The sequence below is a fragment of the Serinus canaria genome, chromosome 3 (assembly GCF_022539315.1).
Source record: "Serinus canaria isolate serCan28SL12 chromosome 3, serCan2020, whole genome shotgun sequence".
Classification (NCBI taxonomy): domain Eukaryota; kingdom Metazoa; phylum Chordata; class Aves; order Passeriformes; family Fringillidae; genus Serinus; species Serinus canaria.
Window position 1 is genome coordinate 1,903,114 of NC_066316.1, and position 142,811 is coordinate 2,045,924.

A 142,811-nucleotide genomic window follows, 5' to 3' on the forward strand; every position below is an offset into this window, starting at 1 on the left:
AAGCTACATCTAGGAAGAAGCGTGCCTGGCTCTGGGACTGCAAATCTGTTTTCTCCTTTTGATTTTAAACTAACAGCAGCAATGTGCTTTAGCACTGTCACTGCCTGGCCTTCTGTCATGCAGCCTAATTCTTCAATCCCCCCAGGGGCTGAACTCACCCATGCTATAAATACTGTACTGAAGTGCAAACACTGGGGTGACCTTTCATCCAAGAGTCAGAAGTGACCCCTACATTTCTTCACGCTGTCAAACATGCAGAAGATGCAGGACTAATAGACACATTAATGCCCAAGGAAGAAAGTGAGGACTTCAAACTCTTCTTAATGGAGTTAAAACACATTCTTTAAACAGGAAAAAAAAAAAAGGCTCTGAGAATGTGGCCTTTCACTAACATAAACAGTTTCAAAGAATGGTTGTGGCACAGAAGCAGTGACTGGAAAATCAGAAAATCTGTATAAGAACTGTTGTCATAGTGGATTTCCCATAGGGATTATTTTAATCTAGGGAACCCATTAAAGACATTGGTTTGACTGGAGGGTCTCAACTTTTCTTTTTCTTCCCCCTCTCCAGACACATACATCAAACTCTATGGGGCTGTCAAGTTATCTCCAGCACTGGCTGAAAAATCTGTGACAGTATTAAAAAGAAAACATTTGATGGTCTTGTGAACTGCTGGGAGTTATCAGTATTAAGGTGTTAATAATGCCATAATCCAAGGCTGATAATTATTCCCCCAATTCTAAATGCAATTTAGCTGCTTAGCACATGGCACTTATGATACAGACCAGATTCATTGCAAAGCTATTGGGGGAAATTGTCCTAAGAAAATTTAAACCCCCCTGGATTTCCAAGCCCAAACAGGACATACAGAAATGTATGATAGAAATGCAAGGAAAGGAAGGTGTTCTGGATTAAAACTTTAACAGGAACAGATCTGCTGAGAAGGAAGCAATAATGGAATTGGTTAAAAAAACATTTTAAAAAAATCAGTCCAAATAAGAGAGAAAACAGACACTCAGATACAGTTAAATGTTCATCCAGCTATCAGCAGGGAGTGGGGGTTTTGAGGGATTCAAGAGGAGAATCACATCCTGCTGGTCCCAGGGTGGGCACTCCAGGACACATTCAAGCCACTCCATACCTCTATAGATTATGAAAATGTAAAAGTTGTCACTAAATCCAGGTTAAAAAAAAAAATAAAGGGCCATAAGTGATAAAAAAAAATTCCAAAAAGTGACCTTTCCAGCTACAATATTAATTCAGCCCCATTATACAGCCTGTATACTGCAAAGCATAGATTAAATAATAAATAATTACACATTATATTTAACAAGGAAAGCTGAACTGGAAATGCCTTCTGGCCTCAGCCTGTGCATGTGCACAGGGCTCAGTCAGTGACACAAACCTTGCATTTCAGACACCCCTGCTCTGAACTTTGGACTCCTCAGCTTTCCCATTATCCCAGCACTGATTTTTCAGTTCTTTAAAGCATAGAGGGATTTCTAAGAGCTGCAGCATCTCAATGACTTCTTTCATTCATTGTAAAGGCACAGTGGTTTAGGAACCAACACCCAATGCAGCTCTGATGCAGGCACCAGAAAATGAACATTTTTTAACTCTAGCAGCCTTCACCCAGGCATCATGAACAGACCAAGGGATCTTGCATTTGAGAGCCAAGTTCCTTGGTGGAAATTCAGCTCCTCTAAGAACTTCAGCCAGCAGACCTTTACTAGAAGAGCACTTACACAAAGAGATAACATGTTAATGTAAGAAAACAGAAGATGCACGCAAGTAAATTCACTTAGCCACAAATCTGTTCCTGTAACATGGAAAAGCCATAGGAGGCACTGAAGATCACTTTTTGTGCTTCTCCTGCTGGAGACATCTTAGAGCTTTAATAGACAAGTTCAAGTCGAGTTTAAAGAACCATAAAATCCTTTAGGTTGGAAAAGACCTATTAGATCATCAAGTCCAACTGTAAACCCAGCACTGCCAAGTTCACCACTAAACCAAGGCCCTGAGTGACACATTTATGTGTTTTAAATACCTCAGCTGAAGCTCTTTGAGATGTCACTGAAATAAAAACCAAACCACATTTATCAGTACACACAGAGTCAGAGATAGATTGCAACACTTTCTCATGTAAAGGTTTGCTTAAAATTGGGTTTGTTTTATTCACTTGGTTCATTTAAGATTAGTGGTCAAACCTTTGACTGAGAGATGTAGATGGGACCAGAGTGGCTCAGTTTTTTGTAAGGATACAGAACATTTCAAACCAAGTCTCCTCAACCCTACAGCCCCTAAAGCACCGAGACCCCCCAGGAGTTGTAGCTGAGGTCTCCCATCCTTCAGAGGGGAGAAATCCCTCACTACACATTCCCAGTGCTCCCCCAAGGCTCCTCTGTGGCACACCATGGGAGCTCCATGTAGTGTTGGTAGGCTCCTGGTCCAACCTGGGGATCAAAATAATCCCAGGCTTCATCAGAAGGGAAACACTCCTTGCCCAGCTCTACTGAAACAGGTTTGTACTTTCAAGAGGCAGGCAGGTGTCTCAATCCTGTGAGATTCTATGACATTTAATCTCCTAAATGTCAATGTTGCTTTTGAAATGGGCCTAAACCATTAGATACTTCTGAGAATGTCATCCTTCATCTCTAAATTTGCTGTGACCACACACAGTCAGCACAAGCCTTGCAGTTCTGTGACCCAGGATATTCTGCAGACATCAATTATGTTGCTTTCTTTCCTTACTCAGGGCTACAAAACAGATCTGAAGCTTTTTGCTTCAGAGGCTTTTCAAAATGCAAAAGTTTCATTAGAACATGAGGAGGGGAAATGTATTTTATGTGTAATTCATGCTGCCATAACTCAAAATCCTCTCAGAGTTTCCAAAAACTTCACCTTAAGGGTAACACCGAGCATGGAAAATTCCTGAGCAAAAAAGAATTTGAGAAAGTTATTAGCAAAAAGTTATTAGCAGAGAGTGGAGATTAGAACTCAGCCTTAACAACTGCCTTTGCTATTGCAACTCCTGTAATCATTTTTACACAGGGGCTGCACAGCAAATGAATTTTCCTGAGGCACTGCAGTCAAAGTTAGCTGCCCCTCATGGCCAGCGAGCTCAGCACTGCTCTGGCACACAGCACAGGGACACCAGGCTCAGCTCTTGCTTCTCCTTCCCAGACCTGGCTGAAATCATTCCCTTAGCTCAAAGGCAGCTTGCAGAAGTTTGCAGAAGTTTCTAAGAGCCATTATCTGTTCTGCAGCACAGGCACAGCCAACCAATGCAGGTGTGTGCTGACCCAGTGAAGGAGGACTTTGGTCGTGGAGCACAGCAGCCACTGCACTGGGGGACTGTGGGATTCTCCCCAGTGCCTTCAGCCCCTCTGTGCATTCAGGAGCAGCCCAAAACCAGAGAAAAGGTGCACTGGGTGGTCCAGAAGACTGGGTGCTTGGAAAATCCCTGCTCAGTCTCCCCTTTAGCACATTCTGTGTGACTCCTGCCCAGTATTTTGAGTGTGTGAGTGCCCACAAAGGTGTGGGACTCTGTGCCTCAGTTCTCTGCCTGTAAAGGCAATAAATTAAACTTGCCCTACAGCTGAAAGGTTTGGGGAAATAAATATACTGACAACCATGAGCTCCTGTGGATCCTCACCTGACCACTGGGGCAATTACAGGTCACCAACAATACCAGTGCCAGAAAATTTCTGCCCAGTTCCTGTTCCCCAGAGACTGAGTTTGTGCCCTGAAGCCGGAAGATTTCTGCATGTTTCAAAAGTTGGGAGGGGTTTTTTCTCCCCTCTTGACACCATTTCTGATGATTCATAGAGTATCAGATATAACATCATAGATAATGAAAATTCCTGCAGAGATATATCAAGTTTGGAGATAATTTGGTCTCAGATCTCACTGACCTGAACCTATTTAGTGAAACTTTAGGGATAAAATTCTCGACTCCGTATGAATTCATTGTGCCTCACCTGGAACATCAACATTTCCAATATTAGATATTTTGGTGAAAAAAACATGCCTCTTTGCACAGGCATTACTTAATTGTAATGTCTATTTTTTTGGTATTTCTGTCTGTTTTCCTGCATTGTTGTAAAAGTGTAAATCCTACTTGAAAAATCTCCTTTTACAGGTTAAAAATCTCCAAAGGCTTTTAAGCTGATGTGAAAGATCGACTTAATTGAGCAGTATATTTTTGATTTACTAAAGAAACCTTAATCCTTTGACTAAACTGATGTATAGATTTTTAAGAGATTAGCAAATCTAAAATGCATTAAATTCCAGGGTAATAAAACCATCTGACTGTATGAAAAAGCATAAATGTAAATCCCAGCTTGTGTTGCCAGTTACTGTGGGGTCTCTTATTGTTGAGTTATCAATTCAATTCCTGATGTGGTTGTTATAACCAAACATTTACAGAAATGACCATAAACCTACTGACATCTGTACAGGAAACCCATTGTCCAAGCCATGGACCCACATTCTTTCCTACAAAATTTCCATCAGGAGTTACAAGTGAGAAAAGGACAGAAGAAACAACTCACTAAAATTCTCACAGGGTACCTTACCAGCACCAAATTTTGCCTGTGCCACTTCCAAACCACCAAGCAGCTTTAATGAGAAGTTCTGCTGATGTGGGGATGGAAATGGCAGCAAGGCCCAGAAAAGTGGAGGTCAGGAACAGGTGGGGACATTGTGCTTTAGATTCCAGAGAAAATCAAAAGAGCAGCTGGAGGCTCTCCCTGTGAGAGGAGGATCCCTGAGAGCAGGACCATGGGGTGAGCACCTGGGAGCACAGGGATGGAAGGCACACAAATACCTCAGAGAGGTGCTGTCCAAGAGCCAGGTAACATTTCCAACCATGATCCCTCCCCAAAACACCAATGACTGCCCCTGTGGTTATTTTTAAAGGGTTTTTTTTGCGTCTGGAGCTTCTGCTGACTGATTTAATCATCATTCCCTGCAGTGGCAATGGCTAGGAAAACAAGGGCTCAAGGACCAACAACTGATTCCCCAAGGCTGCCAGTTCAAAACCAGGCATAGATATGACACAGAAAGTACAATATTCAGCAGATCCACCATGTTACCTCCAGCAAAAAAATCAATCAGTAAAGAGGAAGCTTTGCAGAAGAAAGCTCTGGCAGGTGGAGCTGCATTCCCAGTGCTGGGGTGGCTGATGCCAGGACCCTCCTGTTGGGAAGCAGAGCTGCTGGAAGGGTAAAGCACAGGCCAGCACTCCTCCACTTTCTATGGGCCTGTGGGACTTCCAAGCCTTTTTCCTCCTCTCCTGTCTCAGGGTCACTTGGTTTCTCCAAAGCAGGAGCTGTCACTGCCCAGATGCCCAGCACTGAATTCCTAATGGCAGCAGGGCCCCTCCATTCCCCTGGAATGTAAATAAACCCCAGCACTTCTCCTGGACCTCTGCAAGTGAAATAAAGCACCCCCACAGCCCTAGCACCAAAGGCAGCATGTGGAAAGGCAGCAAGGGATTGATTCCAGTTTGGCTTTGAGCTTCCTGGACCCTCCCCATAACCTTCCAATCCGTTATTTATTTATTTTTTTAATCTTTTCACCAAAACCCACGTTAGAACAGAGAGGAACCAGAAATGGGGCACCAAAGAAAAGCAAATGATCAAACTAAAAATATCCTTGCCAAACATGCAGAGAAATAAATAGGTGGAAAATAAGCCCAGCTCTCCTGAGGGCAGAGCAAGGCAGTGAGCTCTGACTGGTCACAGGGACAGCTGCAGTAATTACATTTTACATTGCTTTAGGTTTCATTTGAGCTGTCAAAACTGTTTTGTCACACTGGATTGTTTTTTAATGCATTTCAGATTTTGCTAATCTCTAGAAAATCTATATCAGTCTAATCAGAGGATTGGGAGGCTCCTTGCTGTATCAAAAATATACTGCTCCATTAAGTCAATCTTTCATACTGGCTTATAAGTCTTTGGAGATTTCCAATTTGTCAAAGGAAGGGATTGGGGTTTTTTCCTGTCCATGTTGTTAAGTTTTTCTAATGATGAATCTTTGAGAAAAAGAAAAAAGAAAGAAGGAAGCAAAGAAAATTAGTAGACTAAAAGTGATGATCACTGAAAAAGCCTGCATTGACCACAATTGGCTCATGAGTGCCCAAAATCCCAAATATTTGCATGAAGATCAGCAAATAATAAGGAAACTGTTATCATGAGCAAACTCTTGACTCATCCCCTTACTGCATGAGACTCTCTCCATTTCCAGGCTCCTCTGGGCCTGTTCCTCCCTGCACTGCCATCTATCACAGACTGGCATCCAACTTCCAGCTTCCTCTGGCCAGTGGGAACAGCCCCTCTGTGCCCACCTGTGGCTGCCCCAAACAAGCCCCTTCAGGCCTCCCTGCACAGTGCTCCTCAAGGATGGCTGGGACTCCCTGCAAACAAGGGAAATCCATTCCACCAGCAGCTCTCAAATCCCTCCCTCCAAGCTCCTGCTGCTCCAGTGCTATGGAACACCTGAGGCTGCCAATGGTTGTGGCCCAGGTTGTGGGAGGGAGCACCTGGCAGGCCTGTGGAGTGAAGAGATGTGGGTTTGGAGAACAGCAGAGGATGGGGTTTGTCTCTTCAGGGTCCACCAGCATCTCCCCAAAGGGCACAGCCCACAGCAGCAATTCCCAATTCACTACACTCAAAATGAAGCAGATTAAGGAAACCAGACTGAGCTGGGTCATGTGGATTGAGGCAGATTTGGCACTGCTCACATGAGCTGCTGTCCCCCTCTGCAGTGGGATCAGCAGCTCAGCAGAGAGGCAGGATCAGAAGCTGGGAGCAGCAATTTCTGCTGAGCTGGGAGAGCAGCTGCTCCAGCCCTGGGCTGCCTCAGGGCCAGGGCTGCAGTACCAGCTCTGGGAGAGGCACAGACAGAGTGTGTGCCACTCCTGGAGAAAGCCTCAGGACCAAAGGAGGTGCTCCTGTGCTCACACAGAGGGACTCTCACTGCCTTTGCTTGCCACAGTTGGTGACTTGCTTTCCCTTCTGGGGAGCAGCCAAAAACAACTCTGGGTTTTCCTGCTTTAGACATTATCAAAATTAGACAGCATCATTCCTCTTCCAGGGAAGTTGTAAGGACTGGAGGGCAGTAGGTAAAAGACTGGGACTGGGAGAGGAGAAGGGAGAAGCAGTAAAGAAATTCTTTTCCATAAATTTTATTAATAGCTGAGACAAATGAATCTTTAGATTCATAGAATTTTTAAAGATATTCCCAGCTTTTCACTACTGTTTTCTGTATTCATTTTTAAGCATATTCTGCACAAGGAACTGAAACTTCACTTGACAATTTTTTATGTTAGTTTAATTCTTTCTAAGGTAACACCTGTCACATGTACTTATTATTAAAAGGAACGGACTAGAATCTCTTTGGACTCACCTGGTAACCTGCTTGTAAAGCACCAAGAAAAATGGAAGTCTGATCAAGGGTTGTCTGATTGAATGTGAGCACAGAAAATAAAAGGATGACCATACAATACTGGAGCATTATGCTCAGGCACAAACTTGGCTGCTCTGACTTGAGGTTACTTTTCATAGATTCTTCTAAACAGAATTTCAACTACAAAGTGCTTCAAAATTCAGTCTTGGTCAAGAATCATTAAAGTCCAGTGAAAACCAACAGGAGACTCCCCAGCTTTGTTATCAGGTCAAGTCCTAAAGGCCAAACAAGGGAACAGCAAGCCAAGCTGTACAGCTGCAGGGACAGACAGCATCACTGAGCAGAACTGAAATACCCCAGCCACAGAGGGTGAAACATTAGCCTCTCAAACACTTCTTGCTAAGCAAATCCATTGAAAGCAAAATGATTAAAGTCCACCTGGTGGATTTACAGGGCTTTGTGCTGATATGAGACCATTCACTCACGAGAGGCAGCCTTTTGACATGATTCAGTTGACTGCCCTTGGCATTTGACACACACCTAAGGAGTCTAAGTGGTTACTGCTATTAGCAAAGACTTGAAAAAAGACACTTGTCACATTAGGTCAGCTATCTCTTAACTTCATCCTGTGAAATGTCACCAGTACCCCCGGGTTCTCATTCCTTATCAGTCTTGAGATAGATGTAGTTATTGTTCTAAAGCAGCAAGAAACAGAGACAGGGAAACAAAGGAAAGTGTGAGTTGTTTATTGTCTCTTCCATAAATGACAAAAAAGTTCTTGAACTTTTAAGAAAAGGACAGACCTGATTGCTTTGTGCTTTATGTTTTCATAGGGATTTTTAGTCCTGGCAGTTCCCCTCCTGCAGGAAAGTCCCTGTTCAGTCTCTGCAAATGGGGAGCTGAAGACTCCTCTGCATTGAGACCAAGGGAACAAGGTGCACAGACCTGCACCAGTGCCACCATGCTCCAACAGGCACAGGGGACACATTTGCCACTCTCCCCTTGGTGGCATAAGAGGCATTTGTCAGGCACAAGGAGTGAGCTGGGTGTAGGAAAGGTTGCTGGACTGGAGATGTGCTCACACAGGTACAAAGCAGTACTCTGGAAACAGCCACCAAGTTGCCCTGACTCTGTTTCCCACCATCTGGGGGAAATTCTGACCAAAGTCACTTTCTTTGAGCCTGTGAAGATTTTGGTTATGTACAAGGTTATACACAGCATAGGCTACATTTGAAACCAGTGTTACCTTGCTCTGCTAATCCAGAGCCAAGGTGTTCAGGCTCTCTCAGAAGTCTTGGAGAGATAATTACAGTCCATGTGCTGAACCCTCCCCAGAACATCACTACAGCACTGCTTATCCAAGAGATCTGTGTAAGACACTGACACCCTGTTCACAGACATGGCTACACTGAAAGGATGCTTTGGGAATTATGAATTATTTTAAGATGTTGCAGAATCTCCCTTTTCTACTTCATTTAAGGCCTAGAAAACCTAAAGCCTTGCAATCCTGCCCTGCCATAGGCTGAACCTCTAAATTGCAATGGAAGAAGGAGGGAAGTGTGCAAAAAGGAAAGAAATACAGAGAAGAGAGACACAGATTTCATAATATCTCAGCTGGACAAGTTAGTGTTTGACAGCTTGAATTTATGTGAGCATTAACAGAATTGATAAGTCAGGGTCTTGCTGACCTTGGTACTATTCCAGAAGTAATATTTTCACTAAGGTGAACTATTTCTGGACATTTCTCCAATGTACTGAACACACACTTTTTTTTTCTGACATTGGAGTGAGCAGAGCTCCTTGTTTCTGTTCCCTGTTGAATGAGAACAATATATTCTTACTGCAGCCAAGGTCATCCAAATTCTTGCCCCTTGGCAGGGATTCATATTTTTTCTCCAAATGCTTTAACAAACAGATCTTGCTTTTCTCTCCTTAAACAGGTTGCACCCACTCCACAGAGCTCAGCCAGCAGAGCCAGGCTTCTCCAAGGTGTGATCCTGCCAGCAGGAGCCTTTTCTGACAGAACTCCCCTTTCTCTGGTTTACTCTGCTGTGTTCTTCAAGGAGCACAGCTTTGGTGTCACCATTTATCAGCACTCCCAACCAACTTAAGCATTCCAAATACAAATCCCTTTTCTTGGGCTGTGAATGAGCTGCTCAAGCAGGGCAATAAAAGGGAGGGAGTTGGAACCAAGATTTCCTGAGGCACAGACTCTCTGTTTGGCTTTGGAGTATTTGAATGAGGAAATGTTATTTGTCAGCAGTGTGAGTGGCAGCTGGAAAGCACATAGGACTGGGACCCCAGGGGAAATAAGTGTTCTTTTTCTTTCTGGGGAAGGGACACAGTCTTGGCCTGACCACACTCCTGTAGTGACAGCAAAAGCTCAAGAGATCCAGGGAGCCCCAGTGAAGGCAGCTTTCCCTGGGGTGAATCAGCACAGCTCCCTGGGCCTGCACTGACACTGATTTATAGCAACTGAGGATTGCAGGCAGCTCAACTCATTTTATGAACCACAAAACACATTGTATGCAATCATCTTAATCTATAACAACAAAACCTGTGTGCTCAAGAAAATTGCTTGATGATACCGCAGATATATACATTTATCCAAGCTAATTAAGAGTTACTGAGCATATCTTTAATTACTGGCAATACCCTGAATGGCCCATGGCCCACAAATGTATCTCTAGCACAATCACAGTCAACCCTTCTCCTCTTCAAAGTGTATCATAATTGTTTACTAATTAATCTTTAAGCTCTTGTACCACACAGCATGTTTGGCCTTCTATAAACACAGACTCCACAGTTCTGGAGAAAAAAAGGAGAGGATGATGTGTGAGGGAATTTACTACATTCACTGACAGTCTCACTGCTTGGCATTGATTTTTGCTAACTTCTGAGAATCCTGAGAGTCATCAGAGGCCTGTCTTAGTTCTGTGATTCAGACAAACATCCTGATTTGGTTCTAGGCAGCACTTTACCATGCTACCTACAGTGGCAGTCACTGCCTTGCTAGATTGCACTCGGGGCTCATGCAGCACCAAATCTTGCCTGTACTCAAAATAAATTGTACTGAAGTTCTCCTTCTTGAGCAGAGTCCTCAAGCTCTACTTGCTTGCATGACAAGCAGTGAAATCTTTACTGCAGACATCAACAGGAAGTAGAGCAAGTCTTTCATTTGAAAGGTAACAAAATTTAACATTACCTGGCACATCCTTGCTTAGGGTATGGCTGAAAGAGCTGCATCTGTTAAGGCTGATCATTCCCAAGTTTTACATTGGCCTCTGGCTGAATTTTTTAGAGGTAGCACCAACTCATTTCTCTAAATAAGGATAGAGGATGGGCTGCCAGGTCAAATAACTTCAACATGGGCATGGTCAGAAATAACTCAAAATGGTGCAAAGAAGGTGACGCTCTTCCTGGGGAAGTTTTAGTGTGGCTGATTTACAAAAAACAATTATAGCTTGAAATTAAATTTTAGGGTGTTTAAGTTACACCCAGCATATACCCCATCTTAAGTCACCAGAGGGGATGGCAACATCAAAATTGAAGTTAGAAAAGACTGGGATTCATGGCATTTGGGCAAGTTGTACTGATGGTTTTCATTAGGATGCATTCTGTGGGAAGGTCACTCACTCCCCTGACCCCACACTGCTTCAGCAGGTACAGGCAGAAGGAAGATTCATGTCTTTCTCCCTTGTTCTGAGATTAGACACAAAAATCCTTTCTTTTACATGAAACTCAGCAAATTGTAGGGGAAAAAAAGTCACAGTCCTCATTGTCCTTGTTTTCATTGCAGACAGAAACAAGGCAAAAGGGCTGAAACCACATCAGACAGAACAAGCTCTGGCCATTGCAGGAGTTCCTCTATACAAAACAAGTCACACTGTTGTGCACTGACCGATGGAGTGAGGCTTTATGAGACAAAAAAATAGACAGATTCTGCCAGGGGGGAGAATTTGGCTCCTATGAATAGCACTTTTCAAGGGCACTCAGCTGCTTGGGCAGGTACGTGTCTCCTCGCAGGCACGGACACAAGAAAAGAGAGGGGAAAGCTTTCAGTAACCCAAGTGGAGCTTTGCGGCTACATTGTGTTCATGTGCTGCTAAAGCTGATGATGTGCCAGTATGAACCAGCTCATCAGATGGGCACAGGTTCTCTCTGTTCTTTCCTAGGAAGGTGGCAGATAAAAGACAAGGCATTCAAGTAGCTGACAGGGTAACCTGTAAGTGCCTGTCCTGAGCAATCTACTTGTCAGCTTTCCTGGCTAAGAGAGGAGACGTGTGCCACAGCTGTCAGCTTTGTGTCATCTTTCCTCTCTGCCTTTCATCGTCCTTCATCCCATGAATGGAGGTTTTCTTTTACTTCTTTTTTTGGCCCAGCTCGCAGGAGCTCCTTTGTCCAACTGCCTTAATGGATCTTGGGAGTGTGCAAATCCAGCCAGTTCCAGGAATTGCAAAAGGGGAACAGGACCAAAGGCATAAGGAAACCATCATCATCATCATCATCCAACAGGTAGACTGGGGCCTGGAGGTGACTGAACACAGAGCCTGCCCTTTGGGCTATTAGAACACACTGGCAGTTGTGCACAAGCACAGCACAAAGGACCGGCCTTTCCTTTTTCCCTGTGAGTGATTTCCACAAACACTTCATCCCAAGGGTAAATGCCTGGGCAAACAGGAATTTCAAAGCTGCTTTTCTCTATCAGTGCATTAATGCCATCACTAATAAAAGTAGCTTCTAAAAAATCCCTGCACCTGATGCATTTCCCTATTTCTCCCCGGCAGGAGCTGTCTAAGCCAGGCACTCCCAGCTGTTGGAGATGCATGTGGGTAAAGAGCACTTAAACATTCACCTTCTCATGGAGATAAAGGGCTCACTCCTCAGCCCTCTTCCCCTCCATCACAATTATCTACCAGAAGGTGTAGGGATGGAGTATGAAAATCTCAGGCTTTGAACAGAAACATCCATCTAAAACAATAATGATGTCTTTAGGCAAATCTCCTGGATTCCTCAGAACTGCCAGAACACACACAGGAAGGAGGCTGTGGAGCTCCTGTGCAAATTCAGAAGAGTTGGGAAAGATCAAAGTAGCACTAGAGACTGGCAAGAGCACACATTTCATTTCAGAAAAATAGCATAGCTATGATTGCAAGCCATGAGAGGGGAAGGAACACCTTCAGAAGCATAACTCAGAAGAATGGCACACAGGGAAAAAGGAGGCATCAGCAGCTGGCACTGCAGCTTTGATAAGGGGCCAGGGGATTGCAGGCAGATGCATTTTATTGTCAAACAGATTCTAATGAAGTGCCTCAATTTAAGAATGTCAACAATATTCTACTTTGATCAAGAATATTTCATCATTCCTGGATCAAAGGGGTTTTTGTCTGACCTTTTTATTCCCTTTCCTTTCATAAACATAAACCATCAGATTTAAAGGTATATGAACTTTGACTCTCTACTCTGACTAGGAACTAAAAAAGCCTCATGGTGAAAGTTGCCCTCCTGAGTACAGGGGTGGACCTGGTGGGATGCAGAGGCTGCTCCCAGCTGGCATTAGTCTTTGATTCTGTGAAAGTAAATGTCACAGTAAATACTGAGATGCAGCTCTGAGTGAAAATTCCAATTTCTGCTCATCTCTCCTGCTGGTTTCTGGGAGGCAGAAGGTAAAAGCTCATTAATGTTTCCTTTCCTTTACAGATACCCACTTGCTAGATGACATTTACTTCAGTGTTTGGGTATTAAACAAGGAATTCTGAGCCTGTTCTGCTTCCAAATGTGGACTGAGTGCCAAACAGAAAAAGGAGAAGTGAGTGAAAGAAAACATTTGCAATACCTTTGGAAAGACAAGCGTTCAGGTGGCGAGCAGCTCTCAGTTTTCAAGAGTTTCTTGTCTAAGATGCAAGTTCCTGCATGCTCAGCTCTGGGCTTCTTTAACCTATCCATTAGAGAGATGAATTTTTAGATAACTACATGACACTTGCTGTGTTCATGCTGGTCACTCTGCCTGGGTGTTCCAGCCCTGCTCTCAGCATGCCCAGGATGTGATCCTGCTGTGGCCAGGCCAGCTCTGCCACGTTTGTCACAGCAACCTGCACAGTGAGCATCACCCTCAGTACCTTCCAAACACCTCTGCAGCCATCCCTGCCATTGGGAGAGTTTGGAAACAACCAGGAGGTGAAGTTAAAAGAGCATTTTGCCTATCTTAGCTATAATTATGATTTCTGTCTGCAAAACTTACACTGCCTGATCACCTCACAAGTTTATCTACTCAGGGGAGTTAGGCACTGAGTCTGACCAGCAGATCCCAAAGGTATTTATAGAATTCCCTATGGAACTGACTGTCACAGATTCATCCAGTGTCAGAGCAAGTCTGTTGTCAGGCAGGTAAAGAAGTTCCAGAGTACAAACATCTTCTGAACTTCCTAAGTTTATGGGGGAAAATATTTGTGGGACCCTGCAGCAAGGGTTGTTTTGGCTCTGGCTGGAGAGAAAGATTGCAACTGAATGAAAAGCATATTGAGGGCTTTTTTACAGAGAAAATATTGCTTGACAAAGTATAAATTATTGCTTTATTTATCAGAGTGAGATAATTCAAAGTCAGGAGAAAATGAAACTGGAATATTTTAACTCCACTGTTTTTCACAGCTACCTGCTCACTGTTTCAAACAATAAAGGCCATTTAGTTAGCCCATTACTGATAAATACAACACATTCTTAAAAGACAATATAATCCTACTTCATATATCATCATTGCTTGGCAAGAAAACAAACAAATGCACTGGGTTTTATCACAGCACTCACATTTGATCAAGAGCACAATAATCTCATTCAAATCAACACCATAACTAGAAAGTAATTGCTGTATAATCAGACATCAAACAGACAAAATCACCCTGGGTGTTTCTAACAAAATCACTTGGTGTCAGTTAAATTCCACTCCCTTTGGATGGTTATTCACAAAGTGACAGTGCTGAGACTTCCTGAAGCCCCTTCCCCTTTCCTTCCCAGCTCTAAGAGGGGAGGTGCAGAAATGCAGCATCAGAGAGCTCTGTCCCAGGAACTGGCATCATGCAAGGGATCATGGACCACAGCACATCCCTGCTGTCTGCTCCAGGACCAAATCCAGGCAAACGCCATTCCCAGCCTTTACTTCTGGACCCACAGCCCAGATTTGGTGACTGGCAGACAGCAGCATCAGGCTGAGAGGCAGAAAACAGGGGGTAATGACAGGAAAAAAATATCTAAGCCTTTTCCCAGCTGGATGAGGGAAATTCTCCTGCATTCCCAGTAAGGAAGCTCAGGCTTCAACATTGTGCCCTCAGTGCAGGAGTCAGTGCAAGAAAGTTCTTTTACACACATGGCATGAAAAGCTTTCCCACTCCCAGCCTGGAAGGTTTCCTCAGTTTCCATCAGGCTGCTCTGGAAGGCAGGAATCCCTGGAGGTGCCAGTAGGAGCTCCAGTTGATTGTTAACACAAAGGGACAGTTCTAGGAGGAAATCCTTTTGTACTGTGCATCAAATAGTGCTGTAATAATTGTATCATTTTCTCTGAAGAGCCTCAAAGCAAACGATTTCAAAGGCAGGAAGAAGTGAATACCTGGAGCTGTCTAATTACAGACTCTGAGATATGCACAGCAAAGAATTAAAATAAATGATATAGATGGATTATCAGAGAAGAGAGTGGGGCTGATAAGCCATATTTAGTATACTAATCCTGACTGTTTGTTTTGCATTCTTTGAGCCTTTTAAGATGACAGGTTCTGATCAACTGCTTCCCTTAGAGGTTGGCAGCTTTCCTGCTCTAGCAGTTAATTTCTGTTTGATGTTCTCAACTTTGTGTCAATGTACAAACTACTGTTAAGATATATAGCAGCGATTAAAATAATTCATCCATCTGGTTATAATTAAAGACCTAGTTAAATGTAATGACAACTTGATGTAGCAAAGCCAGCTCTCATCTTTTAAAAGGGCTGTGTACATTCAGAAACTAATGCTGTAAATGGGTGACAGACTACTGCAATATGGCCATTAAATTCAGAGGAATTAATTAAACTTGTTTCATAAAAAAGCCTTAATGACTTTTACTGGCAAGACAAGTAAGGCAGAAATTGCAAGTATCCATGATTGCTCCCTGTGGAATCTCACTGCTTCCAGGAGACCTCAGCAGACCCTCCAAGCACCACTGGACTGAGGCAAAAGGGGGTTATGAATTTGCTCTCCCATAAGGGTTGTAACTGCAAATTGAAGTCTCTGCTGGCTGGTGGCCAGCTAAGAACATAAACACAGGGAGGGTACAAACACAATCCTGACACTTTGGGCATTGTGAGCAGTGAGCTCTGTGAATAGGAAATGTTTGTGTGGATCAGAAAATACAGCAGAACCACGGAGACAGAGACAGATTTATTAATCCTGGGGACTAAAGCAAAGACACCCCAATGTCTTCTTTCTACTTTCTGGCTTTGCCTGTTGGCAATATGAAAGATGTGTCACTTATTCAAAATATTGTATGTTGTGGCAGAAAAAACTCAGGGACTTCCATCACCTTATGTCAGATCCAGGATTTCTGTTGTCTTGAACAAGACCAGGATCACATCAGAAGCTGAGCTATGGAATGACTGATGCTGACTTTGCATTGGTTTGGATATATCCAAGTGTCTTTCAAAAACTTCCAACGAAGTAGAACCTTGTAATGACTTAATTTGAGTCCAAAGAAACCTTGACTCAATCTGAAGGGATTACTTTATTTCAATATTGAAGTGTTTTAAAGAGGCAATTTTTAAACACAAGCCCCCTTGAATTGTTAGATTACCAGATCTACCTGACTGGAATGATTTTTTTTTAATAGAAGAACAATTTTGCAAAAGTGTCATATATTTGTGAAACTATTATCATAACTAAATCTGAATTTTTTCTGAAAAATCCTGTTTCCACTGAAATCTGTCACCCAAGCCAGAGGTTGGGAATATTCTTCAGGTTTTGGCAGTCACAAAGAAATTATTGCCTGATTCCATTCCATTATTCCTTTTCAATGAACTCTGAAAGTATAAAACAGTGCAGTCTCCACAGAAAACCACGGGGCAGAAGAATATAAAATAGAATCAAAAACATAAAATAGAATACAAAATAGAATACAAATCTTCTTTATCTTTGCAATGTGTGCAGTGAAGCCTCCCTTAATTCCCACCTTCCCTTCCCACTCTGGGTGTAAAACAAGATATTGCTGAAAATTTCATTGCTTTCATGCTTTTTCCTCTTTTGTCCTCCTTGCAATTAAAAAAGAGAAATCCACATATAAAGCTCAACTTCCAGCCTGTGCCTTGATTTTCTGCTTCAAATATTCCATGTTACATTCCTGGCTGATTAATCCACAACACCTACTTGACAAAGCCCCAGTGCAGAGTGGAAATGATATTTCCACATCACAGCCATAAGCTGCTGGATTTCCTCTTCATTTGATTTAAAGTCTTTTGCCAGCTGATTTTATTGTAGGACAAGACTCTCAAGCAGGTCTGAGGTTTGAGTTTGGGGTATTTTCTTTGCTTGACTCACACATTTTAACTCTTTTCTCTTTGACCAGCAGACTGTGAACAACCTTTTGCTGTGTTAATTAATAGATCAACCTTCGTTAATAGATCTTGAAGATTTCTTGCTTTGAAGCACCTTTGCAACTCCTAGCAAAGTGCCTGGTACTACATGATAAAACTGGCAAACTGCAGTGCTTTTCTCACTGAAATCCCCTGTGGAACAGACACCACAAGGACAGCTCTGCAGTGCACACACCTCTGCTTCTGCATCTGCTGCAGCTCCAGCAGTAGTGAAACAAGGGCAGCTGTTAGCAGTTCCAACCAGCCAAGGGAAAACCCAGAGGATAAGAAATCTCCTGAGAAGACCCAGAGCCATGAGATTTGCAGTCAGATAGCCAGCCCAACTCTCAGTGACCTCTCAGAGAGAACTGAAAACGTCTGGCTGCTTGTCAAAACTGAACATCCAGCCCCGCTGCTGAAGGAAACCCTAGTAAGAGATAGCCAAAGCAATATCAAAGGCACAAAATCCATGAGATAGGAGGAATGGGGTTGTTTTGGGAATAGCCCTTTCTGCACTGCACGCTCTGTACTGTTCCATAATTATGTGCAGACCCAGCAGTTCCTGCTCTGCCCTAATCAGGATAACACAATCCTTACTGCCTTGAACACACAACCTCAGTGTCCCCTTTTGGACATTTCTTCACAGGCTAAAACCGAGCCAAAATGGCAAAATATTACAGGAGAGACAAAGGGAGAGTTGCCAATATTCAGACAGAGCAGTTCTTCCATCACTCACACTCTTGCCTCTCTCTCTGTTATAGTCACAACATCCATCCCCCAAAGTTATTTTGTGCTAGTGAACACGAGCAAGGCTATCAAAACCTGGTTCCTAATCCTTCCAGAGCAGTGGTTCACAGTCTGGGCTGGGTATAACCACTCCTGGCAGCCTCTTAATCAGGGAGCCAACATATCCAGCCCTGGCAATCACAGAGCAGCTGGAATTTGGGATGGAGAGGGAATCACTATGGACTGCAGACCTGCATTCAGAGGATTCTCCAAACCATACTTTCAGCCATGAATATAAATGTTGAACCAATGACTTGTTTCAGCCATTCCAGGACCAGTTGGCTTTAATTTATCTCACTGATCAAAAATAAACCACTTGAATTTTTAATTTTTAGTCAAAACAAAAGGCTCTATATTTGGGGGGCTGTGAAGAGGGAGTAGGAGAAATCTATCTCACCCTCAGCTACTGCAGAATTGACCAGCACAGAAGGCAGGATTAGGGTTCAGCAGGAAATAGGAATCTCAGCTAAGAACCAAGGCCACAGTCCCCTGGAGTAGCCACTGTACATCTACAGCCTCATTCCCTGAATGAGAGAGCTCACCACAGATTTCCATGGCAAATCTTTCTCCACAGTCTTTTTCCTATTTCTCAGAGTTCGATGTTATTGTGTTTCAGATCAGCTGCTAAATTATCTTACTGAGATAATCTTAGATCATTGAGACAACAAAGCAGATGGAATAATTTGATTTTTATTACAGCCAACTGAAACCAGCCATGAAGATTTATCAAACCTAGAGGGAAAGGTATTGCTGTAACTAAGTACAACACAGTGCCAGGACAACATGGCAATGTAAGCCATGCTCCTAGAAGTCAACTGAAGATGGAGACAGTGTGAGCAGGCACTGCCAAGCAGCCAGGCTGACCCTTCAGCAGCCCTGGACAGACCTGTGGCCCTTCTCAGACCCCCACCAAACAGCCCTTGCACCACCAAGGTGCCCAGGCCATGCACACAGGGTGAAATTCTGTCTCAGTTGAAGCCAATGGAAATTAAAATAATAAGTTGCCACTGACTTTTACAAGGCTGGGACTGACCTCAGCACTCAGAGCTCCAGCACAAGGCTCTGTGCTCCCCACAGGATCATGAGGAGGTTTTCAGCTTCATCACTTCTGAAAATACTCCAGAACATCACTGAGCACACCTTCAATGCATTTAACTCTGTTAAACCCAGGGGATTCATGGCCCTCCCTTCCTCAGGGTGACACCAGGGAAGTGCCAGCTGAAGGAACTCATCAACAGCTTCACCAGACCCTGCTGCCAAGGGAAATTCAGCTGGACTTTTACCCTGACACCCTTCCTTCAGCAACTCTTATCTCTTACTTCCCAGGAGCTCCTCATGCAAAGCTCCTTGGCACAGCCCAGGCTGGTGCTCCACCAGCAGGGCAGAGGAGCTGGGTGTGCCAGCAGTCTGTAGCTGCACCATGGCTCCATGGCTGCTCCCTCTGGCCAGCCTGCCCTGGACTGCTTCACTGAGCCCGGGACGCTGTCCAGAGCGCTCTGCTCAGTGTCCCTGACAAGATGGCCATCAAAGCTGGGTTAGGGGTCAGGCACCCCAAGCCATTAGCACTCCAGAGTGATTGATTGCCATCATGTGTGGTCTCAATCAAGAGCCGGTAATGAGCTGCATTCATTAATCCCATTTATATGTTTGCATAGTCCAGTCTTGAATTGCAGAGAATAAAAAGGCTTCATACTGAGATTGCACTACCTGGCAAAGAGAAGTCACAGAGGGCATAAAGGGTTTGCACATAATTCTGCATTTTAGGAATTTCAGCCCAGGTATTTCTAAATGCCAAGCAGAGTGCCCAGCATGGCCTGCACACCTCCCAGCAGCACCAAGCCACAAGCTGCTCTTCCCCACCTCTGTGCTACAGTTTCATCTGTACTTAGAGGATGTTTTCCTGGCACTTCTAAAATAACTCTCCACCACCACAGCTCTATCCAGTGTTACAGCCACTCCAAGTTTCTGCTCCTGTTTAGACCATTATGGGTTCTCTGCCACTTGGTGTTTGATAACCTCTTATTTTCTTCTTATCACCTCCACCAAAAACCTCATGTTCTGAATATGCCCCCACCACCTTTGGCTGTCCTGTCTTCCTCAAGCCATGCCCCAGTGATAACCTTCAGCAGAGAGCCCATCAGAAGCAACTTGACCCCGTGCCTGACCCTCACATCCCATTTTGAGCAGGCCAGGCTTCCACCCTGTGCTGAGTCCTACACATCAGCCCAGGTTCCTTTCACTAGCATTAAAGCCATGTTTTCCTGCTTCCCCTCCCCAAATAAACACTAAAGGAATTATAAAACTAAAGGGTGAAATTCTGTCTCAGTTGAAGCCAATGGAAATTAAAATAGTAAGTTGCCACTGACTTTTACAAGGCTGGGACTGACCTCAGCACTCAGAGCTCCAGCACAAGGCTCTGTGCTCCCCACAGAATGATGAGGGGGTTTTCAGCTTCATCACTTCTGAAAATACTCCAGAACATCACTGAGCACACCTTCAATGCATTTAACTCTTTCAGAAAACTTTCATCCTGATAAACTCACTGACCAGAACAGCACAATCATGCCAGAACACAAATCCTTTGCAAAACACATTACATTTGAACCAGCTCATCCTTCAGTAGAAACCATTTATTTTAAAAGATGTTGGAAACTGTGCTCACCTTAGATGGCTCATGCAATCAGCTAATTGCATGCTTAGATGTCCAGAAGCTGTCACCACTTTTCCCAGCATAAATTCAGTACACAATGTAAAAAAATAAAGTTCTTTCAAAAAGTTAAGAGAGTTTGTTGGTTTTTTTTCAGAAGGGTATTACTTGGTTAAAAACAGATTGGAATAATAAATGCCTCTAAGTGTTCCCAGGCCCCTTTTTTGTAGAAATGCTCTTAGCATTTCATGTGGGGGAAAAAATATGTACCCATGAGAGGTAATGATATTTATCCACTCTAATGCAAAAGAACAGCAAATATGCTAAAGGTAACCAGCACATAATTGTGTAAGCTATTCAAAAATTTTACAGTCATGTAAAACCTAAAATAATCAAGGTAAAGGTGACACTGGCTGCACAGTAAACCTAAACACCTTTTTTTTTCCTATTGCAAACCCCAAAAGCCCAGTGCACAGGTTCACCTTCCATGTGATGCCACACATTGCTGGTGCTCCCTGCTGGAAATAATCTGGTGGGGTAGGTAAATTCCATGGCCAGCACTAAATATCCTTATATCACACCCATAATCCACAACAAGGAATTCTGTATTTCTTCAAAGGGAAGACCATCTCTGCTAAGATTCCTTGCCTGGCAGCAGAAAGCCAGGAGGTGCCTGGATGAAAAAGCACTCAGAGGGCCCTGCAAAGCACTGCCCTGGTGGAAGAAGGAGCAAGAGGAGTCCTGGAAATGCTCCTTCCAATGATCTCTAGAAAGACAGGATCAGGCAAAGAGATTCCATCCCCAGAGTCTCTCACAGGACAGGAAAGAAGTGAAAGATGCAGAGCTGTGGAATGAAACTACTGACTGGAAATAAAATGAGAGAGCAGCAAAGAGTTTTTGTTTGCTCCATAGGGAGACAATGACAAAGGACACAGAGCTGGGCTCCTGAGGAGTTTTTTCCACTGGGATTCAGTGATTCAGGAACCTCTCAGTACAAGGTTTTATAGATTGAGCTACCTACTGCTATGGATACACAGGGATAATGGTCATTCTTGAGGAAAAAACCCAGCAGGAGACCAGCAGGGGTCAATGCAGGGGTCTGAGGCAGCTGCTGCCTCCAAAGCCACCTTCTCAATGCAGGAGATAGAACCTGAGAGCTGAGTTCAGCCCTGGTGCTCATGAGAGGCCATGAGGGACAGGGTGGAGTGAACACTGCAGTCCCTGGGGTGCACCAGGCCAGCCCTGGCTCTGTGACCTCAGGCAAGATCTCTTCTCCTCCCTCCTGCTACTTCTGGGTCAATTTAAATTCTGCAAAGCTGAGGAGATGGAAATCTATAAATATCATTATTTTGATACATATTCATCTATCTCATCTTCTAAAAAAATAGTCAGGAATCTTCTGTTTTGTGGAATCATCTGTGAAAACTCAGAGACACAAGAATATGAAACATAAATGAAGGTCCTGAGTTGCAGATCCTGTAAGGAGATTTCTACACCTTTTATTGCTGTTCATCAGGGTTCAAATGAGTCTCATTTCATTACCAGAATTCACAGACTACAGAATTTATTATGCTGCAATTAAAAACTGGAAAGAGAAATATTTTAGCTAATAACAAAATGATACAAAAGGGAGAGGCTCCTGGTTAAACACTGATCTTCCAGGCCCTGACTAAGAGATGCTGGAAATCCATGACATACAGAAATCCTGGATAGAGGCTTGTGATTTCGAAGCAATTTTCATTCCATAATGGAATTAATTTTTGTTTCAAATATTCCCAAGGCATTTCCCATAAAAATTAAATGTTTACATAAAATATTTAGCGTCTTTAAAAGCATGGAAGGATGTTTCTTTTTTGTTCTTTCTTATCGTTCAAAATCATGTCTTATCACTAGTGCTGATTGGGTCTTTTCCAGATTTCTTTTTCAGCTTTTTCTTACTTTGTTTGGGGTTTTTTGTTGTCTTTTTTTTAAGTTTTCTATACTTTCTTTCATCCTTTGTAACTTTTTAACACCCTTGTTCTATTGCACCAGGATCAAGAAAGGATAAAAAGGTAAAACAAATATATCTGAAGTCCAAAAGATTAACATCTCTATTTTTAATGAAAAAGCAAGAAAAGTGCTGTTTATGACTTAATAAGAAAGTTGTCTTTCATCAGAAACATTTTCAGTGGGAGATGTGAACAAGATACACTGCCAACATTTAAACTTATCTAATTCTATTGATCTAGTTCTAACTTTAGTCAACATAATGTTTAATATGAGAGAAGAATATAGTTTGTACAAGAATTACTGCTATCACTGGAATCAAATTAGAGATGATGATGATGATGATGATGATAGTAATAATAATTTTTTTTTTATGTAAGGTGTTTCTACAGCCATTTTTACCAGTTAAATATTTTGTAGGCCTAAAAAATGTAGACTAAATTAAGCTTTTTTTACTCTTTGAAGACACATACCGCTGAAGAAACATCTAAAGTGAACTGCTAAGAATTTGGAGAAGAAAGTTGTAGCAGGGCCTTGACCTCCTATGAAAACAGTGAAGTAAAACATAAGGATCATGTTTACTCTGTATGAGTTTCCTGTCCACACTGTTTATTATTGGGCAATAAACACACTTGGGCTGTAGAGATATATCTTTAGAAGAGGTATTAAGAATCAAACAGTTTCCGTAAATCTTCTGAGTGGTATTAACATTCAGATTTAAACAAGGTTCCACACATAACACGCATTTGATCATTTAACAGGTCCACTTCCAAAATACTTCTGGCTGCAGATGTCCAGTCAGTATCTGATTCTTCCACTTGGCTTGGCCAAAATGCTGAGATTTAGTCTTATTTTAACTAAACATATCTTAAGTTATTTTTATGTGTCTCTTGGGCCTCGGTTTCACTGCAGCAAATTTCTGCTGTGGTGATGGGCTGTAAATGTTCCTTTCTTCCATTTCCCCTCATTTATCCCACTTTGTGGCATCATCTGATAAAAATGCTGAGGACACACTCCCTCTCTCATGCAACATACAAACAAATGGAACATGAAGAAAAGGCAGCCCCACATCACTGTCCCAGCACTGCCTGGAGTCCTGAGGGTGACTTACAGCACTGGTGACACTGAGCTGGTTTGGATGACAGAAATTTGCTTCTTCAGCACAAAGCAAAATCCCTTCCAAACCTCCTCAGTTAGCATCAGCACATATCCAGGATGCCCCAGAGCCTGGAGCAGGGATGATCTAAGGAGTATTTCTCCAGGTTACTCATTCTAATTGCTTAGGGTCACTCGAAAACCAAATTGTTTCTGTTTGCTTGTCAAAAGGTAAACATGGGAGAAAATGCATTTCAGACTGAAAGCAATGTTTCATTACATTCACAAATGGCAAGTGGTTTGGTTTTTTTCTTTTCCATTTGAGGGCACTTTTTTACTTTTAGAATTTTTTAGTAAGTTTTATTGAACCTGATCTTAGAACTCCCTTTCAAAAGAAAGCCTAACCCTTTCATGCAAAATGCACTGAAGTGACAGCTCTCACTTCACTCGTTTTTTTCCAGGGTGTGAAAGTTGGGCCAAAATGATTTGCCAAGTTTTACTGCAAACCGTTTCTGTTGAACTGAGTCTGATTTTTCAGCAAATAAACCAGAGGAGTGACTATTTGTTTTACCTATCTGTGAAAATAATATTGGCAATTCCACTATTAACTTTTTGTCAATGACTGATGCAAAGGTGGGAGGGACCAACCCTGTTTTGCCAAGGGCCTTGGCAGTGTGAATGGGTGTTAATGAGAGGCCTAAATTGAGTTAATGAGAGGGCTAATTAAGCCTTCCATGGTGGTGTGCTTGTGTTTGAACCCACGGCATGTGCCCAGCCCTGCATCCTGCCCAGCTCTGATTTCCACCCGGAGGGAGCCTGGCTCTGGCTCTCAGTGTCTGTGACAACTCTCTTACAGGGCCCAAATACCCCCAAAGTGGCCCTTCAAAGCAGCTACACATGTAAGAATAGTATCCAGCAAGTGTGTGAATACAGCCCACCTTCTCCCACTCCTCAGAAAGTCAATGTCCAGAGCACAGCCCTCCTCTGCCTTGTCAACACACGCTGCCTCACTGCCTGGCCTTTGGAGATTGCAGCCCGGAGAGAAGGTGATGGGAATTGAACTTCAGCTCTCAAGAGCACCTGGCTTTGTTATCTCTAAGGGCCCAGGAAGATTTCAGGCACTATCAGTCCATGCCATGTCCTGACACTTGACTCACAAAGTGGCACTGGTGTTGGCTTACCTCCAAGCTGCAGATAGCGACTGTCAGCAGTGAGGTGAAAATGAATGGGGTGGAACAGAGGCAGAGATCCTACTGCTTCTTCTGGGAAAACACAGCATCCCACATTGCTGAGAGTCCTCTCTCTCCTGACTCTCTCTGAACATCAAGATCTTCACTACAGAGGGTCCAGGAAGTTGAGTTCACACAGCCTTTTTTAGTGCATTATCTCCATCTCTGCAGTGGCCACAGGAAAATGCTAAGAAACCTGATGAATGTCAGGCCAAGACTGTGTGGATCCCAGAAAGGCAGCTATGACACAGATTCCACCATCACTGAAAGCAAGGGAGTTCCTCATCTTCTCCATGCAATTTGCTCTTCTTCCAGAAGAGGAGTATATTGTTATGTGCAGATATATTCTGTATTTCCCATTCAGAACAAAGACACTGGGAGCCCATGGCCCCAGAGAGCACACCAAATCACAGCCCACAATTTGATGTGAATGCACTTCAGCCAGAAGCTGGAGGCTGGTGATAATAACCTGACATCTCTCTGGGAGCAGATACCAGGCTGCAAAACTGATCTTCTGCCACTGCTGAGCCTGCCTGTGTTACGTGCATAAGACAGATGCAGGAATGCCCCAGGAAGGAGCAGACACTGCTTTCAATGAGAAACCAGATAACAGTGAGGAAAGCAGCTGCTTTAGAGAAACTTGGGTGCTTCTCAAGCATTCAGAACTGCAGAGGCATTTAGTGTTTGCTCTTTTATCAGTGCAGCTGCAAGTGATAATTCAACCTCCAAGTGGTCTGTGCTTTTGTTCTGTTTGAATTGAAAAATGCCCAAACAAAAATCCCTGCATTGTATCAGGATTATATGCTTGAAAGGAACTGAACAAATTGCATTTAGAATGATCAAAATGATCCATTTTCCTTACCGTGTTGCTGGTAGACAAAGGTTGGTGTTTGAAAATCAAATTTTACCACTATCAATGTTACTGCCTGATGTGAGTGCAGTGATATAGCTTTATCAGGCAAATTCCAAGACAGATTTACCCAAAAGACAGTTATCTTTTTTATCCTCCTCTTGCAAGCAGCAGTTGCCAGTGTGACACACTGACACTTCACTAGACATCCTTGGCATCTTTATCATCTCAATATCCCAAAATAGAATGAATGCTTTCTGTATGCTGATGTCTCCACAAGAATACACTTGCAAATGCTGTTCATCCTTGTGTAAGAACAATATAAAATAATAATAAATACTCTTACAAATTACTGCACTCTGAATGTTGCTTCTCTTACAGCCTCCCATGTTTGAGACAGAGAATAAGGCCCAGCTTCTTGTATATTTAGGAACCTCATTCCCACTAAAAATCAAGCCTAAATCCTGGTTTGAATTAAGCCTCACCTTTTGTGAACAAGGTACCACACAAGAGTTCTGCTGCTGCTGCAGGAATCTCTAGCACGACCTGAGGCTGGTGCTGCACCCCAGGATGCAGTGAGCTCACCCCAACAAAACAGCACTGCCAGTGTTAGGGACCTGTATTTAGACAGGGATCTGAATCCATGGAGAACTCAGCAGGAAAAACATCCCAACAGAAACACCTACTGGATGCTCCCTGCTTCCCCAACAACAATTTCCCCCAGCAGAAATGTTGATTTAAGCTGTTCATGCTAACGTGAGTGCAGGGTAAGGTTATGTGATTCTTGGAGCCACCAGGCCAGGTCATGAATGATGCAGTAATGAAAAGAAAATTCCATGCTCATTGCCCAGCAAATAAAGACAGGATTGTAAAACCTGCTGTGCTGAGCTCTGCTTGGTGTGGGCACAGATTTGCAGAAGAAGCCTCACAGAGGATGGAGACTTTTGAGCATCATCTCCCAGTCATTTCTCTAAAATTTCTTAGAGCTGAGCACTGTGAAAAGTTGTTTATGAATGCAAGCTCTGATAGCTGTACCCTGGTCCCCGATCCAGGCACGCTGCCTGTCCACAGCAAGTGATGTTCCATTAAATTCTGCAGTGCCAACCACCCTGTCCTGGCTCAGAGACTACCAAATCCCATTGGGAATTGCCCTGGAGTGTGATGAAATCCCTTCCCCACAGCCTGGCAAGCTTTAACTCTCCTAACCTCTACACAGACATGAATCCAAAGAGGTTAAAAGAGACCCTCATCATAACCCCAGGATTTCCCTGCTGAGTTGCTGTACTAAAATCTCTCCTGGGGAAGAAGCAGTGACCCCAGGGGAACAAACAAGACTTTCTGAGCCTCAGTTCCAGGGTGCTGCACAGCCACTGTTTCCACTGACTTGCTTAGAACTAAAGGTGCTCAATGGCTCCAGAAGTCATAATAAAGGGTCACCTCCTATGGAGAGTTCTGATTATTTAGATTCTGCAATTGCTCATATTACCATGTCAAGAGGGGTTTTTTTCAGGACATCATTATCTCCAATTTCCTAGGCTTTCAATGTTTTTCCTAGGGATAATCCCCTACAATGTGGGTTTTTTTTCAATACATGCACTGAACAAAGTTCTCACACATGGAATGTTGAAGTTTATATAAAAACTTTCTAAAAAACCCAAAGCCTTCAATTTCAATTTGGTTTTTAGAGAGGTGCAAAAGCTTTGGTGTATTTTTAAAAGCAGAGCATTAGAAAGGATTTTTTTTCCCCTGGCTTAACTGACCCCAGAGTTCAACCTTAGCCAAGCTGATAGTTGAGAAAGTAAACTAATTACCACATTATGTCCAGAGCCTGCCCTGTCCCAGCATCACTGACCCAACATTGTCACACTGCACCTTCTTTTCCACACTTCTCAAAATTCATTTCAGTGAATCAGAGATGCTCTTGGATCATCCACTACCTTGGCATAGCAACCACCAGGAAAAGGCAGCTGTGCAGTGGTTTTAGAGCATCCACTGCCTCTGCTAAATAAGCATTTTCATGACAAAAGTCAAGAAATAATTAACAATTTCAAGAAGTTCCCAAACCTCTATTTAAAGTGCCTTAAGTTGTAAGTTCAAGGAAGGCAATGCCTTTGTGACAGCACAGCTGTCAATTAAAAAGATTCCCAGGGCCTCCTGGTTAGTCTGACTCTTGGTCTTTAGAATTATATGAATATAGGCTTAAGACCACCCAAATCCCTTTTTTTTTTTTCTTTTTGAGAGGGGGAGAGAAAGAGAACGTGCACACAAGAGGGTGAAAGAGACCATTAGCCTGGTGCTGGCCAAGTGTAGTTTTACAGTACCAAAGATGTGAGAGCAGCACTGACCTGTGCCAGCAGCTGTATTTGCACTAGAGCCTAGCAGGAAAAGCACACTGGAGGGGATGGTACACACACTGCAGGATGCACTGGCCTTTGGAGAGCTGCTTTAACCCACATGTGCAGAATCCAGCTGCAGGAATTTAATCCCCTGCCAAAGCACCACTGGGGGTAGCTGACTTTTGTCTCTTGCTTAGTGAGTATGTGGCTGATTTTGCACCTAAATCTCACCTCTCTACCAGGAAGCATTCCCATAACAGTGGGGCTTGTTCTGCAGACAATCCTGCTTTTCTCCTTTTTATTAGCATCACCAGCATGACTGATGTGCTGAAGGAAACAGGATGAGCAGCCTCTAGTCTGCAGGACAGCTAAGAAAATAGGGGGAAATAAGCTTAAAGTATCCAATTCATTTTAAAACAACCAATAAACTGAACAAAATTCAAAGTATCTGTTCTCAGCAGAGAGGAAAGAGGTAGAAGTATTTCCAGTAGCACAGTTTAGCACCTTGAAGCTGACCTCCCTAGGCTCCCTGGCAGTCCATGGAGAAAGGATGGGAGGCTCCTCCAGGGATGAGGCAGAGCTGGAGCCCTGAGCTGTCCACAGATGGTACAGAGGGGCAGGGAGCCAAGACAAGCCCCTGGGAGGCAGGGGCTGTGCCCCTTGTAGATCTGGGCTCAAAGCAATCCATTTATCCTGGGTCTCTTCAAACTGAAATTCATTAGACAGCCTTTGGACAACATTTCTTTGTTTTCTAATTGATTCAGGCTTTCTTAGGCTGATCTCTCAAGACAGAGTTTAAACAAAAAGAAACTGAATCAAATACTTGCCTTTTCTGCAGGGAAAACTAAAAAAAAAAAAAAAAAAATCATAAACATTGCTCTGCAGTTTTCCTGTGCTTCTCCCAGCTGTATTGTTCTTCCTTCACACCAAGAGTTCTTGGATAGCAAAGAAAACAGTCTATGTCTTCAAGAACAAAGGCTGGGAGAAAAATCAAATTAAAAATGGCAATCACATTTGCAGCAGTATAGGCAGCTAAAGTGATCACCTTTCTACCACTTCAGGTATTGAGTAGTTCAGAGCCCTGGTTTGGCAGCTCCCTGTGCATGGAAAGGAAACAGCTATCACCAACTCATGGGAAGCATAACTGGCCAGTGTCCTCAGGTGCTGAAGCTTTAAGCATGTTCACATGTCCCATTAATTCCTGCATTACCAGCTGCTTTTAATCCCCTGCCAAAAGCAGGTGCTTTGACACTTCCCCAAATAACAGATGGAATATGGGGCTTGTGAATTGGGGTGCAAGGGTCAAGATATGAGGGCAGGTTGCTGGGGAAGGGAGCAAGGAAGAGGAGACAAAGTTTAAAGTCATAGGAAGATTTAGCATAAACTTGTCATGTAAGAAGCTCCAGCAGACAGGAAATCCAAACTATGACATGTTTGGACATAAGTTTTCAGCACAGGAAGTGTTCCAGTCTGCAGGACCTGAGCAGAGGCACTGGTGCAGGCAGAGCAGGAACATGCAGTGACTTTGGTTCAAGTTTGTTCTCTGCCACAAGCAGGACTTGGCTCATTCCTGAGCTTCAGCCCCACAGGAGCAAGACCTCACTGACACCGAGCTCCTGCCCATAGCTTTGAGTCAGTGAGGGCAGCAGGGACACCCAGGAGGTGCTCAGGGCCAGCTACCCTCACAACTCTCTGAGAAAAGAATAATTACCCCAAAACATTCCTGAAACCTCTTCATCAACTTGGGAGCCTTTTATTGCTTCTACCTGAGGCACTTCAGCCAGGCCTGCAGCAAGCTCTCGTGTAGTACAGAGAATGAAACAGAATTATAGAATAGTTGGGGCTGGGAGGGATTGTAAAGATCATCTTGTTCCAACCCCCTGCCATGGGCAGGGACACCGCCCCCACAGCCAGGCTGCTCCAAGGTTTATCCAGCCTGGCCTACCCTGCTTCATCTTCGGCATGATCCATCCTGAAGAGCCCATGGAAGTGGTTTCACTCATTCACTTGTCCTGGTTTAGGTACTTGTTGTATAACCAAACCTTGCACTTTTGGTAAAATAAAACAGAAATGCAGGTCAAGATGGCAGTGATGGCACATGAGCTCAAGGGCTCAGTTCCGATTTCACACACACACAGAATTAGCAAAATCCATCTATTAACAACAGCCACTCCTCCCACTTACACTCTCCTCATTTCTGAGGGGTTGGAAGGGAACAAAACAACTTCAGCTGACCCAAGGACCCTCTGGAAAACAGGAGCAGTTTTCCAGAAGCCTCTCCTCCCCCTTCAGCTGGACAGACAGTGCCACAGGCTGTAGCCCCAGGAAGGCTTCGAGAGAAGGGAAACTGCTGCAGCTCAGTCCCTGACGTAGGCAGAGCCAGCACCCCTGCTGCCAGAAAGAGCCTTTCAGGGACTCCTTTCCACAATATTGGGAATTCCTGCAAAACTCCCATTTCTGACGTGCTGCTCTTCTGTGAAACATCCACAGTGTTTGCAAAGAAGTGATTATGAATGGCTAACCAGCCGTGCATATATTTCAAGAAAACTTGGAAACAGCCCTGTTATTTTTGGAAACACGGACACTTGTTCAGGGTGAGCTGGTGAGGAGGAGTCACTGTGGAAAGTTCCCTAAAGAACAGAGAGTCTGCAGTGCCACCTACTGCTTCACTCCGGGCTGTAACTTCAGATTTGGTAAAACCTCGGAGACAAAAAGTGCCACCCTGGAAAAGCCCCAAGCTCACCCAGACCTGGAAATGACCCGCAGCAGATTCCTCAGCAGAAGGTGCAAGAACACTGCCACAGAGAGGTGCAAGAGCCAATCCTGCCTGGCAACTTTGCCATGAAGCATGGTGGCCCTTCAAAGAACACAGTTTTAATTACAAGCATCCTTAGTATTCTTTTGATGCACACAAGCAGCCAAGCTGATATGAACTCAATGCCTCCTTAGCCTCACCACAGACTAGCAATAAAAAGTTCCAAAGATACTTCAAATACGTTGCAAAGATACATTGTATAAAATTGTGGTTCATTGATTTTTAACTATTTTATTTTTTTCACGGTTTAACCTTTTAATGTAATTATAAGTCTCCCTGCTGCACAAGACAGAGCACAATTTCCCAGTCTTCAGTCTGCTGATCAGTCAGTATTATATAAACCTTCACTAGGCTCACAAAATTTATTAAAAAAATAAGAAGAAATCCAGTCCTTCCCTGTGTGCTTCTATTCAACTGCCCAGTCAAATATATGACTGTTCCCTGAGTACATCTCAATTTTCCTAACCACAAATTCACAAAACATAGATGATTCCACAAAGAAAAACAGATCCTGCTTTTGGATTATGAGTTATAAACCAGAAAACAAAACATGCAAAAATACAAGGGGAAGGTTGCTTTTCTTCCACAGCTACAGAGTATCAAAGAGCAGTAATTAGAATTTGCTACTCAGTACAACATATTATCAAAATCACCAAAAAGAGCAAAGCCATTTATTCATAAATGTGGTCTGGATTACACAGGCAGTGTAGATGCTTGGTTGGATGTGTGTCTGGTCTGGTTTGTGTTTGGTTTGGAATCCATTCATTTAGTCCTTAATTTGCCATTAAGGAACTGATACAGCAAGTGTGCACATTAAACATTTAAATACGGGTGCCTGGAGGCACAGAGAGCTAAACAACTGCAAGTGGTTATGGCTGAAAGTTTAAACAAGTGATTTTCCTTCCTCCACAAAGATGAGGTTAAAGGTTGGACCAGACGACCTCCAGAGATCCCTCCAACCCAAACTCTTCTATCATTCAAGCACATGCAAGTTCAGGAAGAGCCAGCCAAGAAGGGAGGGCAGTGTGGAGTGTAATGCTCAGGAACATCACTTCCCATGTACAGCAGGACAAAGCTCCTACATCCAGCCCCTGGGACGCTTCACATCTTCAGAAGGATTCAGGTGAGACACTGCTGTGACAACAGCAGGACTTGAGCTCCTTTGTACCCAGGGTCCTGCACAAGGTGCCAATCTACAGACTTTTGAGAAAGCTCAGAGATTTCTGAATTCCCCAGTCTCAGTGACATGAATTTCAGGGTTCTCAGTCATCTGGAGCATAAAACAGCACTAATGACACAGCCCTGAGATGTCTGTAAAGCCTGTGCCCATCACAGCACATTGGCCACCAAAGAAGAGCTAAAACCACCAGAGTGGATTTTAACATCTGCTTTACAAAAATTCACCAGCTATGTTTGAATAAGTTGTATCTCTATAAAAACCTGACCTGAATCCCTCTTGCACCAACTGCCTAAGTCCTTCTGTACAGAATAAAGGGATTTCATCCAATGTCTAATAACTACTTATCTCCATTTATTTTAGCTAAAAAATAACAACATCCCCACAGATTTAATAAAGACTGAATACTGTCACACTACTTCCAGCAACGTTTTTGGTAGAATACAGCAATAAAAAAACATATCACATTTCATAGCCTGTTCTTCCAAAAAACTCCTATAATTTGGCCTGTCTTATAAGAAAATTCTTTTTAAAATAGAAAAAAGAAAGAAAAGCCTGCTTCAGCAGTGCAGAGCTTTTGATGGTGTCCCAGTGTGATGCAGCTTACAATGGCAAGTGAAGAGTGTGGGATCTGGACAAGAGAAGACTTGGGACAAAACACACTCAGTGTAATGGAAGGAAATCAGCATAAAATAATCATCTGGAACATTCCTCCAGTTCTGGGCTCCCAGTACACAAAACCCCATGGATTTACTGCTGGGAGTCCAGTGGAATGCCACAAGGATGATAAAGGGACTGGAGCCTCTTTCCCATGAGGAGAGACAAGGAGAACTGGGACTGTTCAGCCTAGAAAAGAGGGTTCAGAGAGATCCTATCACCTTGAATAAACACCTTTAGGAGGAGCCAGAGTCTCCTCACTGGAGCCCAGTGACAGCACAGGAGAGAACAGGCACAAACTGAAACACAGAAAACTTCATCTGACCATAGGAAAAATGCTTTTTTTTTTTTTTTTTTTTATTGTGAGAATGGTCAAACTCTGGGATAGGTTGTCCAAAGAGATTGTGGACTCTCCATTCTCAAAAGCAGAAATCCCAAATTCCTCAGCTTACTTTGGTTCCTCTTAAAAAAAATGATAGAGATCAAATTCTACTCCATTAGGTCATGCCAGAATCATTAAGTTGCAATAAAAATTTAAAAAAAAAATCAAAACTGCAGATCAGGTGTAAAACACACTGAAGTATCAAGACTTTTTCTTCTGTTTAAATTTTTCTTTTCCTGATCCATTAGTACATGTAGGAGAGATTTTAAGAGGGGGATTCAGACCGACTTATCCCAAACTAAAATGTTGCTGCATTAACTGGACTTCACCTCCTTTAATATCAGGTAGCCACACAAATGGTTGTTGTGGACCAAAAAATATTGGTTTTACCTCAGGAGGAATAAGACAACTCTTTTTTGCTTCTTGCTAGTATTGAATTGTAAGGGTTACACCCAGGTCTGAGCAAATACAGATAAAAGAATGTGAAAATACTGACATGAACTCCTCAGCTGAATTCTGTTTCTATCATTCTTTGTGCAAAATGCCTGAATTTCAGAGCAAAGCTTCCAGAAGAGATGACAAAATACACTTCAAACTGTCTTCTTCCTACACAGGAACAAGATCTGCATCTATTTAAGGAACTGGCAGGATATATTAATTACCCAAGAACAAGGTTTGGCCAACTATCTTTAGTGGCTGTGTATAACCAAGCTTTAAATAAGTGCACAGAATGGAGGCAACAGTGTGCAGAGGCAGCAAGTGGCACTTAAAAAGCACAGCCTTGCTCCTGAGCAAACAGCCATGGTTTCCGTGGTGGCTGAAAGGAATTTGCTTTGAATCTGCATTAAATAGCCAAATTTTCTACATCCTGTTTGATGCATTTCAAAACATCTGTTTTGATTAACTTGAAATCAGTGCGGCACGTTAACATCTCAGAGGAAATTAGGTTCATTTAATTTGGATTTCAGGCTGTGGTCCCCTTGCTCTGGTGATATCAGGAAGGGATTTATATGTGGAGGTTGTGCTGCTGCCATGCCTGGTGATGGTGGAAGCTGAGCTCTGAGCATGGAGTAGGATACCTGGAGCCCAGGTGTGCTTCAGTTGACTTCCCTGGCTGGTGGGATTAATTCAGGGGAGGAATTGGCCAGATGAGAATTAAATCTTGTGAGATCCAAATTCTAGATGGAATCCTAAGAGGTGGGGCTCCCCTTGTCTGATTTCCCCTACAAAGATGGAAAACAGCAGGAGCTGTTTTCACAAGTGTCTTGGTGTCAAGCACTGAAGGTAAGGGGTGAGACCAGACAATTCTGAGAGATATGAAAACCAATTGAAGCCATGTCCCACCATTCCTGGGGGGTAAGAATAATTTCCAGAGTAAAACACCTTTCCCCATGCATCTGTTGGGGTACAGCAAACTGAAAGATGGGCTTTCTCCACAGAAAAGGTAATTTTCTTCTGGATAAGGAAAAAAAAGCCAAAGTCCATTTCAATTCCACATTTCCTCAACCACTCTCATTTTTAGATATCAGGTGTTATCAACTTCCCACAGTTAAAGGTACAAAATATTTTCAATAAATTTTGGGTAACAAAGCTCTTGAAAAATCTCTTCTGTGCCCATTCAGCCTTCCAAGACAAGGCTTGTTCAATTGTGTATTTCTTCACATAGGATCTGGGAGGTTGCACATGTAGCTGCAGGAATTATTGCTGGTCCAAGTTCTCTGATGAGCCTGAGCAGTTGGTGAAGTTTCCAGGCTTTGAGCTTCTTTCTGTGGCAATCAAAGCAAGGCAGCTTTGCAGACCTTAGTGTCGTATTTCCCTGCTCCTTTCAAAAAACCATCTAGTTTTCAACACAGCTCTAATGATAACTTCACAAAATACTGTGGTTTTGCTTTGTAGATCATTTTAAGTATTTTCTCTCATGTTGCTCCACAGCTCTACTGTGTCAGCTCCAAGTGAATCAAAGAAAACTCAAAGCAAAAGCTGCTTGAAACTGGTAATGCTCTTCTGGATTCTCAGAGGAACCACCAATTTTGCCTGATGAGGTTCACTCGAAAGACTTCATTGACTTAAGCAAATCTTTCAACATGCATGGCAAGAGTTTAAAGTTTCTAATGAACCATGAAACCAGGCAAGTTTCTAGGGCTTTTTGAGAATGCTTTCCTTAATTCTAGCTCCACATCACAATTTTGCCACCAATCTCACGATGCACAAGACCCATGGGAGCATTGTACAAGCTGCTGAGGAAAGCTGTGACAGCCAGATTAGAATAAGCAGCAGGCCCAGAGGAGCAGAAGTTACACCAGCTTGTAGGCCAGAGCTCCAAGGGCAGTCAGAGGGCGAGGTAAGGGTTGTCCAGAGCTACACTGATCTCCTGTAACAATCAGGGGCTAGTTTGGTTTTCTCTTTTTAAACAGGGTTTCATTGTAAAATGTCTCATACAATACTGACAACAATGGGATAAAACTTCTGGACACAGAGAGGGACTCCATTGCCAAGTATCCTCTGAAATGCTCCTGAGGCAGCTTTTAAGGTCGCTGTTTAAAGAAAGATTAAAAGCTACAGAAAACACTTGAGCTGCTGAAATCCAGGATCAGTCTTTTGCTCTGTCACAGTGTCCCTACACAACTTGGGGACAGAGAAACTATCTCCCCATTTTCCAAGACTGAGACTTTCCACCTCATGGAAGTCATGGAAAGACAGAAGCTTTAAAGACTTCCCAATGCTTGGTTGTAGCAAGGATGGGAAACATGAACACTTCATGTAGCTCACCAAGAAGGGGTAAAACTCCCAAAGGTTCTCACCTGTGCTGTGCAAATATACAATGGACCACTGGCCAGCACAGGCACTTGGAGGGAAGGTGGAGGCTTGACCATTGTGCCAGCTTTGGATCACAGCTATGCTCCATCCTAGAGGGATGCTAAGCACAAGCACAGCTCATTTGAAATCCAGAAAAATGCACCAGCATGTGGCAGCTCTCTGAGCAATGAAAACAATTGTTTTTATTTCTAATTTCACTGAAGGATTGACATGCAGAATCTCCACAGCAGAGCCTGGAGAAGCCTGTTTAGCAGCAGGCCTCCTAAAGGTCTGATATTCAGAGTGCAAATACAAATTTGCTGCAGCTCCAAACAGTAATTGCATTTATCCCCTCAGTTACAGAAGCAGCAGAACCACCAAATTGCAGTTCCTCTTCACTAGTGAGCACTGGACTGACCTTACACTCCTTTTCTTCAGTTTAAACACTGTCACTTGCAAATTCTTGTTTCTCAAAATCCTTCTGTGCCCATATAAGAAAAGATACATGAAAGAGAGAAGCCTTGTGTACTTTTTAACATGTTAACTTTGAGGACAAAGATTAGAAAGCTCTCGGTGACACAGACTGGAGTTAATCAGACAAAATATTCCGTGTGCATACTCTCCTCAAGGCAGCATCTGCAGCTCATGTGTAATGCAAACCATGTTAAGCAGCTCTGTCCAGCTTGATTTCTGTCCAGCTACCAAGGATCCTGACTGAATTTCACCAGACAGAAATGTGCAATTTTTCTGTCATTAGAGAGCACCCAGGGAAGTAGCACAACAAAATGCTTCCTGCTGCTGTTAAAGGCAGGAGGCTGTGATTTCAGCTCAGTCATCTGCTCTCACATTGAGTAATCCACAAATATTTGAGCTTTCTGGCAGCATAGCCCCCCCCCCAACATCACAGTAGCAGAATCTTTTCCTCTAAATGTTCCAAGACATTTCCATGTTTGCCTTCTCAGGCTATTGATAGTAAACTGCTTAATAGGAGAGGGCATCTGTGATGCTTTTCCTGACTTTTGATAACATCTAGAAGGCTTAAACATGGCCTTTCCTGCTTCAGATTTTAAAGGAGGTTAATTGAGATCAGATACTTAAAGCTGAACTTAACAGCAACAGAGTGAGTGCACAGTCCAGACTATGGAAAGAAAACACGTTAAAAAATATTTGGAATAGTTAAATATATCCAGATCAACCACACATGATAACTTCAGAGCCTTTACAGAGAGAATGAAGGACATTGAGCCATTCCCGGCTGTCTGTAGGGTGCTCACTGGAAACACAGATGGAACTCCAGGGGACCAGAGAGCTGATTTTTAAGAGATAGGGAAGAGTTTGGGAACATTTAGTTCAGTCTGTAGACCTGAGTATAACCTCGATGATACAAAAGAGAGAGTAAGAAATGGATACATGCTACAGAGCAAACAAATTTCACCTTTATAAGATAACTGGCTCAAAAATAAAATCAGGAGATTTAGAAAGTACAGAGAGGGAAAAGGAGACATGCTGCAGGATAGCAAACTGGGGGCCAGAGAGAAGTCAGTCATTTGTTCTCTTCCTCCCCCAAGAACAGGACAAGAGTGAAGGACTACATTATAAAAACCAAACAAATTTAGCTGAGAAATCAAAAAGATGGTTAAAAGTTGAGTAATAGTTGTAGAGACTGTGAGATCACCTGTCACAAATTTCTAGACCCTGTCAGAGTGGTTCCAGCTAATTATTTACTTGATTGCTGTTATGCCTTCCAGCCCCCAGCATCTCCTCTTGCCCCTGACTTCCCATTTCATTCCTCCTTGTCTCACAATCTCTTCCTAGCACCACTCCTTCCCCCAGCAATGGGGGAAGGCTTTAAAGAATTCTGCCTCAAGTGAGTGATGAATTAAGATAGAATTAGTGTCACTAATGAACATTTTCCAGCCTTTATTAGACCAGTGGCTATGGTGACTTCTTGTGCTCCAGTTCCAGAGTTGCCTCCATTGCAGCACAGTCATGAACAACTTAAAAGCACATCTTGAGATTTTCTAGGCATGAGGTAGAATTCCTGAGGACATCAATAGCTCCTGCATAGCGCAGCTTCCAAATTTTTTCCAGTTTGGAAAACACATTGTGTCAGTGCAGAAATAAGCTGTGGTCCCCTAGTTAAGGCCTGTATGACAATAATGCATGTGCAGAAGGCAGCAGAATTACGATGAGCTGCTGGACTCTGGCATTTCTTTCCTCTGAGAGCTTCATAACTTCAATGTTGTATTACCATCAGCTCCTTCCCTGGGATCTATTTTACAAGGAACTTACAAATGGCATGTGTAACAAATGCTATCTATTGCATTTTATTATTCATCTTTTTCCACATATTGACATTTGAGATGCACCCAGGGACTGTTCACAGAATATGTCTGGCAGGAGTGGTGTGCACTGATGAATGTCCCCTCGGTGCTGATATGAAACACATGGGTTCTATTAGCAAAGCCATGGCTGAAATGATCCTTTGGAAATTACTTACCTATTCCATGAACATGACTCACCAAAGCCAGGAATGTTCTACAGATTAACTCTTATGAATGCATGGGAATTAAACCCCTTATGCTGGGAAAAGGGGGAGCATTTGCAACCACCCATAGGCTGCAAGGGGTCAGCCCTAAAACCTTTGGAAGATCTCTGACAGTACAGGAGCAGTAATGTATTCAGACAATGAGTAAATGAAAAAAGAAGGGCTGTTGTTATTCCTGTTCACTTTGACAATTTGAAGTTATTTCTCCTTCAAGTTCAGGCTACAGCTGAAAAAAGAATCCCGATAGAAGTTCTTAGATATGTGCTTAATTCTATTAAAATCAACATTCCACTGAAATTGTTGAAGTACAGCATGTGCTTAAATATTTTTAAATATTTTTCTGACTAGTGGGTACTTACTTGCTAGGGCTCTATTTTCTTTATTGATGCAACATTAACTCAAAAGTGCTGTGGACACAAATATTAGCCAAATCTATTAACTTTTTCTGGATTTCTTGGCTTTTTAAAAAATCTGGTCCAGCTAGAAGGCTGCCTTATCATTAAACCAACATATTAAATTTCTCTGACAGTAAAATCTATCTATAGACATACAGTAACAACAAATTAACCTCCATCTGACATGAATGAAAACAGTTTCTAAGTGGTTATAGTTCCTAAAACAGAATCTATATGCAATAAATATAATTATTTCACTGAAATTGTTAGCACATGTTTTTCTTTTGCAACAGACATGTTCGCTGTACCATCTTTGTTGTATTGATATGTTCTTTAGTAGCCCCTTCTGTGCCTTCATCCTTGATTTAAATTTATCGTGACACATTTTTAAACAATAGCAGGAAACCTCACTTATGACTTTAATTATAAAATGGTGTTATAAAATTATATCCACATTTTACTTTTGGCAGTTGGCAATCCTCATTTAACATAAATAACCCTTCTTGGCCTCAGCAGTTCTCTTTGGTTGATTTCAATGCTTACTGTATGTAATTGATATAAAAACACAAGGTTTAGGAAGCAGTTATTGGAACTTGTTAAAAGAAGTAGTCAAGTTCATAAATGCACTCATTTTGCTATGCTACATGCCAAGAGAATTAATAATGGACGTTTGGGAATTGGGGAGAAACTCTGGCTTTTTAAAGAAAGACTGATGTAACTACAGTATTCCACTCCTATGTTAATTGTTTGGCTCACAGACCCACGGCTTTGTTTCTCTTCCACCCACAGCTGCTTCCAATAATTTTCTAAAACCTGACACATCCATCCACACACATCCATGTTAGACACAGACATCCAGAACTCCACATATGCACTAATACCCAAACAATTCTGCTGTTCTCTGCTGAAGGACAAGAGAAAATACATTAACCTGGTGGCATAATTAAAAGGAAAAAACAATCACATCAGAAGAGGCTGTTCCAGGAGACTGGAATTTAGCAATACTAGAAATGAAGCTACTTTGAGTCACTTCCAAAACAGTTCACATGAAGGGGCTGATCTTCATCTGAAGATGCCTGGATTTGCACAGAGGCACCTTGGTCTGTCTCACCTCTGCACACTGACAGTACAGGAACATGCAGAGTTACTTGTCTGCATGAGCAGTTAACCCCAGCACTGAATGCTCCAATGCACAGTGGTCACACAGGAGCAGGAAATGTCACCTGTGCTTAATGCAGGGGTGGGCCATCACCTGAACAACTGAAGCAGCACCTCCTTAACCTCTACCTGACCATTACACAGCATCACTAACAGGATTAAAGTTAAACATGGGCTTAGAAGCATTGGATGAACTGGAAACAAAACCCAGCTCAATTCTCAATTGATGCTGGTCTATAGCCTTCACTATGAGCTGATGGTGCTACTAACTGTCCTTCCCTTCTGAGAACAAATTACTTGGGTTAGGACCCGCTCAAAGTTTTTCCTTTTGTTATTTTTAGGACACAACTTCAAAAATTCTCTCTTATTAAAGCTAATTTATGAGAAAGAATTCAAAAACATTGAGAATGTTATTCTCAAACTTCCATTTGGCTGGTTTATCTCATACCACAAATAAAAATCAGGCTAAGAACAAGAGGGAGACTTCGTTCTTTCTGCATCAGGATCCACCACCTGAGATCTTGAGGGAGGTGTCCTACAAGCCACTCACACAACAGGACAAAGCCATAGCAGAGGCCTGCATTTGTGGATGGCTGGAGAGCTGTGATGCCATAAATTGCCACTAACAAATGCCAGATGTGGATGCTGGGAGCAGGGGCAGCTGGGGAGTTTGGAGGAAAGCTGAGATGCTTAAAACGTACACACTGTCTGTAGGGAGATGGGAGGGCAGGACAGAGGGGCCAGATGTGTGAGTCTCACACAGAGACTAGGTAGACCTGCAAGACAAAGCTAAATAAAATTATTAAGCAAATTAATGTTTAAATGAGGGGTCAGGACCTTGGGATAAAATTTTAGGAACATGGAAGGGGCAAATACTTTCCCTGCCTCCTCTTCCATCCCCACCCCAGCTGGTTTTATACATCCAAAGCTGATGTCGTTGGCCCTCAGTCAAGGGCCTAAGTGCCCATCACCAAAGTGTCTCCTATCCTTTTCCAGTGAACAGGGAGAACACACCAATTCCATCACAAAGAAAGGTCTCATTGGAACTTGCCACTTCCAATTGGTGCTGGAAACAAGAGCCCTTCTGTGGCTCTGGCCACTCATTAAACCACTCAGCCAGGAAAACTCAAGGGCACTGGAATTTCAAAATTTTCTTGCATTCTCCCCTTTTCACCATGCAATGACCCAGTCTCTGTGACAATAAAGTTCATTAAGTAAATCAATCTTAGGGGTTTTAATTCTTCTCAATCACTGAACTAGGACACCCATTTCAAACTCTCAAATCCCATCCCTATCAGCTGAGACCTACTGACTTTAACCAGGGCTCTGCCCAAGACAGAGCCAGACCAGCCCTGCTGCCTGTCCCAGTGAGGTCCCAAAGCCAGTGGCTCCCTCCCTAAAACCAGGACAGCTGCCAGTTCTTTGGTGTCAGTAGTCCCTGAGTGCCTTCTCCTTGCTTGGCCATGGCCAGGTTTGTGCAAGTGTTAAATGAAAGCTGAAAAGGCAGCAGTGGGGAAGACGTGGCTCTGCCCCTGAGGTTCAGGAGGAGGCCACACGTGGGAGCTGCCTTTCTCTGGCCCACAGATGGTGCAGTGCTGCTGAATAAATAGGAAGCTCACTACCCAGAAGTGGAAGAAATTACTTCAGAGGAGGCTGAGACTCTTGGGACTTCCACATTTCCTACTATAAATTTGGAGTTTGCTATTTTTATTGAAAAGGGGGTAGTACTTCCTCCTCACACTTCCTATTACTGTATGCAATATTAATCCCTTAACCTTATAATTAGGGACAGTCATATTTTGTGGAACCTGAGGTTTTGCAGCCCTCTTGAACTTGTGCAGTAGAAAGTGGGAAAAAAAAACTGCAAAGATGAAGCTCACCATATCTTTCCTTGTAAGCCTGTGATTTTCTTTTCACCTGTGAAAGGAGATTCACATTTTTTCTTTTTAGCCATCATATTTTTCTGCTTGAAGACCCATCTCCAACACTCAGAGTCCATGTAAACAAATGGAAAAAAAAGCATCACAGTGGAGAAACTTGGGTTTCCTGACTCAACCAACAACTGCAATCAGAACCCAAAGCCACATCCTCAGCTAACATAAATATGGTGCAACTGAAGCTGATAGAGCAAGGCCTGTCAAACACATCCCTGTCCTGCCTTTTAAACAGAGCTGAGGCAGAATATCTTCCCTTACACAGGAGGGAAGGAAACAGCATTGCTCTGTTTGCATGCCTGGGACAGGAGACCACAGTGAGGAGCTGGCAGTGGCACCAGGGCATTTTCATGCAAGTGCTCATCAGAAACAGAGCCATGGCTGATGGCAGGCACCAGAAGCACTGAAGAAGAAGCAGGACAAAAAGGATGTTCACTGGCTTGCTACCAAAGAGGTGAATCCTTCCTGATGGCTTAACAGTCTCAGAAGCCAGAAAATATTTCAGCTGAAGTCAGTTATATCTTTCTTCCCACCTTCACTTCAAAACTTAACAGTGAATTAAAGGATTTTCTGCTACAGTGAAGATTAGAAGCATTTATAAAGCACCAAATATTAGCTTTCACATTATTTTTATTCTGCAAATAATTTTGCAAAACTAGGTGAAATTTCAGATGAAATAAGAAATCATTAAATCTCTATTTTTAGTGTCAAAGTGGGGGAGACAGGGGAGGATTTTTCAGGTTGGGTTGGTTGGTTTTGGCACACAAGATATTTGTGCCCTTCAGAGCCCTAAATTTTGGGACTGACCTCCTAGTGTGGCACACAAGCAAGGACTCCTTTGCAGGTTCAGCAACACCTGGGAGCTCCTCCTCTCTTCTGCACATGGCTTAAGGCTGCCCCATGTCTGTGGAACTCCCATTTCTCTTGTTTATATTATTGGCCCTTTATAATAACAGGCTGATTCCCCAGCTCCCATCTCCACACCTGATATCAGGAAATGGCTGAACAAACCCAATTTTTTCCACTAAACCTTCTGCAGCAGCATCAGCCTCCTAATTTCAAATTCTGCATGACACTTTCCTATACTTCACGTGCAGGTAAAACTCTCCCTAATAACAGATCCATAATGTGTTGCTAGATTTCAATTCCTCCTGCTGATCATTTATCCAAAACACACAATGCCTGCAGTGCTGGTGCCAGTCAGCAGTGCTTCCATGAGCAGTGCATTCCTGGCTGAAAACTGGCATGACAAAAAGCTCTCTCCTTCCAGGACCTGGCTGATAGCAAAGTTGCAATTTGTGTTCCAAAGTCTCCAAAGTTTTCAGTCCTCAACCAAAATAAGCTTTGTAAGTGTAACAAATTGTCCAAGTATATTGAAACCCTTTAAAACATCAGGCTAAAGAGTCACAGCAAATCCCAAAAGAAGCTCTTTGAGAGATTTATTGAACAACAATGTCCTCTGCTGGCAGGAACCAGCCTCAACCTGTAACGCTGAGCTGCAGCACCTTCCCGGCGATTCTGGGACATCACCACCAGCAGGCATAGAACAGTCTGAACAGGAAGCCAAGGACAGACCAAAATCAAGACAGACAAGATGGCTTTTGGATGGTTTTGTCTGGTTTACCTCCAATAAGGACAGAGGTCAGGGGATATTTGATGCAAAAACCTCTGACAAGAAGAAATAAATTTGAATATGATTCAGGACTGGCCTACAACTCCAAACCCAAGCAAACAGTGCAGCAGCTTGGCAAAGGGATCCAGATTGTCCTCCCAACCTTACTGCTTTTCCTCAGGGTGTCTCCATGCAAATCAGGCCTCTTCCATCTATTTGGATTTTGAAGGCATCAGAACAGGGAAGGCATCATTTTCCCAACTAGACCTTACCCTAAAAAAGGAGCTGAGACAATTTCAAGAGCACACAAATGACACAGTAGTCTGGGATTTATTTCCAAGTGTTGCACATGTACTAAAGAGTGGATTTTCAGAGTATGCCTGTTCCAGACTTGGGCATCCCAGGAACTCTAGTAACAACACAACACTAATCCTCTTTAAAAACAGTGGAGTTGGGTTCCTCCATGTCCCTGAGTGCTGATTCTGAAGAGCTTATGTTTCAGTGACACTTCCCTGAATACCTGCCCTAGTTCTTAAAACGAAAATCAGTAGTTGAAAACCAAGTTTATGTTTGGTGCCTGGCCTTGAACCCTTCCAGGGATGGGGAATCCAGTGCCTCACCGCTCTCACAGAAAAAACCTTGTTAAAATATCCAACCTAAACCTACTGTCAGTTTGAAGCCATTCCCCCTTATCCTGTCACTAAATGTCCTTGTAAATGGTCTCTCTCCATGCTTCTTGTTGGCTCCCTTTAGGTATTGGAAGGCCACAGTTAGGTCACCCTGAAGCTTCTCTTCTCCAGGCTGAACAATCCCAATTATTTGAGTGCTTCCAGTAGTTAACATCCTTTAAGAACTGCAGCTACATCACCAGTGCAATGAGAGTTCTTCCAGATTTCTTTGGGAATCAATAAAAGCCATCAGTAGAAGAAACTTCTAACACCTGCAAAAAAATTGCATTGTTGCTTATGGAAGCAGGGGCTGGGCTCAGGAAATGAGGACTGGGAATCAGTGCAATGGCTCAGAACTGGCAGAATTTGAGTGTCACAATGATGGCATTGTGACAACGGATGGAGAAAAATGCACTGTAAGGCTGAATGAGACAAGGTGACCCAAAGAAGTGAGCAAATTACATGATGGGAAAACAGTGGAACTATTTCTAACAATCCTTTAGCTTAGTCTCCAATTCTGTTTGTATGTTTTAATGGACCATAAATATTTTTATCGGCACTCAGGACACAAAGAGAGCTTTCCAGTTTCTATATAAAGAAGTCATTTTGGACAGATCAAAACAATAAAGGCACAGGACTCCTGGATGACAGATGCCAGGATGTTAGTAACCATAAGTGGTTTTCAAATATGGCCCCATCACCATCCCCCACAGTAGCCCTTTCAAGTGGGAATTACAAATTGCTTACTTGGAGAGGAAATTTCAAACAGGCCACTTATCAAAAAGTGCCAAATAAACCTGTCATTGGGATAGAAGTTACAAACCATTCCTAAACTCTGCAGACATTTCCTGAGCCTGTGAACTCTGATCTTGGCTTCTAATAAACATGACATCAGCTCCCCAGCACTGCAGACACAAGACACATGACCCACCACTATGTTATCGCTTCCTCTGCAGTTTCTTCAGGATCTGCTCTCAAGCACAACATCAATAGAAGACTTTCTGCTCATTTCAAAATTGGTTTTGGATCAGGCCCTGGAAGGGAGGGCAGAACAAGCACAGCATCGAATCAGCATGTGAGCTGCAAATATTATTGCAGGTATCCACTTCAAAGCAACCCTGAATCCGAGACTTTGAGGAGTTTTCCAGGTATTGAGGTAGTGAGGGTTAAGACAATACTCCTGTTCCTGTCAAAGACTTATTAACTGCTCACCTCACCTCCAAGAAATGGAACAGATCCTTTAAAAGCTCTGATAAAGCAGGTATGTACTGGATGACCACTGAATAACATCTCAAAACAGACTACGAATGACAACACACCAGAAGATTCCAAATACTGGGATGACAGTTACCTTCATTTCCAGAGAAGTTCCAGGGGAGGATTAAGATAATTACAGCTCTATGATTTACATTTTCTATGTAGGCACTTCCTTTTAAGATTTGCTTCTGAAATCAACCTTGGAAAAATATATTTGAAATAAAAGTTCCCATTTATCTCCTCACTGGAAATCTGAGACCCTTATCTGATACACCAAACTAAACAGGCTATCCACCCAATGAGCCAAAATCCCAACAAATACAGAATTGTGGCTATTGTAAAAGTAATTTAAATATATTATCAAAATACATTTTTTACAAACATTTCCAAAAAATTTCCAGATCAAACACAAGTCAGAGCTGGCAGGGTATAATGCACAACATTAAAAATTTTGGTTTACAAATCCTCGTGATTAACACATGAAACTTTCTAGAAAAGACATCTCCAAAAGCCACTAAGAATCCACACAGATGGGAAATTACAGTAGATGCAGATCTCAAAAGCTGTCCAGGACTCAGGGACAATGACTGCCCACTTTTCCTTCCTGCATTTTCCCTCTTTCATCCTCATCAGTTCAGAATCTGCAATTCCTAAACAGAAGTCCTGAAGCTCTGTAGGGGTCAGAAAGGAGAGCTCCCTGCCCCAGGGTGTGACCTTCTACCATCAACACCTCTAGTCAAGTTTAGAGCCACTGCCCATGATGAACATCCCAGCACAGAGCTGCTCCAATATCCCCAAGTCACAGTGGCCTTGGCATATGGCTCCTCTAGCAGGAGGAGCAAGTGTTTCACTCCTGTCATGGCAGGGACACAAGGAGGAGCTCACTCCAGGTAATGGATGAACAAGGAGGCACATCTGTGGCTATCACAGTATAGCAGGTCCTTGGGAACCTGCAAAGTTCCAGGTTCCTCTGGATCCTGCTGCAGTTAAGGGGAAGCTCCTCTCAACTCCTGAAATGGACATGAATTATTTGAGTTTCAGGTTGGTGGATTTTACTCCAAGGACTTATCTCAGGAAGGAGATAAAAAAAATTAACAGATGGCACAAGATCCCTGGCTCTGCACGCACTGACAATCAAAAGCAATTGTCCAGTTTCTATTGTCTGATTGTCTCACAGAATCACAGCATGGTTTGGGTTGGAAGGGACTCCAAAGATGATCCAATTCCAGCTCCCTGCACGGGCAGGGACACCTCACACTAGATGAGGTTGCATTTGCCCTTCTGGTTTGTGAGCTGTGGAAGTGCACAGATGTCCCCAGCACTGAGGAGGACCAGACACTCTGTACCAACATCATGGATCTGCAGCACTCCAGCAGGAAAGCAAAGAGCACACAAGGAGCCCCAACTGCCAGGGAGGGAGGGAGCTGGAGTCAGGTTAGTCTGAAGGCACAGCCGTGCTCTGACCAAGGGAGCCAAGTGATGTTTAATGAGCAGGAAAAATTCAGTGCTTTGGGTTTAATGACTCATGGAGCATGCAGCACCTCCTACCAACGTGCTGTGGCATTCCTGCCCAGGAGGAAGTGTGTCAGCTCCTGAGGCACGCAGCTCCACAGTGCTGCCTGCCACCAACCCCAACACAAACCATGCCTGGCCCTGCTCAGTGCTGACATTACTGTAGCCCAGGGTTAGGCTCATCTCCCAAGAGTTTCTAAAATAAAAACCTCTCTGGTTATAAACAGAACACAATTTCCAAAGCCAGGCTACCAGGACCGTGCTTGGAAGCCCAGCAATTTCCCTGCACACACGTTCAGCCTTCACACATCAAAGTGCCTGCAATACAACCTGCTGAAGCTGACCTGATTTCCCACTTGGGAGCAAGCTTTAATATAGGAGTAGGAGTTGTGTTTTTACACTACTGCCCTACATTTGCAAATCCCTGGAGGTAATTTTGACCAGCCCACAAAAAGGAGGGGCTACAAAGCCAACTATACTGAGTTATGCAGCAGAGAGCACAGCTGCACTGAACAAAACCAGCCTGTGACATGAGGAGCAAACAAAAGCCATGAAGCTCCACATAGGAAAAACTAATACATCTCAGCCAACAAAAGAAGAGACTTTTAATTAACTTGTTCTCATTGAGTGCAGAGATAATTAAATTACAGAAACAACCACATTAGTAGTGTAATCAGTTTAGAAGAACCCACATCCAGAGACAAAGGATTTTTCAAGATCCATCTATGAAAAAAGAAGCTCCATTTAAACTGCATTACTCTTCCCTTGTTAACTTTTGCTTTCTTTTGGAGAAAAGAAGACCATTACTCCAATCCAGTTTAATCAAATCCTTGAAAGACTACCACAACTCTTGATCCAATTCCCCAAATATTTTGTATTTTTATTTCTTTCTTCTGTTCATGTAGTCACTCCTGAATGTCACCACCTACTTCATCAAGGTATAGCTCCCTTCCTTCCAGCTGCACAGTAAAGACTGACAGTAGAACTTGTTTGCATTGAACAGCTTAAAATTCAAATAAAAAGCCAAAGTGACAAATAAAATAATGAAGCTAGACAGAAATCATTTGTAAAAATGAGCGGCTATCTGTATCAAATCATGAGGGATCTGTACTGCTTGAACTGCAGTACTCTTTAGGCAAAACAATAACCCACCTTTCCAGTGTCAGCCAAGATAAAAGTCACTCATGGTTTGATGTGTGAAGGTCCAGCAAGAGTCACACCATGCCAAGCACAAAGGAGCACCTTAAACACAACCACTCATATCCAGAAATTAAGCATCTGTTGAAGTGTTTTTCCAAAGTGATCCTGATGCCTCAGGTTTTAGCTTTTATGTTTTCAGATTCTGTTCTGCTTTAGTGTGTGGGTCTGAGGTTCATATTAGGGGATGGTGAGCTCTGTGCACAGCACAGGGAGACAAAACAATTCCTGCTCCAGCTGGGGACCAAGGACAAATGATCCAGATCTCGGGCCCAAGAGTACAAACAACATGGGCTGAAGAGGAGAGAAAAACAAGCAGGATGGGACTGCATGACCTAAAGCTGTAACTGGACAATGAACTCCAAGATGCAAATGGAACAGAACTGATCAAAGTGACAGACCCTGTGAGCACTCGTGCATTTTGTGACCATTTTGGGTTCACCTGGGGTGCAGCCCTGGCTGGGTTCTTGTGCTGCCCAAGGTGGATCCATGAGGCCTCCTAATAAATCCCTACTTTATTCTTTAGGTCCATCTAGTCTCTGTTCTAGGGCAGCCTTCTCAAGGCATCAATCCAGAATATACAGCCTTACCCTTAGGAGCAAGGGCTCATGTTAAGGGGAATTGAGGCTAGGAAGGGAGAACACACTGGAATTGAGGCTAGGAAGGGAGAACCCACTGGTGGGGGCCCCCTGAGGATGCAGGTGCTCAGAGCAGGGCTCCTCCCACAGAAACCCTGCACACACCTGCCTGATAGAGATGGTGAGATGTGACAGGAAGAGGGAGACTTCCATGTGAGGGAAAGTGTCAGGAATAGCACCAGCAGGCTTGTAAAAGCCCAAAGAGAGATTAATACCCCAGCCAACTTTTTTTGCCATTAACAAATTCCACACTAAATCTCAAATTACACAGACCTGACACCACCACATCCTCAAACTCTCCTAATATCTGTACAGCTCAGCTGCACCAGTTCTAATTCCAGAATCTTCTCCCAGCAAGGCCTCTGATGAGGCTAGGTTTTATATGAGTAACAAGAAATACCTTTTAGATAGATAATGCTCCAGACAGACTTCAGCCAGGGGGTTAAAAATATTTTTTTTAACTATCTAAAAGTTAGAACTACAGAAGAATCTGCATGGCTGCTGCTATTTGCTTTTCCTGAAAAAAAAAAAAAAACCTAATGAACCACAACAACAAAAACATATATATATTAAAAAAAAAGACCTCGTTTTTTTTATTAAGTAACATTTCAATGGAAGATCTTTTCTCCCAGACTAAAGAAAGCTGATTGCTCACACTACTTTGTGAACATGCAATAGGCAGTGTTTATGAAATCCTGAATATGATGCCAAGCACAGTTTGTGACAGAAACCTCCAGTGCTTGCTAGGTCCAAAACAGTAATCTGGAGGAAATATTAATTGCACACCTTCATGCAGGGGCAGAAACACCAGGATGGATCTCACTTGATCTAACGCAAAGGCAAGCAGGAAACTCAGGCAGGAAGAACAACCATTTCAGGGAGTCCCACACGGGAAGTGTGTCCCCTGCCCTCCGAGCTAATGACACAGATGTGTCTGTAAGGGGGTTGTCCCCAGGCGTGCCCTCCCCACGCTCCAGGAGTATTGGGAGGCACAGCACCAGCTCTCATCAGCTTGGCGGACTGGGAAGGCCACCAGGTGTCCCCCGTGCTGCAGTCCCGTTGTTCCCGGGGCTGCAGTGGCACCTGCTGGCCACTCACAGGCAGGGATCGATACCAGCGCCACTGGCTCACGGGACCCCGGAGCTTCTCACGCCTCTTGCACAACTCTTTCCTCCCCGCTGCCCTTCCCGGCTATTACCATTTATTATTGTTGCCGTTGCGTTGCTTTGGAGACGTTACAGCAACAGCAGCTCCAGGTGCCTGTCAGGAGAGGAGATGTAAAACCTCCGAAGGGAAAAGCACCCCTGCAGGCAGCCTGGGACCAGTCTGGGTGCCAGCAGCAGCAGAGCCCGTGCCTTGGGATGCCTGGCACAGCCGGGCTTCTGGGGAGGCCCCCGACGGCAATTATTGCCAGCCCCTGACCCGGGGCATTCGGAGCTCCCTTGGCATTTCAGACGATCACATTTTGCAGTGTTTGATTTCTTCAGTCCTCAGACAGATCTGCATGAGTGAGTGACAGGATGTGATTCAGCCACAGGTAGAGAGGAAAAAGCTGAACTCAATGAGATTTGTGTATAGTGTGTCAGGACAAGGGAGAAGTTTGCCTTTAGGGAGTTTTCTTTTATCAGTGCTCAGCTCTAAATGCAATAAACACAACCCAGCTTTGAAGAGAAGCAGTTAAAGGATCATATGCAACTATCCAACTCTTGCTTGGTCTTACAAAGAAATCAGTTTTCTTCTGTCACAGCAAGTAAAATAATGACTGGTCCTTCAGCAAGCACAGGCAAGAAACACAACATTGTGTCAGGGCCAGAAAAGAAGAGATGAAGTAACACCACTATTGTAACAAGTGCTGTTTTAGGCATCCTCAGAGACTGCTCCTTTTTAAGGAAATATTTAAAGCAGTACTTCAAGGATTGAAAACATCACCAGTTTTTAAGGATCTGCACAGTGACAAGACTCTTCCTTAAATTAGTTTTTAAATAATCAGTAAAATATTTGCTAAATGGGTTTGGAACACCCCTGAATCCATATTATGAGGTTTTCCTCACTGTTCTAAAAGTCCAGCTGGGCTTTTAGAGAAGAAGCTCTAAGACACATGAATTAACACAAGGGTAATAATAAAACTGTAAGAGTTGGTAATCCAGCCAGAGACTGGAAGGGGTGGGGGAGAGAAAGAAAAAACAGGGGGAAAAACCCTACCCTTAGGCACATGAATCTGCAATATGATTTTTCAGAGTGTTAATTACACTACAGATTTCACAAGTCACATGCCTTAGGGGAACTCCAGGTGCTGCTCAGCTCTGGAAAATGCTGATTTAAGTGCAGGAATAGACACAGGGAAGTCTTATTTAAAGCTTCTATATTTAAAAGGTTGGGTCTAGCATTGGAAAAAATAAAATAAATAAAAAGTGTATTTGCACATTTGGATAGAACCCAAGTTTAGCAACACAGCATTTGCATTGCTTTCATCAGGCATTATTCATTCAGGAAAGTTGCACAACCCCCTCCACAGCAGCATCCCAAGTTTGCTGATACATTGCTCAACTCAGACAGTGCTGCCTTCTCCCCCACACGGAGTTAGTTGTAGGGAGCAGGGAAGAGCTCTTCCCTCAAACCCCACGAGTTTAATCCAGCCCCCAGGGCACAGTGTGGCCCACGCAGTGCGAGAATTGTGGCAGCACCAGCTCTGCTCTCCCCAGGGCTGTGGCCCAAAGGTCAGGAGAAGGCAGGAGCAGCTCAGTGGAAGCCCGCTCAGATCCCACCTGCACCGGAGTCCTGGAGATACTCAGGGCTGTATTCCCAAACTCTGCCCCGAGGAGCAGCACTTGGCTCCCAGCAGCCTGACCCAGGGCTGAGGGTTGGAGTAGGGGACCCCTGAGCAACTCTGTCTCTGCCCCCTGTGGCTCAAACAGCTTTCCTTGGGAATGGAGTGAGGCCACTTTTACATTCCATCCTGCCCCCTAGTTCAGTTTCAGCTCCTCAGGGCAAAAGACTGTATTTTCATCTGCACCGACAGAGAACTTTCAGTTTCGTTAGACCATGTAAATACAGCTGTTATACTTAAAGCATCTGAAAAGGATGAAGAATGATTTAGGGTACTATTAATATGAGCAATTTCAAACTGAAGAGGTCAAACAAAGGTGAGTCTATTAATCTTAAAAGCTCCCATCCCAATAGCCTCAATCCAGCATCAGATAACATCTCAGAGTGTCACTCCAACTGAGAACCAGTATCCTAACCAGAGTTATAATAACAGCACGTAATCAGACAATTATTTTGAACCCAGCCTTTCTCATTCCTGTTTTGGAAAGGACAGTACCAAATCCTGTGCTAGCCTTTGGGACTCTTTCTTCACTTGGACCTACAGCTGAGATTACAACTGCAAGACATTCCCATCAGACATGACGGAATCCACAAGAAACCCCCCACAAGGAATGCAGACTCAACCCACTGGCCACCATTTGATGTAATGCTGTCTCTCATAGCCTTTCATTTTTATGTACACAGTCAGGCATTAACAACTTTTAACTCATAAATTTTACAACCTCACAGCAGGTGCTTGGGCTCCAAGGGTGGAAAATGAAAATGTATTTTCTTTAGTTAACCATGCAGATACATATTTAAGAGGAAAATTTTCAAGATTAGCTTGGTACCATCAGCCCTGACTTACAGGAGCACAGAAAAGGTAACACCAAGAATTTCTGAAGGTCTTACACCACAAAACATTGTGACAACCAAGCCACACTTTTAAGAGAGCCTAAAAGACAGTCTAAACAACCTTTTCTTTTTTTCTTTTTTTCTCTCTGTTTTGCAGTCACCAAACTGAAGGAAGGTAAAAAAACTGAATAGTAGTATGAGTTCATCCTTGGTCATGAAAAACAGTTTTCTTTGCAACTCTAGCTTTGCAAAGCTTTGTTGCTTCAGCTGAAAGCAGCATGAGAGAGGTCTGTGTCACCAGTCAGCTGTCTGGGGAACATGCTCACTGATAGGGTCCTTTTTGGGCAGTTCCCTCCTGGGTTTGCTCTGATCCCTTCCTCTCACCCTTAGTTCCCCCTAGGGAAGGGGGTTTTGGTAGCAATGTTAAGTGACTCAGCCCTGCACCAGGCAGGGAAGTGCTTTGCTATGTGGTGCTTTTCAAGCATGAGCCAGCCAGAGACAGCAGACTTTAAAAACCCCCAGAAGTCCCAACACCCAGAGGGTGGGGACAGAGACACCCTTTGTGAGCTTGACTCATTATGGGTCAGTGCTGCCTGTTCTGTACCAAGGGGCACCCCAATTCATCAGCCTCAGACCCCAGTTCAGATCTGCAACAGCAGCTTCAACACCCCTAAACCAAGAGCTTGAGGGGGTTTTATTGTTCCTCTTAATCCAGGTGCCACTTCCAGGATTTAGATTTTTCTCTTAAAGGAACTGAATTTTTCCAAAGCTTCAGATATTTAGACCATGGCTGTTGGTTAAGCAGTACAGCCAAGGGATACCAAAAGATAAAGCATTGCCACCTCCCACCTGTGGACATTTATCAGAGTGCAGAGTTTCAACACAAAGGCCCTGTGTGGTACAGATCAGCTTTTCTCAACAGCTTTGTCAGCAGTGCCTGGTGCTCTTCCAGGGTTTGCATTGATGAATTTCTTTGTCAGTAATGGGGGGACACAGAGATTCACACTTTACTTCTTTGCTTACAGCAAGTGGAATATACTTACATTTAGCACAACAAAAATCATCTGCCTGCCAAGCTTAGATTTCAGAAATCCCATCACAAAATAACAAGTTTTCCACGGGGAGAGAGGGCACCCTCTTTTACATCTGCCCTCTTTGGTTTTGATACCGGTATGTGAAGGAGATGTGACCAGCTACAGGACATGAGAACACAACACTGACATTCTCTGCTCAGCTTTAATCCTCACCTGCAATCTAAGCCCAGATACTCAGTACAACAACAGTCACTTCTTTAAGGCTTTAGTGCACATACAAGTGCCAGGTACTGGCAGGAGCATTTAAATATTTTACAACCGTCTTTAATAACTTTTCCTACACTGAGAACTTACCAATTGCCCTCCAAACTCTTGGCACTCCCACAAGTAATTCCTTGGAAAAGCTGAAGTTATTGAGTGCCTAAAGAGCCCTGGGGGAAATGCAGCCCTTGCACCAAGTTGGGGCTGTTCCCCATCCACCCATGGCTCTGCTTTTGCCACAGCCTGGCAAACCCCAAGTGGGAAATGCTGCTCTGGGAGAAGGAGGAAGCATTACAGCTATTGCATGGAAAATACAGAGAATCTAGTAAGGCAAGTTGGAGAGGAATGGGAATTTGGAAAACAGATGTATCCACAAAGTGGGGTGAGCCCAATAGTACCCAAAATTAAATTCTGAGCTTTTTTTCCCTAAAGTTAAGGAAAAATCATAGCAGAAATAAAGAGGCCTGTGAAAAAAAGAGAAAACATTTCTCCAGACATTGTGTTTTCTAACAAGAGCATTGACACAACAATAGAGCCAGTCTTACATGATTAAATCATCACTTGATGATAATTTAGGACGCTGGCCTAAGAAAAGCTGTTAAAAGTATATTGGAAGAAGAAATACAAATTTTACCAAAAATTCAGTATTTATTATTGTGCCTTCATCATGTTACTTCCTCATGCTCCCAAAACCACATATTTGTCTACTAAGAGACTTTCAGCTATAGGTGTTTAATAGACCCTTTGGAAAAGGAATCAAACTCTAAACAGATCCCATTCAGCCTTAGCTGAGTAATCCCAAGATATATATATTTATATCCAGTACACCTCATTCCTGACTAAAGGAGGCTTTTAGCATATAAACTGTTAAGAAGCTGCAAATGGAGGTTTCATTTCCTGTCCTTCTTCATGGGAACTCTGGAAGAGAAAAGTTATTACTCAATTACAGTTTTCCCCACTCACCTCTCAAAGGATGAGATTATTACAGGTCCTCAAATCTGGTTTCCTCTTGAAAGATGACTGAAAATGAAAATGCTGCCTCCAAAACATTCCCTAATTTGCAACTCCTCAGATGTAAACCACCACTGCCTCAGATGCTGGGGATATGATCAGTGCTGACTGAAAATCCACCTATTTCCTTGCAATGATTTATATTAGAGTCACAGAGAACTTACCAACCTCCTTGTCTTCTGCCTTGTTCCCAGATCTTTCTTCATCCAGCAAGTGCATTTTCCTCTCCAAGGGATCTGGCAGACAGGTGACAGATTTTTTCAGCAGTCCCAGAGCAGTTCAGATAGAACATAAGCCCCAGCCCTCCCGGCTCAGTAGGACTAGGCTGACATCAAACTCTACAGTCTCTTCTCTCAAGTTAGCTGTTCACAGGAAGGGAAATAGTACTTACACTTAGAAGAGGTCAGGACTGGGACCAGCCTAGAGATAAAAGTCAATGTTTATTGACTGGCCTGGCAACCATCTTGGCTTTTATTGATTATCTCCCAAGCACCATTTTTTTCCAATTTGATCAAGAGCTTGTGATCTTGCTTTATTTGTTTAGAGAACAAAACCCAAGAATGTGTTTCTGAGCTGAGCAGCAGCCTTGGTTGTTCACCAACCAATTCACACCTGAATTTTATATTACCCCATGGTCCATACAAAGTTATTTGCTCACCTGCAGAGGTACCTTTATTTCAATAATAATAAGTAGGTAGCTTACCAAACTGTCCTACAAAGATCTAAAAAGCCACTGAGTCGAGCCAGTGCCAAGGAGCAGCAAAAGTAGAGTTACTTCACATGACCTCAAGGATAAAATACCCCTCAGCCTGAGCTTAAGAAGAATGCCTGAAATTGGCCCCAGCTGGGTCTGGCTGGGGTGATTAAAGGCCTCTGTGTGCCCTCAGGTGACAGAAGGCCCTGAAAGTCTTCAAGAGCTCTGCAGTGCCTGTCTCCAAGGATGTCTGATATGACAAGTGCATGCATAGACAATCTAAAGAGATGAGCATGATCAGAGCAGCTTAGGGAGCAAATATCCTGTGATATTATCTGCGGTTTGACAACTTCATAGTTCTCATAAAAGTAACTATTTGCTGCCCATGGTGTGTCAAAGATTCATCCTTTATATGTCTGCAGTCTTTTTGCAGGATATGAGTTTAATCTGAAATAATTTCTTCCTTTATTATCTGTTTCTCTTTTCTGTCTTTTACACGGTTTTTCCACTGTGCTTTACCTCATCACTGTACCACCGTGTACAAGGCAAGAAAGACTTTTTGTGGAAATCTGGCACATGGAGAAGTTTTGCCCCCTTCCTATCGGTTCAATCCACTTTTATGCTGTGCCTCTTCTAACACACCCTCACCTCACAAACACACCTTTCTGTTCTTTGCCATTGCACCCTCGGAACCTATTTCCTCCGGGTAGCCTCAAACCTGTAAAAGCAAGCTCTGAAGCTGCTCGATGGCCTGGGGCCATGGATGAGGCGGTGTCTCTGGGCAGCGTGCGAGCGGCTGACCCTGAGCACCGCCGGGGCGGACAGCGCTCCGAGCCGTGCTCTCCACTGCGGGCGGGCGGAGGGAAGGAGAAGGAAGGAAGGGCCGCCTCCCTTGGGGGCGCCGCTCCTCCCCTCTCCTCTCTCGGAGGCCAGGTGGCGGCGAAGGGCGCGGGAGGAGCGGGGAGCGCTGCCGGCGGGGACGGCAGGTGAGGAGCGCGGTGCTCCCGGCGGGAGCGCGGGGCGATGCCGGAGCGACTCCGGCCCGGGCCACGGGCGGGCGGTTCCGCGCTGCCCGCGGCACCTGCGGCGGGCGGGAGTGTCCGACAGCCCTGGGTTGTTGCTTTACAGCCCTTCCGCGGAGCGCGGCCGCCCGGCACTTCCTCAAAGTGCAAGTGTTTCTGCGGGCCGGGCCCGCCAGGCACCGCCAGCCCGAGAGACTTCGGGACCCCTCTTGACCTTAACCCCGCGTCGGTAGCACCTGGCTCCAGCACGATTCACATCTTTCTCCATTCCCGTTCAGCGTTTGAAGTTTGGGGCCGTGAGGGCTAAAATCTGCGGAGAGCTCGATCTGTAGAGCCACTGCTGTTTTTCCATAGCTGCGTTGGCCACAGTGCGCCGCAGAAATCCCGAGTGGAGGCAGCAGTAGCCTGAGGACACGTTTCTGGCCTGTTTGATCCACTCGTGCCAGGCCTTGCAGCTCCCCACGTGGAGCTGGGGCACGTTCCCGAGCAGATCCAGGCTTGACCTGAAGGCTGTAACATGTGGAGCCCTGACGCTTTGGGTTTGGTTGGGGTGTAATACTGAGGGGTTCGTTGTCCTCGTCACTCTGCTTGCCGTGTTTTCGAGACCAGGCTTTGTTTGTGCTGCGTGCTCCGGTAGATTTACAAGTGCTTGTGTTGCTTTATCTTCAAACTGAAACCTCCTGGTCTGAAGAGGAAGTGGAGAGTTGCGCGGCTTTAGGGAATGATGGAGTGCCAGGATTAGGGCACTGAGGCCATGCTTTTCCAAGCCGGTGAAAGAAAGGGTTTCACCCACCCCTTGGGCTGCTCATTTTCACCCGTGTCAGCACAGGCATTTCTGTGCAGAATTCGATTGGGAAGCGAAACCCAATCTAAAGACGCCCAAAAAAATCCAGATCAGTTCCTAAATGCTGTTGCTGGCCCAAGAGGGCAGATGAGACTGCTGCTTTTCTGTAACAATATTGTTTTAAAGTGGAACAACAGTGGGCAAAAGTAGAGTTCATCTGCCAGACTGCACCCCTGTGCTCCTGAAATAAAATCCCATAGTTCTCATCCTTTGGCCATGCATTACTTTTGAAGTTGTTTATTGATGCTTAGGAGCATGACTAGGGGCAGTTTGACTTTGCCATAGTCAGGACTTTTGTTTCACTATCAATACATTGTAACGACAGCTGTGCTGTGCACCTTGTACTGCATTTGTGCTGAAAGCCCCCCCCCCCGCCTCTAAGACCAGCTCGGGATCTGGGTCTTGGATGCTTTAGGAGAGGCACAGCCCTTCCCCTCCACAGGTACCCCTGGTCTAGTGCATACCTAAGCTCATAAATCCATGTGGCACACAGCAGCTCAAATTCAAAATCCTTTAGCCCAGAGGCAGGAAAGGCAGTGTTCCCAGTGTCCAATACAATGCCTTTATTTACCAAGGCAAGCCAAGCAAACTTCTTGGATAAGTACCAACCCTTGTTGGTTCTGTAACTGTTTAGTGTAAAGGTGTAGGCTGGCACATGTAAGAACCCAGTTAACAACAGGGCTTGCTCCATAGTGTGAGTTGGCCTCTTGGAGTCACACAGTCATGAAGCTGCAGTTTTCTGACTTAGGGCTCTCTATGCGTGTCTGTAATTTTGGAACAGAGTGAACTCCCATCCCAGTAAAACTCCCTGGTAAAGTGACTTCCCTTTAAAATGATGGCTTTGAACTGGTCAGATTATTCATTTATAATGGCATTTGTTTAAGGAGAAATCCATCTAATCTTTAACACATACACTTTCATTGCCTTTATGTTTGGAATCACTTTCCTTGTTAGTCGACTTTGTCATTACCACCTCATCTCTGTTATCCCTTTGATGACAAATTTTGTATCAGGAGCATTGACATCAGGTTTTAAATTACTAAGTACTTGTTTTTAAGAAGATTTACTACAGTCTGTAACATTGTTACATCCCTTTTGACTTAGATATTTTCCATGTTGAAAGCAGTCTGTGTAGAGCCCCTTCAGCAAGAGTCTGTGAGCTGGGTTCTCGTGTGTTGTTGAAAGTTTGCAATAAATGGAATTCATCCATTTTAGTGCCTATGCCTCAACTGCAAAGGCCTTTCTCAGGACAGAGAGCTGTCTCACTGACTAATATCACAAATCCTGCCTGCAGCATCAGTTACCTTATACCTACAAGCTCTTCCTTCAGCAGAACCCAGCTGATGATAACCAAAGCTTCTACTTGGAGCATCTCCTCTAGTTTGGCTTGGCATGATTACTGTTCACCTGTCCTGGCAGGAGCCTGGTGGGATCTCAGACGATTCACCCTGCTGAGAAGGACACGTGCCTACATCCCTGAGCAAGTCAGCAGGAACTGCAGATCTGGGTCTGGATAGTGCTGGCAGAGAGCCACTAAAGTTGTTTCCCTTTGTATGTGCCCAAATAGGTAAAACTACTCTCTGGATTTGGTCCCATGGGAGCAAGCTGGCAAGTGAAAACTTGGATTTGCAGTAAAAATTAGAGCTCCAAGTGTGCAAATCAACAAAATGCCTTTGTTCACTGGACAGATTGCCAAAGCAGATCCCACAACTGCAGGCTTTACAGTGTCCAGGCTGGTAGATTAACACTGGATGGTGGGTGAGCCAAGCTAAAACTGAGCTATATCTACCCAAATGGAGGCATCTGGGTTGGAGGCGTGGCAAAATCAGAATAAAACCAAAAAAATCCCACATTCCTATCTTGCAAGAGCAATTGCAGGAGCAGAGTCTAGTTCAGAGGTAACAAGATAACACTTCTGAAGTTCCATTCAAGGCCGTTGTGAAGTCCTGGCAGCATGGAATGATGTTGGGACTGTGGAGAAATGCACTTGTTTCAGTGGAGGAAAAACATCCTGTTTGTTTGGTTGGTTTGCTTTTGCAGAGCTTACACAGACCTTCCCCAAGATGGTTTCCTCAACCGAATATGGGTCACACACCTGGGACCTCTTGCTGACAGTTGATCATCAACATGAAGGTGTAGAAAAGGAAATCCCACTACAGGTCACAGGGGACCTTCATGTTGGAGGACTGATGCTGAAATTAGTAGAAAAAATCAGTGAGTAAAGACCTGTTTCATTCACAGTGTTGCTAAATAATATGTGCATCTTTCCCTCTCTGAAGAAAGGCTTCTGTGTGCTTTGAAATGGTACTGCCTCACTTCTGTGTCACAGCACAGTGTGGAGGTTCTCAGGCCCAGGGGTTTTTGTGGTCAGAACCCCTCCCTGCGTTCCACCCTCTGTGTTACCATAGTGCCAACAAAACTTTGGGGTTGCCTTTTAGTTAAACAAAAATAATTAAACCAGGCTAACGACTCCACTCCCTTTCCAGAAGGACGGTACTGGTGTGTGGTTTGGGGGGCAGGAGAGGTAGGTGATGCCCTGTTTTTCCACCTGTGCCTGTCAGAGAGGGTGAGTTGTTAAAAGGCACTTCAGAAGTTCCTGTCTCCTGTGCTGTTGTGGCATTCTAGCCTAAGTCTGAGCCATGTTATCCATTGCATGGACACAGTAGTGAAGAGCTAGGAAAAGCCACGACTAGCCGAGTCAAAGTTAGGAAGTGAAAAGTAAAATCCCCTGTGCACAGGAACAGCAGGGAGCACAGGAAGAGAATCTGAGATCAGTTCTGTCACCCACTCTACATATTTCTACACACGGTTCAGCCGGAAACTGATGGTAGCCAGAGTTTCCACTGAGTCAGAAGAATAATTTTTCACAGTATTTTTTTTTAAATACTAAGCGGGTGTGAAAAGCTCTCTGTATTAATATTTGAAGCAAATCTGCACCTGATTTTTGTAAGCAGCTCTCTTGAGACACAGCTCTCACAGGGGGACTCTGAAATAGGACAGGGCTCTGCTGTGTTATGGACATGCTGAGGAATAGCCTCTGCCTCATGAAGCTGATGAGGAACAAGGATTGATGCAAAGACTGAAACAGCTTGGCCAAGATCACACAGAAGCTTTACCTGCTACTACATATTGACATCTGGGAAGTTATCTAATCTTGGAATTCCCATGGAATTGAGAGCAGCAATACTTTTATCTCCTTCCTTGTGCGTGTGCTGCTACTCAGCTGTGTGTAACCAAGACTTCCATGGACTTGAAGCTGGTTCTTAACACTGAGATGAGCTGCTCAGTGCTGCTGCCAGGAGGCTGTGGAAGAGCTTGTGCCCATCTGGGTGACAGGAGATTTTGTAGGAGGATTTTCAGTTTGCACTGACAAGTTCTGAGCTAGAACCCTTTGTTGTTAATCCTTATCCCAGCACAATCCCAGCTTGCACCACATGTAGCACCAGATTCAGGAGTTCTTTCCTCGTGGATACCCACAGACCAAGGCAGTGCCACAGTCAGCACCTAGGTTAGATCTTCAGGGAAAACTAAGTTGGTTCCCAGTGACTACCACAAGAATTCAGCAAACAGGGTCTAGGTTGGGACCTGTAGCTGCTGCTTTAATCTAAAATATTGGTGTTTGCAGAGACCTGTTTCCAAACCAAGTGTTTGGTATATTTGCTCTATAGTTTGTTAGTAACCATTTTGTATTTTCCTAGAAATAGCACAGGATTGGTCAGACTATGCCTTTTGGTGGGAACAAAAAAAATGTTGGCTTCTGAAAACCCACTGGACACTGGATAAATGTGGGGTGCAAGCAGATGCTAAGCTGATCTTTACTACTCAGCACAAAATGCTGCGGCTTCGCTTGCCAAACATGAAGACTGTGAGACTGAAAGTCAGCTTCTCTTCCATGGTGTTCAGAGCTGTCAGTGACATCTGCAAAATGCTCAGTAAGTAAAGATAAATCTCCTCTGGCAACTAAGCTGGAGCATTTATTGGTGACTTTGTTTTGATGTGAAGTCCTTCCTCACAAAACTGTTTATCTCAAAGGGAAATTTGAGACAGGTTTTTGTGGTTTCAGTATGCAATGCATGTCAGTGGTTCTTTGTGATAACTGATGCAAGCGCTGTCAGCAATGTGTCCCACGAGCTGCAGGAGTACTGGACAGTCAAAGCTGGCAGTTTTCTAGGAATCTTTGTCCTCCTGGAGCAGGACTTGGTCCTGATTATTCTGTGCCAGTGACTAAGAGCATAAGATTATCAATGTCCTGCACCAGCCTTCATCACAGGCAATTTTACTGGTGTCAACTGATTTATCATATTTTCACTAACATTTATAATATCCAACTCTGCCTATATGTGTTCACTTCAGATGTAGCATGTTTTAAGTGTTCAAGATTTCTGTATGCACAGCTCTGTTCAGGTCAGGGCACATCTAAGAAGCCCAGCCCAGCCCAGCCCATGAATGTCTCACAGAGTCCCCCACTCTGCCCAAAAATGGAGCATTTCCAAGTAGAGGGTTTGGAGCATGCCAGACATGTGCCTGTGATCATTGGGAATCAGTTGAGTCTACAAGCAGTCTTCAGAATCCCTTTGGTTTAGGGTAAAAATAGGGATTAAATTCCTCATCTTAATTTAGATCCTCAAAGCTTAGTCCATTAACACACTCATCTTCAGAAGGAATTTACTGCCTCATATTGATCCACTTTCAATTTCATCTCCTAGCAGTAGATTGTGAAAGGTGCAATGTCTTTATTATACCTAACAACTCTGATATAATGATGCCATAATTGCCCAACTGGCATTTGGCCAAATTAAATATTTCTACATTTTCCCTCCAGGCTGAGTCAGTACAGAAACACTGTAACTTTGAACAAGTGAATACTGTCAAAAATGTCTTTGCTTACCCCAGGGTAAAAGGGTTTTTCAGAAATGAAGTGCTGGGTTTGTGACTGGAAATACCTGTCTAGATTAGTAGTGCATTAGAGAACAGTGAGAACCAAGACAGAATCTTGCATGAGAAATGCATTGAATAATAAAAGGCACGAACCTCAATTACAATGGTTCTTGCTTATTCATAATTTAGATATTTCACAGAGGTCATCATGCTCATAGGTGACTGCAGAGCTGTTAGGGAGAAAGAGCTTTTTCCTGGCATTCTAAAATGCAGTTACACTTCCTACTAAAGGAGATTTAAATCCTGTCTAAACTTATTCTTACGGCCCAGAGTCTTTGGCCTTGTTATAGAATTAGTGGATTTTCCACAGCTTCTACTTTCAACCTGCTAAAAATAAAGTCCAGTTGCAACATGAAGCTTCCTGAAATGCTGTTACCAACCATGGGTGCTCCTTTGGATGTAATCATCTTGCTTCACTTCCCAAACTGCCTTTGTAGATATCAGGCGGTCAGAAGAACTCTCTTTGTTGAAGCAATCAGAAGGCACACTCAAAAAGAAAAAGAAAAAAGACAAGAACAGCAAAGAACCAGCTACAGAAGATATCTTAAACCTGTGTGACTCTCCAGTGAGTTCTGGATTACCAGGTAATGAAAAACCAATATGATTTTATTGTTCTGACTGGAGGTCAAAAGGAGGAAGAAATTCTTTGTTACACAAAGGAGGCCAGTTCATGTAGGATGGTCTTGGAGGCACAGTGGGCCTGAAATCAGTGGCTTCAGGAAATCTCCAATATGTCAGTATTTCCCTGTTGTCCCTAGAAATGTTTTCCTTTCCATTGATGTGAGAAAGGCCACACTAGAAAACAGGCTGTGGCTCTGCTCACACAATGTGCTGCTGCCCTTTGAAATAGGAGGACAATATTTAAAATATTCACGAAATTTGGCAACCTGCAAGGAAAATGAGGAATAAAGGCTTGAAAACTGTGTTTCCTATGTCCAACACAACTGAGATCTCACAGAGCAACAAAGAGCATTTCTGTCCCTGAGGTCACTCACCTGTGAAAGGACAAGGCCAGCTGGAAACAGCAGAGATAGGACACTGTCTTGAAAGAAAAGGGTTTTTATGATGGAAAATAGTGGACAGGACCATTTTTCATGGGAGTAACATGATGCTCTTAACTTGCAGCCAATGCAGGTTTATACAGTAAGACCATGACACCCATTTATGATCCTGTCAGTGGGTCACCAGCTTCTTCCACAATGACTTGGTTCAGTGATGGTTCCTCAGCTGAGCAGAGCTGCAGCATCCTGGCCCTCAGTCAGCCCACCTGCTCCCCAGAGATGCTGGCAGAGATGTACCAGCCACGGACTTTGGCTGACAAAGCCAAGCTCAATGCAGGGTAAGATGCCTCTCTGAGAACCTTTGGGTTTAAAAGGAGGAATGATGTCATTGTGCAGGCTCTGGGCTAAAGTCTGTTCTGAGATGAGGGCGAATTCAATTGTGCACAGTGGGCACAGCAAAAGGACACTGGCAAACTCCAAAGGCTTTAAGTAGACAGTGGAAAGAGACGTGGATAAGTTCAATAATTTTGCATTAAAAGTAGGTGACTGAGTTTGGCACAAGTTAAAATTGCTTATTGTATATACACAGAAAATGGAAGTTGGAAGTCTATATGAATGCTCCACCTTCCTGAGTTACATGAATTTCCCTTAGATTTAGAGGAATTAGAGCTGTTTGTTCCCACTTTTGTTTCACAATTGCACTGGAGCTCTGCAGGTGTGATGGTTTCTCCTGTGCAAATGGATCTGTGGGTTGTTTTCTTCCACAGCTGGCTGGATTCGTCTCGATCACTTATGGAACAAGATGTTCAGGAGGATGATCAACTTCTTCTACGCTTTAAATATTACACTTTCTTTGATTTGAATCCAAAAGTAAGAGCCTTGTTTTTATTGCTATTCATTGTTTGCCTGCTTTCATGTCAAGGAGCTCTACAGCAATGTAGACTATATATAGCTCTATGTAGAATTTTAGCTAGGATTTGTAACAAGCCCTTCAGAGAGATCAAATTCAGCTTCTCTCCCTCAGCTATGGCTGCACTTTTACCCTCTGGACACTGAATCACTGTTCCTCCCATGAAATGAGATCTTGAATTTAAAGACGGGGTCTGAAGAGTGGCAGAAAGAGTATCCCTATTTCCAGAGTGGCTGCTTTATTTTCTGTGTCTCTTTTAACAGGAAAAATTAAGGGGAAGACTAGACTAGCAGTAACCTGAATTATGTAAGGAGTCCTGGTTTTGAAATTTAGCTTTAAAATGACATTATTATTGCACTGACCTCATTGAATTTCAAAGTTTTTTTGAGCTGAAGCTCTCAAAAGAAATCAGGGCACTTTCCAGTTTATTTGGCATGTTTTTGGGTGAAATGGCACCCCCACTAAAATCCAAGTACATGTCTCAGCTTCAGCAGCCCAAACATTTCCCTTCTCTGCCCCATCCAGCCCTGGAGCCATGGGATGAAATGCCCAAAAGAGCTTCAGGCAACCTAATATCTCACCTCTGCTGGGAGAGGTCACGCTCCAAGGTTTATCCTCCCCTCACCTACATTTCAGCAGCTCTGGGCCTTGAACATTTCTGTGAGTCACTTCAGCTTATTAACCAAGTAGATAATAAGGAATAATCACTATCCAAAAACCAGATAGTGAATTAAAGCAGATCTGGCAAATCTCAAGCCAGTGCAAAGCCAGACAGAACCAGAAGTGAAAAAGTCAAGAGCGGAAGAAAGGAAGTGAGGAACAAGAGAGTTCTGCAGGTCACATTTGAGTCAGCTGCATCACGTGAGCGGGGTTTCACATCTTGGTTACACCAGTTCAAGGCTTCCTTCAGAAGGGGATGTTGGGCCTCACCTTCTGCCTCAGCCAGAGCTCCTGGTTGGTTTTGTGTAGGCTCAGCCAGCCGTGGGACCACGCACACAATCGCACGAGCTGGTGCAGGGCAAGGAGGGAGCAGAGGTGGGAGGAGGAAGGAAACAAGCACAAGGCACCGTGGCTCAGGCCAGCGTGGATCAGCTGCAGCTGGCCCCGAGGCCGTGCCTGAGGTCCCCTTTTGCTGTTGCCTGCAGTACGACGCCGTGCGCATCAACCAGATCTACGAGCAGGCCCGCTGGGCCATCCTGCTGGAGGAGATCGACTGCACCGAGGAGGAGATGCTCATCTTCGCCGCGCTGCAGGCACGTACCCAGCCCAGGGGCTAAACCTGCTCCCTCGAGAGCAGACCACAGCCCAGGCCAGGAGCTCCCTAGGACACAGCCCAGGCCAGGAGCTCTGCTTGCATTGGGGGTGTGCTCTTGGGGTGAGAAACAATCAGCAGCACCCGTCAACTAAAGCAACTGAATTTAGTAGATGCGCTAATTATTCACACAATTGTGGAAACATTTACTAACATTATCTGCACCCACAATGTAACTTTGATATCAGTATTAGTGTGAAGTGTGGCTTCCCATACCAGCTACCATCCCTTTATCTCTTCTTCCTGAAAATTCCTGTAATACACCATGTGTACACCATGTGAACATTTCCCAACAGACAGGAAAATGCCACAGTGCAATGTGAAGATAGGGACACTATGGAGTACTTGGGAATTTACCGTGACTGAGCATGGCTTAGTCTCTGACCATAGGTAATAAAGCACAAACTTGCTTTAGTAATCAATTCCTTCATTTTAAATGGAAACAGAACAGACAAGAATTCTGACAGACTCTGCCTGTCACTGCAGAGCACCAGAGCCCCTTGCTTCCTAGTTTCCACCTTGTATGGATGGCAGGACTAGGGATCCAAATGTAGCAGCCTCCCAGAACAGGGACAATTATTCAGCAGAGAACTACAAACACTGATAATTAAACGAGGAAACCATTATCAGCCATTGCACAGAGTCACAGTGGACATGGCTGTTTCCTTGGGAAAACCCCCTGATTCCTGCAGAACTTCACACAATTGTCCAAGACCCAGGAGACGAAGTGATCTGTTTTGAAACACTGTGATTGTGTATTGATAATTGATGCACTGACTATTGGATGCTGATGTTTTATTTTAGTACCATGTAAGCAAGTTATCATTATCATCAGAGACACAAGATTCCACCTGTGAGTCGGAAGTGGATGAAGTAGAAGCCGCCCTTTCCAATCTGGAAGTGACACTGGAAGGTGGAAATAAAAGCAACATCTTGGTATGTCCTTTGGCATCCCAGAATTTCTTTTGCTGTGCCAAATCTGTTGACTCTCATGGGCCTTCCTGGTTCTTGATTTTTTTAACAGTTGATTACAGAGTGCATTGTACTAAAACTATTCCTAATTATTCCTGATAGGAGGACATCACAGACATCCCAAAACTCGCTGATAATCTCAAGCTAGTTAGGTGAGTTGTTAAAATTAACAATAAAACATACAAAACCAAAATATTAAACTCAAAAGATCTCTTGTAAGGTTTTCATTCTAATCTAACAGTACATGTGGAAGTTATAAATTGACAAATACCCCAAACAGATATAACCAGCCTAATAATATTCTCTTCCAATCTTTCTCTTCCTGCTTCTGACAGTGTTCCTTGGCAAACCTCTCCCACTCCTGGGATGTGCTCATCAGTCATCATCTCTAAATTAAAGAGCCCAAGTTCTATTTTTTTTTTTTTTTTTTTTTTTTTTTTTTTGCCAGTCAGAAACCAGAAGAAACTTGCAGTTCTCCCTGAGCAGAATTTCTGAAAGTAACCCCAGGGAATGTATTTTTTAAACAAAAGGAACATCCAAATTACCCCTTTCTTACTGAACGTGGAGTCTGTTTTGTCTAATATCAAAACGGGTTTCTGTGATCCCATTGTAGTCTCTTGTTTTATGAGTGATTTAAATGACTGTAGAGATCTCAAGTCTGTAATGCTTTATCACAAAACAGTCTTTGTGTTTTAGAAAGATAAAGTGGTCTGTTGTACAAGTATTTATCAGATTCATCCGTTGACAGATGGTACTTTTAATCTAGGAACAGAAAACTGCACCTGAAAAATTTTAACTGTTGTTAACTGTGAACAATTGTTAATTATTAATTTCCAATTTGGAATTTTATTTGACATTCTTAATATGAAGGTGGCTTAAGGTGAAATGGAATTAAGGCTTTTAACAATGGGTTGTTTGTTTTTCCCCAGCAGTAGAGCAGTTTGCTTTTATAAGCATTCAGCAGTTATTTATCATCATGGAAAAGTTCCTACATAAATTATAAAGCCTAAGGCATTGTAGAATCCAGGCAGGAGTAAAACTTTTCTTTAAACAGCAACACTTTGTGGCTATAATTATTTGATGAACTGTAAACCTGAATGCAAAGCTGTGCATGTCCCACTGCTTTCTGTTCCTGTGGTGAACTTCTATTCCTATTTATTCACAGCATGCACCACAGTAAATGCTACTTTCATGTTTGGGACAGTATTGTGGAGAATTGCAACATTTTTTTACAAAAACAACAAGAAAAAGCTTTCTAAAAAGTTTTCAGCAACTTTTTCAGGGATATAAAAATTTTATCTGTCTAAAAAAAATATAGTCCCTTATTTTTGAAGAATGTTGCTGTATTGGAAGACTAAAAAACAAATTATTTGGTAGATTTGAAAATCTAAGGTTTTTTAATTTAATCATAAAAATTGCCATTTTCTAGAAAGGATTCTAAATTTGGATTTTTAGAGAGGGTCTGGGGGTATATATAATAAGAGTATATATAAATCTCTGTTTTCCAGTTAGTTCTACACTTTTTGTACCATCCTCTTAGATTTAAAGGGAAATACTGGAATTTTTTTTTTTTTCTTCTTCTTCAGTTCATTGATGACCTTTGTCACTAGCTAGGAAGTATTTCTCTACTCACTTTTTCTCTACTCAAATGCTAATTGCTTTCTCTCCTGGAGGGCTACAAAGCTTTTGTAAACTTAGTGAAGAAACAGAATTTTGTTGTGTTAGATATGATTCAGATTAAGCCCAAAAAACTGATCTCTGCTTCCTTACAGTGAATATGAGTTGGTTTTATGGGTGCAGAGATATTCAACATAAGGCAATATGAAAACTGATGCAAATTCATGTTAATAAATCAGGGGTTACATTTGTGTTACTGAGTCTGTTCGAAGGAAATGGCTTTGATTAGCAATAGAGGAAATAAATGAGAAAAAATCACTGATGTGATTCAGCTAAAATCTGGAGTAAAAACCATATCCATACCTGGGATCACCTGGACTGGATCCAGGCATTTCCCACCCCCTCAGAGGTGTCACACCCAACCAAAGCCATGGGTATGGCCTTGAATTTCAGAGGCTCTGCAATATTTGTGAGGGACTTAGCAATTTTATGTGTTGAAATAAACAAATGGGACTTCTTTTTTTCTGCTAGGCCCAAGAAATTGGCACTTAAAGCTATCAAGACATATTGGTTTGTCTTCAGAGACACTTCAATATCTTATTTTAAAAACAAGGAATCTGCACAGGGAGAACCTATTGAGAAACTAAACCTAAAAGGTAGGAATTCTCCTTTCTTTGATTTTTCTTTTGCATCTGTGAACTGAATAAAACAAATCCCTGCTAGAGTCAGGAAGACAAGCACAGCAGCATTTAGTCTGGGAGCCTTTTCAATTCCTGAGACTCCTAAGCAGGCAGATTGCACCTGCAGAAGAGGCTTAAACAGAAAGGATTCAATAGTGTGACCCAAGCTGGGATTATCAGAGCCTGATTTGTAAAATCCCCTGCACTGCTGAATGCTTCAAGCTGAGTCAGGTAGGGAATGACTTATGGGCTGCTTTATTTCCAAATACTTTCACTCTACACTAAAGGGAGTGTTCCCCCATGTCCTTGGCAAACACACAGTGGCAGCAGAGGATTAGGGATGGTGCCATTGCAGGAATGCCAGAGGCTGTCCCTGCATTCTGCTGTGCAGGGACAGCTCCAGGGCCTTCTCTGGGCCTTGTGCATGGGGATTCCCATGGCTGCAGCCAGCTGCTGGAGGAGGAGCCCTGGCAGTGCACACAGACTCCAGCACCCTGTGTAGCCTCCATCTACCTCTGCTCCTGCAGGGACATTCTTTGTTCAGCATCAGGGAACCAGTGGTGCCCAGTACCCATCCTAGAAGAAACCTTTGAAATACAAGATTGACCCCTGTGAGCAAATGGCTCTGCATCACAATGTGCATGTCCTCAGTAGATCAGAGAATGCCTGGAAAAACAGCCAGAGTGGCTGGAACCTCACCAAGCAGCCTCTCTCAGCAGTGACTCTGCTGAGCATTTCCTAAGACCAGGCTGAGGTTTTGGGAGCACTCCCATCCTTTCACTTCCACGTGGGCTCACGTGCTCCCTGAGCTCAGAGTATTCATCACCCTGGCAAGCCAGACCAGGCAGTGAGCTGGAACAAAACCCTTTCATTAGGGCCTAAGCTTCAAAGTCTTGGCCCTTAGTCTCAAAGAAAAACAACCACAAAGTACTGTTCCTTAGTGTTAAAGCAGTAATTAAAGTTACTGATATAGTAATGAAATAAATTAATTTCCTTCTGATTCCCTGTGATCTAGGATGTGAAGTTGTACCAGATGTAAATGTTGCAGCAAAGAAGTTTGGAATCAAATTACTAATTCCTGTTGCAGATGGCATGAATGAAGTATATTTAAGATGTGATAATGTAAGTAATAAGACAAGAGAAAATTTGAATTCAAGATTTATGGCAGATTGTCCTGCTCCAGAATTTATATAGAAAAATGAGGATGCTGCAGAGAGTTAATTGTCTAAATCTTTAGAAGATTTAAGAATGATGTTGTGGCCTAACTAATACATAATTGTTAAATGCATAATAAGGACAGTAAATCATCTTGTGCTTACTGTCAGTTTCCAAGTAAAGCTGGTAGGGAAAAAGCCAGAACAAACTATCAAAAAAACCAAAAAATAAGTAAAGAAGTTGCAGTACTTTGTTCCAGTGTTGTTGGAGAATTGAAGTTTGGATTTTGTTTTCTTTTTTCTTAATTAGAACTCTCCCCATTCAGATGAGGAGAGCATGATAAGGATCTCACATTAGTTTTCAGATCAAACTGTGTAAAAAGTGTTCAGTAGGTGAGAAGCAGTCATGCAATAAAATTTCCAAGAGAATCTATTTCAAGGTACTGAATTTCTTAGAAAATTTAAAACCCAGGAGTAGTTGGAACTAGTCCAGTCAGGAAGGAAGAACAGTAACAAACCATTGTCTTTGTTTCAGGAGGATCAGTACGCTCGGTGGATGGCTGCTTGTGTTTTGGCCTCCAAGGGCAGAACGATGGCTGACAGCTCCTACCAGCCCGAGGTCCAGAAGATCCTTTCCTTCCTGCAGATGAAGAACTGGACCATGTGTTCCCAGGCTGCCTCTGAGCCAGAGAATGTAGATATGAAACCCGAATGCTTCGTCTCACCACGCTATACCAAAAAATTCAAGTCCAAGCAGGTATCCTGAGTGTGGCTGATGGCTGGGCGTGGGTGATCCAGGGGTTGCTTAGGGATGAGGCTGGATCAAAGCAGCATCTGGAAGCCATGCAGTACAACTCCCTGCAACAGTCATTTGTCCCTTTACAAGAGGCCTGTTCTTCAAACTGAACACAGGGACAGGTGTTTTGGCACCTCCTCCAAGCACCTCTCCTACATCCATACCCTGGCTTAAGTCACCCATGATGTTCTGCTCCTGATAGCACTGTTCCTGAAAGTCTCTTCAGAGTAACAAAGGAAGCATTTTGAGGACTGCAAGCCACTGTTTCCATCTGCATCAACAGGGTCTTGCCCTTCAAGTCTTTCCTTGCTCTCCACCTAATTCCTTGTCCTGCTTTTGCTGTGCAAGAGCTCAGCCTGCCCATCCTGAGGGTCCCCAGAGCAGTGTATGGAGCCAGGGCAGTGCCCCACAAACCCAGACCTGAGACCTTGCAGTCCATTCTGCCCTTTGCACTTGGGATGTGTCCCCAGGTGCCCTCTGTGCTTCATCTGCACAAACAGTGACAACAAAGTGTTGAACACAGCACCAGACCTCATGATTTCTGATTTAGTGAAAGCAACAGGATTTTTGTTCTCCAGTCAGCTGAAAACTTTCTCTCTTCCTGTGTTTCCCAGCTGACTGCCCGAATTCTGGAAGCCCACCAAAATGTGTCCCAGATGTCCCTGGTGGAGGCCAAGCTGCGTTTTATCCAAGCCTGGCAGTCCCTCCCTGAGTTTGGTTTGTCCTACTACGTTGTAAGGTAATTGCACTCTCACTCACGTCAAGCTGCAGTAAGGAATTCCTGCTCAGTGATTTGCAGGAAGTTCTCTGACACCCTGTTCCAAGAACATTTTCTGGTTTCCTCCACAGACTTCTTAGAATTTTAGTGATTACCATACTGCTGTTTTTTTCTGTAGGGGTAGCACCCAGTAGCTCCATTCCTGCAGTGAGACTCTTCATTACATCTGCCTTGGTACAGACCTCTTGGGTTCAGCCTGAAGTAACCTCTCACTAGCATTAAACTCTTCGTGTCATAAACTGTCCAAAATGTATAAAATGCATGTCTAATTGGTGTGCTCAGGTTTGCAGGATGTGTTCACTCTGACCCTTGTTCATTGCAATATGATAAAATGCTAATTTCTTTTGTATTTCATTAAGAAAACAGCAAATTATCCTTTTCTAAGGCTAATCTGGAGGAGCAGTGAGCACAAAAAGGTCCCATTGTGTTCACAGCAGCTTCCTTGGACACAGCAGAGGTCTGACCTGCAGCCTTTTCTCTTGACAAAACACCAAAAAACTGAAAATTACTGGCACAACCATACTTGGAGGCACCTTCCTTAATTTATGTTTAACACCCCTTCCAGGGCTGGCTAGGAATCATCTGGGGTACAAACTGATCTGCACTATTGAACTGTGACTTGCCAAAATCCAGTAGCCTCATGTGAACTGTGAGACTGTGCTGGTCCTTGGATGGCCCAGGTTCCAGACTGTGCCTGGGAGTCACTTCAGAGAGCACTGCTGGTTTGGAGCCAGAATTCTCCCTGAATTCCAGCCCCAAAACGGTCCCTGATCCTACTGAATTTACTGGCACAGGTACAGATGGTTTTGCCCCATCTATCACCATTAATCCTGTTAAAGGCACAAACCAACCCCAACACCTAAATTGCATTTTGTAGTGGTGAATTGCTGCAAACTGCTGCCAGTATCTCAGTGGGCATTAAGTAAAGCACAAATTGTGTCCAGGTCACATTTTCTCCCTGAGGTCCAGCTGCATCTAAAGAGAGAAGGTTCACAAAGAGGATCAGTACTGAAAGTACTCACAGAGGGCAGATGAGATTTCTTCCAGCTTTCAGCATGAAGGTAGAGGAAGGTTGTTTCCTCACCAGAGTAATCTGTTCCTAGCTATCCCCAACTCAAAAAATTTTGTCCCCCAATGATTTTTATGCTTTTGTATTTATTTTTCATCTCTAATCAGATGAAAGCTGAAATGTTAAAATGCCTCAGTAATTTTGTAATGTCATATACTCAAAAGCAGGTATATATCAGTTGTTTTGATTATATAATTTAGGTTAACATAACTAGAGGAACATGTTTCAACGTTAGAGAAATGAAGCAATAAAAATTATTGTTGGCATTTTTTCCAGTAAAAATATAATCAAGTTCATGCATTTGGGAAGAACAGTATTTTTTTTAGGAGGTAACAATGAAATGGAAAGATTTCAGCCAGGTCTACCTTCCTGATTATTTCCCATCTTACACCATGGCTCACCAGCCTACACTTTTGCTTTATAACAAATCCTGTTCTAAAGATGCGTCCAAGCTCTCCTCAATCCCAGGCTGTTGTGGCTTTTCCCACATTTTTTGCACTTCCAGAGGAAAGCAGCTGAAATGTTTCTCTAGCCAGAAATCATTGCAAAGCAGATCTGCTTAAAGGCTTTGGGTTCTTTTCAGGTTTAAAGGAAGCAAGAAGGATGATGTGCTGGGGGTGTCCTATAACAGGCTGATACGGATAGATATGGCCACAGGAGATCCTATCACAACGTGGAGGTTCTCCAACATGAAGCAGTGGAATGTGAACTGGGAAATCCGCCAGGTAAACCTGGAACAGCTCTGCCTTCAGCCCTTGCATTTCACACACTCAAGGATGCTTTCAGAAAATATTTTTAAACCTCACTGAAAAGATTTTTGAATGTGTTGTGACATGTTATTAAATAAGCTGTCTGCAGTTTTTCTTAGTGGAGTCTGTAGTCAAAAATCAGAAAGGAAAAGATCACCAGTTTTAAAGGTTCCTACCAAGCTCGTTCTTGACAAGTTGCCCTTGATTTTGATGGGATGAAATAGAGACTCCAAAGTGAATTTCAACATGTTGTGTTTACTGCTCTGTCAGTAAAAATCTCATTTTGACTGTCATGCATCATCCTCTACATTGTGGTGGTTCCGTCTCTATTACAGACTGAGGATACAGGAGCCCAGTTTGTCTTTCAAATCCCAAAGTGAGATGGCAAGGCCTGCAACTCTGTGTCCATGTGTGGTCCATTATTTGGGGCTTCAAAGCTTGAATCCAGCTGTATAAATTGTAGGTTCTGGAATGGAACTGGTGTGACCTGATGTAAATAGAAGCAGCCTGGAAACTGTTCCTGCTTATGGAGTTTTACAGGAACCAGGAGGGATCAGATACACTCTTTACTGCTGCCCTGCAGTACTCCCTGCACCTGTAATTCTGGGCCAGGTTGCTGGGTTTACATTAAATCCCTCTCAAAAAAGGCAGAATCCACAGTGACCAACTAAGCTCTGTTAGCTGCATTTTAGAACTAACAGTAGCTGGAAACCAAAACCGGGACCCCAAAGGCACATTTAAGGTCAGCACAAAGGGCAGATTAAACATTATTCATTAGACAAAGAGTCAGGAGTGCCATTCCTGCTCTTCCCAGCGTTCACTTTATATGCCATAGGGAAAAAGCAAAGAGATTTTGTTGCCTGCTTGAACAAGCAAAAATATTTCACCACAAGAGGGCCCTGCTGTAGCAGCAAATCCAAAACCAAGCACTCAAACACCCCGAGCAGACCCAGAACGCTTGATTAGCAGGGGCAGGTAGTGCTTTATCACAGTGTTTGTGATCCAGCTGTGTTCTCACACTTCTCTTTCTTCCCAGCTTATCTCTGTCTGATTTTGCCACATCTGTCGTCCTTAGGTTGCCATCGAGTTTGACCAGAATGTGTCCATTGCTTTCACGTGCCTGAGTGCAGACTGCAAAATCATCCATGAGTATATTGGGGGCTACATCTTCTTGTCAACACGTTCCAAGGACCACAATGAAACGCTGGATGAAGAACTCTTCCACAAATTAACTGGAGGTCAGGAATGAGTTGAAGTAAACTCTCTTCCCATTGCCTGCTTCTTCTTGTAGCTAAGACTGCCAGAGATTAAACAAAAATATCTCTGATTGTTAATTGCTGGCTACTACTAATTAGTGAACGTGTCAGTCTTGCACTATGACTGGGATGGTTTACAGTTTTTGTTAAATCCTGAAGTTAAGGTCACTGGGTGCAGTATGGCAACTCCATCATCAGTACTTGAGAAAATTTCATCATCTTTGTTTTCCTTTTGTACAGATCGATGTTTTTAAAGAAACACTGTCTAGTCACTGGACAGTTTTTTAATCTAGTATTTTTAATTGCAGCAATCCATTTAGGTATTCAGAACAAGTAACTCAAGGATATGGTACAGTGAATTTTCTTCTCTGTTACAGCCAGGCAATTTCCCTTGTTAAACTGGCAATTGTTAAAGAGCCCAGAATTTATCAGAACTAAGGCTGAATAAATATGTATTTTAAAGCTCCATGGTTTATCTAACACTTGTCTTGAGAACACAAACATTCCAGAGTCCTGCAGACTAAGCTATTGAAACTCCTGTAGTGGTTACTCAGTTGCTCAAAAATGTAGAACCTTGTCCACCTTCATCCACTGAAGTGGTTTCCTGAAAGCCAGAGAAGCCACAGAGCATTCATCTTGGCAACTCTGGATCCAAAAGGTTCATCTTTTGAGGAACATTGTTACTTACCTGGTTGAAAAATGTGCTTTAGGAACTATCTAAAATAATTAAAAAGGCCTCTGAGTGTGTTTCTATTTCAGTCTCTGTTACTCTGTTTCACTGTGACATCTCACTGATCTAAGCTGTCCATGTGAGGCTCTGAAAAGCCTGTAGAAATGATTTGACATGCGTGCAAATGCAAAGAGTGATGCTCAGAGGGCTGGAGCCCCTCTGCTCTGGAGACAGGCTGAGAGATGGGGGTGTTCAGCCTGGAGAGGAGAAGGCTCTGGGGAGACCTTGGAGCCCCTGGAAGGGCTGTGAGGGGGCTGGAGAGGGACTTTAGCCAAGGGCACACAGTGACAGGACAAGGGGGAATGGCTTCCACTGACAGAGGGCAGCGCTGGATTGGACACTGGGGAGAAATTCTTCCCTGTGAGGGCGGTAGGACCTTGGCACAGGTTTCCCAGAGGAGCTGTGGATGTCTCTGAGGAACCAGATCTGAAGCCAGCAGCTCTGCCTGCTGGAAGGAACCACACACATCCACCGAAGTGAATGAAATGTGATATTAGCCTGTAAAGCAAGGACAGGGTGAAACCAGGAGAAGTCATGAAACTACTGGACAAACCAAAACTGGTTTCACATATCTAAAGAAATACAATGGACAGGTGTTGTGATATCATAAAGGGATGCTGCAGAAATCACTACATAAATTCATAAACATCACTGGAAACTGAGAGCCCTGATATTCCTGCCATGTGCTCTGCTTTTTCCCAGCCCCTGTCAATGGCCTTCAGAGGAATCACTCCTAGTTTGTGCAGATTAACCTACAGCTTTACATTTTGCAAAAATAAAAAATTACAGCCTGCTTTCCAGCCCTCTGTTCTTCCCTCTCCTCAGCACCTTTTTTACAGGCTGAGGGACCATCCAGTTTTCCTTCAGAAGAGAACCTACCCACTTGTCACCTGCTTGACACAAGCCAAGTATTTTCCTCACATTGTAGGATCCACCCAAGTCCAAACATTGGCCATATTTAAAGCCTGCCTAAGGGTGCCATGGGAGAGCTAAATGCTCATATTAGTGCCAGCACCTCTTCCACAGACAGCTGCCTCCCAGATCAGTGTCCAGTTAGGCTTTGAAGTGGGGATGCTGGCCATGGAGCCCCTCGTTTGGCAATGAGCACTGCCAGACTGCTGTGGGTTGCTCCCCGGGATGCACAGCCCTTGCTTGCCACTCTTGGAGCAGAGCCTGTCCCAGAGAGCTGCATGGAGGCCCTGTAGCTGCCACTTGCCTACGTGACCTGAGCACAGGAATGCAGAGACGGGAAATCTGAGCACAGCTCTCATTAGCAGTGTGGCTCATTCCATTGCTAAACAAGCACGTTCACTTGCAGTTCAAGCTGTCTCTGCTGGGATTTTAGAAAAACTAGCAAATATTTCCATTTTCTTTCCTGCCCCTCCTTCAATCTTACCCAATGTGTCACTGCCTTTCGACTGAATCCTTCACTGCTGCTTTGCAAGGAGGAGATCTGCCAGCTCATCCTGGCTGGCTGTAAGCCCTCTCCTTTGCCATTTTAGGTTTAAGAGATTGATCCCCTGCTGATGCCCTGTCTCTGTATTTCCTTAGGTCAATCAGCTGTATCTTTTCCTTGCCCCACTCACTTTGCAAGGCTTTTTCACAATAGGTGGGGAATAGGTGGGAAAGGAAGCTGTTTTTATCCAGCTGCTTTGAGTGCTGCATATGACTGCAGCTCCTCTTCCTACAAAGAGGAGAGGTTTCAGTGGGAAGACTCCTTCCTGGAGAGGTTGGAGTGGGAAGGCAGGACCCAGGGCATTCCTGCACTTCCATAATTCCAGACAGGATGTGGCGGGCAGCACCTGAGAGGAGGCCTGCCCCAGCCTGCCCTGCCTGACACCTGCACCAGCCACAGCTTGGGGTCATCTTTCATCCCACCCAGCACGTCCCACCAGGCTCCGGACATTCCCTCAGTGCACGTGCACTTCCACACCCTCCCTAATTTGTGCAATAACCCGATCACCCTCGGCTCTCATGAGCTCATCACACGTATTTATACACAGGGTTAAGACCAGGTGGGCTGTAGAAACCACGTTATTAATTGCACGGTGCCAGATGTGGGAGAGGTTTCCCAGAATGAGTGAAAGAGTGAATAAGTGAAAGCAGGACAGGGGAGCCTGTCCTGAGGTTTTGCAATACAGAGATGAAATCCTGGGAAGGAATGTTATTAGATGAAAACAAACCTTTAGGAAACTTACATTTCCTCTCAGCTGCAACCCTATTTTGTACACGGTGCTTAATTAAACCCAAGCCGGGTCAGGGTAAAGCATTGGCGATGTCAGATGGATCCTGCTGCTCTTACATCAAATTCCATAGGGGATTTCACCACTGCCTTCAGCCTGGGTTAGGAGACACACACCCCATCGTTTTCTGAAACCTCAGACTAAATAATCCTGTTCTTCCATTCTCTCCCTTTTCTCTGTAGGGAAGTATCTTGTTTGTGCTTGCTCTCTGGACAGACCCGTGAAACAGTTCTTTTGTAGGCTTTAAAAGCCTTTTTCCAGATTTTTTCCAGGATATTTTCATTCTTAACCATCACTTGGATCACGGCCAGTAAGAAACATTCAACTCTTAAACTTTACAGCCTGGTACCATCCTCACCTTCTCCTGCTCTGCTTATCTTGGTGTCACTAAGGAATGCAGGGCTCAGCCCGAGAATTCCTGCGGGCAGAGGGGCTTTGTGCAGCCCTGAATCGCCCCCGGGGAGGGGGCGTCTGCTTCAGCTCTTTGCATTGCCCGTGTGAAAAGGCTGACAGGAACGCCTGCCTTTGCTAACCAGCTCCCTCAGGTTTCACCGAAACTCTCAGAAAAGCGGAAAAAAGAATAAAAGGCGACATAAGAACAAGCCAAAGCGAATCACAAAGGGGAAATCTCTGCCTGCTGTTAGCAGATATTTCAAAGAAACTGGTGAACGAGGGCTGCTGCCTGCCCTGGGAAACCTCCACCAGCACCTGGGCAGCTGCCTGAGATGAGCACCATAGGAGAAATATTTCTGATTATGAGAGTTTGCAGCTAAGCAAAGAGCTGGGAAAATACAATACCTGCCACAAAAACTGGCCAACGAAAAAAGGAGAAACAAAGATGGGAAATAAAAATAACCAAAGCTCATTTTCCAAGGGTGCTCTGCCTCTTGCAACAGGTTCTCTGTATCGTTCAGAAATCAAGAGCCTCTGGGGAAAGAAAACCTCGACCTCCTTTCCACCTTCACCAAAACGAACAGCTGCTTTCCCAGTCTGACAGCCTGCTCGACTCAGTCTCCAAAATGAAGTCATTAAGGACGAACTCATTAAAACCAAGGCAGCTTTTGGCTCACCGAGTTTCCTGGAGTATTTTTTGTAAGATATTAAAATTAATAAGACAACAAATAACCCTAAAATAAGCAATGAAAATTCACTGTGTGTAAATACTGGGCTAAGGGCAGCAAACACAGGTATTTAATAATCCAGGGCAAAGCCAGGCCACCTCCCTGCTCCTCAGCTTCCCAAAGAGGAGTGCCGCAGCCGGCAGCTCTGCCAAGCCAGAGGGAAGGCAGGATTTCCACCGGCCTCTCTGGAGCGGGGCTTTCCTCCCCTTATACCAAATTCTTCAGATGTTTGTAACCTGCTCCGCCTTGCCCTTTGAACAGCAGAGCTCTGGAGGTACCTGCGGGCGCGCACGTGCCGGGCCCGGCTGCCCCGCTCGGCCTGGCCACCGGGGTCAATGGTGGGATTAGCCCCTCATTTAGGAACCATCTGTCTTGCCCTAGGGCCGATCCGCAGGGGAACAACACGTGCACCTCGCCCAGCCTCCAAGGGAACGGCCATGGCTCCAGAGAGTCCTCCTGGAAGCCCCTATCTCTGTTCTGTGGATGTTCTGGTGTTTTTCAAGGCTCTCTCCCCACGCTCATGATGACCCACACGGTCAGTAGATAAGCTCTGCCTAATGTGTACTTGCAGACTCAACGTTTTTGGGCAAGCAAGACCTTTATCTGCACTTTAGCACCGAAGTTTACAGGTCGGTGCTGCCTTCATGTCAGGGATCTGTTTTGTTGTCCCGATAAAGGAAAAGCACTGACTACTGTTCTCCTTGGAAATTTTAACAATTTATTGTCCTACAGTAGCAACACAACAACCACCCTTTAGCTTTTACTTTGGAACAATCTCCATAAACTCGTCCCTTTCTGGGATCATTTCCCTGACTTTATTTTCTGCTCTCGACCTAATTATTGTTTGAATTGTGGGAATGTTGAAAAACCCAGCTCGGGGCAGGTCCCTCAGTGGGAGATAATTTATGTTGTCAGTTTTACTTTTCCAGCAAAGGATGAGAGAAGTAGCGGGAAGGGAATTGTCCCAAGCCATGTGGTACACAGATGCGGGACAGAGAACACAACCCACGCACAGCGAGACCACGAGAGGCCTCCCAAAGGCCGTCACATGGGGAGTGAGATGCCCTACGCCCTCTCCATCGGCAGAGAGAATTCCTCTCTGCGGGAGGAGCAGGTGAGAGTTTCGCTTCTGACATATCCTAAGGGCCTCCTTAGAAAGTAATTTGTCCTGCGTGAACTTCTGCAGAATTTACTCCCCAAGAGCAAGAGTCTTAGAAATTTAAACACTTGAAGCCCCTCACTGGCGCCTAAAGAGAGACCAAAGCTCATGTCAGCAGGCAGAGCCTCAGCTTTACATCATTCTGACCTGCCAACAAAGGAACACAACAATTCCTCTCCCTCCCCCCGTCGGTGGAAGACGTGAGAGTCGGGACTATTGACACTGATCGTTTCCCTTTACCCCCCTCCGTTTAGACAAAGACAGACAGAAGCAGCCCTGCCTGAGCGTTGGGAAATAAGAGCCCTCCCACCCACCTCCTGCTAGGGCCAAGGCAGCGGGGAAAGCTGCCCGGAGCCGCCCCCTCTCAAAGCTGGATGCGGGGGAGCGAGCCTGGAACAAACCTCGCCTGAGCTTGTGGGCAGAGCCGGGAGCAGGGAAAGCTGGGAGCAGGAGAGAGGCAGCTCACGCTGCCGGCTGAGTCACCCCGAGCGTATAAAATCAAGGCGAAGCAGTCGGAGTCACTCGGAGAGGAGCACGAGGCACCGGGACTTTTGGACAGGTACGTGCAAGCGGATGCGGTTTAGAGGCAATGATTAAGATTCAATCTAAGATTGGAATACAGCAGCCCAATTCCTCCCATCCTCTCCCTGCCAACGTGCTGCGGAGCAGCAGATCCAGCGGCTCCGGTGACCGGGAAGCCCTGAGGCTGCTCGGATCTTGCACGGTTCCGTCTGACCAAAAGGACACAGGCAAACACAACACATTCTTTTCGTGTTCTGGTATATACTGGTTTGCTGGTCCCTACTTCAAACCTGGGACGGCAGCAAAGGATAACGGTCTGGGCAAGACCTGCCATCATTCAGGGAACAGCGAGGAGCAATTAAACTTTGGAAAAAGTCTGAGATATTTCATAATACGTGGGGCTTCGGTTACCACCCTACACTGTAATTTGTTTCTGGACGAGGAATCGTCATTTTGTTGCCGGGAAGCACAAAAGACAGCTCAACAAAAGAAGCACGAGTTTGGGGCTGGGGTTAATTTCTTCCTCTGACACACATTACCTGTGGGCACCTCGCTCAAGTCACTAGGGACTTTTCTTTTTACAAAGACCAAAGCAGGGGTGGGAGGAGGAGGGAGCACGGAGGGAGCTGTAACACTAAATAAAATGTTTCTTGGCGCTCAGGCCTTTGGGGCCCCGATCCAGGAGCATACTCAATTTCTGACCACTTCCACTGAAATGTGGTTCGGGAGCTGCATTTTCAGTGCATCCTTTCCCAGCAGCTGGGCCGTGCAGAGCCTGTCTGTGCCTCTCATCCACAGCAGGCCCAGCCCTCCTGCTGCCTGGCAGCCCGGCTGTGGGGCACTGCCAGCTGCTCAGGAGCCCCAAGCCCCCTGCGGGGTCCCCACTGGGACTGTCCTTGCAATGGGGCAGAACTGCCCTGGCAGAGCCCACACAAGTCCCTGGTTTTTCTGTTCCAGCTCCTGCTAAGGAAAGGAAAGTCCTTCCTAACACAGGAAAGGCACTTTTACCTGCCCATTCCAACACAACTCAGCCCAGTTTGGGGTCCTGAACTTTAAAGTTTGGCAACTCTCCTCTGTCCTCACATTCATTCATTTGCTTTACACAGCCTCACAGTAAACAGTTCCCTGCCACAGGCACGTTGTACCCCTTTGTTTGGGCATCACCCCACTGGAAAACTCTTCCCCACTGGGCTGGCCAAACTGGACACTGTGCAGGACAACCTGCACTGAGAGTTCTGGTGTGGAATACAACTTTGTTCATGCTTCCTGCATGAACAACTGTAGGAACACTTAGACTAAGACTGCATGATAGTTCTGTCCCCAAGGATTCGTGTTTACTTAGGCTTAATTACAGAAGAGCTATTATCACTTATCCCTGCCTGGATTAATAGGAAAGGGCTTATAAACTGTTTTTCTTTAAAATAGTTTGTAGGTGACTGGAGGGATTTTAACTTAGCTCTAAATGTTGATGTTTTGTTTTCCCCTCCCTGAAACAAAAAGGAAACAGATCTTGCAAACTGCAAGCACTTCGGAGAAGGATGCTGTCACCCTTGCTCATCCTCCCTCTGCTGCTGGGGACCACAGCACATGGCCTGGCGAGCAGAGCAGCATCCAGGGATGTCACCACCTTCTTCCAGCTGGCTCAGGAGGACACTTGGGAGAATGTTAATCTCACCAGCATGTCCTGCGAGGATCAGAAGAACAGGACCTGGATCACCCTGCAGCTGACCAACAGGAGCCTGACAGCTTTCCCAGTCTGCCTTCCAGAGGCTCTGGAGAGCCTGGATCTCAGCAATAACCTCTTGGAAGAGGTGAATGGCACAGAGATAGCAAACCTGCCACAGCTGCGTGTCCTCTCGCTGAGGCACAACCACCTCTGGTCAGTGAGGTGGGGATCTGAAGTCCTCAGCAGTCTCCTCGAGCTGGACTTGAGCTTTAATAAGCTGTCATCTGTGCCATCCTGCCACGGCTCTGCCCTGCCTAACCTGAGGTGGTTGTCCTTGGCTGGTAATCCCCTGATTGAAATCCAGCCACTGGCTTTTTCCTGCTACCCTCAGCTGCAGGTCCTGAACCTCTCTGTGACACTGCTAGGGCAGGATGACAGCAGAGGAATTAGGGACTCTGCTTTTGCCATCAGCACTGATCCCAACGAGGCCATGAACAGGCCTGGAAACTCCATCAATGTGCTTGATCTGAGCGGGACCTTTTTCGAGAAAAGTAAGTCTTTTGGGTTTCCCACTGTAAACACAGGGCTTGGTCAGGCCAGGGGAGCTGAAGCCTTGCTGGGACAAGTGCTCCCATCCTGGCTGAGCCTGGAGTGCAGGGGGAACACCACACACTGAAAGCTGCAAACAGCTGGTCCAGGCATGCAAGGCGTTCTCATGCAAAGTAGCCTCCCAAAGGAAGGGCAGAGACCAAACACCGTGAGACAGGAGGATTTGTCCCAGTGTAGTCACCCACCTCCATCCTAATCCCACTGTCTGCTGCTGACAGTCATCTCCCTGTCAGCCCCGGGATTAGCTTTGGGAAGCACAGGAGGAAATTAGTTTCTCTTTCCAGACAGGCTGTTGAAATCTTTCTTTGTCCCCACAGCTACACTGAGCTCTTAGAGCTGCATTGAAGTAGCACAGAGAGAGGCTTTTTGTGCCATCCACAGCCGGCCAGAACACTTCCGCTGAGGGGGGAGACAATCCCTGCCCCGAGCAATGCTCAGGAAGTTTTTTCCCTTTTGCCCTGCCTGCCTCAGTTTATACCTGAGGTGCTGAGACACACGGATGTGAGATGCCTTGCCCAGCTGCTCTCAGCCTGGGGCAGGGCCAGGGCCTCCCCATGCTTGAGGCTTCACTTCAACTCACATTAAACAGCTGCACCACCGAACTTCCTCCAAAAATTTGCCTAATCCATCTCGTGGTAGTGAGTTACCCGTCTGAGTCATGGGACAGAAAGGCCCTTTGGTACAAGACCTATCCTTTCAGTTTCATGGCTCTTGCCTCTTTTTCCCGTGCTAGGAGAAACAAGTGATTTGCCTTTCTTGCACCAGTCAGGACCTTGTAGACCACTTTACTGAACAGAGAAATCCTTGTTCATTTAATGTCACCCAACAAGAAATCTATTCCATATCTCTTATCAGCTTTGTTCTATTTTCCCCTCTTTTCCTCTGCCCTATGACAGCCTGACCCGCAGGGACTATTACAAAAATGCAGCTGTATGAGTGTTTACACACTGGTGTATTGACTTTTGTTCTATTCCTGTCCCAAAGAGAATAGCTGGAGAAGGTGACAGATACTTCATATCTATGAATTCAAACCCCTTTTCTAGGCAGAAATCCACAGGAATGCTCTGTTCAGGCAATAGGTGTAAATATTTTTCTGTTTCAGTTCAACCAGAGTGGGCCAGAGATTTGGCCAACCTCACATCACTTCACCTGACAAACATGCCACGGTTAAGAAGCCTCGACAGCAGCTTCTTCAAGTCCCTGCCTGGTCTCCGAGAGCTGCACTGTCAGGACTCCCGTTCCCTGGGTTTCGTGCAGACAGAGATGTTTCACAGTGCCCCTCACCTGAGCCATCTCTCATTTGAGAAGTGAGTTGGGTTTTTTTGTCCTTCCTCACATAATGCTGCTTTTGCCTCACAGTGCTGTGGTGCCTGGGAGCTGAATTGAACAGCTTGTTATCAGATTTAGGAAGGAGGTGTGCACTTGCTGTCTTTGCCATGTAAAATCTGTGATCTGGCCTGGTGGAGCTGATACAGCCCAAAGAGGCAGCATGGGGCTCATAGAACAATTAATTGTTTGCTTGAGGTTGCATCCATTGTGTTCCCACTCCTCTGCCTTATCTTCCTGTCCAATGGATGAATTCACCCAGCTGTTTAGATCAGCACAGATCCACTGAACCCTGCTTGTGATAAAGATCTGGCTTCCAAGAGCCTTCTCCATCAGAGGAGAAGCAGGTCACTGAGGACATCCTGCTCTGCAAGGATGAGTGCTGACAGTTCTCCAAAACCTGCATCTCAGAAGCAGACAAAAATCCTGTCCCTCCTACTTTTAGTATGAGAGTTTAATATAGTTCCTTGTTCATCATTAGTAAAAGCAAGGTTTCAGTCCTCATTCTTGGGGTAGTACCTCTTGGTACATCATATACCTGAAATACTAAGAGGGGAAAACTTGTTTATCACAATTGGAGCAGGTGAAGTGCAAACAGAGAAGTCAGAATCAAGGAAAAAATCTGGAGAGCACTTTGAAACACTTTTATAATAGTGACCCAAATATAAGCATATCAGAAAACAAACACTAGAGCACTGGCTTTGCCTAGAAACCAGTTTCAGGAAAATAAACCCATACAAAGCAAAAATCCTATGGATTCCGTGCCCCTTGATTGCCCTACTGAATTTACACAGCACTTTCCAACACTTGCAGGAATACCAGTTCAAAGTGCTAAAATTCATGCCCAAACTTTAAGGAACTAAAGTCCTAGAAACACGAGAGCATCTTCTGAGCATACAGAGTGCAGGGTGGTGGGTTTAATAGCTGCTTACTGCCAGGGGAACTGGGAATATTGCTTTGTGCCTTACACTAAGGGTAAGGGATACTAAGCACACTCCAGTCGTTGGAAGGTAGCCCAGCGTTTTTTAATTTTTGCATTTGTCCTCTTGTAGCTGTAACCTGAGTTCCTTTAATCCTTGGAGCACCAATTCATCGGATGGCATCACCATCAACTTGTACGGGAATCCTCTGCTGTGCAACTGCCAGCTCTCCTGGCTGCTGTCCAAGCCCGAGAAAGTTATTCTGCAAAAGTAAGTGAGCTCAAGAGATCGAGTAATGCTCTTCAGACACAACTTCAGTGTGCGAGTTGTCAGGGGACCAGACATTCACCGCCATTCACTGAGTTATTCAAATTCCTTGTGTGTTCTTCCCTTCCACAAGAGGTAGAAGTGCAAAATAACGTCTCTTTCAGGGACAAAGCATAAGGTGTTATTAGCTATGAATTCTACTTTTAGGTGAGAATATTTCCTTTCTGTTTTGGACCATATTTCACATGTTTCCGTATTAGCTAAAGATAGAAAATGAGCTGTCTTGATGTGCCAGCGCTGGGGACAGAAACTGGGAAACTCTGGAAGATCTTTAATAAATTATTTTGTCCTCACCCTGCTACTTGCAAAGCTTACATCACCACCGGCAGTCAACAAAACCCCTTGCAAATAGCACCATTTCTCACCTATTGTTTTCATGCTCCCCTACAGTTTTACAGACTAATTACAGTAAGCTGCAGTTAAAGGAAATATTTGCATATAAATGGTCTCTCTTCCTTTTCAAAGGCCACCAAGAAGATTTGTCATCAAATCTCTCAGAGAGCAGGGAAGTAGATTGTTGAAATTAGACGGTTTTTCATCGGGATGGGTTTAGCAGTTGCATTCTTTACCAGAATTTCAGTGGCTGAGTAAATAAAGAATTCGATCTTAGTCATTTAAAAGTCCCACATCAGCCCACCTCCAGCTGCCTAAACCAGATGGATTAAGAATCCTGGGAATCCTGTTACAGCTCCCTGCATGTGTTCCCCTATTACTGCTGCATTAAAGTCTGACCCTTTAAGACAAGCTGAATCCCGATGTCCTTTGCTAAAGTTCACAGCCATTGTTGTACCAAAGGACACTTCCCCTCGGGCATAAGATATCCCCGCACCTTACAAAAATAAAAAGCCAGTTGCAGCTAAATTCCACAGCCAGTGCTGTGGAAAGCTGCCTGGTCTACTGTTAAGGCAATCTAGCTTTGGTCTAGGTCTCACATTCTCACTCACATAAAGACAGGTTTGACAGCAGGTCACCAACTGCAATCCAGGCAACCTACAGAAACCTGTAATGTTCTCCTGGATCTTGACTATTCTGGTTTCCCTCTGCAGGGCTCGGGAGACCTTTTGTACATCCCAGGAAGATTCGGGCAGACCTTCAACATCTCTTTCACTGCTGGAGCTCTACAACAAATGCCAGTCAGAGAGCAACATTACACAGCCTAACTCAAGCACAGCCCTTCCTGATGGTGATGCTTTCAGCTTCACCAGTGATGATGCCTCTGCTGCAGTAACAACAGACTCAGCTCTGCTGACCACAGATTTGACTCACACCAGCTCCTTAATCCAGAGGCATGTGGTGAGCACTGCAACATCCAACACAATGCCAACCAAAGACACCTATACCAGCTCCCCAGTCCAGAGGGATGCAAGGAGTACAGCAATATCCAATCCAATGCCAACCAAAGACACCTATACCAGCTCCCCAATCCAGAGGGATGCAAGGAGCACAGCAATATCCAATCCAGTGCCAACCAAAGACACCTATACCAGCTCCCTAATACAGAGGGATGCAAGGAGTACAGTAGCATCCAACCCAACAGAACCCATCCTAACAAATACCAACAGTTCCTCCCACGAGGTGGAGGCAGTTTCTGAACCCACAAGCAGTCCCCCTTCCTTGGCATCTGTAACCTCCTTCCCAGTTTTTCTCCAAGAGCTCTTTGCTCAGTCCCCAGACCACAGCTCCCCAAGTCCAGCTGGAACAGAACAGCTACAGAGAGGGCTCAGGACAACCGACGTGACATTCCCCCAAGAAGGGCCATTCAACCAGACCACCAGTGACTATTCTGCTGGAGGAACAGGAGTCCCCCACACCACCAACCACCCCTCTCACTCCTCTACCACTCATGCCAGGCAAGGTGCCCCCCAGACGAGCCCCCCACAGCTGAACTCCACAAAGAGCAGTGCCCGCTCAGAGCCTGCGCCCACCACACCATCACCAGATTACCCCGAGGACTACGACTACGAACAGCCAAAGGAGGAAGCCCCGGTGCAAACGGTCCAGGTCGCCTGTGACTACGATCCTTGCAGGCACCTGCAGAAGCCGTGCAGGGAGCTCCAGAACATATCCCAGTGTTCATGTCCTGGCACATCGAGGGAAGATGAGATTCCAGACCCACCCAGGCTCAGAGCGGTGATTGAAATCACTGACAGCTCTGCACAGATCCGCTGGTGTGCCCCATATTCAGTTGTTCACAGCTATGAGCTGAGGCTTCGTGCCCAAGACAGCGAGGACAGGCAGTTTGTCATGGACAACATCTACCCCACGGCCAGGCAGTACACTCTGTACAACCTACTTCCATTTACCACGTACCAGATCTGTGTCACTGCCTCCAACAAAGCAGGGTCAAGCCAGACAACAGGCCAGGAAACTCCAGGTAATTCGTGCACCAGCTTTAAAACAAAACCCAACTACAAGTATGTTTTTGCTGGTCTGTCTGCAGCAAGTGGACTCTTTCTCATTACCACAATTATTTTGTCTGTATGTCTGTGTAAGGCATGTAAAAAGCCTCAGAGTGAGCAGTATGGCACACACTTAGTCTCCTACAAGAACCCAGCATTTGATTATCCCTTAAAAATACAAACCACTAATTAGCTGTGGGTGATTGTTCTATACAATCAAAGTTCTCTATCTCCATCACCTTGGTGTGTTTTTATGAGACTCTGAAAGTGTCCTTCAGCAAAATATGAACCATCAGATTCCATAACCCTGACGTTTCTAAGGGAGAGAAAACCACCAAAGAAAGAGAAAAACTAATAACGAAATTAGTCAACCAGAAAAAAGCCTTTGGACTCCTGTTCCTGTGCTAATCAGCAGCAAGCCTGGACACTAACCTTGAAAAGTTGTTTTTGTAATCACCTACAAATAGAGTAGCATAAATCTCACACAGTGAGAGGCTGCCTGGCCAGCTGTCTGCCCTCAGTATCTCCCACGAACAAAGTCAGATGTCAGATGAGAGTTGCAATCCAAGGTGCATTAGGCTTAGCAAGATGTACTCTGCTTTTATTCACAGAGCAAAGCTGGGGGTTCTGTTTTTTAAAGGTATTATCCATAAAGAGAGTATAGCTGAAAGGAGTAAGTGGGCTCAGTGACAAGGTCTTGTGCAGATTAACTCCTCTAAGCAAATGCAGTGGATGCAGTGGATGCAGATGATCAACCTAACTTCAGTTCAGGAAAAAGAAACATGAAATTTAATTGTAGTCACAGACTGTGCAGGATCCTTAGGGCAGGGGTAATTGTTTGGTTCTGACTTTTTGTAAGGTTGTGCACAGCTGAGCCTCCCAAGTGCTTCCCCAAAACAAGCTCACAGGCAGTGGGGGGTTTGCAGTACAGCAGTGACCCACAGAAGGGGGGAGGGGAACACATTAATTGCTTCCCAGTGGATTTTAAGCAGAGAGGATATTCCACCCCAATCATCCATCCCATCTACAGATTTAGCAGCTGATGATTTACCTCATACAGAGGCAAAAAGCCAAGTAATGAAGCAATTTAATGTGTGTGCTGCTGAGGCTTGAAAAACCCAAATCCCCTGCACTAGCAGCAGACAGTTCTGCAGACACCTTCCAAATGAACACTTGGGTGCCAATTTCTGTACAATAATAGTAAGAAATGCTGACAATCCCAACTTTGAGCTTGCCATTGGAATCCAAAGAGGTGTCCCAATCTGGTATTTCCCCAGGCTTCAGTTCCAGGAGCTGCCTGTTGCTGCTGCTGTACAGCACTGTACATGCACAGTGCATAAACCCCTCTGAACTCTGAGGGAAAGGTGCTGTAGTGTGTAAGAGTCTCTGTTCCATTCTTTTGGGGTTTTTAATACTTTCAGTATTACTGAAATAAAAGCCACAGAGCTATGTTCTGGTTTTTTTGTTAAAGACATGCATCTTGGTGTTGTCTTTATCATCTACAATGTTTGGCCTGAGAAATTAATTGCTTTTGTTGTTTTGGAATGAACTTTCAACACGTAGTAAAGAAATGTTTTTATGATGGTAGATTTGTGTTCACTGATGTCCCAAGAGCTTTCACTTTGGATGTGGCAGAGGGAGGTTTGCTCCTTTGCCACCACTATGGGCTTGCAGTCCTTTCATGGGAATTTGTCCTCTCCCCATCACTGGACAGATAGAGATTCCTGCCATGTGTGTCCCAAGTTTGGCTGAGCCCCATGACTCAAAAATACAAATGAAGAAGACAGGATGTTCTGACCTCTCACTTTGAAAATCTCTTATTTTCACATTCTGGTAGTTCAGAGTTTTCTCTGTTTGGACCTAGGTTTTTATACTTATTTCTGGCCTGGCTTTTCCTGCGTTTTCTCAAGGATTTAGTGAAGGGGTACATATGACACCTGTTTGTCATTTGAAGTGAGCAAGTGAGCCAAAGAGTCATTATCCCAAACTGGGGCAGAGGTCACCCATTCCCTTGTGTTTGTACAGCACAGCTCTAGGAGACCTTGACTGGGGTGTTTGGTTTTACCAGAAACAAAACAAAATAAGAGATTTGTGAATAGCAATTTATATTGTCCCAAAGATTAGCTCCAGAGAAGGGCAGGAGAAAAAGATACTGCAACTGAAAATAAAGATTGCTTCAACTTTAATATGAGTTAGTCCAAAGCAAGGGGAATCATTTAAAGTGAGGTATTGGGAGGACATATCTCACTACCCTTTACCACACCACAGCTCATAATCACTGAACCAGGAAGTTCATCACAAATGATTTCTCCAACCAGTTCTCATGCCAGCCTCTCCTGAATTTCACAGCCAAGGGAACACATCACACCTTCCCATTCTTTTAAAGTGCCCTTTCTGGGAGCCACACAAATATAGAAGTCCTGCTCCCACAATCCCCACTTGCTCCAACTTAAACAGCCCAATTCCATCTGAGCTGATGAACCATCCTGAAGCACAGATGCCCCAGCCAGGGGCAGTGCCTCTCTCTTGCCTGGTAACACTCAACCCTTCCACAAGTGGCAAGTGAAATGTATGAGATGTATCAGCAGGATTAAAAACATGGGATTTGTATTTATCAACACCTATGAGAAGTATCAATGCTTCAAATTAAGATTTTTTTTTTTTTTTTTTGCTACTACCACTTTGTATTTTCACCAGGATTCATTTTAGTAATGACCAACTAAACTTTTTCCAGTGAAGGGAGCTCTCAGAGCTGCTCAAGACTGCGGCAGTGAGGGGAGCAAAGCAACCCAGGGGCTGCACGGAAACTTTCCCAATAAAACCATTTTAGGGAGCTGCCCAGCTTTGCTCCACCCACTTGTTCCTCCCCCTTTTCCTGACTGCACCCAACAACAAATCCTATTTGTAACTCCAGCTTCAAATCATCAATCTTTGGCAGCATTGCTGGAATACCCAAACATCTCTGAAACAATTTTTAATATCTATCAAAAGCCAACATATTAAAATATATAACTAAAACTTCACTTACTGTTACGCAGTTCCACTTGTTCTGTTTCTCTGAGAGGAAGATCACTTAGGGCAAGTGCAGAGAGCATTGAAATACAGTTTTTGAACAGCTTGTGTAGCTTTCTGTGTCTTTTCTTTCTCAGATCCTTCTCCATTCACTTGTGTTAGTCTTCTTCCCAAAAACCAAGTCCAAGCAAAGAGAGTCCACAAGAGCCCACAGTGCCTGGGGGTGCACTCCTAATTGTCAAGGCAGAAGTGCACGATGCTCCATCTCTGAGAGCACTTGCAAATCAGTCACTGAGTCTCACAGTCTCTCCCAGCAGAAACACTCTGGGAAATGGAGTTGATGCCCTCCCATGCAGGAAAAAAAAGGCTCTTGAAGGGCCAGAACGCTTGCTGGCTGTGAGGGAGCAGGGAGGGACACCTTGCTTTTGGTGCAATGAATGCCATTAGAGAAGCAGTCCCTGAGAGCCCTGTAAGCAGGCATGTGGGAAAGCCCAGAGCAGCAGGACAAGGTGCTTCAGCGTGATCCATCTCAGCTCCAGAAGGGATCCCACTTTTCAGTTGTCCCAGGCCAGAGGGGTGGCAGGCATTAAATGGGCCAGCTGGGAGGTGACACAGCCCAAGGCAGGGAGCTCACACCACATCCCAGGCTCCATCAGCCTCTTCCTGGAAGGATGCACAAGTTCAACCACGATGCTCACTCAGCAAGCATGGCCCTGGAACAGCCATACTCCTCCCCAGGGATCTCTGGAACAACACGTTTGTGTGGAGCTACAAACAAGGATGCCTCTGAGGGCTCAGGATGTTGCTTGCCAAGAAGCCTCTGATTCTTTCCCTGTGAAATACAGAGAGATACATCACAGGTGAGAACATGTTTCGTATTTGCGGAAACAGATTCATCAAAGAACATGTTTAAACTCCGGTGCTTTTTCTTTTCATCAGCTCTCCAAAGGATGCAGAGTTTGTTCTGAACAGGACAATCCGTTAATCCCAACCTCTCTAAAAACTAATCAAGCAGCATTACAAATTAACACTTCTGAAATACATCCAGGAGGTAACGCCTCGCAGCCAGGCTAGTGCTCTGCTGGCATCTAGAGGGAGAGGGGGGAATCATCTCCCCAGGAATTCCCACAAAGGAATACTCATTCTTTCACCAAAGAGCCTCAGCCTCACCCTGCAGACCAAGGGTCACTGACTTACACTACCCGTGTGCTCCTGGGTGTCCTCACTTACTCCTGTGTGAAGGGAAAGAAGTGCTGAGAATTAACAGCAGCAACAGTCCCAGTCCCACAAACTTATTCAGCAGCTCGTCTGTCCCTGCCTCTCATTCCTTTTGTAGCTTTCTGACCAGGGACTTCTCTGCCAGGTTGTCACTGATAAGGAAAAATGTATATTTTTCTGTAAGAGCAAGGAGGGAATTACTGCCTGGAAAAACTGGAAAATCAGTTTACAAGTGCAGTAAGATTTTTTTTAACTATTGTAGATTTGGAAGCAGAGATTAGATCACATTCATTGCACTTAGAGGAAAAATAAATAGCAATGTTTCCACTGATGTCTTAGCAGAACAAAATTGTATTGATAGAGAGTTTTTCTTCCCTCCCAAACCACAGGGCAGCCCTGTATTTGGTGCTGCTGCAGAGCCCTCACCCTTCTGTGCTGGGTGACGTTACCTACAAGTGCACGTAACAAGGTAATACTTGTACGGCACTGTGTGCATTTCCTGACACACTCCCACAGCGTGTGTCCTCATTTTTCCCAGATCCCTCGCTGAATAAACTGTGAGCAGCCTTTTCATCTATGGATGGCAAATTAGATTTTTTAAAGGAACATAAGGGAGAAAAAACCCTCAGAAAATATTAACAAGAAATGGAGGGAATAAGATGAAAGGGACCAAACCTCTTTACTACACATAGTCCAGAGCAGGAAGAAAACAAAGAAAACCACAAGAAATCAAGTAAAAGAATCCCAAGAAAGTCCATAAAATCCAGAATCCCTCATTCATGGTCTTCTCCAGGAGGTGAAAGCGGCCATCCCATGCAGGCAGGGCTGGCAGCTCCTGCAGGGCTCAGCCTCAGCCTCTGGCATCACGAGCCAAAACTTCTAGCATGAAACTCCAGATAGAAGAAGAAAAAAATATTCTCTAGGTAGATACTACTTCTCTGAAAACTAAAATTTACTTGTGCAAAAAATGTCAGGCTGGGAAGACTTGAGTATTGCATTTATTCAATGTTTAGAAACTACTCACTCTTATCAGAGCATGATTAAGGAACGGTCCTTAATAACTTATCTAAGGCCATGGGGTTAAATGATGTCACCCTGTTTGTGGCAATCACTCCTTCTGCTGTCATCACTGCTGCCTTGAGGATTCTCGGTGAGCTATCTCCAGGGAGAAGCAAAAAACATCCCCTGGAAGGTTAACCTCCATTTCAGGAACACTGTGTCAACAACAAACATCCCCAGAGGACTGAGCTCTGTCCTCAGTGCAGCTCTAACTAAAAATCTCTCTTCTCCTGAAGCTGCCTTCACATCAAGCCAGAAAATGCAGAGTTTCTACAGTCAAAATTAGGTCCAGGCTCTGTTTGAAGAACAGAGCACTAAGCACAGAAACCTCTTTTTTTTTTTTTCTTTTTTCCAAGAAACTAAGCTAACAAACTCCATTACAATCCCAGGATCTTGGGTGGGGGTGTTTATAGTGGGATTTGTATTGTCTCATTGCTCCTTGGAGATGCTGGAAAAGGTCAGAATAGCCAGAAATGATGATAAGAGGGTAAGGACAGCAATATAAAGCACAGGCAACTCCAAGTCTAAACTCAGCCCTTAAGACAAATCCAAAAGACTTCAGGGAGTGCTGGCTTAAGACAAATCCAAAAGACTTCAGGGAGTGCTGGCTTTAACCGTGACCTAATGACACATTTGGCCCTCGGGTGCCCTGGCTGCAAGCTCAGCCTTAACCCTGACATGGCAAGTCCTAAACCACAGAGCCTGCTCTGGGTCAGTCCCCAGCTGGTGCCACCTTCACACCTGCAAGGGCCTCGGATGAAACCAATCCATGGCCAGGGAGTTCATACTGGACACAGGAGGCAGGTGAGGATGACAGGGGATAACAAAAGTGAATAACAAAACCCCCTTACATCAGCCAGACAGCTCATCTTAAATTCAGTACAATCCAGTCTGTCCTTGAGGGCTGATGAATCCTTTTGTCTGCCCTGAAGCCCAGCCCCAGGGAAGGAGCCCTGCCAGACCAAAATTGTTAGTAAGGAACCCACTGACCACAGCAGCTCCAAACTTAGCTCAGCAGCTTGCTACACCCACGAGATCCAGGCTCTGCCCAGCAATGGAACAAACTGCCTCCAAACGAGTCCTAGCACGGGAGGAGCTGCTTTTGCCAAGCAGAGCCATGAGTAACTAGGTGGCTGTGACAGCACCAGCTCTAACCTTCCAAATTTCCTTCCAAATCCTGGAAAATCCTTGCTCCCAGCCCTAGGGCACTGCTGAGCAGCACGTGGTAACTGCTGGTAGCAGTGCACAATCCCTCTGTGTTTTCCTCTCAGGTCATTTGTGGCATGCTGAGGCAAAACCCAGCCCACAGCCCAGCTCAGCAGCAGAGAAATGACATCTGCCACCACCCAAATTTATACAATATCCTCGGAGGTAGCCATGCCACGGACTGTACACACCAGGAGCAACCAGGAACTTCCTGGACTGCCACAACAAACCCTGACTGATCCCTAACCTGAGGTAACCAACCACAGCCTAAACCTTCCTCACCAGCTCCTTTAAAATCTTGGCTCTTCAGTGATTCCAGCTGTAACATTGCATCAGTGCTAAATAGCCAGGATTTGGTACTGCTGCCATCCTTGTTGGTAATTGAAGAGCAGGGTCAGCATTCACAGTGATTTTGGTTGCTTAGGCTGTGTTTGGGTAATTTTAGAGGTGATATAAATCCAGATGTATCCAGACTATACCAGGTAGACATTTTCCCTGTGTATGACCTAGGTGTGCATTTCTCTACCTTTATACAAAAACTGGTTTCCTCTCTGCCTGCTAAAAATTGAATATAAAAAGGCAAAGATCATCCACTCCCAAATCCTCTTCTTTTTCAAAGGTGCATAAATCCAGCAAAGAAATAAAATCAAAAGCAACTGCTAAAAATGGTTGAAAGATGATAGAGTCATGTTTTCCCTATTTCTCCATTTTGACAACTGTCCAAATGCTGGGTTTTGATGTCTCACCATACAAATCTGCTGCAGGCACTGGAAATCTGCTCACATGAGGTTGTGTTTCACATGCAATGAGCTCCTGATATAGGTGCAGCTACTTGAAAATAGAAAACAACCTCAAGAGCTCCCATTCTCCACCTGTTTTTTACACCTTGCTGGTGCAGGGGAACATTTCTTGGATCATTTTCTTTACACAGAAGCACTTTTAACCCTGGCTTTTCACACTCAGCCAAAGATATGCCATAAAATTATAAGGTTTAGGTAATATGTGGGCATTTTCCTTTCAGTCAGAGCTCTTTTTTGAGCTGCTGTGTTTTACTGTGAGCACAATACAAAACGAATTCACTTTGTGGGTTTGAGTATGTGCTTTGCATCTAAACTACATTACAATTGTATTCTGTTAACAGTGAAGAAAATAACTTAAACAGCTATTCAGAAATATAAAATAAAAAAGAAAAAAACCCAGGAGCTTCTTATAGCAATACAGTGGTTAAGCTCATCCTAATAGGTATAAACTATTTTTCAAATCTAACCTTATTTTTACTGAGGATAAAGGCTACTGCTTTACAATAGTGATACAAGCTGAGCCTCTCAGGCACATGGGAAGTTCAGGCTGTTAAAAAAATATACCTTGTATGTGTTCTTTTCCTCTAAGTCAATCCTGTCTAAGCTCACCTGTGACAAAGCTGCTGCTTCAAACCCTTTTGGCAACGTGTTCTGCAAAAACCAGACCTTCAAAACCTACCAGGGACTGGTGGGATGGCACACAGCAGGTCCTGAGCTAAGGAGGAAAAAGCTGCAAGGTGCCACAGCGAGATTTATAAAAGGGAAAGGCTGGGGCTGCCGGGCGATGAGTCAAACCATCCCTCCCTCAGCTCCCGGCTCCCTGAGGGAGGATGGCGGCATTTCCCGGGCTGGGAGCCCCATCCCGCACATCCCTCCCTCAGTTCCTGGCTCCCTCAGGGCTGAGGGCGGCATTCCTCGGGCTGTGAGCCCCATCCCGCACCATCCCTCCCTCAGCTCCCGGCTCCCTCAGGGCTGAGGGTGGCATTTCCCGGGCTGGGAGCCCCATCCCGCCCATCCCTCCCTCAGGGCTGAGGGCGGCATTTCCCGGGCTGGGAGCCCCATCCCGCACATCCCTCCCTCAGTTCCTGGCTCCCTCAGGGCTGAGGGCGGCATTTCCCGGGCTGGGAGCCCCATCCCGCACATCCCTCCCTCAGTTCCTGGCTCCCTCAGGGCTGAGGGCGGCATTTCCCGGGCTGGGAGCCCCATCCCGCACATCCCTCCCTCAGTTCCTGGCTCCCTCAGGGCTGAGGGCGGCATTCCCCAGGCTGTGCGCCTCATCCCGCACATCCCTCCCTCAGGGCTGAGGGCGGCATTCCTCGGGCTGGGAGCCCCATCCCGCACCATCCCTCCCTCAGGGCTGAGGGCGGCATTCCCCAGGCTGTGCGCCTCATCCCGCACCATCCCTCAGCTCCGACTCCTTGAAGGAGAATGGCGGCATTCCCTGGGCTGTGAGCTCTAACCCTCCCTCAGTTCCCGGCTCCCTGAAGGATGGCGGTACTCCCCAGGCTATGAGCCCCATCCCGCACCATCCCTCCCGCAGTTCCCGGCTCCCTCAGGGCTGAGGGCGGGACCCCCGCTCCGGCCGCGCCCTGGCGCTCCCTAGCGGCCACGAGCGCAGCGCGAGACAAGCCCGGCCCAGGCGGGCGGGAAAACCTCTCCTAAGCCCCCGAGCGAGCGCGCCGCTCCTCTATAGGCGTCCGCGCCGTTCGCCTGTAGGCGGGTGGAAGGGGGCGTCTCTCTCTGCCGTGGAGCAGCGCGCAGGCACGCGCCGGGCAGCCCCGCGTGACGCGCGGCGGAAGGCCCCGTTCTGGAAGCATCCCGGGCCCATCCCGCTCCGCTCCCGTCCCGCTCCGCTCCCGGCCCGGCCATGCCTGAGAGCGCGCCCGGCAGAGCCCCCGCCGGGGCCGGCGGCAGGGCCAAGGGCGCCTACCAGGACCGCGACAAGCCGGCCCAGATCCGCTTCAGTAATATCGCCGCCGGCAAAGGTGCGGCTGCCGCGGAGGGAGCCGGGCCGGGCCCCGCGTGGGCCGCGATTGGGGCGGGGGGGATGGATCCTCGGGGCTGGCACCGCCCGGGCCGTGCCGCGGGCTGCGAGCGGGAATTGCGTGGGTGCCAGGGCCGGGAGCTGCCCGGGATGCTGACACGAGCCCCCGGCGCGCTGTGTTCTCTTCCTTTGTGAGTGCCCAGACCTAAAATGGCTGCAGTCAAGCGGCCCGAGAATAATGGTTTAAAAACAACTGTGGAAATCAGGCCTGAGACTGCAGCGTTTTACATCGTTCCGCTCGTTGGGATCCTTTAGTTTGCCTGGGGGCTTTGAAGGGGCAAGAATTCTCTGTTTAGAAAAGACGTTTGAATGATGAGTGTTTGTAGTTCTTTAAATCAGCTTGGAAACGTTTTCTTCTCTTCCCAGCTGTTGCCGATGCAATTCGAACGAGCCTTGGACCAAAGGGAATGGATAAAATGGTAAACTTTGTGTTTTAAATTCTCAAAATATTAAGCTTACTGGAGATTCTGTAAATTCAGTTGTCTTACAGAGGATGCCTCCTTTTGCCTCAATTCTTTCCCATGTTCCAGGCATTTAAGGGAAAGTGGGAACTGAATGGACATCTTGGTTTTGAATACGATGTTAAAAATTAGTTTGAGCCTCAAATGAGAGACTTGCAGCTGCTGATCAGAACTGTGTTCCTGCCCTTTATTCCCAGATTCAGGATGCTAAGGGAGATGTGACAATCACTAACGATGGTGCCACCATCCTGAAACAAATGCAGGTTCTGCACCCTGCAGCCAAAATGGTGAGTGGTTTCTTTTGCATTTGGTGTAGATTTGAGGAGCATTACCCAGGATAGTGACAGAGCAGGAGAGTTTGTGCCTTGTGCTCCAGGAACATTCATTTTGATTGTGGCACGTGCTTAAGAGTTACAAACCATTATTTATTACCCATGTGCCTTATGCACAATCCCTCTGGATGTGTTTAGAAAAATGAAATTTTGAGAAAGAATATTAGGAAAATGTAGCCCAAACCTTCATGTGTCATTTGAGAAGGAAAAATTAATGTCCCAAACCATTAGGACAGAAGGGAAGGAGTGAAGGTATGAGCAGGTGGTCTGAGGATACAGTAGCTGGTCCTTTGAGATGTTCAGTGTTCATGGATTTGGTTGGAGATGGAGATGAGCTTCCTGTGACCCTCCTCCAGGGAAGGAAAAGATAGGTGTGTTCAGTTTTAAATTTGGGAGAAAAAAGCTTTGCTTCTGGAAGTGACTCACTGTGCCCTAGCTGTATTTTGGCCAGAGAAGTGTCTGGGTATGGGTAAACAGCTTTCTAGATACTTATTTTTTGCCCTAATTTCTCCCTTAGTTAGTAGAGCTGTCAAAAGCACAAGACATTGAAGCTGGTGATGGCACCACCTCTGTTGTGGTCATTGCTGGAGCTCTCTTGGATGCCTGTTCCAGACTCCTTCAGAAAGGTAAATCAGTTGATGTAACATGCAGAGGCTGCAGGTACTGCAGTCACTTTGTCCTCTTGCACGTGTGGGGTGAAGCTTGAAGTAGCTGGAATCAGTTGGAAGGATAAAGGGTGGATCCCACACTCCAGGGAAATTGGGGAGTTTCATACAGGACTGGAAAAGCAGTTTTGGAAAATCTGAAGTTTAATCAGTGTCAGCCTCCTCTCAGGCATCAGCTGAACAGCAGCAGCTTTAGGAATGGCAAGAGAACTTGGAGAAAGTGCCTCTGGGATGTCTGGGATTCCAGGGGACTTGTTTGTGAGGACAAATCTCTTGGAATGTTACAGCTTTTTCCCTCAGGTTTTAATGGCAGGAAATAATAAGGGAGGTCATACACTGGGGAAGGGAATTCTGCTGAAATGGCTTCAGTTTCTACTGGCCTGAGCATCTTGAGTTTTAGAATGGAAGGAGATGGGGAAGAAGAACCAAAAAGACATGTGTTTGCAAGGGTGGAGTGTCTAACAGGCATGATTTATGCTCTGCACAGGAATTCACCCCACCATCATTTCGGAGTCATTCCAGAAGGCTCTGGATAAAGGGATTGAGGTGCTGACCAACATGGCCCAGCCCGTGGAGCTCAGTGACAGGGAGACCCTGCTGAACAGTGCAACCACTTCCCTCAACTCCAAGGTACAGCTGCACTTGCACTGGCAGCTCCAGCCCAGCCAGGCCCTGCAGCTTTTCAGCTCTAAGAAAGAGCAGTTCCATTTTCTGCACATCCCTGGGTGTGGGTTTCCACCTGGAATCACTGCTCTGTCCTTGCCATGGAGCAGCCATTAAGAAGATGCCTTGTTAAGACATCTTTGCTGCAAAATTCTGCCATCAAATACTGAAACAAAATAACAATATTGTTGTGAAACTGCTGTTCATCACTGTGAACTCTCTCACCATGGTTTCTGTACTATTGAATCCTTTAGGTTGTGTGTCAGTATTCCAGTTTACTTTCTCCAATGAGTGTGGATGCAGTGATGAAGGTGATTGACCCAACTACAGCCAATAGTGTGGACCTCAGAGATATTAAAATTGTTAAGAAGTTGGGGTAAGAAACCATTTGTAATTGGACAGATTTTGTCTCTGTGAACTCAGTTTCCCAGAGTGCTGCAGTCATGGGTTGTGTTTGTTTCCAGGGGCACAATTGATGATTGTGAACTGGTTGAGGGACTCGTCCTGACCCAGAAGGTGGCAAACACTGGCGTAACCAGAGTGGAAAAAGCCAAAATTGGCCTCATTCAGTTCTGCTTGTCTGCTCCTAAGACAGATGTAAGTCAGACTGTGGCTAGTGCAAATCCTCATCCTCTAGGACTTGGGACAAGCAAACAGAATAACAAATGTTTTTTTAAGTTGCTGTGGTGTCAATTGCTGTGTGCCACAGCTAGACTGATGGGCTGCTGGGTCCTAAAAAACATTACAGTTAGTCTAAAAAATTGTTTAAATTATAAATTATGTTTAAATTACATTTAAAATTGCTTAAACTTCAATCCAGCGTTACCTGAGCTGTCTCTAATAGCATTTTGCTGTTATGCTTATTTGTTTAGAATTACAGCATCTTCCATTAAAGAATGTGGCACATTTTGACACTCTCTTTTTTCTTTTTTAATTTGAAACAGATGGACAACCAGATTGTTGTTTCTGATTATGCTCAAATGGACAGAGTGCTGCGTGAGGAGAGAGCCTACATCCTGAACCTGGTGAAGCAGATCAAGAAGGCTGGGTGCAATGTGCTGCTCATTCAGAAGTCCATCCTGAGGTATGTTAATGCCCAGGCACTGTTGGAATTGTGTGGAAAACTGAAGCCAAACACAGTCACACTTGGCAGAGTAGCAGTGGCTGTGCCTTTAGAAAGCAGCAGCACTGTCTGTATTTTGAGTTTGATGGCATCCTTACTTTGTGCTCTGAAGAATTTGAGCACTGGGACCTAACTCCTTCCCTCTTGTTTTCAGGGATGCTCTCAGTGATCTGGCCCTCCATTTTCTGAACAAAGTTAAGATCATGGTGGTTAAAGACATTGAAAGAGAGGACATTGAATTTATATGTAAGGTAAGGTGGGTCATATAAATGAGCTGCAGTGTTTTAAAATCTACCCCAAAACTGTCAAGGCAGGGCCAGTTTATTGTGACATTTTCACAAGTTTCATGTTTTGACTATAATACAAGAGCTGACATTGCCCTAAAAAACATTTCTGCTCTGCTGAGCAGCCCCACTTCTATAGAAGGATTCAGGACAGATGTAAAAGCTACAGTCCCTTCTGCATTTTACTGTCATATGCAGAACAGTAACTTGCAGTGTACTTGCTGACTCTGCAGTCAGCCTCTGGATTAATTTTTTTTTCCCATTATTTTTTCAGACAATTGGAACTAAGCCTGTGGCTCACATTGACCAGTTCACCCCTGACATGCTGGGCTCTGCTGAGCTGGCAGAAGAGGTCAACTTGAACGGTTCTGGGAAACTAATAAAGGTGAGTGAGGGACAAAATGTTAATACCTACTTAACATCTGTTATTTTAATAACTGTTGGCTTTGATGTTCTTTACTGTGGAATTTATTACAGTGAAGTACCTATTTCTAAGCTGTGAGTAGCCACCAGCTTCGGCAGTGCAGTGGTTTTGCTTAGCCAGATATCAGTGCTGTTACAGAATTTGAAATTGCCAATAGCAGTGTCTTTTTGTCCCAAGTTTTTATTTGTTCCCCAGTGTCAGTATCTGGTTTTATGTTTTAGATCACAGGCTGCACAAACCCTGGGAAAACCGTGAGCATCGTGGTCCGCGGCTCCAACAAACTGGTGCTGGAGGAAGCCGAGCGCTCCATTCACGATGCCCTGTGTGTCATAAGGTGCTTAGTGAAGAAAAGGTAACGTCTCACTTGGGTTATTAGTAACTCCCAGAGCCTGGCTGTGTGCCCTGGTGTGAGGTGAGGTTTGATGGGTGTCCCTGTGCTCTCAGGGCTTTGATAGCTGGCGGTGGAGCCCCGGAGATCGAGCTGGCGCTGCGGCTGAACGAGTACGCGCGGACGCTGAAGGGGATGGACTCCTACTGCGTCCGTGCCTACGGCGATGCACTCGAGGTCATTCCCTCCACCCTGGCTGAGAACGCAGGGCTCAACCCCATCTCCACGGTAACAGAGCTGCGAAACAGACATGCCCAAGGAGAGAAAACTGCTGGCATCAACGTCAGGAAGGTAATGAGGGGTTGGAATAGCTGGGTGTTACAGGGAAAATGCTTAACCTGAGGGTTGGACTAGGGAGAGGGCAAGGTGGTATCTCACAGTGGTAGCCTCCCTAAAATTAGCAGAGGGAAATTACAGCTTGTTCTCTCAATGGCTCACCCTGGGCATTGATAATAGCAGCTATTAAATGCTTTATGCATATAACAGGAAACAGCTCATGTCTCCACAAAAGCGTTTCAGCTACAATAAAAGATCCATCAGTAGGATCTGTGGTGGAAGGTGGTCACAAGTTGGGAGTAGCACCACAGCTCTTTCTCAGTTGGCAGTGTTGACCTTTGTTGTTGGCTAATTTTGACTGGATATGTCAGGTGCTTGGGGAGAGAACGTGTGCTGTAATGCCCCTGTTGCAGGTGAAAGCCCTGTGATAGTCCAGGAGTTGATTGCCCTCAGGATTCTGGTAAAAGAAAAAGTGCTAAATGTGACTGCAGTGTGTCTTGCACAAGGTGAAGGCTCCTTGTTCCCCTAGGGTGGCATTTCCAACATCCTGGAGGAGTTGGTGGTGCAGCCTCTGCTGGTGTCCTTGAGTGCACTGACCCTTGCCACAGAGACCGTGCGCAGCATTCTCAAGATCGATGATGTGGTGAGTGGTGTTGGCATCGTGGTTTGGGTTGTATTTTCTTCACAGGTACCAGCACCTTGTCATTCACTTGCTGTGCTTCAAAATGCAGTTACTGTGTATTCTCAATTTGTGTGCTGCTTAAGACCAATTTAATAACTGCAGCTAATGAGTCATAAATACTGCACCATAAAGCAAGGAATTAGAGTCACTAAAAGCCCAGGATCTTTATCAAAGGAGGAATTGTGATATATCCTGTGCTTTCTTCTGCCTGACTGTGTGTCCCCTCTGCAGGTGAACACCCGAGGATAAGCTGAGCACAGGTGGGGACCAAGGCCTCGAGCTCCTGCCCTGTAGCTGGAATATGGACTCCTCACCAAAAGCGCCTGTGTGAATTGTCTTAAACTCCACCAAGACTGATGTACTTTGATCAGGTTTAACTTAAGTAACAGTTGGGTTTCAGAAAGAAAATGCTGTTTTGTCAATAAACATGCAGTAGTCTACCTGACTCTTGGCTGTATAATTTTGTTGGGGTTTGTTACATTTGGTTACATTTGCTTTTCTCTGCTCCACTTTGGGCTGGAAGGTTGAAGGTGACTGATCACGTCTTGTGATATATTCTAAAAGCACCCTTGAAGTGCACTCCAGTACACTTAACTGGCTTAGAGCTGCCTCTCCCAAAGCTTTCCCTAAGGGAGTGGCGATACTGCTCTCACTGATGCCTCTAGGAGGATCTTTGCAATGGGAGCACCTCCTATTCCTTGCAGCCATTCCTGGTGCCATCACATGATCCAGAGCCCTGCTGAGGGTGTTCTTCACAGGCCTTCCTCCCCCTGCCCCCAGAAGAATTGCCTTTCCCAAAGCTGGCTGAGAAATCAAAAGTGCACTGATTATAATAATGCAAATTAGCTTTCCAACTTTTAATTCTTAGCCTGACATTTGGAATTAACCCTTTCATCTCCATTATTGCTATATTGAAACAACGTCATTCCTTTTAACTTTTAAAGGAGAGTGTTCCATTTATTCTCACGTTTCCATTCATGATTGGTTGGAGCTGGAGCTTTTGAGTAAATTTCCACCATGGTGTTGACCTGCCGTTGTGACTTGCCAAGTAGAACAAACAGAATAACTCAACTACTAATTAATAAATTAGACAATCGATTTAGGCATTAATGCTCTGCATTAATTATTCATTGCCTGTTTAAAATTGCAAACAGTGCCTTACCCCACAGGGTCACATCCACCAATGATCTTAGTTCAGGTACTATGATTAAAGCTTCCATCCCCCATTATCAGAGTTACAATTCCTGACAAGAATTCCAGCAACAATTGTGTGTGATTTCATCACAAAAATATTTGTAATTTCACTACATTGAACAGGTCCAGCATGCATTCCTCTTTGTAGAGGAAGAATGTTCCTGCTTGTCCTGATAGAAGATAGAATATTCCTAGGGCAGAATGTTCCTGGTTTAGGATGGACTATTCCTAGGACTGAATATTCCTGGTTTAGGATAGAATATTCCTAGGACTGAATATTCCTGCTTCTCCTGGTTTAGAATAGAATATTCCTAGGACAGAATGCTCCTGCTAATCCTGGTTTACGCTGATATTGCTTACCTGAAGTACAAACACCAAGACGGAAAAAGCTCTTTAATGACTTGAGGGCGCAAAAACCTCTGGCTGGCCAGCGAGAATTGGATGTTCCCACTAAAATCCTGGGACAAGACCGCAGTAACTCCGCGCGGGCAGCGGCTGCGAGCGGGGTCAAGTCCAGCCCGGCTCAGCCGAGCGGCGCTCGGGCTGGGCGTTAACGCGCCCCGCCCCGGGGCCGCCCCGGCAGGCGGAGCGCACGGAGTCCCCTCCCGGCGCTGCCGCTCGGTGCCCGCATGGAGGACGCGCACCGGGCCGCCCGCCTGGCCGCCTCCTGCCTCCGCACGCCGCTCGACCCGCGCACACGGGCGCCCGCCGCGCTCTACGAGCGGGGGCCGCCGCCCGCCGCCGCGCAGGTACCGCGGGCACGGCCCGGGGCTCCGCGGGGACCTCCCGGGGCACAGGGGACACACGGACAGACACAGGCGGGGGACACCTGGCAGATAGCCCGGGCGCAGCGCCGATCCCTTAATGCGCTTGCGGAGCAGATGGAGGCACTCCCTGCCCTGCCCTGCCCTGCCCTGCCCGGGGAGAGCTGGGACCTCCGCGGGGCGAGAAAACAAGCTGGGCTTGGACACGCCGGATCCGGGAGCTGGAGGGTGCTGGATCCCAACGCTTCAGGATTTTTGCAGTGAAAACCTGACAAAACATAAAAAAGATTTTTCTTTTTTTTTTGTTGGAATGTCAGAGTTTATTCAAATACCCCTGTGTGGAAAAATAATACTCTAATTATATTTATAAAGAAACTGGACGATGACTTTTTTTTTTGCTTAGAAGAAAATGAAGCTTTTGTGTGCTGACTAACCTGGCTTTAATAACTTCTCTGACTCGTGTAAGCTTTAAAAACGCTTAAAGAATATTAGCTGCACACAGCTGCAAGCTGACAAGCAGTATTGGAAATATAAGCTGTGCAGAATCCCTGTCATTTCACAGTAAGTTATGGAAATGGCATAAATATTTATGCACCGCATCTCTAATGACTTATTTTTAGAGTGGTCATGGAACTAGGAGGCAGAGAAGGTTCTGTTTGCTTGTAAATAAAGGCATTTTTAGAGCTGCATAGTAATCAAGGAAAAATTACACTTTACAAAATAGTTAATTTTTTTTCTTTTGGTAAGTCCTTTTGATCTTATTTCCTGTTATAAACATATTGATTTGAGGGCAGACTTGGGAATTTTTACAGGCTTTAAATAGGACCCCTAGGATAAAAATTAATATGCAATAAGATTATTCCTTGTACTTCTACATTGGCATTTGTATACAGGTATCTCTATTTGTGTTACTTTACCATTCCTTAGACTTAATTAGGATAAAGCAATATTAAGAACCTTGTGCCCCTTCCTTCTAGCAGAAAAAATTTAAAAACATCTCTTCTAGGATGGCTTCGACTTGGATTCAAATACCAACAGAGAGCAGGCCTCCACTCCAAAGAGAGACTGTGACAAGTGGATAGACTTTTCCAAAATGTACAATTCCAATCAAGAGTATTACTTGAAGCTGGAAGAGCTGAAAAATGCCCACATGGAGACGATGGCAAAACTGGAAAGTATGTATCAGAACAAACTGTATTTAAAAGGAGTTCGAGCCCTGGATAAGAGAAATGACACCTCTCCAAAGTGCTGTAGGTAAGTTTGGGGGCACTTTTTAGCTGAAGATTCCCAAATGCTTTGCAGGCAGCTGGAAAACAGCAAGGTGTGTTTCTGAGCTGGAAAGTGTTCCACTGCCCACCCCTCATAACCAGATAATCACCAAAAGTCAGTTTTGGTGACAGAAACGCTCATTACTTTGCTAATGGTCTGTGAGATTTAGAGGTGGGTGTGCAGCAGGGATTGGGCAGCACATTTAGGAAAGCACAGGGCCTTTCCCAGATCAGGAAGTGCTGACTTGGTGATCAGCACTAAAACCAGGATCTGCTTTGAGCTCTGCTCTTCTCCCTTCTCTCCCCCTCAGCCACTCGTTTTTGTTTCTAGTGATGATTCCTTAGAGTGGAAGTCACCGGCTTTGCATCAATGGTGGACTGGCTCAAACCAAGGTTGTTTTTTTTCCCCCCTTTATTTTCAAGGCCAACTTGGGACAAGAGTTCATATCAGCCTCTTAACCTGCACAAATCCTTTTCAGACTCAGACTCAAGCGATCCCTTGGGCTCAAGCGCATCGGACGCGTCTGATGAAGAATTAGTGTTTGAAGAGAACGGCAGCGAAGCTGGATCATCCTCATTTGCTAAAGAGCAGATTGAAAAAATGTGGGATGGCTTCTGCCTGGAAGACTACATCTTCTGTGCCAAGCACAGCCTGCCCAGCTCACCAGCCCGCAGGAAAGTGCGCAAGAAAGAGAAGGCGTGGTACCCCAGAATCACCGTGCCCAAGCCCTTCCAGATGACCATCAGAGAAGCTCAGAAGAAAGAGCAGAACGTCAAATCCAAGTCACAGATTGAGCTGGAAAATCACCTGCTGAAGAAGCAGCTGGAGGAGGAAGCAGAGTGTCAGAAGAAGTTCCGAGCCAACCCCGTGCCCGCCACCGTCTTCCTGCCGCTGTACCAGGACATCGTGCAGCGGAACGAGGAGCGCAGGAGGTCTGTGAGGGAGAGGAGCAGGCTCCAGCTCCTGGCCACCCAAAAGCCCTTTAAGTTCATTGAGAGAGAGAGGCAAAGGCTTGAAGCCAGGAAAATGCAGTTAAAAGACCTTTCCCCACCTGAAATTAAAATCAAAGTGTTCAGAGCGAAACCAGTCCCCAGATGTGTTTATAGTCCAGATTTCCATGACAAGGTAAAGGAAGAGGAGCTCTGCAGGGAAATCAGGATCAGGATGAGAGCTGAGGAGCTGCTACGAAATTCATCTGTACCCAACAGCAGACTGGCCTTAAAAGAGACCAGCAAAAAGAAGAAACACAGGAGCACTGAACCAAAGCAAATGGAGCACAAGCTCAAGATCAAATCGAGCGTTCCTGATTTTGAACTCCTACACGAGAAATTCCAGAAACGCCTCCTGCGACAAAAAAAAGTGAAACCCCTCACAGTCTGTGAGCCTTTTGACCTTTGTACTTCATACATCCCCTCAAATAAGGACAGGATCTTGAAGGACATGCAAGAGGATGAGGAAAAACTGAAGGAAACACGGTGGCCGTTTGCCTCTCCGAGACGGAAGCCTCAGTCAGGGGCAAAGCCTCATCTCCTGGGAGAGGGAAAATCCAAACCTCCCAAAACCACAGAATCCACCAGACGGCGGCTGCAAGCCCTGAGGTGACTGCTAGGAGATGCTCTACTTCATGTATACTTGAAAAGCAGACTTTTTTAAAATTATTAGTATATATTTGATGTTTTATTTGGTGTTATTTTTGGTATTTCTTCATATGTTTTTAATTCTTCCATGCAGTGAATATAGAAGTTAATTTGTTAATATAAGGGCTTATAATATAAATCTTAAAATATTTAAATATAGGATTTAATTAGTATTTATTATTGTTAAAGGAACACTAGTGCATTTTTGTCAGCTTGTCCCTAAGAAGAAGACAAATGGCCCTGGTTTCCCAGGATATCCTGAATCCCTTGAAGTGGCACATATGTTGTGCCTTTCATAGCAACCCTGTTTTCACCCTGTTTTTCTCTTTGGAATCATCTCTGCCAAAGCTTCCTTTGAAGTCTTGCTCTAGGTTTAAACTGAATTCAGCCTTAGTTTATTTTCCCCACCAGGAATTCCCTTGAGGAAAAGAGAAAGCTGGAAGAACAACAAAAAAGGAACAGAAACAAGCAGAAACAAAGAACGAAAAAATTCCAGAAAATTGTGATGGCTCGGGCTGAAGCCAATGACCCACATCAGAGCCTAGCTCAGATGTCTAAACCCAGATTAAAAACATTCAGGTATTTTGTTGCATTCCCCTGAATCCCAAACACCTCATTCAACAATGAGGAGGAGAGGTTTGGGATTGCACTGTATGTTAAACATACAGTGGGTAAAAAAAATAGCATAGTCTAAGTTTAGATACTTACATGAGTGGTAAATTAAACATGGTGCAAGCAGCTGGTGAAAAAGTGGCCAAATTTAGCATTTCAGCTGGGAAATTGATGCCAACCTATACTGAACTCAGAGTATAGAAATACATAGCATATAGAAATATATATGTATTCCACATTAGACTATTATAGACTCAGTAACAGGAGAGTGCTGTGTTTTCTTCATTGATGTATCAGCTAAAGAGGAAAAGGTTGTAAAAATCAGGAGGAAAGGGAACGGTGTGGATACAGAATTTCCTTGCAGAGCTGGATACTGCACTGGTGTTGGTACAGCTTTGGTGCAGCAGCGAACATTTCACAGTTCACTTCTTTGTCCCAGCAGGTCCCCACTGAAGAGGGAAATAAAAGCAGGACTATTTTAACTTGCCAGTGCAACAGCAGTGAGTGAGGAAGCTGCTGGTGCTCAGGAGGAATGGGATCCCAGGTTCCCTGGAGTAGAGATGCAATGCACAGACTCTTTGTGCATGACACAGAGAAGAACAGAGGGCCTTCTTGGAGTGCTGTAAGCTGCCACTCCAGATGGCTCCAGCTCTGACACAGCTCTAACCCCATGACTGCAGCTTGGCCTTGTGTTTGGGGCTAATTAACCCTTCCTGCTTTTCTAATACTAAGAAAAATAAATCCTGTCTGAACAAGTGTTTAGTGAGGTTTGTGATCTGGCCTGGCACGGTGGTTCTGCTGCAGCATTGTCAGCTTAAGGTGCTGTTATGTGGGGATGGTGAGAGGCACTGCCTGCTCTGCCCCTGTGGCTTCATGCCTGGGCAGGGTTCTGGGGCAGCAAGCACAAATCCCAATTTCCAGTGAGCTGGCATGCTGTTAATATCAGGAGCTTTGTAATCTGTGTGTCCCTGAGCAGGTGATCTGGGACAGAGAATCAAGAGGCACAGGAGGTGATTGTGGATGTGGTTTGGGTTTGTTCCACAGCAAATTTCACACTACAGGAGCTCCTGTCTGGGTGTGCAATGCTGCTGTTGCAAAGCAAGCTCACTTCCCTGGTGCAGGGGTTGGACCTGATGGTGCTCATTTCAGCCCAGCTGGGATGTGTCACACTGACACTGTCAGTGGCAGACAGACAGACAGACAGACAGACATTCACAGCAAGGAGTGGAAGTTCACTTCCCAGCATGGTGAGGAGTTCAGGGATGGTCAGGGGGAGAGGCTGGAGGAAGCAGAGGTGTAAAGGGCCCCCCTTGATCTCATCCTTGCCCAAAGTGCCTGAGCTGCAGTGGCAGATGTGCCCGGTTCAGAGGCAGTCACAGAGCTGCCTGTCCCACCCTGGGGAAGGGTTCCAACCCATTCCACCTGGATTATCCAATGCTCCCTGTGATCCCAGGGATCATTTCAGTTGTGAATCACCAGTTTCATGATCCTGCTCTATTCACTGGGCCCTTGCCAAACCAAGTCAGGATAAAGGTGTTCCATGATCCAGGACGTGCCCACCTCTCTGGGCTGAGCAGCTGCTACAGTAGCAAGGCTCTCACACCTTCAGACTTGAGAACTACTGATCTTTATTTAATGCTCCTAATTTCCTGTGGTGTACTCTTAAATTTTGCTTACAACAACTGGAAGATCTGTATGAAATCAGCATGTAAAAAACCCTAAATATCCAATTTTTTTTACCAAAAAACCCCCAAGAACCCAAACTCAGCCTCTGTTTAAGTCCAGTAGCCAGGACCTGCCTCTGCCTAGCCAAAGTGACTCCTTCAGAGATGAATTGTTCAGTACCTCTAATGTATCTTGAAGTATGACAACATTTAATTTGTTCTGAGCAATTTAAGTGCTGTAGAAAATGACTCCTTGTGCTATAAATTAATAATGATTTCTCTTGTACTCTGCTCCCCTCAGGAACAACGAGAAGCAGAGAAGGCAGGAATATTTGCAAGAATTGCAAGAAATGGAAGAAAGAGTAAAACAAATGCCATTGCTTTTAGAAAGAGTCACTCAGGTTGCATTGTTTCTGAACTATTAATTAATCTTGACTGATACTGAATGAGACATTTGTGCTCTGACATTTTTAGAAGATACTTCAAAAGCACTTTTCAGGGCAGTGTTTCTCCATTTCAATCTCTGTTGCCCCACCTCCATGTAAATATCATCATTTTGGAGATGTGCTTGCACAGGGAACTGAGAGCTGTTGTAAATGTGTCTGGTTCAGTTCCAACACGAATAACCCTGACCACAGCCAAGCATTGCTGGTACAGGAAGGTAAAATCTGGGAGAACATTTTCAAGTATTTTTTGCCATTCTTACCTGCAGTGAATAATCATTTCCACTTGTCAGCAGCAATTAATGAATCAGAGGATTGATTTAAATCAAAGTATCAGAAGCCAGGCATTTAATGCATTAGGTAACATTTAACCATTGTGGTTTTTCTACAGAAAAATGCCAGAATAGCTGCAGAAAAGTATTATTCCAACAGACTGAGAGCACTGGGGATCTGCCCAGAGTTTGTTTCAAAGAAAGGAGGAGCAGCCAAATCACTGCACTTCTCCACTGCTGGAGATTTCACCTCCATTGCTGGCAGAGCAAGGTACAGATGACTGAAAGCTTTTTCTTTTTACCCACCATGTATCTAATAATTAGAAAAATTTCCATGCGCAGATTTAAGGGAGTTTTAATGATTTTCAGTATTTTCCAGGGAACTATTTGACTATGTGGTATGTTAGCATTAGTATGTATTTTTGATTGGTTTTCCTGGATTAAATATTATTTTGTAAAACAGAGAAGAGCTGCTTAACCAACCTGTTATGTTATGTAATGCACTTTAAAAAAAAGAAAGAAGAAAAATATTCTTTCTTTGTTCCTTTCATCCAAAATTCTGGCAGGTTGCTGTAAGCCACTACCTTTAAATTTTGAATTTTTTAAGTGAATCTTATTAAAATAGTTTTTAGTATCTATTGGGTGTTATGATTTGAAAGGAAGCAGAAATTAAATTTAAAAAAAAAAGAAATATATAACTAATACTGTTCAGTTACTTTCTGGCATAAAAAGGGACTCTTGTGTCCCCCCTTCTCTTTTCCTTCCCCAGTTCCACCCCAGCCAGGGCTGCCAGGCTTTGTCCTGGGTTACATAAGGTGGAAAGCATCTTCCAGAGAATAAAACCCCACATGCAATTTGTCTTTTCAGAACCACCAAGGTTAAAGTGAAAAAAAATGAATTCTTTGAGGAAGCAGCTGGTGACAGTCCCCAGTCTGAGCAGTCCTGGGAGGAGGAGGAGGAGGAGGAAGAGAAGAAAGGTGTCAAAACCTCCACCCCAGATGAGCAGTGCAGTGACCTGGAGGATGGGGGTGAGGCCAGGGCCAGCCCTGATGTCCTTGAGCCTGAATCCAACCAGCACAGTGACCAGGAGGAGGAGGAGGAAGAGGAGGAGGAGGAAGCCAAGGCAGACCTGTCACTTGGCCATTCCCAGGAGGAAGAGGAGGAAGAGGAAGCAAAGGCAAGTCCATCACTTGGTCATTCCCAGGAGGAGGAAGAGGAGGAAGAAGGCAAAGCAGGCTCATCTCTGGACCATTCCCAGGAGGAGGAAGAGGAGGAAGAAGCAAAAGCAGGCCCATCTCTGGACCATTCCCAGGAGGAGGAAGAGGAGGAAGAAGCAAAGCAGGCCCATCTCTGGACCATTCCCAGGAGGAGGAAGAGGAGGAAGAAGGCAAAGCAGGCTCATCTCTGGACCATTCCCAGGAGGTGGAAGAGGAGGAAGAAGGCAAGGCAGGCTCATCTCTGGACCATTCCAAGGAGGAGGAAGAGGAGGATGAGTCCAGACCCAAGTCTGATGGCTCCCATGAAGAGGAAGCTCAGTCTGACCCTGAAGCTGAGGGTGCCTTCCAGTATGAGGATGAGGAGTATGAGAGTGATGGTTCTGAGGAGGAGCCCAGTGAGGAGGAAGGGCACTGAGGAAGGGCTGGGGCTCAGGAGCCTCTTGCACTGCTGGCTGTGCTTTTGAAGCACTTTCTGTATTTACAATATTGCTTCCTCTAGGAACCATCCCCTCCTGTCCATGGTTATCACCATACCAAGCAGGTTATGTTCTCTTCTCCTTTGAGGAAGAAATGATCACATCATTACCTTTTCCAGCTGCTCCAGATGAAGAGAGGAACAAAAGAATTCAAATTCTTGAAGCAAATGTTGAAAGCCATTCCTGGTTTGGAATGAATTCTGGTCTCAGGTGGAATCCTCAGTGGCAGCAAGCCAAACATTTGCCTGAGTTTGGCAGATAATAGGCACTCTAAAGATCAAGATATATTATTAAAAATTGTATCAGAGAAGAACTTGGTGCTTTGCTACAATCCAAAATGCTGTGAATTTGTACCTCTTTGTTGAGGACACCTGCCAGTGCAGGAATTCTGTTTTTTTTCCAGTCAGAAGGCTCAAGTTGCTGGTTTCCACCAAGAAAATAATTTTCCTTCGTTTTACTCTTCTTTGTTGCACTCTTCTGTAGCATTGGTGCTCCTGTGTTCCCAGAGTGAGCTGCAGCCTCATTATTTCATTCTAAATGACACAGGAATTTCATCATAAATTACAGGGTGCTGTGCAACTGCTGAGCCTCCAATCCAGCTCTTGCCAGGGGCTGGCAAAGCCAGGGCAGGTGTTGGAGCAGGAATTGCCATTTTATCCCTGGAAAAGGGGAAGCTTTTTACCTCAGGGAACTCCAGTTGTATGAAACTGTGCAAGGGAGTGCTCTAATACCTCTTCTTACACACTGGCTACTCAGGACTGTAGCTGCTCCATAAAAAACTCCAAAACAATGTTTGGGATTTGGATTTTTTCTTGTATCAGCACTCCCTTCCCCTGCTAGTACTGACTTTCTTACTGAAAATTCTGTCATTCTTTTTTCCTCCTTATTTTGTTACATAGTTTCTCTGTGTTTGGAAGTTTTTTAAGCATTCTTACTTTTATTTATTTTTCAAGTGTGAACATAATTAATGTGAATTTGAAACTTTTTAAAAACTTGAATAAAGTATCTGTGAAATTATTAATCCTTGCTTCACAAGGAAGTTTGCTTGTGGTTGTGAGGATTCTGTAACTCTGAGGAGTTGTGCAATTAGCAATCACAAATGATGGTGCTTGTCCCTTTAGGAAATCAAATCCTTTCCTGAAAGAAGGCAGAGGAGCTCTAAATTATGTTATTTTTCTCAGATGATTTGAAGTGATTTCAAAGGAAAAAAGTCAAATCTGTTTCTAAGATTTGACAGCACTCAGCTAAGTGTTCTAAAAGAACAAATATGTAATTCTTGAACTACTAAACTAGGGGTTAAAAATACCACTAAAATTCATGTGAATGTGGAGAAAGTAGCAAAGCCAATGCTTTCTTAAGGTTTTAGAAGGAGTTGGGAACCTGTGTAAAATTTAGATTGAGTTTGTCACTGAACTTTTAAATATTTTAAATATAAACCTTAATAATAACAGAATTCATGAACATGAGAAATCAGATATAACCAGGAAGGGTTAGGACAGATTTTGGAGGTTATGCCTCAGCTTTTTTTAGCATTTCTGGAAAAGAAAAACAGAATTGTGTGGACTAAGGAGATCCAATTGATTATGGTTTCCCAAGATTTCCAGGAAGCTTTTCTAGGATATAAAGTGCTACAAAATTCCTGAAAGGAACCAAGCTCTTTGTAGGAAAAGGAAGATCCTCATGAATGGGTGAAGAAACCTTGAGGTATTAAAGGAACCACTTATGGAAATCCCTTGGAGCAGCAGAGTTTTCAGACAGGGAGGATAATGAGATCAAAGTCCAAAAAGCTGTTCAGAAATTGGATTACAAACACAAAGAGATCAACATTCCAATCAGGAATTAAAAAGCAAAGAAAAATCAGAGATGGCAGAACAGAAATGGAGACACACAGGTCAGGGTGAATTAAACCTCAGGAAGCAAAGTACAGCAGTGAAAAACATTTTAAACAAAGAAGAGCCAGGTACACCTGTCAGGAGAGGAAAAACAGTCTGGCCTAAAAACCAAGTCATGATTTGACCTTTTTTTTTTTCTTTTTGCAAGGAGGATGATTTAAATGTAGAAAATCCAGAATAACTAACAGGATGAGAGCACTGAAAAAAAAAACCCCAAAACTGTATTGAAAGATAAAACCCCAATAACTTCAACAGGAAAATCAAAATCCAAAGGTGATGTAATAGAAGCATTTTAAGGCTCATTAGAGGAGAAATGCTGATGAGTTATGCTTTCAGGGAAGCCACCTAGCAGGAGGGAGAGGAATAGGAAAGTTTCTCACAGATTACTGAATATTCTGTCTTTAATATTTTAATTAATGGCCACAGCACAAAAGTAGGAACATGTTCAAAAATTTGCAAAGGAAATGAGGAAGGTGTATAAAAAAAGGATTTAAAATACCACATGGGAAGAAGGGGGTAACTTTGCATGTGAACTGTAGTATAAAATTATTTTGCAGTGCAAGAATAGTGTATCTATATAATAATTATATTTATATTCTGAAGGAAGAAGCCAGAAGTTTGGGATATTGTGCTTTTTGGAAGCACTTTCTGTATTTACAATATTGCTTCCTCTAGGAACCATCCCCTCCTGTCCATGGTTATCACCACACCAAGCAGGTTATGTTCTCTTCTCCTTTGAGGAAGAAATGATCACATCATTACCTTTTCCATCTGCTCCAGATGAAGAGAGGAACAAAAGAATTCAAATTCTTGAAGCAAATGTTGAAAGCCATTCCTGGTTTGGAATGAATTCTGGTCTCAGGTGGAATCCTCAAGGCTTCTCTAATGGCAGCAAGCCAAACATTTGCCTGAGTTTGGCAGATAATAGGCACTCTAAAGATCAAGATATATTATTAAAAATTCTTTCTAACAGTGTGTCTGCCCCATTGCCCACAAGCTGAAGTCAAACGTGAGTTTTGCATACAGAATACATTGTCCAGGAACACTGTTTAGTTCATTATAACAAGATATGACAGCTGCTGGCTTACAAACATTAAACTAATGAAATTAGATATATTGATATTAGATAAATAAAATGAGATGAAATTTAAAATAATTTGGTGTATGTCCTCCTCACCCTTCAGTGGGATTACAGCTTTACATCTCTTTTGGTTTTAGGAAAACCAAACCCAAAAAACCAGCAAACAAACACCCTTGCATACTCCAGCAAAAATTAAATTGCTTCTTTCTTCAATAGGAATTCCAGGGATTTGAGGAATGAACTAAGACTTACAAATAGTATCAGACAAATTCCTGTCCCTCCTGTGTGCTAAAATCCCAGCAGAGCAATCAGGGGTCCCAGGGCCAAGGTCAGCAGGTGACAGGGCCAGCAGGGTGTCCCCAGCAGCTGTGGCCAGCCATGCTCCCTGTCCCACGGAGCTGCAGCCCAGGATCAGCCACTGGGACAGTCCCCCCAGGCCCAGGGGCTGGGGCACAGAGGAGCAGATGGTAACAGGACAGAAATCCCCTCCTTTTCTGATCATTACCACCATGAGAGCAGGCTGTGTTTCACAAACACCTGGAAAGCCAGTTGTCAACAGGACAGAAAATAAAAATATTTGCACCTGCACAGCTCCAAACTTGCTACTAATAGCCAGGGCTCAGTGCCATGAGCAGATTACACAACAGTTAGGCAGGTTACAAAAGGGAGGTTAGTGAGATTAGGCAGGTTGCTGATTAACTGTAGCAAGCAGGCTATCAACACAGGCAGGAAATTCTGCTTGCCAGGCTAATGAGCTGCTGCAAACCACGTTATCCAGAGGATTTCAGACTCAGCTTTCCACACTGGTAGGTGTACCTGCTTCTCAGGGAGACCTGCTGTACTTTGTGATGTGTGTTCCATGCCATCCCACATTTCTCTAAGGTGGGTGAAAGACACACAAAGTATGTTTGTAATAAGCAGTAAAACATCAAAAATCAGCTTTTGGTGTGTGACATTCTGATTGAGCTCTGCTTTGGGCAGCTCCATCCTGTGACACCTTCATCCCCAAGGTGCTGGAATGGCCAAGGGCACCATCCCAGCTGCTCCAGCAATGAGCTCTCACATCAGCCACACAAAGAGCTGAGTGTGTGAGGCAGCAGCACTTGGAAAGGACCAGTTTGGGGTCCTTTGTAGAGTTCTCAGGATCTGAGCCTGTTAGACATTGTGGTTTTTTCATCTATCCATTCCCCTTAGCCCCAGACCAGGATTGTCACCTGCAAACTGCCATCCCTGGAGGACATGGAAGCATTGGGATATCTTTGAACTCTGAGTTTTCTAACCAAAAATGTGACTGCAGCCACTGCTCAGCAGAATTGCAGCCCAGAGTGCTGCAGTTCATCTGACTGACACACAGGGGCTGCTCGTGGTGCCACTGCAAAATCCCCACTCCTAACACACACCCAGCAATGGGTCCATGAGATCTGTGATCCTGCAGAGCTCTCAGACCTCCCAGGGCACTGAGAGCTCCTGAATCCCTGGCTTGTTAAGCAGACTCACAGCTTATCCCTGGGTGAAACCTTCCTTCTCCTGGTGCTCTGGTAATGCTGATTTAATGCAGGCCCAGCAAGCTGAGGCTGAGTTGAACTCTGCTGGTGGAGCTGGCTGGGTACCTGTCTGCCTGCTCCAGCTTGTTCTGACCCTGAGAACTGGCACAGAGCCCCTCCTGTTCCCACAGCTCCCTTTCCTCCCTTTCCCACTGAAAGGCAGCTCAGTGCTGCCCAGAAAAAGCCTCAGTTTCCAACCAGCCACACAACTCCTGGGTAATATTCAACTTTGTGTAAAGGGGAACTGGGAAAAAGCTGTGCAGGTTTATGCAAGAGTCAATTCTCTCTCAGACACCTCACAGGCAGCACCACACCCAGCTCAGCTCTCTGCCCTCCCACCCTCACACAGAGCCAGCGATTCCAAAATGTGGAAAATCCCAAAATCCCATTTGAGGGCACCCAGCTGAACTCTGATTTAGCACTAAATGAAAATAAAATCCACCCTGGAAGATGGTTCTGTGGAATAGAACTCTTCTTTTTGGGACAGAGTTGCCACATCCCAAACGAATTTCCATTCCCTGCAAGGGGCAGGGAAACCAAGAGGGGAACATCCAGGAACTTCCAGCACTCTCCCTGCTTTCCACCACCTTCTCACAGGTCTTGTGTCTTGACAAAGAAAGCTCTACAAAGTCTGCAAAAAGCTTTGAACTCCTCAAGCCAAAGAAATTCTGGAAGGGCTAAATGTTAGGATAGAAGAGCCAAGCCTGCAGATGAGATGCCTGAAGGTTTCTCAGATCTGAGCACAACATTATCCAAAGAAGCTGCACTTCCCAATTTGCCCACTTACACAAATCACCTTGCAACAACCAGGTGGTTTCCATGATGGGGTTGGATTTGGGGGTTTTTCTTTAAATACCAGTTTTATCAAAACCTCAGTAAAACACATTGTCTAAACAATGGCACAGGGATGCTGAAAATCTGCTTCCCTTTCATTTGTGAGTTGTGCTCCCTCCTAACTCACTGCCACAAGCCCCTTTCATACATCACCCTCTCCACATAAGCCTCCAGCTCTGCTCTTTCCTTCAGGCAGCATCCTGCAAAATAATGGCAAAAATCACAGCCTGATAAATGATTTGTAATTTGTGCACAGATGGTTGTGCATACACAAATGAGAGCAGAGGGCTGAGGCAGAAGGACATCTTGATAAAGTACCTGGGACATTTTTTTTTATCTTTTACCAATATCTGGTTTCAAAGAACTGTTTGAAATGAATTAGAAGTTTGTTTCAGGTGACAGGGAGCAGTCCCTCTCCTCTCTCCTGCCTACTCACTGTTGAACAGGGTCCAAGGTTTGTAAAGTCCAGACCAAAAAGTCCTTCTGAGCATCCAGTAACTCTACTGAGCTTGCTGAATTAGTGGAAACCATCTCAGGAGAACACTCCAGAGCACAAGAGCTCTTTCCAGCCATTGTGGTGAGGATCAGGGGATGCAGAAGGGGAGGGAAGATCAGATGACTGCTAATATAAAGGTGGGGAAGCAAAGAATGAGAGGAGCTGCTCATTTGTCTCACTAAGAACACACAAGCACAGCCCAAGTGTGTGTTTCTTATTTTCTGTTTCATGTACATAAATCAGCTCTCAAATACACCCAGGGATCTGACAATCATTTCCCCCAGCCTTCTGTTTTAAACCCAGCACACATTTTCTGTGGTTATTTTGGAACTATGACAGTCTTTCAGGGCTTTTATTTGTTTGGGTTATGGCTTTTTGGAGGGAGTGAGTGGGGGATTGTGTAAGGCTTTGGGGTTTTTTTTTTAGAACTTCCTGCAGCATAATCTCTTTGGGCTCTGTATCCCAGACAGAGAATTTGCTGCAGAACATCTACTTATGTCCCAGTCACACAAAGAACAATCACAACAAGAAGTATTGTACTCTCTGCTATAAACACTGCTAGAACAAAATAGTAAGATTAAGGGGGAAATAGTTAAAAATAGAACTCTTTTCTTTCCAAAGGAAATAACATGATTTTCACCCCAGCCTCTCTTGTCATTGTTACAACAATGGTTCATTTTAGGCCATATCTGACTGCACTTGGAATCAGGAAGCCCTGGCACAGATGTGCTCCAGCAGCTTGTGCTTTGTTTGCACTCAAAGCCTGGGCCAGCACTGCAGGTTTCAAGTGACTTGCTGGAAGTTAACAGAGCTGTTCCAGGGGTAACATTTTCCTGGAGCACAATTCCAGCCCTATCCCAGTGCTCCAGAGCACTGCAAACTCTGCAGCTCAGGAAAGTGAGGGTGACTTGTTGCAGCTTCTCAGCTCTCAGGATAAACTTGGCCATTTTGCACTGGGGCAGGTGCTCAGGGGCCAGCTGCTGATCAGGCCTGGATCCAGCTTCATAAAGGAGGGATGTGTGGCAGGAAAGCACTGAACAGCACATTTCCAAGCATTTATTCCCAGGGAGATCCCTACCACTGACTCTGCAGGAATTACCACTCAGTTCTCAGGATTGACCTGTCAGAGATTGGGGTTTTTTTCATCTATCCATTCCCCTTAGCCCCAGACCAGGACTGTCACCTGCAAACTGCCATCCCTGGAGAACATGGAAGCATTGGGATATCTTACCTGCATCCCCAGAATTCATCTTCACTGCCACCACCAATACAGTCTTTCTCTTCACACCACAGCAAACACAAAATTCATGTCGAGGCTGCTTGCTTCTTTCCTAACTAATATGATCCTTTGGTATTCCTGTTATTTTTCCCAGGAAAAAGCTAAAAAGACCTTTCAAGGCTGTTTTCAACATCAACAGACAGTAAGGAAAGGCCTCTACTCCTGCAACATTAGTGGTACAAAGCCTGCCCCCTTTTCCCATTCCATCTTTTCCAGTACAGGAAACAAACAGCAAGTTACCTTTCTTTTATATATTTCTGAAGTCAAACCACCTCAGAGGAAGCACAGGAGCTGGAGGGAAAATTGCCCCACCCTGGCATCACACATCCACATTTCCTCTGATAAGAAGGTTCTCATTTTCCACAATCAAGATTTCTCCTTTTTTCCCTTTCTTTGTCCTTTTGAGCTTGGACTTTTAACTCTTCCATTTTAGAAGAACATCTGGCTGCATTTCATGTTGCTCCTCTGGGTTTGCAGCTCTTCTCCATCCAGAATCCCTTCCAGGCAGGCTCTTGAGTCCTCCAATTTCATCAATACTCTGCCCTGAAAAGGGGGAAAGACACCCCCTGATAAATGTTCATTTGAAAAAACAGCTTAAATCTTTTCTGCTCAGCATCAGGAGTCTGAGCAATCATTTGGAACAGTGAGGTGGGAAGTCTGGTCCTTGTCAGAGGAGTGGGTGCTTTGATGGAAACAGGGAACAGCATCTCACCCACATCTTCCTCAGGACTCATTTTGAACAGTGAAAATGAATGTTGTAGCTGTGTGGTCCCCAGCAGCAGGAGAAATTGGCTATATTAAAGCTGTACATTATCTTGTCAGCATGCAGAGCTCTTCCTTAGCCAGTCCATTAATGCTAATGAAATCCCCTCTGTGTTTCCCCATGCCAAGTGCAGTGCAGCACTCACCCTTCCCCAGCTGGGGGGGAGATGGAACAGATCCATCTTCCTCCAGCTCTGCAGCAAAGTTCCATGCTCAGGGCTCTCTGTACCCCTCAGCTGAGGCTGCTGGAGATTGTAACTCTTCACTTCTGCTCTCTCCATTAGGATTCCTTCCCAACCTCCCTCCCTCCCTCCTTCCTCAGAGCTGTAGGGGAATATTCTGGCCAAGAGAAGGCTCTGAAGACTGTGATGCTTGGTCTTCCTGCTGGGATGATTTACAAGCATCTTCAAACTCCTGGAATCCTTTAAAATAAATTAAAAAAAAAAAATAAAAACAAAAAAAACACCCCATGTTTTAAAAAATCAATACTGACTTCACATTCACTCCAAGGAATTGCAAAGGTTGGAATTCACCTGCACTGGAGTTCCTCCCATCAGCAGCTCTGGCAAATGCTTCCCAGGCAAGGGAGCCTGGAGCTGATTGCAGTGTGGGCATCCCCACAAAGACATAAAGCTCAGCAGCTTTTGAACAAGTGACATTTGTGGTCAGGGACAAAAAGAACATCAGAGAGTATCCAAGACTGACAGCTTTCATTCTCTTCATGCATTTGGGATGGAAGAAATGAGAATAAAATGGTGTGCTGCTTAAGTGACCAGAAGTGAGGGACTTTGGGGATGGTCAGTTGTTGTCACAAGTGATGTCTCAAAGCACTGATGAGCACTGGGAACAAACACCCCTTTCCTTCACCCCTTTGCACCAAAGAAGTGCAGTTACAGGTCAGAGCCACCTTATCAGGACAGCAGATGCATTAGCAGAGGAAGGAATCAATGAAGCCAATAAAGGAATTGATACCTGCCTACATTTAGAAAATGCCTTTTACAGAACAATTTGTTCTTCTGGAGCACTGAGGAATGGCAGAGTTTGACTGAGTTTCTAAACACACAGCTACATGTATAATTGATATTGTCTCACTGCCAGACATCTAGAGTGTTTTGGGATTTTAATTGTTCCTTTCTTTTGCTGTTTCCTTCTCAAGAATGGGTCTAACAGCTATGGGGGCATGGGAAAGGGTTAGGAATTTCCTCTATAATGAGCAGGGAGCTGGTACACAAAGTTTAGGGTGGTGGATACAGTGACTACATAGAATCCATTGAGCAGGAAAACAGGAGTCAGCTTTCTCTTTCTGACCCTCTGCTTCTCCACCCTAAAGCAGAAATAATATCCATCCATTCCCAATACTCACTGAGGCTGCTGGGCAGACAGACCTTGCACATGCAGAGTACCCTGGAAAAATGCAAACTGGATTTCTTTGGGATCAAGCCCACCAAGAGATGCAGCCCAGCCACTAGGGGGAAGCTGCTCCCAAGGACTAAAGGGCTGTTCCAAAGTAAATCCCCTGAAAGGTGGACAGAGCAGCCCTGAGCCCGTGGCACTCAGAGCTCCCCTCTCCTGACTGCCACACCTGCAGGAGCTGCAGGGACAGCCCTGGGACAGGCACAGCACAGTGCTGAGGAGGAACACACACTGGGGATAAAAATGCTTCAGCTTTATGCTGTTTATTTATTCTCTTTTTGAGAAGTCCAAAGCTGGCTCCAACTGTGCAGAAAGACTTCCTTGGTGTGATGGAGAAAATATTTTCTAAAGGATGTAAAATCTCACAAATATTCTAAGAAGGAATATTTAACTTTCACTTCTCCTGTTCCTTGAACAGATATTTCATTAAGATGGGATTCACAGCACGAGACAAACTCAGTGGTATTATTCCAAGTAATCAGTTTTCTCAGCAGGTCAAATAAATAATGAACCACGAGCCTTTGTTACCACTGATGTCATCAAGAAGTGAAAATGTTGGCAAGCTGCCATGTGTAATTCTCTGAGAGTATCTATTAAAAAGCAAAAGATACCTTGCAGATAGAATCCATACCATCAATACTATATTCTGTTAACCCCTCACCTCGTCTCCAAAATAATTAAGAAGTGGGATTTTTGAATTGGGTAACCAATTGGGTTTTTTTTTCCAGCTTCCTCTCTCTAATACTATCAGAAGTTAAACTCCTAAACACACAATGTTACAGTTCTTCACTTCTGCAGGAAACCTGTTTCTCTGAGAAGCATCCACAGAGTAACAGAAGAAATAATGACTTTTTTTTTCTCTGTTATACAGCAACAGGTAGCAGTTATAAAAGCAGAACAGGAAATATAACTCTTAATTTTTGAGGAGAAGATGAAAGAAACACTAGGATTTTTGTAACAGATGAACATGGGCCCCAGAAGCAAAACAAAATCAAATTAATGAGCACCAGCAGAACTGAGGTGAATTTTTATGCAGTCTTGCTCCTCATGAGTAACAAACAGCCTCAAAATTACTTTGGTGTTAGAGAGCTTTTATAAATCCCATTTTGCACCAGTTAAAGTCAGGAAGAGCAGATTGAAATGAACTGAATTTCACTCTTCAGATGCAGCACAAGCTGCATGTCAGCACGTGCCCCTGCTTGCTATTTCTAGAAAGAACTAAAGGCAGATTTACCAACCACAACTCAATTACAATTAATGTAATGGCAAAAACTTTGGCTTTGTTACCTTTCTTTCATTTGAATTTCCAAGTAATCCTTTTTTTTTTTCTGAGCATAAAGTGCACAGTTTTGCTTCAGTTAAAACAGGAATAGCAGAAGATCAATACAAGTTTTCATCAGAACAATCACAACAAAATCCAATATGTCTCATGGAACCATGATTTATACTCTCCATAGACTATAATATATATTTATACTCTCCACAGAGGTGATTTTCTATTGGCAAAGTCAGTAAGACTTCCTTCATGAATAAGTTTCAGTTGGGAATTGGGTGAACTCACCTGGAAAAGCCACCTGTCCATCACAAACCTATGAGTTTTGACAATTTGCCATTAAAACATTGCCAGGAACACAGAAAAACACAGAAAAACACAGAAAAACACAGAAAAACACAGAAAAACACAGAAAACATAATGCCTGGCAAGCACTACCTTGAAATGGGAAGGTCTCCATAGTCTGATTTTTGATCCACCTCACTTTACTGACAGACCTTTGCACTCAGAAGGGATGAAAAGAAGGTTCCAAGGGAGCTGAAAAAACTGAGATGTAAGTTTTGATAGTGACAAAGGCTGTTCAACATCATTTCAGGGAATGCAGAGCAGGACACCTGCACTCTTTACATCCCTTCCAAGGGTTTGTCTCACATGAAACCACCCCAGTGTCAGCAGTAATGGTCACATAGAAATGCCAGGATTAGAGCACAAGGAAATCCACCTGGAGCTGAGATTGCTGCAGTACCTGGAGAGGTAGAAGTGATGTTATTATTTCTACAGCACTTCCTAGCAAAGCTTTAGGCAGTCCAAGGAATGGAGCACTCCAATGAAGAAGAGTGTTTTGTCAGGATGATTAAGTGGATCATCACCCAAGCACCAAGTTCTGCTTCCTGAATGAAGAGATCCCAAATGCTCCTGTACTCCCATGGCACTGCTGCTGACAGCACCCTGAGCAGGGGCTCCTGCTCACTTCTGTCCAGAAAAGATGCCAAATTAAATGGCTCTGGAGCCTTAATCCCTACTCTCCTTGCTGCATGGAAGAGGTTTGCATGTGATAAAATCCCCAGGATCAATCACACCACAGAGCAGAAGCACCTCATGCCCGCTGAGCCCCAGGCTGTGCTCAGAGGTACAGTGCAAAAACAGTTCCCAGGAGTTGAAATCTAAGTGGGTAAGGCAGAAAAAGCTGCATTCTCAGTAAAAATCAGCATTATAGGCACACTATCATAGCTTTAAATAATGACCTAGCCTTGATTCCAAACTGATTTTATCAGTTTTTACCTTCTACTTCAGAAAAATACTCCAGTGTGACTAATTCCCCCAGGGAAAAAGAAAAGGAATTAAGAACAGTCCCTTCCAATAGAAACAGTAGCTCTTAATCAATGCTTTAATGTTTTATTAAAACTGCTGCTATTAGGGAAATGGCAAAGCCCAGATTCACACCCTACCTGCAGGTCTCCTTATGGCTTTGAGTAAACAAAGAAGCATTTTCAATTCTCTTTTAATAGAATTTCAAAAGACATCCTTTGGGCCAGCAATATCCTCTGTCAAACACTGAGGTGTTAAAATTGTATCAGTAATTTTCTGTCTGGCTGCCAAGATCCAGGTGTAATTTAGGCCTATGTGAAATTAAGGAATCAGAATAAATTAAATTAAGGATACATGAGGTACAGTTCCACAATGAAGAAGGAAATTAATGCACCTAACATTTATAATATAACATAAAGAATTCCTACAGTCATAAGTAGAAAGCTTGGAATTTCCTTGAGTAAAAATTCCTAACTCTCTCAAGCTTTCACCCTCAGCAAAAACAGAACAAAAATGTAGGTAAGTGTCCCAGGAAAATGAATACTGAATCTTAATCCAATATAATGTAACACTAATTTGTAAAAGGCCAGTTCTCAGCTCACCAGGCATGTGCCTTTGATTAGATTTATTTTATTCCCTATATTTAGAAGAATCACTTTTCTCATCAGTCTGGACTTCAGGAAAGCACTTCAAACGGGGAGCTGGTTAAAATGGAGACAAGAACACCCCTGTAGGATGAGACACATGAGCCAGGGAAGAGAAAGATTGGAAAGCATTAGGCTAAGGGAAGGCTGAAATTGATTTCATTTAATAACCTTTGAAATGAACACTGGAGGGAGGGAGGAAAGGCAAAGGAAAGGAGGAGTGCTAATGGCACAGGTCTGGGAAGGCTCAGAGCTGGATGTAGCAGCTGCTCCTCACACTGCTGGCTGCTAATTTTTTTGGATTTGATACAGTTGCCAGAACCAAGTCATGACAAAATAAAATAAACCACACATTCCTTACCCCTTCTGAGATGAATTGACAGGGTTTTTTAACAGCATGTGGATGTCTCCCAAAACACCAAGCTTTACTTTCTATAAACTCCCATTATTGTGTGGAAGCAGACATTTTAAAAAGTCACAGCAATGCCTCACAGGTCACCAGTTAGTTTTGAGGAGGTAGATGTATTTCTCATCATTTTGATGGTGAATCTAAGCACATGGCAGCCTGAAGGCTGATGCTCCTGGACACTACAAGGAAGGAACCTGAGTTCAAATCCTGCCCCTGGAAATCAAACAAAAGTCATGTTGCTGAAGTCCTCCCCAGACCCAATTATTATTAATGCAGTGTTAAATGACACAATGAAGGAGCTCCCTCTGATAGCTGATATTCCTGATTGCAGGAGCACTGCAGCCAAAGGGAGAGTTCAGTGTCAGAGCAATCACTGCTTTTCTGGAAGGATAAAGTGCTAAAACACAGAGAAACCAAACTGGTGTTTAAAAGAGGAGATGAGAGCATCACTCCAGCCCACCTGGGAGGAAGAACTCCTCCTGCCATAAAAGGAGAAAGTTCCACTGACCTCAGGAAATTTATCCCAATGTTCCTGCAGGCTGCAGATTAAAATGACACACTTCACAGTCTAGTAGAGGTGAAACAAGGCTAAAGCCACAAAAACTGATGGAACATATTCATTTAGGGTAATTTATTATTTTCACTACCAGTGTGTTGGTAGATGCTAAAAATCAAGACTGTGGCAGCCACTCACGTGGGTCACTATGCTAAAAAAGATGGCCATTTCTGCAGAGATAAGAAAGAACATATGGTCCTTATTGCCAGCTCAGGGTCTCTTTGAAAACAATTTTCCTCAATGTGATTTGCCTCACAATTACCCTAAATCCTGCCATGATTGCTCTCATGGAGCATTCACAGAATTTGGATGTATTTTCCCTTCCCCTGGTGACTGCCTTTACTATTGATTTCTGGCTAATCCCCACGGTTACTAGAGAAAGGTTTTGGCAGGTTTCCCTGGAGGCTGCAGACCCCATTCCCTTATCAGCTGAGCATCCTTTCTGCCCTGAGCCCAGCCTGGGTCCTGCCTGTTTCCCTCCCTGCAGGGACCAGCAGGGAGAACGTTCAATGTCCTCTGCCAGGCCCACAAGAAAAGCCACAGCTGCCATTCCCAGCAGACCTGGCCTGGACACAGAGAATGAAGAAATCCTCTTTGCCACAGCAAAACGTGCTGGCAGAAATCTGGCCCATTTCACCCTCTCCTTAGTGGAGGAGATCAGACTTATTTGAAAGACCCTTTTAACCAATGCAGAACCGTAATCAGAAAAGTACTGCCATTATCACCTCTGACACAAGAGGTTGTGGCAGAGAAGGGGAGGTTCTTTTGTCAGAGGAATAACAGACTGAATATTCTATTAACAAATCGCTCCTCTGAGGACAGGGCTGCCAGCATGTAAGCTGCATTCTGACATCTGAGTGGCTAAACTGAGAAGAAAAGCTTAAAGAGCCTTCTTTGGGCTAATATAATAAAATTTAGAACTAATACCTGGCTAGAATTTCCTGTGTGAACAGCCACTATGATTAAAGTATTTATTTCAGTGGAGTTTGGGGGGTTGTTTTTATTTTTGTTTGGGGGTTTTTAACTGAGAAAAACAACAGCTGTGGATTTTTTTTTGTTTGGTTGGCTTTCTTAAGGCAGAGAAGGAAGAATTGGATTACTGATTTGGATAGACAAATCAAAGAAATACAATCCTAAGATGCTTTGGGTTGGAAGGAACCTCAAAGATCATTCACTTCCAACCCCTTAAACTTTCCTCCAAGTGAGTGCAGAATCTCAGAAGTCACAAAGGAAATACAAGAACGCCAAGACCTATTAAATAGAACTATTTTTTTTAATGGTTGGAATTGGCTATCTTGTTGAGGGGTGAAGAGAGGAAGAGAGGGTGAAGGAGTACCAAACTCCTCCTCTGAGGAGCTCTGCCTTGGGCCCAAAACTGGGTAAGAGCCCCTTTAAAAGGCACTGTGCTGTCCTTGGTGTGCAGCTGCCACTCAGAACAGGGGACAGACACTGCTGAAGACAGACAGAGGCCGCGGGTGCCAGCTTCTCCCCTCCCTCCCTCCCTCCCTCCCAGGCGAGCACTGCAGATGCGCTGCCAGCAGCTGGAGCCAGCGCTGGGCGGGCAGGGGGAGCCCGGCCGAGAGCGCTGCCGGCCCCACCGCTGGGGCTGCTCTCCCGCAGAGGGATGGAGCTCCAGCCGTGCCCTGCCTGCCTCCCTTGCTGCCCGGCTTGCTCGGCTGCTGTGGAGCTGGATGTTTCCATGCAGAGCTGGATGCTTCCATGCGGAGCTCTATCCCCAGGTGGGGAGCGCCGCTGGTTTTGCAGGTGTGCGCTGCCACCTGCCCGGTGATGGGACAGGGAGGGGAGCGCTTCTGCTTTGGGGTACCCAAAGGGTTCATTTACAGCCCTTCAATCACTGCAAGAGCTGAGCTCCTGGTGGCAGCCAGTGGCTCCTCTGAGCAGAGCCAGCCGCTCACTGAGACGCTGGCCCCAGGCACTGAGCCAGCCCGCAAGATCCCTGCGATTCCTACTGCTGTTTCTCCCCGGATTCACATGAAAAATGAGAAGGGAAAAGCAACACAAAACAAACCAAAACCAAACCACAAACCGAGAAGGGAAAAAAAACAATTAAAAAAAAAAGAAAAAAAGAAAGACAACTAGCCCAGGAGATCAAATTATATTCCCCCAGTAAAATTCTCTGTTAAAATATTGAAAATATGTGGGCATTTAGAAAGAGATGGAAACAAAATAATCAGTGGTGCATGCGGATGTTTTTGAGTAAGTGCAGCGGAGTTTTGCTTTCTAGCGAAGCTGCAAACCTGTGCCACTCGGGGGGTTAGGAAGAGACAGGGTGACAGATTTAACTCCTGCAGCACAAGCGGTCTCACCACAGCTTGGAACCACCACGACAGGGCTGAAACCTGATGCCAGCGTGACTTTCACCCATCAGAATGTGAATCCTGCCACTACCACATGCTTTAACTCCAGACACCAACAGTTAAAGTGGCAGCTCATTTCCAGGGCATATCTGGGAAAAAAGCCTCGCTGGAGAAGAGGCTCTTGGTTTATTTATAGGCAAAACAGCTGCTTTGTGCATTCCAGGATCTGGGCTGAGGGCTGCTCCCAGTCCTGCACGTTCGAGTTACCTCGTGTGGAAGTAAAATGTGGAGATCCTTTCCAAAGTCTTTCTCACTGGATGAGACCTCTCCTGTGGAACACAGCCCCACTGGGGACTTTCTTTACTCATAAGAAAAATGATAATTTTTGATGGTGATGGCAGACTAACCCAGACTACAACTTGGGTTAGTTCATATTAAAAACCAAAATCGTTTGCACAGCTGCCTTCCTCTCAATTTCCCTCCTGAAATGCTCATTAAATGTACAACAAACAAAAGCAAATAACAGCCTCCAGTCAAATTAACAGAGGAGATGAAGATGTTTCTCACCTGCACATTGGAATGATTCCACTCATACCACCCAGAACTTCCTTCCACTGGTCCTTTTTTCCAACTCTTTTGTGCATCTGCCACCCTGCAGCTGAACTTTATAAAGCACTTTTATGTACTTCTGGTAGTAAACACTGGATACATGAAAGGGTGTCAGTACAAACAGGCATAAAACTCCCCCAGTTTATTACAAATACCAGTGGTGAGAACTTCTTCACATTCTCCACATTTGCTCTCACCTGATAATATTCATTGCCACTCCAAGTTTCCATCTCTCTCTAGATATTTCATCTCCTATGGATTCTCACTCTTAAGTCACACCACTGAAACAGCCCACGCTTCTACCCTCTTATATTTTTATGATCCTTTTAGAGGAGTTCTGTATCATTTATTTAGATTCATTATTGCTTTTCTCCCTTAAAAGCCACTTCATTTAATGGAGCTACCACTTCCATTTTTCAATACACATAGAAATGGGGTGGGTGTGTGCTCTGACATCATGATCAGCATTTTGCCAAGCTGCAGTTTTGCCATTCTCATGCTGGAGGAGAAATCAATGACAGATTCCAGATCCTTCATATGCACACAGACTGCAAAATGTCAGACAAAAGTAAGCAAGCAATTCCTTTTCCCTGGAATTCCAGTCCAGTATCTTTGTCCAGTTCCCAGAAGTCAACATAAATCAAGACAAGACTCAAAGATCAAGACACAAAAAGACTTCCTATTCCTTACAGAGTTTCAGAGTGAATCTCTGCAGCCATGAATAATCCCAAATGAACTGTCAGCACAACACACTTCCCAAAATAGAACATTTACACACACACAAAGTGAAAGAATGGGAAAAACTGGTTGCTGGTAATTCAGACACTCCAAACACATTTGGAAATATTCATCAAACAGGTAAAATCTGCTTTGTAGTTTACAGAGGCACACAAAACTCACACAAAATACTGAATGCTTGCACACACTCAGGTATTAACATCAATTTAAATGATCAGTTTAATTAAAGCAAGCAAGTTTAAGCACAGCCAAGCCCTGCAGTGAGTTGCTGCTGAACACCCATTAAAAAAGGCTGGGGAGGGGGGAGGAAGCTCTAAGCTGTAAGTTTGCTTTTCCCCACTTCTTTCCCCAAACAGTTTGTCCAAACAGGAGCTCTGTGTGCTCTCCCTTCTTTGTTTTCCCTGCCTTCCTGAAAGCTGTAACAACTCCCTGGCTCTTTTTCCAGGCAGGGCTGCTCGATTCTATAAAGGGACTCTGGAGCTGGCAGGCAGCAGGCACAGGCTGGTTGCAATCCCTGCTTTGCCATCTCTTTCTGCAGACACTTACTCCAACCTTGCAAGCCAAGCCAGGCATTTTCCTCGGGTTTATCGGTTCCATCTTAAGCAGTAGGTAAGATAAATTCCTTCAGAGGCATTCCAGCCCTCCCTCAGGTGATTCACAGCTACATGAAAGACTTAAAAAGAGTTTTTTCCTCGGAGTTGCAAGTCAGTGTGGTGCACACAAACCCCATGCTAATTTATTCAGCTCTCTTATCTGCCTCCTTTCACTCTCTCAGCTGATACAAAGCATGCCAAGTTCACTAATGCTGCCCTGCTGTTCCCTTCCCCTTCCAGAGGGAACATTCTCTGCACCTATTTCGCAAGAAGGCTTTTAAAAATAGGAACACAAAATCCAGTGCTGAGCTCAGGATGGCTATGGGAGACACAGCAGGTGCAAACTTTCTCTTACACAGCATTTTCTGGTGATGTGACAAAGGAAAACTTTCCTTGCAAAGGTCTTAGAAGGACTTTCCAGGGTAATTTTCATCCCAGTGTTTTCCAGATATGGTAACCAAGATCCCTTTCAGCCTACAAGTACCAGAAAAATGTTTCAAAAAGCCAAATTGTACCAGACAAGACTGAGCTTCCTGAAGAAGCTTGAGTTGCAGGTTGTCCTCAAACTTCCCACTTCCACCCATTTATTACTGTCACAGAATTCCCAGTTAAAGATACAGTAAAAAATATAATAACAATTATACATAAAATAAATATTACAAAGCCTAATATTATAATTATTTATCTAATATTTAATTATATAATATTGATAATTATTTTATAAATAAGGATACAGAAAAAATTTTGTAATTTAAAGGCAGCACAAGTTCAATATGTGGAAAAAAACCTCACACCACCCAATTTTTCATGGAGTTTACTGAAATTTGGAGTTTTGCCCAGATAGAGCCTTACATGCAGACTTAGCCCTGTGCTTGGTGTGGTGATTCAAAAAGTCAGCTCGTGGTGTTTCTAGACAAAAAATTTCTGGATGTGCAACCTGCTACTGATTAATTTGGATTTTTTTTCCCTCTCTTGCCTGGTGCTGAGCACATAGCAGTTAACTGAGATCAGCTTTTCATTTTCCAGGCACTGCCATTTGTCTGTGCTATTGAGTTCAACACGTTCAGGTGGCAGTTGGCTGATTCTGCTGAACCCATTTCAAACCCAGCCCAGCTCAGCCTAAAGATTTGCCAGCTCTGCAGGCACTTGCACACACCCCTTGGCTTTTTCTGCTCAGCGGCAGGAGCAGTGGGAGCAGCTTTGGACCCTGCAGAAGCAGCCAGGAGCTTTGCAGGGCAGGGCAATTCAAGATCCGCTATCCATGAGGAGTTACAAAGTGAAATTTGAGCTCACTGGGAAGCGCTCACAGCTCAGCCCCTCCTCAGAGGGTCACCCACCCCTTCAGAAGGCAGGCATTGATTAATGACCTCATGCACTCCTGCAGGAGCATCTTTTGCCGTGTCCTGGGGTGCCTTACAAAGAGCTGAGGTGCTGGCAAGGTTTGAGTGTGCTTTGAAGGTGCTTTGGAATTGGTTACAAAAGGCTCCCAGGAAGCAACGAGCTGCTCGAGGCTCCTGGTTGAAAAAAGAAAGCTGGGAAAGGGGAAATGATCTCTCACTGAAGAGTGAAAGATTTTTACCATAAAACAACAAAATTGGCATTTTCAAATTCCAAAGCAGTACCTTGGAATGGAGTATAAATGCTATTAAAGACTATTAAAAAATTGTTTTCCCAAGCACTGACAGTGATTATAAATCATTCACACATCTTTTGCTTCTATTTTCAAAGACCTCAGACACCTTCTTGCTTCAGCATTTTAGGAACAGGTATCTCACCTATTCTAGCCCAATAAAGCACAGAACCCAAGTCAAGCTCAGCTCCATTTGTTTTACTATCAGCTACAATAATGCTGCAAGCCAAAAATTTCAAGGCAGGTTTTGGAACTAAGACAATGCCTATTTACAAACAATTATTAACTACAGCTTCATTATGCAATTGTTCCCACAATTTTCAGGATTGGAATCTGTCTTCCCAGCTTTTTTTCCCTCAAACTGTACCAAGCACCAAGAAGTTCTTAGTGGCATCTTCCAAGCTGAACACTCTACACCAAAATGCTCTCAAACTACTCCTTTTTTAAAAGACAGAATGATTTAGGCACGTTAGTGTTTTTCAGATTCCTTGTGCTTAAAATATTCTGTTGAACTACTCAGAATTCAAGAAGTTTTAGAGATGCTGATTTTACTAATGCTGACAAATATGGCCAAAAGCCAAATCTGCCTCCTCCAGGCTCCAGAAGGTCAAAGAGGAATAAATGGAGCCCTGAATCAGCCCAGAAATGTGGGATTAGATGATGTGCAATCAAATCTTAGCCTCATTAGAGTCATGACAGCAAAACTCCCATTGCATGTCTTCAGTGGCTACAGGGGGAACACTTTGCACCCAAAACATCCTGGCTAAGGCATGAACCACTCCAATTTCCACACTGCAAAACACAGCATCTCAAACCCAGCAGGGCAAATGGCTAAATCCTCTTTCAGGGCAGCTCTGCTTTATGTTGGCAGGCAGCATGCCTGGACTGTCAGACATTTCTCCCTGCCTCCCATTCCCTTATTTGACTTTGCTGACCCCAGCTGAGATATGGGGAATCACATCTCATCCCCAGGCACGCTCCTGCCCAGCCCTCACTGTCCCAGGCACCCCTGCTGGGGTGGGGGATTTATGTACAGGCACAGGAGCTCAAAGAGCTTTTGCCCCTTTTTATTAAAAACCAGATTCTCTCCAACCTGCAGCTGTCCAGACCATTCTCCTGCATTCCTGCCCTGCTTCATGGGCTGTGAACTTGATTCATCATTTTGGTGGCAACTAGAAAAGCTTGTGCAATCTGCAGTTCTACTCAGAAATGACCCCAAGAACTGACCAAACCTCACATTTATCACTGCAAATTCATCAGCAACAAATATAGAATACAAATTTAACTCACATGCTATTGAAATAACCTGCTAAGCATGAATATACAGGCAGCAACCAGTGGCTTAGGGGATATTTTCTTCCTCTAACACATCCAGTAGAAGCTGAAATCCTTTTGCTACCTAGCAGAGAGGTCTGTTTTATGTTTAAAAATAGCACTGAGAGGAAAATACTTTGATTCCTGAGCATCAAGTGCTGAAGCAAGCACTTGTGCTGAGGAATCACAAGCAATTGATAAAGCCCAAGAATCCAGTGCAACACCTCCCAAGTAATTCCAGAAATTGGAGAAGAATTTTTTTTTTTGGTGCATTTTTTAAACCAGCTTTTTACAATTCTCCTTACAAAACCTTGGTGTTATGTAAGAAGGAGAAGCCTGATTCCCACAAAAAGCTTAACAGCTCCCTTAGCACTGGGATAAATGATCCTGCTGGGCAAGCATCCCCAGACAAAGGAAGTTTGTGCAAGGGGTATCTCCAGAGTGATCCCAAACATGCTGCCACATCTGCCCTTGCTCAGGAAGGGTGAGCACTGTGGGGGGCAATTTCTCCAAAACACACCAAGGCCATGGGAAGGGATCCCAAGGATTTGAGGGCTTTGGATCACTAAAGTCAGTTTGGAACCAAAACCATTTCCAGGCTTCCTCCTCCCAACTGCTGCTTTCAGACTGGAAGACAAACACTCATATTTAAACTATATTACCAACAAACATTTTCTCTGCATGCTTTTATTATTTTTGAATAACCTCTTGAAAACAAACAAAAGAACTGTATTTTAAGGATGAATAAATAAGTTGGTGTTATTATTATCATCATCATACTGTGCTCTTATATCCCATTGATGAGGGTAACAGCTATGGAAAAATGTCAGGAAAATGAATCTCAATATCTACAGAAAAAGTTCTTTAAAATGTGAAACTGATCTGTGCACAGGCACAATTCAAAAATTAAAGCAACTCTGGACTAGTTTCAAGTGCTCTTACCAAGGAATTTCTGTGGCAGATGTAGCAGTGATAGCTGCAAATGTTTGGAGAAAGCAAATTACAACTTTAATAACATTGCTGTGCACGGGTACTCACCAAGGAACAAGCAGAAGCACATTTATACAGAGCAGGGACAAATCTCTTCCAATAAGGACAGCAGATAATTAAAAATACACATCCCCTACTGGAGCAGGCACTGCAAAGGGAAACTGGGCTCACTGTGGAGAAGAAGGAACAAGAAACTGAGTGAACATGAACATGCAGACTCTGGGAAGAACTAAATCACCACCAAAGGAAATTGGTCAGAGAACAGAAGCTGCAAACATGGGGAGGGAATGCATTTGTTCAAATTCTACTCAAAGTCTGCTTTTCTACAACGACCTTGGCTGTTGGCTGCTTTAGTTGCAGTAGCAAAACAAAAACAAAACAGGAAATTCCACAGTGGTCTGAATCAAAAAGTGCTCAGAAAAAAAAAAAGAAAAAAGGAAATGACAAAAAATTGATTTATTTTGGCAGGAATTCAAGAAGAAAAATTGAGTCCAGTTGACATTATTATGATTTCTTTTAAAATAATTTTAAAGATTTTTTTCCTATTGGTATTTTATTTCAAAGCTTTGTTGAGATAATATCTTGCATTTACATAGTTGAGCATAACATTTTGGCTTTTAATCACTTAAAGTAGTTGCTGATAACATTTTAGCAGTTTTTTTTCAGTATTAGGTAACTTAAACTGTAAAATCTCAGTGAACTCCATTCACACCGAATGTGTGACAGCATCTGTCAGCCTGAATTAGTTTTATTTTGGGATCGTGCTGATCAGAATATGCCAAAAAAGGCACTAAAAGGCATCAAAGCAAAAAGAATCACCCCTGAATTAGGAGGCCTCTTCCCATCAGTGGCTGCTGACATTTCCCTGAGGATGGGCAGGTGGAAGCCTCACTGGGTTGCATTTTTGTGTGCACTAAGAGCACTCACTGACTTCAACCAGGAACAGAGCCTGAAACAGGGAGCACAGAGAGGTCAACACCTGTGCAAAACCCAAACGGAAATAGAAATAAAACTGCACAATGTCTAATGACTGCAAGAAAAATCCTGTATTCCTCCTTGGTGTGTGACTTTCTCAAGCACAACCCTGAAGAAAACTATCAACATGTCTTTTATAAATGTCTTAACAGTGTTATCACACATAATGTGCCAACAATAGGTGCTGCATGTGAGTTCCACAAGAAATAAGTTTAATGACTATTATTCAGTTTCCATGATGAGCAGCCATGCAGCACCAGGGAATTGGGCCTTTTTTACTGTCCCAACAAGAGAGAAAGATGTTTCTCTGGAAAATAAAGGCTGACAGATAGATCTAAAATATGGCAGAACAAAAAAAAAAAAAAAAAAAAAAAAAAAAAAAAAACCAAACCAAAAAAACCAACCAAACAAACAAAAAAAACCCAACCCAATTTATCTGCAGCTAAAAATATGAGATGGAGTTACACAGGGTGGGGGGGGAAGTAAAAGAAATCCAAATATTCCTATTGGAAGGAGCACTTGTGTGCCTGTGTTTCACCTGCCAGCTCCAGCTGTGCACAGCAGTTCCACACACTTTACTCCCAGGCTGCTCCTATTGTCTTGGGGGACTTTTGTTTAGTCTGTGCTAGATGGCTGCATTTCCAAATCATAATAAAAGAGAACTCTGCATTATCAGAACTCATGCCAAGCAGCTATAAAGAATTTTGATGGCTCTTTCATTTCACAGGAGGCTTTAATCTGCAACAATTACCTTCTTCCAGCATGTGTGTGTTCCCCCTTTGTGACTGACAGGGAATACAAAAGCCAGGATAAGTGATATTGGCTCCAAGCCACGTGGATTTGACCTTTCCATGGAAATGTTTAAAGCATTGGCTGCTCCTGAGGTTTAATCCTCAGTTCCTCACCCGGGCAGAATGCTTCCAGGTCTGGGATTTTTCCTGCAATGATTAATTGAGGCATTTACTTCTGCTCCCTTGCTCTCACAGGCAGTTGGATCACGTGGGGCTGACTCCAGCACACACCTTCATGAGATCAACAAAAAAGAGGCAGAGTTGCAGTTATTTCTGTGTTCCCTTCATGATTATCAGGTGGGATGGAAAACATCTGGAACAGAGTTAACACGCTCCAAATAATGCAGGGTACTTTGCAAAACCATTCTTCCAGTAAATGAGGAGTCCTTGTGTTTGTGTTCACCTCTAGGCCCACTGCTAAAATGATGATTTTAACAAGATGGAGCTATTGTGTTGTTATAGTAACTTCTCATGGATTTAGATTCTTACTGCTCCAAAACTGAATAAGCAAATTAGCATAAGAGGAAAAAATATTTTACTGAGACAATTCAGTGCCCATTATCACAAATATTCAAGAATCATTGCTAAATGATCACTAGGTGCCATTTTCAGTTTATGGCTGATTTGTGACTTGTTTTTTGGGTTTTTTTTACCTCTTACCCAAATGATCTTAGATATCTGAAGATGCTGGAAACTACAGGTTTATTTGGAATCCAAGGCTGCCAACAAAGCTCTTGGATTCCATGCGGCTGTAGATACAGGCAGTGTCACAGCAAAATGAAAGATGATGGGCTTCTACATCACTGATAAATGTCCCTAGAGAGCTCAGAGGAGCCCCAACCCATCAGTGCTACCACTGAAAATCAGCCCTGTGGGAAAAACTGAGTAAATGATATGCTAGGAAAGAGCTGAATCCCTGCCTGTCTCTGACTGAACTCAAAGCTGTCACTGAAACAGACAGGTTGCTCTGGAGCAGTTCCTTTCCCTTTTTTCCTTCCAGGATACCAGTGGGATCTGCTCTGCTTGCAGGGAAAGGGATCTTCTCCAAATGCCTGCTCTGGGGGGAATTTCCCTGCAGTTTTCACAGGCTGCAGCGACTGACACTGCTGCTGCAAGCAAGGGTGAAAGTGAAGAGTCTGCAAGAGGTGCCAAGCCACTGAGGCAACCATGCAAAGGCACAGAGCTTCAGCCAACAGCAAAATAAATTCTTTTGTTGACCAACTGCAGCTACAACACCTCAGCTTTCTCTATCTAAAGACCAAAATCTAAAGAATAATATATTTGAGGTATTTTCTCCTTAGATCAAGTTTCTGTAACTTAAATAGATGCCTGCTCTTCCAGAAGGAGCTTTCCCCAGCAAGGGCCAGAGGGTGGTGTGGCATAAAAAGCCAGGGGGATCAGATTAGGGTAAGATTTAATTCTTCAGCTTTAGAAACAAGTGGTGCTCCAATTGTCACAGTTTACCTCTATTAATGCCCATTGAGGAGTGACACTGCAATGAGGTTAAAGGGACTGTTCACAGCTGCTGTTTGTCTTTGTCACACTCCTGATTCAAAACTTTCTCTCTAACAAAGAACATCAGCTCCTTAATGAGGCTTTTTTTCCGAACAGCTTGAACAGCACAAACATTTAAGAGGCTTCTGAAAGCTCAGTCAGCTTTCACACCCAAAACACTCAGTGTGGCATCACCCAACCTTACTGCAGCCATTCCAACCTCTGTGAGCTCCCAAACCCACTGAAGGTGGCAGCTCTGCACAAAGGCTTGGCCATCCTACCAAAATGAAGCCTTCAAGCTCAGCCCCTTTCCACTGTTTCAGAGACACAGGCTGCCAGCCTGCTTTGTAGTGTGGCAAACTGCTAATTAGCAAGTTTGACATGTAGCAAAATATTTGTGGGCTGATTGTTGAGCAATTATTTATTCAAACCTGAATCCTGGAATTTCTCAAAACTTCTGATGTTTTCCTCTGGGAGAAGCAGAGCAATTCTCCAAAAGCCCCCCAAGAAAATGCCATGAAACCTTCATTACCTTTAACCAACCATTCCTCCTGCACCTTCAGCTGTGCTGACATAATCAGAGAATAGAATTGGTGTCTGTTGACCACAGAAATCACACCCACAAATTAAGGATAGTGCTCAACAGACCATTTTGTAGGTAATTCTCAGCCTCATCTTCTAAACAAACCTGTGATCTACTGCCAAATTTCTTCTAGCATCGATTTAAAAGAGTTGGAGGCTGAAAACCCTTAATGACTCATTTTTAGTGCACATTTCTGTATAGATGCATTATTGTTTATAAACATTGTCAGTATAAAAGGACAAGTAAATGCCAGACACATGGTTTGGGGAAAAATAAATCAAATCACCACATTTTTGGAACATTCATATGAACTCTCAGATTTCATATGAACCCTTAGTGGTTTTAGCCTAATAAGAATTAAAACCCTCACAAATTTGGTAATATTTATCAACACTTACCATCTCTGGTCACACTACAATTCATCAAACCTCTGCAATTAATTATCTTGATGGAAATGAATCTGGTAAATGTGCAAATTGCCAGACACACCTATGACAGGGTGAGAGGAAGGTTCTGCCAGTATTCTATTTACTTCTATGGACAATATTTCACTTCAAATGTTTAACTTCTTGTTAAACACTTGTAAATGTAGGATACTGAAATACTGTAAATCAAAACTTTCAGTTTTTCTCATCATCAATAAACTGTTTTGCTCATGCAATGGGAACCAAAATGTTACATCCTAAAAGATCTGTCAAAAGTTTCAATTACATAAACATGATCCCTAAAGTAAATAAAGTTCATGCTAGACACAGATCAGGGGAAATCTTCAGGTTCACATTTATCACAGACAAATTTCAGGAGTTTCCTGCAAATAATTTATTTTGGTGCTCAGAAACTCCAAGTGCTGTTAAACAAACACGGGGAGTGTCCCTGCACAAGAGCCTAAGTGAATCTGAGAGCTCCTCTGTGATCTAAAGCAGTTTTCTAGTCAGAAAGAGCAGGACTAGAGAGTGGGACTCAAGTTACACCCATGTTACCAACTTCCTCCTCAGGATCCCAGAGAGCAGGGAAGCAAACACTGAATTACTGAGCTGAAACTGAGAACAAGTTCTGACAGCCTGACACTCCTAGCTAAGCAGGGAGAAAGTCACTGGAATTCAGCTGCTCTTTTCTCTCAGCAGGGGTTGTTTTCTAGGCAGCAGAGAAGAGACTTGGATGTGGGAAAGCATTCCAAATATTAAATGCTTCTGAAAACTCTCCAAGGTGTCTTTCTGTGCTTAAATAAATCTCAAAATGTGACCCCTGAACACCACTTTTAATTGGGCCTTTGACAACAATCAAACAGGAGGAAAAAAGGATTTTTTAAAGAAGTGATATGAAAAGTTATTTGTTGCAAAGTAATAACGAAAGTTGGTTTGTTGGGGCTTTTTTTTTTGAGAAAAAAGGATGCTCAGAACCTCAATACCCAACCTCCAAGTGATCCTTCAGTGATGTGCACACAAAGAACACCAGTGGAACTTCTTGTGTGAGTATCTCCCTTGAACTGGTGTTTAAGGGATAGCAGAAACGGGAAATCCTACAAATCTTCAATCCAGTTCTGGCCACATGAAAATACTGAAGCTGAAAATACCTCACTGGCTCCAAGTGTGTTCTCAAGAGCAGTGCCCTGGACATAATGATCACAAAAATGCAACACTGGGTGTGACTGCTCCCATTTCTTTTGTTTTGATTTGCCCTTGACTGCTCAGGGAGAAAACCAGTCCAATATTCTGTGCCATTACTCATCTCAGAAGGGATTATCTGTTACAACAAGAAAACTCCAGCCATGCAAAAACCAGTACTAGTACAGCAAGCTGGAGGGAGCCTACTGCTCATGCTAAAAAATGTGTATATAAAATTTCTAAACTACATGTGCTCCAGTTCTCAATGTGAAAATAAATTTCCCATCAGGTTTGCAGGCTCAGAACCACAGGGAAAGTAAAGCCTGTGGCAGGTAACACAGTCACATAATATATAATGACCACCTCAAGCCATCAGGATTTTTTCCCCCTCCACTGAACGTTATTCTCTTGCATCCTTTTCTCTGTTGTGTGACAAGAACTAAAATAAAGGATTTAGAGTTGATATGCACAAAAATGCCCCCATTTTCTCACCACAAACTCGTGTATAAATGAACAGCAAGTAACAAACCCCATTTATTTTGTCAAAAATACCAGCACTTGAGGACTGGGAGTTAAGATCTCTATGAACCAATGTGGTGGTTGGTGACACCTGAAAATACTTTTTTCTTACCCTGGCTGAGATTGTGCCAGAACTCTGCAGTCCCAGTCAAGCAGAAGACCAAAATGAAGGAATTGCAGGGCAATGTGAACAGGCAGCAACATTTACAGCTGGGTGGCATCACCTGAGAACAGTCACTTACCACAGGAGGAACAGCCAAGGGGCTGATTGCAGATCCATTCCACAAGAACTACCTGGAATCATTGCCTCAAAACCCACTTTTACCTATGAGCTCACAATGTTATTTTGATGTTTAAGCACCAGACAACCCCTTCACTTACTTTGGAAGTGCCCAGTGGAACACATGTTCCAGTTCTACAGGGAGGAGAAGGCAGAGAGAAATCACTAAACTCTGTTTCCCTGAGAGAAAGAAGCAAGAGCAAAAAACAAGGCCCAGCATGCCACGTGCTCCAGGAGCATTCCTGGAAGCCCAGCTCCACCCACGTGTCACCCTCACTGCTGCAGAAAGGAGCTTCTCCAAAGGTCCTGTGAGGCAGAGGAGGAGCCAGAAGATCCTCAGGACTCTGGATTCCTCTCCACTTCCCAGCCCCATCCCCATGCCAGCCCTAGCAGCTGCTTCCTGAGCAGGGAATGCAACATTATCACCCCCATCATTCAGCAAAACCCACCCATCTCACAGGAGCCTTGAGGCCTCAGGGGAAGATGCTCAAACCTTTATTGGGCTCTGCTTCTTTCTGTGTTGAGCCTTCCAGTGACTTTCCCTGAAGGGTGAATTCAGCAGCATGAAAACTTTTATAAGGTTCAACACTTTCAGATCCCACACCAAATGCAAGCAGATTTCAACTCAACTGGTCAGCACTTTGAACAAGAAGTTTGCCTCATGCTAAAAACCAAGAAATCCCTTTTTTCTAATTATTATCATTATTTCCAGCAGGATCCATAGCATGCCAAGCCTTTCCAAACACCCTGTTCTTGCCTTGAGAAGTTCACAGTGCCTGCAGTAAAGGCCATGGGGCAAGGCACACCCACACCACCAGCCTGGACCAGAATCACACACAGCACCTCTGTCTGGGTCTTGTGGGATTCCTCCTGCTGCTTCCACTATTGCATCCCATTCTCCTCAGCACAGGGATCTCATCTCTCCTAGATGCCCAGATAAGATTTGGGCAGTTCTGTTGTGATTTACTTTTACAAAGATCATCATTCTTGACATGGTTCCAGTCAGGCCCATCACATCCAGTAACTCCACTGAAATGTTCCTCACTGTGTTCCATTGTCCAGACCAAGAAATCCAAGAGGACAAAACAGGTTAATAAAAAATTAAGTTTTACTTCTCACTGTGGAGAAGTGAGTACTCACAGAAATCATTTCAAGTTGAAGCTAATGTAGTTTTGATCCCCCTCACTTCAAATATTGTGGTTGGGTTGCACCTGAGGTCAAATGCCTGCCCTTTATCTAAGGTACAAACCCAAATGCTTTCTTTAAACCAGCTTGGAAATATTATGTGAAATTTGTAAAATGAACTGATCTTTCCCAGAAGTAAAAGAAAGTCATGATTCAGTCACCACCCTGCCCTTTCCAAAAGCACAGGTCAGTTTATGCAGTGGATTGCACTCAGCTGCAGAGCCATAACTCCCATCATTATTCATAGCAATCCATAAAGCAAAAAAGAAAAAAAATCCACAAGAGAAACGTTCTTGCTGCACTTTGGAAGTGATGTGAAATGTTTATCCAAATGAAATAAAGCCTCTGAGCCCCTAGAAAAAGGTTTATTTCCAGAGGAGTATTAATAATGCTCCATGCAAATAACCCTGTTGAGATGTTTTACCAGTTACCAACAGTCCACAAACATCTGAATCAAACAGGAGGCAAGAACCTGGCATAAACCTCTCCTCTGTGGATAATAAAATATGAAACAGTGCCTCAGTTCTAATCAGATTATCACATGAAAGGGAAAACTTTTAAAGGCAAATTACACTACTTTAATCTATATTCCTCTTTCAGAATTCTATTAGGATTTCATCCCAGGAGATCTGTGGCAATCCCAGAAGCACAGGACTCCTAAACAGAAACACCAACAGTTTTGTGGTAAAACAGTGACAGCTTCTTCACCTTCTGGATGAAAGAGATGAATGACAAGGTGGCATCAGAAGTGCCAGGTGATTTGAGACTAAAAATAACCATTGTCTCAAGGAAATTCCTTGTTTAAGAGGAAAAATGCATCATATGACAAGAGCAGGGCAGAGGCAGACCCTGTGTGCCTGCTAGCACAGGGAGCAGAGCTGGAACTCCAGGGAAAGTCACCTTGGAGTGTAATGCAATTCCCAGAGCATTCTGGGTCCACAAGAAATCCATTTCCAGCTAAGAACTATATAAATATCACATGCCAGAGAATGCCAGGGCAGCAATGTGAGAAGGTGGGGAAGGAAGGTGGACTATTAAGAGAAGGGAAATGAGGAAATACAGCTCAGGGATTCTTTGCTTGGATGAGAAGGAAGTTGTGAATGATGCTTGATGTGGGGCACTGTGCTTTGAGATGGTCCTCAGAGGGCCAGGGAAGATAATGCAGCATTGCCTGGAATAAAATAAAATAAGAAAATAGAAAAAAAATAAAATGAAATTAAAAAAAATAAAATAAAATAAAATAGTAAAAAAGAAAATAAAAAAAATATAAAAAATAAATAAAAAATTAAAAATAAATAAAATAAAAATAAAAATAAAAATATAAAAAATATAAAAAATAAAAATAAATAAAATAAAATAAAAAGAAATAAAATAAAATAAAAGATAAAATATAAAATAAAATATAAAATAAAAAATAAAAATAATTAAATAAACAAAATAAAATAAAAGTATAAAAATAAATAATAAAAATGTTTTCTTGCTTTTTTGGATGTGGGAAATAGCCTATGCTTTTGATACTTCAGGATTCCAAATGGAAACTGGATCTAAGAGAAGGTCTCATAAACTTAGTCTTAAATAAGGGACTCAGCAGCAGAAATTCTAAATGGTGGTAAAAATGAGAACAGAAGGTTTTCTTCAGTGACTAAATATTTAGCTGGATAAGCCCCAAGGATTCCTCCAAGCCCAGATAAATTCTTGCCAGGCCCCAATCAGAGCACCCTTCCAGCCCTATTTGTACCCTTCTGAGAAGTGCTCAAGGTCCCAGGGACCTTCATCCGTGCTCTGCTCCACAAGAGCCTCAGCCAGCCCTCGTGGAACAGGGGAAAACAAGGCCAGGGAGGAGAGGAAGACACTGGGTGTTCTGAGAGAGCACCACAACAGCTCCTGCCCTGCCTCACTCTGCCCTCAGAACTGATTTTTGCCTCCTGCCAGCAGTGGCTGCAAGTGGAGCTGTCAGCTGGGAGCTGCCCCAAACCAGCAGGATGCCAAAAACCTCCTCCAAAGAGGGGGGACAGCAGGAATTGTCACATGGAGGGACAGCTCTTTACAGGGCTCATCTC

The 142,811-nt window shown here is 44.2% G+C and overlaps 4 protein-coding genes across 15 annotated transcripts; all 4 read left to right on the top strand.

The window, feature by feature from the left end:
• The first annotated feature begins 56,161 nt into the window (after positions 1 to 56,161).
• FERMT1 (FERM domain containing kindlin 1) lies at positions 56,162 to 75,183 on the top strand. Its single transcript, XM_018918059.2, has 15 exons — positions 56,162 to 56,318; positions 59,239 to 59,412; positions 60,897 to 61,130; positions 62,574 to 62,720; positions 63,262 to 63,475; positions 63,905 to 64,007; positions 65,193 to 65,300; positions 66,164 to 66,295; positions 66,434 to 66,483; positions 68,480 to 68,604; positions 69,644 to 69,750; positions 70,318 to 70,539; positions 71,193 to 71,317; positions 73,009 to 73,150; positions 74,250 to 75,183. The coding sequence occupies exons 2-15, from the start codon at positions 59,262 to 59,264 to the stop codon at positions 74,421 to 74,423; spliced, it is 2,034 nt and encodes a 677-aa protein (XP_018773604.1). The 5' UTR covers positions 56,162 to 56,318; positions 59,239 to 59,261; the 3' UTR covers positions 74,424 to 75,183.
• A 4,126-nt stretch (positions 75,184 to 79,309) lies between these two features.
• On the top strand, positions 79,310 to 89,241 carry LRRN4 (leucine rich repeat neuronal 4). Its single transcript, XM_018918060.3, has 6 exons — positions 79,310 to 79,638; positions 79,938 to 80,242; positions 81,706 to 82,422; positions 83,583 to 83,787; positions 84,859 to 84,996; positions 86,100 to 89,241. The coding sequence occupies exons 3-6, from the start codon at positions 81,744 to 81,746 to the stop codon at positions 87,643 to 87,645; spliced, it is 2,568 nt and encodes an 855-aa protein (XP_018773605.2). The 5' UTR covers positions 79,310 to 79,638; positions 79,938 to 80,242; positions 81,706 to 81,743; the 3' UTR covers positions 87,646 to 89,241.
• Positions 89,242 to 96,565: 7,324 nt separating this feature from the next.
• Positions 96,566 to 102,534, top strand: CCT4 (chaperonin containing TCP1 subunit 4). The gene is made up of 14 exons (XM_030236241.2): positions 96,566 to 96,732; positions 97,158 to 97,210; positions 97,450 to 97,539; positions 98,102 to 98,210; positions 98,737 to 98,879; positions 99,167 to 99,288; positions 99,377 to 99,509; positions 99,857 to 99,996; positions 100,190 to 100,286; positions 100,594 to 100,704; positions 100,965 to 101,095; positions 101,188 to 101,422; positions 101,937 to 102,050; positions 102,321 to 102,534. The coding sequence occupies exons 1-14, from the start codon at positions 96,615 to 96,617 to the stop codon at positions 102,336 to 102,338; spliced, it is 1,614 nt and encodes a 537-aa protein (XP_030092101.2). The 5' UTR covers positions 96,566 to 96,614; the 3' UTR covers positions 102,339 to 102,534.
• Positions 102,535 to 103,875: 1,341 nt separating this feature from the next.
• Positions 103,876 to 114,412, top strand: FAM161A (FAM161 centrosomal protein A). Of its 12 annotated transcripts, XR_007777136.1 has the most exons (10): positions 103,876 to 104,032; positions 105,054 to 105,301; positions 105,647 to 105,708; positions 105,795 to 106,914; positions 107,365 to 107,532; positions 109,531 to 109,630; positions 110,064 to 110,215; positions 110,812 to 111,233; positions 111,287 to 111,702; positions 114,247 to 114,412. XR_007777136.1 is itself a non-coding variant. In XM_050972477.1 (9 exons), exons 1-9 carry the CDS (start codon positions 103,913 to 103,915, stop codon positions 111,574 to 111,576), a joined length of 2,628 nt encoding a protein of 875 aa, XP_050828434.1. In that variant the 5' UTR covers positions 103,876 to 103,912; the 3' UTR covers positions 111,577 to 112,645. The 12 variants fall into 12 exon arrangements, 10 of the variants coding, with proteins under 10 accessions (XP_050828434.1, XP_050828433.1, XP_050828432.1 ...); XR_007777135.1 differs by having other exon boundaries at positions 110,812 to 111,702; positions 114,247 to 114,411; XM_050972477.1 differs by lacking the exon at positions 114,247 to 114,412 and having other exon boundaries at positions 111,341 to 112,645.
• Positions 114,413 to 142,811: the final 28,399 nt, after the last annotated feature.

Coding starts and splice junctions, on each gene's coding strand:
- FERMT1 (XM_018918059.2), top strand. CDS start 59,262: ATGGTTTCCTCAACCGAATATGGGTCACACACCTGGGACCTCTTGCTG. Junction 61,131..62,573: donor TGACATCTGCAAAATGCTCA/GTAAGTAAAGAT, acceptor CTGCCTTTGTAG/ATATCAGGCGGTCAGAAGAA. Junction 66,484..68,479: donor GATAATCTCAAGCTAGTTAG/GTGAGTTGTTAA, acceptor TTTTTCTGCTAG/GCCCAAGAAATTGGCACTTA.
- FAM161A (XM_050972474.1), top strand. CDS start 103,913: ATGGAGGACGCGCACCGGGCCGCCCGCCTGGCCGCCTCCTGCCTCCGC. Junction 105,302..105,646: donor ACCTCTCCAAAGTGCTGTAG/GTAAGTTTGGGG, acceptor TTTTGTTTCTAG/TGATGATTCCTTAGAGTGGA. Junction 107,533..109,530: donor CCCAGATTAAAAACATTCAG/GTATTTTGTTGC, acceptor TGCTCCCCTCAG/GAACAACGAGAAGCAGAGAA.
- CCT4 (XM_030236241.2), top strand. CDS start 96,615: ATGCCTGAGAGCGCGCCCGGCAGAGCCCCCGCCGGGGCCGGCGGCAGG. Junction 97,540..98,101: donor TGCACCCTGCAGCCAAAATG/GTGAGTGGTTTC, acceptor TTTCTCCCTTAG/TTAGTAGAGCTGTCAAAAGC. Junction 100,287..100,593: donor ACATTGAATTTATATGTAAG/GTAAGGTGGGTC, acceptor TTATTTTTTCAG/ACAATTGGAACTAAGCCTGT.
- LRRN4 (XM_018918060.3), top strand. CDS start 81,744: ATGCTGTCACCCTTGCTCATCCTCCCTCTGCTGCTGGGGACCACAGCA. Junction 82,423..83,582: donor CGGGACCTTTTTCGAGAAAA/GTAAGTCTTTTG, acceptor TTTCTGTTTCAG/TTCAACCAGAGTGGGCCAGA. Junction 84,997..86,099: donor GAGAAAGTTATTCTGCAAAA/GTAAGTGAGCTC, acceptor TTCCCTCTGCAG/GGCTCGGGAGACCTTTTGTA.